The 142352-nt window shown below is 37.4% G+C and overlaps 11 protein-coding genes, 9 non-coding genes and 3 pseudogenes across 24 annotated transcripts; 6 read left to right on the plus strand and 17 right to left on the minus strand.

Annotated features, from left to right (window-relative positions):
• Positions 1-7245: 7245 nt before the first annotated feature.
• Positions 7246-18089, minus strand: LOC137963638 (uncharacterized). 3 transcript variants are annotated; one of them, XM_068810787.1, is made up of 8 exons: positions 18001-18089; positions 16088-16296; positions 15933-15998; positions 14414-14488; positions 8449-8578; positions 8185-8310; positions 7951-8095; positions 7246-7456 (listed from the first exon to the last, which is right to left on the minus strand). In XM_068810787.1, the coding sequence occupies exons 2-7, from the start codon at positions 16240-16242 to the stop codon at positions 7952-7954; spliced, it is 696 nt and encodes a 231-aa protein (XP_068666888.1). In that variant the 5' UTR covers positions 16243-16296; positions 18001-18089; the 3' UTR covers positions 7246-7456; position 7951. The 3 variants fall into 3 exon arrangements, with proteins under 3 accessions (XP_068666888.1, XP_068666889.1, XP_068666892.1); XM_068810788.1 differs by having other exon boundaries at positions 7246-7470; XM_068810791.1 differs by lacking the exon at positions 7246-7456 and having other exon boundaries at positions 7771-8095.
• A 7064-nt stretch (positions 18090-25153) lies between these two features.
• Positions 25154-31050, plus strand: LOC137962265 (eukaryotic translation initiation factor 2 subunit beta-like). Its single transcript, XM_068809032.1, has 10 exons — positions 25154-25329; positions 25577-25640; positions 25747-25855; positions 26022-26077; positions 26162-26219; positions 26393-26487; positions 26588-26733; positions 28694-28836; positions 29843-29928; positions 30784-31050. The coding sequence occupies exons 2-10, from the start codon at positions 25593-25595 to the stop codon at positions 30859-30861; spliced, it is 819 nt and encodes a 272-aa protein (XP_068665133.1). The 5' UTR covers positions 25154-25329; positions 25577-25592; the 3' UTR covers positions 30862-31050.
• A 5652-nt stretch (positions 31051-36702) lies between these two features.
• LOC137963830 (phytosulfokine receptor 2) lies at positions 36703-40901 on the plus strand. Its single transcript, XM_068811037.1, has one exon. The coding sequence runs from the start codon at positions 37469-37471 to the stop codon at positions 40679-40681; it is 3213 nt and encodes a 1070-aa protein (XP_068667138.1). The 5' UTR covers positions 36703-37468; the 3' UTR covers positions 40682-40901.
• Positions 40902-50312: 9411 nt separating this feature from the next.
• LOC137962208 (small ribosomal subunit protein eS17-like) lies at positions 50313-50741 on the minus strand. The gene has a single exon (XM_068808946.1). The coding sequence runs from the start codon at positions 50739-50741 to the stop codon at positions 50313-50315; it is 429 nt and encodes a 142-aa protein (XP_068665047.1).
• A 163-nt stretch (positions 50742-50904) lies between these two features.
• LOC137963699 (small ribosomal subunit protein RACK1-like) lies at positions 50905-54034 on the plus strand. Its single transcript, XM_068810866.1, has 2 exons — positions 50905-51997; positions 53501-54034. Exons 1-2 carry the CDS (start codon positions 51155-51157, stop codon positions 53600-53602), a joined length of 945 nt encoding a protein of 314 aa, XP_068666967.1. The 5' UTR covers positions 50905-51154; the 3' UTR covers positions 53603-54034.
• A 29989-nt stretch (positions 54035-84023) lies between these two features.
• LOC137962921 (F-box protein At1g67340-like) lies at positions 84024-86024 on the plus strand. The gene is made up of 3 exons (XM_068810055.1): positions 84024-84403; positions 84716-84878; positions 85081-86024. Exons 1-3 carry the CDS (start codon positions 84150-84152, stop codon positions 85822-85824), a joined length of 1161 nt encoding a protein of 386 aa, XP_068666156.1. The 5' UTR covers positions 84024-84149; the 3' UTR covers positions 85825-86024.
• A 9164-nt stretch (positions 86025-95188) lies between these two features.
• Positions 95189-96802, plus strand: LOC137962267 (chlorophyll a-b binding protein 7, chloroplastic-like). The gene is made up of 5 exons (XM_068809035.1): positions 95189-95273; positions 95536-95715; positions 95799-95836; positions 95976-96490; positions 96583-96802. The coding sequence occupies exons 1-5, from the start codon at positions 95215-95217 to the stop codon at positions 96598-96600; spliced, it is 810 nt and encodes a 269-aa protein (XP_068665136.1). The 5' UTR covers positions 95189-95214; the 3' UTR covers positions 96601-96802.
• A 729-nt stretch (positions 96803-97531) lies between these two features.
• LOC137961889 (probable rRNA-processing protein EBP2 homolog) lies at positions 97532-98414 on the minus strand (annotated as a pseudogene).
• Positions 98415-107676: 9262 nt separating this feature from the next.
• On the minus strand, positions 107677-108171 carry LOC137962210 (zinc finger protein SHOOT GRAVITROPISM 5-like). The gene has a single exon (XM_068808948.1). The coding sequence runs from the start codon at positions 108169-108171 to the stop codon at positions 107677-107679; it is 495 nt and encodes a 164-aa protein (XP_068665049.1).
• Positions 108172-109399: 1228 nt separating this feature from the next.
• Positions 109400-116634, minus strand: LOC137962516 (uncharacterized). 3 transcript variants are annotated; one of them, XR_011115137.1, is made up of 4 exons: positions 116339-116634; positions 113397-114211; positions 110855-112870; positions 109400-110703 (listed from the first exon to the last, which is right to left on the minus strand). XR_011115137.1 is itself a non-coding variant. In XM_068809422.1 (3 exons), exons 2-3 carry the CDS (start codon positions 114013-114015, stop codon positions 112011-112013), a joined length of 1479 nt encoding a protein of 492 aa, XP_068665523.1. In that variant the 5' UTR covers positions 114016-114199; positions 116339-116634; the 3' UTR covers positions 109400-112010. The 3 variants fall into 3 exon arrangements, 2 of the variants coding, with proteins under 2 accessions (XP_068665523.1, XP_068665522.1); XM_068809422.1 differs by having other exon boundaries at positions 109400-112870; positions 113397-114199; XM_068809421.1 differs by having other exon boundaries at positions 109400-112870.
• Positions 116635-117771: 1137 nt separating this feature from the next.
• LOC137963878 (uncharacterized) lies at positions 117772-130909 on the minus strand. The gene is made up of 7 exons (XM_068811097.1): positions 130657-130909; positions 130461-130501; positions 121244-121301; positions 120219-120312; positions 119385-119469; positions 119250-119315; positions 117772-118051 (listed from the first exon to the last, which is right to left on the minus strand). Exons 1-7 carry the CDS (start codon positions 130892-130894, stop codon positions 117947-117949), a joined length of 687 nt encoding a protein of 228 aa, XP_068667198.1. The 5' UTR covers positions 130895-130909; the 3' UTR covers positions 117772-117946.
• A 353-nt stretch (positions 130910-131262) lies between these two features.
• Positions 131263-131932, plus strand: LOC137964011 (uncharacterized). Its single transcript, XM_068811273.1, has one exon. It carries the CDS (start codon positions 131395-131397, stop codon positions 131686-131688), a length of 294 nt encoding a protein of 97 aa, XP_068667374.1. The 5' UTR covers positions 131263-131394; the 3' UTR covers positions 131689-131932.
• TRNAV-UAC (transfer RNA valine (anticodon UAC)) lies at positions 131893-131965 on the minus strand. The gene has a single exon. It is a non-coding gene; the product is annotated as a tRNA-Val (tRNA).
• A 5351-nt stretch (positions 131966-137316) lies between these two features.
• LOC137964269 (5S ribosomal RNA) lies at positions 137317-137435 on the minus strand. Its single transcript, XR_011115485.1, has one exon. It is a non-coding gene; the product is annotated as a 5S ribosomal RNA (ribosomal RNA).
• Positions 137436-137774: 339 nt separating this feature from the next.
• LOC137964293 (5S ribosomal RNA) lies at positions 137775-137880 on the minus strand (annotated as a pseudogene).
• A 338-nt stretch (positions 137881-138218) lies between these two features.
• On the minus strand, positions 138219-138339 carry LOC137964290 (5S ribosomal RNA; annotated as a pseudogene).
• Positions 138340-139066: 727 nt separating this feature from the next.
• On the minus strand, positions 139067-139185 carry LOC137964265 (5S ribosomal RNA). The gene has a single exon (XR_011115481.1). It is a non-coding gene; the product is annotated as a 5S ribosomal RNA (ribosomal RNA).
• A 352-nt stretch (positions 139186-139537) lies between these two features.
• Positions 139538-139656, minus strand: LOC137964274 (5S ribosomal RNA). The gene has a single exon (XR_011115489.1). It is a non-coding gene; the product is annotated as a 5S ribosomal RNA (ribosomal RNA).
• Positions 139657-140009: 353 nt separating this feature from the next.
• Positions 140010-140128, minus strand: LOC137964276 (5S ribosomal RNA). The gene has a single exon (XR_011115491.1). It is a non-coding gene; the product is annotated as a 5S ribosomal RNA (ribosomal RNA).
• Positions 140129-140496: 368 nt separating this feature from the next.
• LOC137964272 (5S ribosomal RNA) lies at positions 140497-140615 on the minus strand. The gene has a single exon (XR_011115487.1). It is a non-coding gene; the product is annotated as a 5S ribosomal RNA (ribosomal RNA).
• A 353-nt stretch (positions 140616-140968) lies between these two features.
• Positions 140969-141087, minus strand: LOC137964171 (5S ribosomal RNA). The gene has a single exon (XR_011115392.1). It is a non-coding gene; the product is annotated as a 5S ribosomal RNA (ribosomal RNA).
• Positions 141088-141455: 368 nt separating this feature from the next.
• On the minus strand, positions 141456-141574 carry LOC137964221 (5S ribosomal RNA). The gene has a single exon (XR_011115440.1). It is a non-coding gene; the product is annotated as a 5S ribosomal RNA (ribosomal RNA).
• A 368-nt stretch (positions 141575-141942) lies between these two features.
• On the minus strand, positions 141943-142061 carry LOC137964226 (5S ribosomal RNA). Its single transcript, XR_011115444.1, has one exon. It is a non-coding gene; the product is annotated as a 5S ribosomal RNA (ribosomal RNA).
• Positions 142062-142352: the final 291 nt, after the last annotated feature.

A 142352-nucleotide genomic window follows, 5' to 3' on the forward strand; every position in this document is an offset into this window, starting at 1 on the left:
GAGTTGAGATCGAGCGACTTGCAAGCCAGTTTGGGTTTGTGCCACCCTTAGACATGACAACTCATAGATCTCATCGTTAATTGCTGAAAGCCCTAAGAACCAAATCAAGCTAGTTTATTTTTAGAACATTTGTACTGGCCCAAACCAAACTATGCTTCATATATATCCTTCTTTTTCCTTCTACCCATACATGTTTATCAAATTTTTTATGTATAATATTTTTTTTACTTTGGTGTTTACCTGAATTTGATCTGACCAAGTTTATATTTTACATATTAAATAAATAGGTGAGGCTTGGGTTGACCCATTTAATAAGTCGTTCATTATTTATACTAACACTACTGAACCTAACTAAGGGGCCTCTTCGCCTCTTCCTGTATATGATATTTGAAACATCATAGACAAATTCACCTACCACCTCCTATCTCTACGGACCAACGATTTTGGTCTATATAGAGGAGGTAGTCCCTTCAACTTGCTATTTGCTATGCCATCGAGAGTAGAGACTAGAGTTTCCTGCCTCTGTTTGAACTTTGTAATTGTTCTTCATCAGACTACTCTGAAATTGGATCATTATTCTAGAAAAGTTCTGGTCAAACAAAATATGAATCCTACTTACCACTTTTTCTGTCATTAGGGATGGCACTAAGCCAAACTAGCTTGCAAACCCTTTGAACTCGACTTGAAAAAAACTCGATTCAGTTCAGTTTTTACTTGAGTTTGGCTCTAGCTCAAACTTGAAATAAGGCTTATTGAGTATAACAAGCCAATCTCGAGATTTTTGAAGTTCGGCTTGTTAGCTCGTGAACCAATTCGTTAACATAATTTTTTTACGAAAATATCATTTACTCTAATTACTCTCGTCAATTCCCTCTTTAGTTGATTGATAGTTGCTTTTTTTAACCTCAAGCCTCAAAGGCGGTCGATAGTTCAATCCTTTTGGGTTCCTCAACATCTAATTTTTTTTTTTTGCCAATGGAATAAACACTCTTGATGGAGGTATTTGCTCTTTCTTTTAGGTCTATTAAGCTGGTTATTATACATTAGTATGCTCCATTAGTCTTGGACTCCTCTGTGATAGATTGTAGTTCAATGGTACCAAGTTTATTATAATATTCTATTTATTTATTTTTAAATTTTTTTATTTATATAGTTTTAAATATAAGTTGGAGCTCTAACCCGGCTTGAGCTCAAGCTCAAACTCGATTAAATATTTGGGGTGGAGCTCGATTCCAATTTTAGGGTCGAAACTAAGCTCGAACTCAAACTCGAGTTCGTAGTATTCAGATCTAGCCAAGCTTGAACTTGCCAAACTCGAACATATGCAAGTTCAAGCTTGGCTCGGCTCGATGCCGCCCCTATCGGTCATTACTTGACACAAATGAGTGCTTAGCAACGATTTGAGATTGCCAATCCTAAGTTTAATTGTTGGCTATTGGCTGGATTCGGTCATACAATCAAGGCATGTTTTAAATGCTCTTGTCAAATTTTTAAACTAAAATCGGAACTGCAGGGACTAGGTTTCATTTTGTTGGATGACATCTGACCCTCGGTTAAATTGTAGTTACTTTAAGAAGCGGATTAGGTCCTACAATCAATGTCTGTTTTAAATGACGGTCTTGTTAATTTTTTTAAACTAAAATTGAAATTGTTGGTACCTGGTTTCGTTTTGTTGGATGACATCTGAAGCAACATTGCAGATAGGTAATATTTCATTAAACAAGGTAAATCAAGGGTATGTTTGAAACCCTAGATAAGAAAAGAAAATGAGAATTTGATCATTATTATTCTTAAAAATAGTTGGTGAAAATGAGATAATAATCAAATCCTACTTTTTACTTACTATTTTTAGAATAATAATGATCAAATTCTCATTTTTTTTCTTTCCCATGTGGTTCCAATAAGAGTTAAAGGTATGTTAACTCAACGTATCAACAATGACCAACAATGTCATGTCTGTTAGCACTATAGCCTGATTAGGGGTGGCTTCGAACCAAGCCGGCTCGCGAGCGGCTCGAGTTCGGCTCGGTTCGATTCGTTATCTATCGAGCTCGAGCACCGAAATTGGACCATTTACCTTAACAAGTTGAACTCGACCGAAGCCAGGTTCGGTTCGTCGGCTCGTGAGCCGACTCGAAGTGAGTCGGATCGGGAGCGGGAGCGGGATCGAAAGCGAGGGGGGGGGGGAATTTTTTCCTCCCCTCGTCACCGTCGAGCCCCTCCCGTCGGCCGTTGTCGTAGCCTCTACCGCCATTGCAACTGTTTGCCGGTTGTCTCTACCGCCGTTGCAGCTACTTGCCGGCCGCTTATGTGGCCCTCCGTTCGATTTCTTCCTCTCCTCACAGTCGCCTCTGTTTTCGTCACCGCCGCTTCCGTCGGCGCCGCCTCCGTCGCATCTGTCATCCCTGACAGGTAGGGGTGGCTTCGAACTGAGCCGATTCGCGAGCTGGTTCGGTTCGGCTTGGTATCGGCTCGGTTCGATTCGTCATTTATCAAGCTTGAGCCGAGCTCAAGCATCGAAATCGGCCCGTTTACCATAACGAGCCGAGCTCGACTGAAGCTAGGTTCGGTTCGTTAGCTCGCGAGCCGGCTCGAAATGAGTCGGATCGGTATGAATCGGTAAGGGGATCGCGAGCGAGCGAGGGAGCGGGAGCGAGAGCGAGGGGGGGAAAATTTTTTCCTCCCCCCTCGTCACCGCCGACCCCTCCCATCGGTTGTTGTCGCCGCCTCTACCGCCGTTGTAGTTGTTCGTTGGCGTCTATACCGTCGTCGCAGCTGCTCGCTGGCCGCCTCTGTGGCCATCCTTTCGATTTTTTCCTCTCCTCGCCTTCGCCTCGGTTTCCATCACCGCCGCTTCCGTTGCTGCCAACTCCGTCGTGGCCGTCATCCCCGACGATAGGTCCTCCCCGGCGCCGTAACCCCCTTCCCTCCGTGTCGTCGGCGAAAAACCAAAACAGGGGAGAAATAATCTCCCCCTTCCTCGCGAGAAGATGATCTCGCACGTGCGAGATCATAAAATAAAAAAATAAAAAAAAAATTTTCTTCTGAAAAAAATTAAAAATAAATATTATAGAAATAATTTTCTATAAACTATTAGTGTCTCATGTTTTTTTAAACATTTTTCTAATTGGAATTTTTTATTAAAAATAATATAATTTTCTAAGTAAGATTTTTCGTACCAAGATGGGGTAGAAAACTGTATAGAAATTTTTTGAATAAGTATTTAACAGTTGATGCTGTAATACTTTTAGCATGATGCAATTTTCATTGCAATTTTGTGTTTGATATTTTATTTAATTATAAATTTATCGATAAGTATAATAATATATTAGATTGATTATTAATTTTTATTTATTTCCCTAGAAGAGACAATAAAAGGTCCATTTAACTTTCCTAAGAAAATTTTAAAATATCTCTTGTAATTTTCTAATAAGTCACTAATAGTAATAAGATTTTATTTAAAGGTTTTTTTGGGAATATGTATCATATGAAAAATATTTTTAGTTTTTCCTAGAATATAAATTTTTATGTAGGGGCACTAAGGAGGCCATAATAAATTATGGCCAGATTCAAAAATTACAAAACAAGTTAGATAACAATTGGAGTAAAAAATATTAATAATGGTATATTTTAATCCATTATTGAAATTCAATCCTGAACCTCCCCTATCATTATATTTTTTAAAAATGTAGCATAATTTTATATATAATTTATTCAAAGCCACCCCTACGTGTGAGATCATAAACAAGGAAAAAAAAACTCTTTGTCCCTTCCTCATGGCTCTTAAATAAATTGAAAAGATATTTTAGTAGAAATACGTTTCTAGAGACTATTAGTGGTTTTTTCAATAAATGTTGAAAAGACATTTTTAATAGAAATATAGGGACCATTAATGCCTCATATTTTTTCAAAATATTTTTCTAATTATAAATTCTTTTTAAAAAATCATATAATTTTCCAAGTAAGATTTTTGTGCCAAGATGGGTTAGAAAACCATATAGAAAAATTTTGAATAATTATTTGACAGTTGATGATATGATACTTTGAGCATGAGGCAATTTTCATAGCAATTTTGTGTTTGACATTTTATGTGATTAAAAATTTATCAATAAGTATAATAATATATTATATTAATTATTAATTTTTATTTATTTCCTTAGAAAAGGCAATAAGAGGTCCATTTAACTTTCCTAAGAAAAAATTAAAATATTTCTTGTAATTTTCTAGTAAGTCTGTAATAGTAATAGGATTTTATTTAAAAGATGTATAGTTTTTATTTGGGTGATTGTAAATTTATAGTGATATTTTATTTAATTTTGTTGTGTTTGATTATTGTATGGAGTTTATTTGTAATGTTATGCAGTGTATGGAGTGTTTAGATTATTTTATGGAGTGTATAAACAATTTCATGAAGTGTTTATGGAATGTATAGACAATTTTATGGAGTGTTTATGGAGTGTTTATGCAGGTATTATGTATATTGATTATGCCCAATTTTAAGTAGAGGTCATGCCGAATTTTATACAAGTATTATTTATATAGATTATGTTCAATTTTAAGTAGAGGTTATGCCCAATCTTATACACATATTATATATAAGTTATGCCCAATTTTATGTAGAGGTCATGCCCAATTTTATGTAAAATGTATGCATAATTTTATATACATTTTATTCGATATATATTTTTTGAAAAGTTTTAAATGTATGTTGAGGCTCGAGCTCGGCTCGAAATATTTAAATCAAGCTCGACTCGAACATAAGCAGGTTTGGGCTCGGCTCGGCTCGATGCCACCCATAACGACAGGTCCTCCCTGGCACCGTAACCCCCTTCCCTCCGCGTCGTCTCGGCGGAAAACTAGAACCTAAGTTTAGGGGAGAAATTAGGGGAGAAATAACCTCCCCCCTTCCCTCTGCGAAGATGATATATAAACTATTAGTGTCTCATGTTTTTTTAAACATTTTTCTAATTGAATTTTTTTATTAAAAATCATATAATTTTCTAAGTAAAATTTTCGTACCAAGATGGGGTAGAAAACTTTATATAAATTTTTTGAATAAGTATTTAACAGTTGATGCTGTAATACTTTTAGCATGAAGCAATTTTCATTGTAATTTTGTGTTTGATATTTTATTTAATTATAAATTTATCGATAAGTATAATAATATATTAGATTGATTATTAATTTTTATTTATTTCCCTAGAAGAGACAATAAAAAGTCCATTTAACTTTCGTAAGAAAATTTTAAAATATTTCTTGTAATTTTCTAATAAGTCACTAATAGAAATAAGATTTTATTTAAAGGTTTTTTGGGAATATGTATCATAGGAAAAAAAATTAGTTTTTCCTACAATATAAATTTTCATCTAGGGGCACTAAGGAGACCATAATAAATTATGGCCAGATTCAAAAATTACAAAACAAGCTAGACAACAATTGGAGTAAAAAAGATTAATATTGGTGCATTTTAATCCATTTTTGAAATTCAATCCTGAACCTCCCCTATCATATTATGTTTTAAAAATGTATGCATAATTTTATATATAATTTATTCAACGCCAGCCCTACGTGCGAGATCATAAACAAGGAAAAAAAAACTCTTTGTCCTTTCCTCATGACTCTTAAAGGAATTGAAAAGATATTTTAGTAGAAATACGTTTTTAGAGACTATTAGTGTTTTTTTCAATAAATGTTTAAAAAAAATTTAGTAGAAATATAGGGACCATTAGTGCCTCATGATTTTTCAAAATATTTTTCTAATTATAAATTCTTTTTAAAAAATCATATAATTTTCTAAGTAAGATTTTCTTGCCAAGATAGGTTAGAAAACTATATAGAAAATTTTTGAATAAGTATTTGACAATTGATGATATAATACTTTGAGCATGAGGTAATTTTCATAGCAATTTTGTGTCTGACATTTTATGTGATTAAAAATTTATCAATAAGTATAATAATATATTAGATTAATTATTAATTTTTATTTGTTTCCTTAGAAAAGGCAATAAGAGGTCCATTTAAATTTCCTAAGAAAAATTTAAAATATTTCTTGTAATTTTCTTGTAAGTCTCTAATAGTAAGAGGATTTTATTTAAAGGATTTATAGTTTTTATTTGGGTGATTGTAAATTGAGACTGATATTTCATTTAATTTTGTTGTATTTGATTATTGTATGGAGTTTATTTATAATGTTATGCAGTGTATGAAGTGTTTAGACTATTTTATGGAGTTTATAAACAATTTCATGGAGTGTTTATGGAATGTATAGACAATTTTATGTTGTGTTTATGGAGTGTTTATGCAGGTATTATGTATATTGATTATGCCCAATTTTAAGTAGAGGTCATGCCGAATTTTATACAAGTATTATATATATAGATTATGCTCAATTTTAAATAGAAGTTATGCCCAATCTTATACACGTATTATATATGTAGGTTATGCCCAATTTTATGTAAAATGTATGCATAATTTTATATACATTTTATTCGATATATTTTTGAAAAGTTTTAAATGTATGTTGAGGCTCAACTAAGTTCCGCTCGAAATATTTAAATCAAGTTTGACTCGAACATAAGCAGGTTCAGGCTCGACTCGGCTCGATGCCACCCATAAGCCTGATCCATTTCCTATGCCCCTCCCCAAGTAGTAGATTCAAACTCGATGAAGCTGAAGCTTTTATACTTGGAATTTTTCTGCAGTTACTTGTTTACAACCACTGCTCCTTCACACATATTGCAGGTTACTTTTCAACCAGCTGAACTGGAAACAATGGATCCAACATAGAGTGCGAGCAAGAATACTCCCTCAGTTTTGGTTAATTGATCTTGGGGCTTCGTAAAATTTGTTAAGAAGAGGACGAAAACGAGGAAGGGGTATTTACTAACCTTTTGGACTTTCTTACTTTGCAATGGAAAACAAGTTGAATAATACCCATCCCTCCTTTTCATGCCTCGGTATGCTTAAACCGAAAGTGGCTAAAACACCATTTGAATGTCTAACACTGTAACAGGCTCACTGGGTATAAAATTCTCATGAACTTGACACGGCACAGAATTTGGCCTGTTAAGGTCAGGAATAAAATAAATTCCTTATAATTAGACCACAACCAGAGCCAAACAAAGAGTTTTCATTCTTTAACACTTAATTCAACAGTTGGCAAATTGCGATAAATGATAGAAAACAAAAACATCTTTAGTTCTAAGTAACGGTGATGACAAGAAGATTCATGAAAATCCCCCCCCCCCCCCCCGGCAGCACTGAGACACTTATTTTGAAATTTGTAAAATAACTGCTCATTTAAATTGTATGTGGGCTCACACACCCAGATCCGCCAAGCATTTGGTGGATTTTCATGCTAAAAGGGGTTCTTCCCTCCAATACCTCGTTGTAGAGGATAGGCCGCCATGCTAGGTTATATTCTTCCCCTTCCTTTGAATTAAATTCACACCATTTCCTGAAAAAAAATGACTAGTAGATTCATAATCATTACAAGGGTTAACAACTTATTTAAACAAAGAATACTTCTAAGAAGTTTGTTCAGAACTTTCTACATAACAGGGCAAAAACAGATGTTCATATAATAAAATACATGTTTGATGTTCTGCAAGACTAGGTTTTATATCAGATTTGATTGATTAGTAAGTACAAAATATTGTACTAATGGGACTGTCACGATGTAATGAGATATGCCTTGACATTCACTGGAATGATTAGAAGAAGCATAAAATTTCACACATAGATAAATATTCAAGCTCGAATACTGCCAGATACATTTGATAGTGTGAAGCTGATTACCATGCACCCATGATCATATGAAAAGCAAAGTCCGGTAAATAAATAAGGGGCTACTGCCTGCCCGTGTCTTCTTGTAATTTACAGTATCCACTCATGAGGAAAAATGCAAAACTGCTCACATTATTCCAGAAAGAGATGTGCATTCAAAAATACCTCAGCTAATGATCATTTGGTTCAGAAACGTAGCATGCTCAGGAAAATACTCCAGTAGTTCATCCTTAGTCACCCAAACATGATCCTCACACTTCTCAATCTTTAACCTGCTGGTCCCAATTACTTGAGACTTGAAAAAAAACCTCTGAAATACAAAAGATAAACACGTAGCTATTGGAATTCAAGTTTGTTAAATTGCATTTGATGACAATAATGAGCAGTTGCAGAGGATACCTTAAAAGGTGGGATAGTTGGGGACTCTCCAGTTGGTTGGATAGCCATGTGCGCCATGGGAGCATTACCGACAAAGTATGTATGAGAAAGATCTCCTATAACAGATTCTAGGGCTGATTCTGCACACTGAAAATTTAAGCATTTGGAGCCAAGTTTCAGTAAATGTCAATTAAAAGAGGACAAAACCACATTCTATTTCCACAGTTCAGATGAGGCAAAAGGCATGTCTATTGCTAAAGGCAACCAAGAAAGTAAAGGCCTCACCTTTCGCATGGTCTCTTCAATTTCATAGACTTTCTCAGGAAAATGCCAAACTAATTTATCTGATGGGGTCCCAATAGCGTTACCTTTCAGCAGAAGATAAAGTCTTCTATCAAGTGCTCTCTGTAATGACCTTTAAAACAGTCCCAATTACCACATCATATGAAGAGTAACATAAAACAGTTCCTCGTTAATAATATCTGTATATCCCACCTAGAAATTAAGGGAACTTTTTCTTTCTTGAAAGGGAATTAAGGGGAACATCTAGCATCAAAATGATTATAAATGCATAAAATTAGCTCCAATGCACACAATCGCACGTGCGTTCACACATGTGCTCCGATTTATATAGTGTCGTTGATGTTATCTCTGTTACATTTCAGAGCTCTACCATTGATCAAAATGTCAGAGATACGAGATTAAGCACATATTTCTTGTGATTTTGTATAATTCCAGGACCTGACCAGCCAGTAGAGTCATAGGTATTTGACTGCTCAAAGCTCCAAAATGGTAGCATATCAGCCTCCAAGCAAAATCATTCATGTGTTGTGTACCACACACTTACTGAAGGAAAGCGGTACAATTGCAACCAAAATATTGGAAGACTTTATTTTACCAAGATGTACAACATTAAGATTTTAGAATTTGAAGGAGAGACTTGATCATTCTTGTGGAGTCATTGCATAATATCACAGCCCAGAGTGAATCTTAAAGCAACACACCTCATGGTAACCAAACTCCTTAATTTGGATACAATTGATTAGCTCCCTCGTCTAACTCCGTGTAAACATCTTGGTGGTATTTGTTGAAGAGATTGGCCTCTACAGAATTGGACAGTAAGAGTTATGCTGTTTTTAGTTTAATCTTTTTATCAACTGTTTTACTACTACACAACAGATATAATTTAATACCTTAACTTTGTTATTCTGATTCTTATTTGAACACATTAATTTTTCTACTTTATTGTAATACTGGTAAGCAACTTTTGCTGGTCTTATCAACCTGTTCTGTCAGAAAGTTTTCCTAAAGAAACAAGAAAGGCACATGAAAAATTCCATGAAACAATTAAGTTGAAACACTGCTAATAAAAGTTTTTTGCATAAATGAAGAACCTCTCCTTGTTAATATATCATTTTTAAGGAATATGACACCTACTCCGGTGGTTAAATTGATGCGTCCATCAAATTTTCTGTAGATGCAGATTTAATACGCCAGGCCCCAAGTTTTACAAGATGGAACTTTACACACTCATGCCTTTGCAAAAACAGCAAGGAAGTGATGTTTCAGTTGGGGGTTAAAGTTAACATCCAAATGAAATCTACAACTTTAATGAGGTGTAAATATCAGAATCTATAGTGTAGAATTTCTAGAAAAGAGAAATAATGTTTGACTTGATTATAACTAGGTACAATGAGCATCTATTTATAATAGAGGAAACAAGTAGAATTAGATACAATTAAACTACCCATGTCCCAGTTACAACAAAAGTCTAACACTTACAAGTCGTAGAATAATTAAACAACTGAACATAAGTAGAAGACTAACATAACTAAAACACTTTTTAATTGAGACTCTTCTGTGAGACTCTTGTAAGACTCTATTATATTAATTATGCCTCTATGAGACTTCTTGTTGAAGAATCATATAAGACTTTTCCATACCCGTTCTTCGATACTCCCCCTCAAACTAGAGTTTATGACTTCAGCTTGTAACCGAAAAGATTTTGGGTCTTTCGTCTTGGGTCTTCAATCTTCGTTGGCTACAACTTTTTTCATATATGCCAAATTCTTCCTCTAATGGTTGCCCCCTTTATTAAGTATTTTGGTCACATAAAAATTACCACAATGTAGAATAAAATACCTCTTTCTTATACTTTTTTTTCCCTTCTCCCCCTCAAGCAAGGGGATAAAAGGACATAGAGACCCAACTTAGATAAAACAAAATATGAGAGAAGAAAATCACTCCTAGTCGTACAACAAAACTTAATACACCCAGTAAAACAAAATTCATAGTCAGAAACAAACTTTGCTCAATTCCAAAGGCTAAAAAAGACCTAATTTTAGGCATAAAAAGAGATTCTTCACTTTTTAAGGGTAGCTCAAACAAAAATCACTTCTTGGGTGAAGAACAAAAAGACTTGAGTCAACTGGATGTTGGGCGCACTCCTATACTTTGTAGGTAATGGGTCTATGCTTTGCTCTGAAGTAATGAAAACAAAAGATGATAAACTGAAGAAATACTAGAGGAAAAACAACTTTAACTAGAAGGAGTCTCTACTTTCAAACAAATCTAGAATGTGACCATTTTTTTTAAATAATAGGGGAGGATGTAGTTGTAGAACTATAATAACAAACAAATCGGACCAAGTATGACCTCAAGGAGATTTCCTGGGGATTGACCTAAATTTTTTGGAGTTGACGATGCAGTGTAAGACCACCCGAAGCCAAATCGCCCGGTGCAATCTCCCCTCGAAAAAAAAAAACTAATTTTACTAACACAACATACCAAATATGAAGCCTATACCGAGGTCATACACGCCAAGGCACTATATTCAATCATCAAATTCTGAAGTGTGCCATCACAGCAAGCCTCCAATTAGCACCCAAACTTTGTCGTGTCGTGCCCAACAACTCTAGACATCCACAAAACACGAGGTGCACTGAACCACAGTAATAGTGACTGCAATGATCAAACCGTATATACCTAAAACTCCAGCCATAACAATAGGCACAATCAACTTCATCACGAGTTGCATTCATTGCTGGACTCACGGCACCACCAGAAAGAGGTTTGGATCCTTTTGTAATCGCTTCTCTCCCTAGAGCGTTGCTGAAGAGGATACTTCTTATGAAACAATTTCGACAAGGATGTCAAGCCGGAGCTCATTGGCTAGCATATAGGAACATCGATGGCAAAGGACCATCATGGTTCTACCATCTCCAAAGGAGGGGATAGCAAGAAGGTGACCATGACACTACCATAGGACTTCAAATAGTAGAAGTTTTCAACAGTTCTACATGTCATCCAATACGACAGTGACTCTCAAATTTTCCTCTTAGGACATTTGTTTACCTACTCAAACCAATTCCAACCCAAGTAGGATTCATTCCTGGGATTCCATTTTTTTAGCACAAAAAATGGGAAGCAACAACTGAGAATACCTACTCGAACCAATGTCAACCCAAGTAGGATTCCTTCCTGGTTTCAATTTTTCCAGCACCAAAATACCGAAGGAAAAACAACAACTGAGAAAAATCAGGAAGACTGGTTATTTTAGCAGTTTCAACCCTTGTAGAGCTTTTCCTCCTTTTGGTTCTTTCCAGCATCAGAACACAAATATTCAAGATGTTTTTCCAGGAATCCTCTGGTTCTCTTTGAATCTACAACCAGTAATATTGTAACCAGAATATGCAACGTGATTTCCTAGCTGTTCTGCATCAAAGGAAATCAGTTATCACCTTGATGTTTCTTCGATCTTTCAACCAGAATTATGGACCAATGTTTGAGATGGGTTTGGACGACACACTTAAGACAACAACTTTGTTTCTGAACTGATTACCAATGAGCAGAACAACTTGATGAATCTTTGAGAAGTAATCAAACAGCCCGTGGCGTTTGAGGATAGTTTCTATAAAGAAGATGTTGTTGTTGGACAACTCTTGGTTTGGCTTTTCTTGGCAGAAAAAGAACACAGAACCTGGCATTGCAATAGCAAGTAGCTGAAACTGGATATGTTGAAGGGGATGGAATACAGAGACAAAAATTGATACAAGGAGGAAGAGCTTACAAGTAACAGAGGGACCAGACCCTAAACTAGGAATTATGGTAAAAATAAACTAGGGCAAGGAAATTAGTGACAATGAAAAGGATAAACTACAATAAAAACCTGATTAAGAGAGAGAAACAAATCGCCTCTATAAATTGACGTTGCGTTAATTTACAAACCCTACGATACCATGTTGTATTTTTGGAAAAGATAAATAATCCATTGACTTGATTATAACTAAGTACAATGATCCTCTATTTATAACAGAAGAAACAAGCAGAATCAAATTACAATTAAACTACCCATGTCCCAGTTACACCCAAAGTCTAACACTTAAAGATAAGTCATTGAGTGATTAAACAACTGAACATAAATGGAAGACTAACATAACTAAAACTCCTTTTAACTGAGACTCTTGTAAGATTCCACTATATTAATTTTGGCTCTATGAAACTTCATGCTATGAGAGTCATGTAAAACTCTTTGATACCTATTCTTCAACATATAGGTTTAGTTTGTTAATAACTGAAGTTCATAATAAAGTTGGTTGTAGCAGTTTACTATGATCACTACTAAGAAGAATAGGAAAAAATGTTCAAGAGTACTAAAAGAAAAACATAAAAAAAAGACTAAAGGATGAAAGTATAGAGAGAGGGAGGTATGTTCTTTGTCTTCTTGGACATCTTGAATTCTCATATATGAAGCATTGATGAGATATCAATCTTTGCCTCCCCGCCACTTTCTATGACTAACTCAATATGCCTTGCTACCTCTTCCTAAGTTATGCAAAACTCTTATAGTCGACAATGGCAATGGTGGTTCCCTGATGCTTGCGGAATGATACAAATTGCAGAGCCTTCTCTGGTAAGCTGGAGTTGATGAAAGGATCAAGGTCATGTGTATTCTTCTCATACTCTTTGGGCTTCCGACTTTAAGGAGTTTGAAGATTTTGAAAGGACCTACATAGGCTGAATTGGCAATCCATTGCTGCCCTTCTTTCCCCAAGATTAAGCAGCAAATGGCCCAGAATTCTCCCACAATTAGCTTCATCAAATTTAACTTTTACGGGAGCTCACTTCTCACTGTAGGCCCTGCCAAAATTGGAGGTGCCTTCAGGGTTGTAATCTTTGCACCTCCAACTAGTGAGAGATTTAGGAGCTACCCTACAATCATTGGTTGTAAGGGACGTGCTCCCTCAAATTTTGTAATTCTCTTTCGTTTTAATAATACATCTTCTTCTTCAAAAAAAACTAGTGAGAGATTTAGAGTCAACCTCAATCATTATAGGACTACAAAGGCGCCTCCAATTCAGGCAGGGCTTGGAGTGCCAAATGAGCTCCCATTAGAGTAAAATTTGAGAAGACCATTGACCTGGTTCAATGTCTTTCAGTTAGTTGGCGCACTAAGTGCCTTGCTTGGCAGATCAGGTGTTGGACAAACTTCCTTGATAAGGTGTCACATGAATATTCTGTTGTAACTGAAACCAATTTGGAATCCCTTTTGTTTTTGTGATGTTGCCTGCCTGTCTTTTATCTTTGTTGCACGCTGACTTATTCTTTTTTATAAAACTCTCCCTCATTCCAAAAAAAAAAAACAAAAAAAAAAAGAAAAGAAGCATGGAGGAGATTAAAATGGTAGAGTATTTTATGAATAGGTTCAAATTGAAGGTTCAAACCAAATTAGATCACAAGTAGTCACCATCTAGCCTGTTCTACTCTAAGATAAAGCATTAACCAGAACTGGATGAACTGGAATATAGATAAACAGATTGATTACCCAACCTCCATGTGATTAAAGCAACTAAAATATGAGATAGAGAGGTTAGATTTGGCTACAGACCTAGTAAAAAATATAAAAATATAAAAATAAAATTTAATAAAAAATAAACTACTTCAAAATGTGGTTTTTTTATCAGGAAGAATTTTATTACAAGAGGAAAATTTTACAATTGGTTACAGACCCAAAAACTTACTTTTCACAAAATGTAGTTCTGAATCCTAGTTTGATATGTAGTTAAGAAAGTGAAGTAATAAGATGATTTTCAAACCATGGAATGATATCAAACTGTAAAGAAATGTACAGGGTTCTCAAAACCATTTACTGATACAATCATGTTCATGTTTCAGACTAGAACATTTTACATGGCTTTACTACCATCAACAAACAGTTATAGAGCAACTAAAAGAAAGTGATGATGCATACTTCCTGTCATTAGTCTTGTCAGCTTCAGTCATTCGTGGAGCAGGTTCAAAATCAATTTGATAATCACCTTTTCCCCTGTCACCAACAAAATGATTGTAGGAAACCCCAAATAAGGATATTTGCAATATCAGTTGATCATGTGTGAAATGAAATAAGGATGAAATATTCTTAAGACCAACTTATTATAGGAGTAAGAAGAAACATATAAAACACATACATTCACATTTTTACATGTGGAAGACTCAACACTCCACAGAAACACAATACATCAGTTGAACTATAATAAAGAGCAAAATAAAAGTAAAACAGTTCCCTTTTGAATTACTAAGGATCTTAATAGAATTGGGTGCTCTCAGCCTTCCCGCCGCCCGATCATGGCTACCTGGGCCCTCCACCAACGGGTCATTTCAAGCTAAACTTTGATGAAAGCGCTATTGGCTGCCCTAGTCTTGCAGGTTATGGAGTGGTCATTCACGATGCAAATGGTAATCTCTTTTCCTCCTTTGCGGCCATCTTGGTATCTCCGACTCCATAACTGTTGAACTCTCTGGATTGCTGAACGGAATCAAAGTATTCACTAGCCGGCTCGTGGGCCTCCTTTGCATCGAAGGGGACTCAAAGACTGTCAACAACTGGTGTGCAAAATCTATCAGACCTCCGTGGCGCCATTGGGATATGTATTCAGAAATTTGTAATTTAATTTCTTCTTTAAATTGTAATTGGAAGTACATTTCTCACTCTGCCAATCATTTGGCAGACATTCAGGCTAAGAAGGGTATTTCACTCCAACACCTTGTTGGGGAGGAAGGCCCTCCTAGTTAGGTTTGTTTGTACTCTTCACTCTCTTTTATAGTTTATACACCTCATTTCAAAAAAATAAAAATAAAATAGAATTGGGTGCTACTTGCAACAGAAGAGCTCCCACGCAGGGTTTTTATGAAACCTAGACTAAGGCTGGGACAATATAGTGAAAGAATGATAAGTGTAAAAGGTATCTTTCTCCAAGAAGGCTCAACTTTCATCTAAAATAGTAACTTTCTGGAGGAACCACATACTTCCCCAATAAAAATTTGAACAGTACAAATAGTAAGCGAAGACGGAAGGCTTACAAAGAAATACAGGAAATGGATAATTAACAACTTGACAACGAACTTGTGACTAAATCAAACTGGTAGTTGACTTCACTCAAACAATGTGCGTAATAACCAGGAAATTTCTACTTCTATGTCAGTTCTCTCTCCAGTAAAATTGTAATTTCACATAAATTATCTTATTAGTTTCTAAACAATTTTTTTAAACAGTTCACCTTTTACTTTTTTATTTTAATTAAAAACAAATCAAATCTCAAATCAAGATTTAGCTACTCTTTGTATCATACAAAAGCCACTTTCAAGAGCATAAAACATAATAAGAGCTCAAATATTAAAAAAAATTGGAAATTCATGACATTTGAGCAGATACTGGTGAATGACAACTTAAATGCATTTAACTTCACAGTAAATCAATCAACTGAGATCACCTTGCATCTGATTTTCCTAAAACCTCATCAGGGTATCTCCTTCGATATTGTTGCCTCCACCGTAACCTTAAGCCAGGAAATCAAAAGTTTATAAAAAAAAAAAATTATTGCACCTAATGTAATGAAAATTTGTTAAAGAAGTGTTGAGAGATTACGAGAATTCTTGAAAAGCATAGACAACAGGATCAATTTTGGGGATGACGACTGGCAACCTCTCAAAAAGCACAGAAGCAACAAGTTTCTCAGTGGCAGAAGTAGAATACCCTCGAGGCTTCAGAGATTGCAGAAATATAGAGGTGGATTTATGCATTTCTTAGTGTTGCTCCTAGAGATACTAAACAACTTCGAAGCCCTCCGCTTAACCCTGCAAGGAAGAAGGCGGCGACTGAAACATTGTTAAGCATTTTATGAACATGACACTGCAATGACTATCTCACTCAAAAGCAACAAAATGTGGGAAGAACTTGTAGAAACATGCTGTAATTTTTAGGTTGTGTTTGGAAGCACAGAAAATGGATAAAAAATAAAATAAAGAGAAAATAGAGAGAAAGAAAAAAGGAAAGAAGAAAAGAGCCTTTTTTTCTTGTTTGGTGTAGAAGAGAAAGTGGGAGAGAAAATAGAAGAGAAACATGATTTCCAAAGTTTAGATGCACATGTAAAGTAGAAAAGAAATTTGAAAAAAAAAAAGTAAAGCACTTCAAAAAGTTAAAAATCAGAATTAAAAGCATCATAAACTACTCTCATTTGAAAAACCATTATATATGAATCCATAATGCATATAAAATAGTTTTGACCAAAGTACTTCATGTGGAACAAGACTGGCTGTTTATACAAGTAGGAAAAAGAAAAAGAACAACCATCATCATGAGTATGGGATTGGTTCATGTTCTAATATTTCATAAGATTCATGAAGCTGCTGATGTGATGCTTCATTGAGACAGGAGAAGAAGACCAAAGCAAAACCCACAACCAAAGGAACCGTGAGGGATACAAATCTCAACTCTTAGGAGGATTGTGCAACACAGTAGTTGACACATAGCTTATAACTAATAGACACTCCTTCATAGGCTGAAAAGCTCAAAATTGCACCTCATAAATTATGTAAGGGTTTCATTCCACCATAATGTTAAAAACAAATTGGTGCAAGAATGTGACTTGAACAGCATAATATCTCATAGAAGAACAGAACATTGGAATGGTCTATCTAACAACATAAAGTCCCAGTTCTGATCTATCATTAAGCCCAAAATCAGTTCGACAGAAACCCAATACTGATTATGAATATGTGAACCAAAAACAGATCTTATCAAACCTAAAAGTGTGTCATAGAGAAAATGCAAGTGGTAAAATGGTAGTTAAACACATTTTAAAATGGAAGCATGCAAGCTTAGTCAAATGTTGGAAGTATTGAATCTAAATATTTGGGGCAACGGATACTTGAGAATTCGTATTTACAATAGAAAGAAACAAATAAAAGAAAAATAACCCCATCTGCAGCAACTAGAGTACGAGGAAAAGAGAAGTCCATCCACAGTCCATGGAGCACAAGAGTAGTGCTCGTCATTTTCAGCTTGGGATTAATGTCTCTCTTTAATTAACCTCACTTTTCAACAAATAATGTTTACTACATGTATAAATGGATTGAATCATTGGCCACAACCTCGCGATATCATCAACCAATAACAAGTAATCATAAAAAAAAAATATTATGAATACCTGTAAAGGTACAAAACAATCCTAGTATATCACTGCGCCCGCCTCAAATACATCCTATCTTTTAACACTTTCTGAACTACTACTTCAGCAAAAAATTATAAGAATGAACATACAAAAATAGAGTCACTTTTCTTTGTGTAAATGTAAACGAGAAATGCGGCTCTTTTAATTTAACTCCCGAATGCTGTTCTTAGTGTATTGAAAATTGTCAAATGAAGTAAGGAATGAGTAATACTATGAAAATATAGGATTTGACGACAACAACAATTACATGTTGGAGACGAGAGACGACGTGATCCATAAAGGGTTTGAAAAGAAAGGAAGAGAGATTGGCTTTGGGAAAGAAAAGCACCTGGAAGCCGATGAAGTACGCAAGTAAGGCGATGGAGGCTCTTTGACCGTTTGAGAGTTGAGACTCAAGAAAGGAGCCCTATTAGTTTCTTCTCGTTTCTCCTCTAACGAAGGAAAATCTTTATGCTTTGTTAGTACACATCGAAATGGAATGTATAGTATAAGGTATTTTTTTTGTGCTAGTGTGTATAATGGAATATATAGTAGAGGAAATAATAGATTTAAATTTTATAAGAGTATATAAATTTCTTTGATAGATTTAACTTTATAAGATAGTTTTATTCAACTAAACTAAGATAAGTTTTAATTTGTTTTTAAATTAAAATTATTTAATTAATTGAATATATAATTTTTTATTAAACAAATCCTTACTTTTATAATACCCAAATGTTAATCAAATTGTTACTTTAATAATATCTAAATTCTCACTCTTAAAATAAAAAATTAAATATAATATTTAAATCATAAATGAAAAAGGGTATTTTATTATATAAAATTACTTTCATAGATTTAAATTTTATATGATAGTTTTATTTGACTAAACTAGGATAGATGTTAACTTGTTTTAAATTAATAAATAATTTTAAATTAAATTAAGATTATTTAATTAATTTTATATATACAAATAAAGTTATTAAACAAGTACTTACTTTTGTAGTATCCAAATACTTAATCAAATTATTACTTTTACTAGATCTAAATTATCACTTTTAAATTAATTGTCAAATATAATATTAAAAATCATATTTTTTGTAATTAAAAAAATTTATTTTATTATATAAAATTACTCAGATGGATTTAATTTTTATAAGATAATTTTATTTAACCATTCTATTATTAAACTAAGATAAAATTTAGCTTGCTTAAATTAATAAAAAAATAAATAAATTAAGCTGATTTAATTAATTAAATATATAAAAATAAAATACTTGAACAAGTTCTTTCTTTTATAATATCTAAAGCCAAGAGTGAGATGGCAAAACGACCAAAACAAGAGAGAGAAAGAGAACGAGCCAATAAGTGAGTGAAAGTGAATTCACTAGCCTTAGGAGAATGAAAGTGAAATCCCTAGGTAATTCACTTTCACTTGCCACTTTCAATGTACATTAATGAGTTTGAGGGCTACTTTCACTAGTAAAAGTGTTTTCCCTTTCACTTCGAGAGCATACTAATAGGACCTAAATCATGGGTGAAAAGTTGGGGTGGAGTTCAATTTACCTAGGGAAATGAGAATGTGAAATGTTAGAATATAAAATTCTACCTCTCACGAATGAAAATCAATTTTCTATCAAATGATTCCATACCCCCTTCCAATAATGGGAGATTGATGGCAAAGAGTGATCCTCACTACCCCTCTGTCTCGATTTCTTTAGCTTTTTTAGGGACAAAGTCTTTCGTTTGTGGCGGTGGTGTGGAGGGACGCTTCTCTTGTTTTGAAAAATTAATAATTAATCAATATAAATGTTTATTTTTAAATCACTTATAATGTTTATTAACTTAAAATATGTTTGAAAATGATTTTTTTAAATACTTAAATAAAATAAATATTATCTTAAAATTTTATATACAAAATTTGATTTTATTTAATAATACTTTTTATTTTAATTGACAATCATTAAAAAATAAAAATATTTTTAATTTTTTAAATAAATTCATTTGGAAAATTTATAATTATTTAATTCAAAACTATATCAAAATTTAAATTATGTTATATAATAAAAAAATGTTTTTGTAATATAATATAATATAAATTATTATACATGTAATAATTAATTTTAATTTTATAATTAATTTGATTCATAGTTATTTATAAAAGCAAGCTATTACATTAAACTTATTTTATAACTCAAGGACTTGAAGTAGCCAATAGTTGCATAAGTTTTTATTTTCTTCTAATTATCTCATCCTAACCCATTTTATTAATTAATTCTATAATATTTTTCATGAGGTTACAAGAACACAAAAAAATACATTCCATTACACTTTCAATAGGACATACTAACACAGAAAACTATATTCCCTAAGGAAAATAAATCACTCTAGAATTCACATTCACTTTCTCTTTCTTTGGGTGATCTACTTTCAAGTGCATTACCCCTCTTCCTCACCCACACCCCAAGAGAGATGGAGGCTTCCCTTTCCTTTGTTTTTCTCTATTGATTTCTCAAACTAAACAAAAGAAAATAGTTATTTGTCTTGATTTTTTCTTACAAAATATTGGGCTTAATGGCACTTTTTTACAATTTTACCCATTGCAATTCCTCTACACAACACAACTTGTACTATCATAGAAAAATAATATGACTGAAAAATTGTTTTTACTAATTATTTAATTGAAATAAATTTCTATTAAAAATATTCTCTTTGGCAGCCTTTCTTGTCGTTATGCTACCATAAAAAATAACAAAAAGATTAGTTATAGTATCTATGTTTTCACTTGAATTACAAATATATATATTTTTTTAAATAAAAGATAAGGTTAAAGTAAGGACTACTTTTTCATAACTCCTATTGAAGTAAGAAGAAAACTCATTTTCTAATAATTTGTTAACATTTTCTTAAAGGTAACAAGAATCAAACAATTTTTTTTTTTATCTTTATAAATGTCACAAACACCAAAATATTTTGATAACACGAAAAATGTCTCAGTTAGGTTTTTTTTTTTCCTTGTTTCCCTATTACATAAACACACTCTAGTTTTACTATTATTTGTTGCACATTCTCCTTATTCAATGATGGTCTCTTTGCAAATTATTTTGTGTCCTTATTAAGGACTTTCATTATTTGGTATGTGTTATTTGGGAATTGGCCCATATCCATTGCTGTTATTCTCTCTGACTGAGACATTATTATTGAAGAAGGACTTATCAGTTGTTGACTGTTGTTAGCATTGGTTATTCAAATGAAGAAGAAAACACATGGTGGCTCCAACATATTGTTTTTTGGTGATTTCCCGTTACCCACTTATTATTTGTTAAAATCACTTATGAGCAATGCCTGTAGATCCACTACCTATAGAGGATAGGAGAGTGCCCAACATCTAGTGTGAGTCAAGTCTATTATTCACTTAAGAGGTGTTTTTTTTAGCTACCCAAAGATGGACTTTGTGCTCCACATGGCTACTTTTTCGCATTTGAAATTGAGCGGAGAGTATTTCTGACTATGACCATTTGACTGGAGTATGGAGCTTTGTCATACGGCTAGAAGTGATTTTTTTTTCTCTCACCATTATTTTGTGTCAGTTGGGTCTCTTAAAAAGAACAAAGAGATCACCAACTCAGGGGAAGTGTGGGAATATATGATTGAGTTGGACTGCCATTTTATATGGGAAGATCCTATCTAACAAGTTGGGCATTTATAATGTTTTCTCACCCCCAACTTGAGGAGGAGTATTGGAAGATGAGTTCAAGCCCATAGGACCAAGGAAGACCCACACATCCAAGGAGAAGGCTCACACGTCCAAGAAAGGTGGCATCATGATAAATAAGAAGACTTTTCTTAGAGATGGTATAAGGATGTAATTAGTCAAGGAACGACATGTCTACTTATGTCTTTTCTTATGTAAAGCTTGTAGCCCCTAAGGGCGTTATGGAGATGGTAGCATCCTCTAAAAAACCATAAATAGATGCCCTTGGCTTGGGGTAGAGCATTCAAGCTCTTTTCCCTTCTCTTAATTCGTCAAAGCTCTCTTTTAGCCTAAATGCTCTCTCTCCTTTCTCTCTTCTTTTTTTCTCCTCCTCTCCCTTTCTTACTTTGCTCGAGGTTCTAATCATGGGATCCTAAATTCAACACATGTTAATCTGATCTATATTTAAGGAGATATTCACATTGGAGTCGGCAAGGGTCAAGCTATTGAACGAATAAAATCAAGATGTGTAAAGATTCAAGAACGAAGAATTTATGTCAAATTAGGTCGCTTATCCTTTGTGTCTCCATGTTCTATGGACCGATTTGTATCCATTGTAGATGGCTCCCAAACCAAAGTTCAGGGCACTGGTACAACCTCTTTTTCACTTTCTAATGTTATATTTGTTCCACAATTTCCTTCAAGTCTTATGTTGACTAGTCAGTTGACAAAGAAACTAAACTATTTTGTAACTTTTTCCCTTCACATTGTATTTTTTAGGACGTCAAGAAGAAACAAATGATTGGTGATGGCCATGATAGAAGGGGCTTTTACTATATGGACCCAACTATATTAGCAGTTGTAACAATAACCATTAAAGATGCATAACAATGGCACAATTGGTTAGGTCATCCCTCTCTACCAAAGTTGAAATCTTTAGTTCCATCACTTAGCTCAGTTTCTTAGTTATCGTGTGAATTTTGTGAGCTTGAAAAACGTCACAGGTTTATTATCTAGCCTGGGCAAAATAATACTTCGTCTAGTCCTTTTGTTAGTTTTTGTTGATGATCATACAAGACTTACCTAGTTATATTTAATGAAAGATAGAACCGAAGTATTTACTATCTTTGCCTAGTTTTGTGCCATGGTAGACTCGGTTCAACAAAAAAGACTAAATATTTAGGTCTGATAATGCCAAGGAGTACAACTCTTCACAATTTCAAACCCTATGTCAACAAAAGAGTATTATTCATCAATCTTCATGTGTATACACCTCAACAAAATGGTGTGTTCAAAAGAAAATAAATAAACATATTATTGAAGTAGGAAGGACAATTATGCTTGTTACGAATGCTCCTTAGTTTTACTGGCTTTATGCCGTTCTCACTGCTTGTTTTCTGATTAACCGCATGCCTTATAGTGTTCTACGAGGTCCAACCCCATTTTCAAATTTGTTCACTAATTCATTCTCATTTCAATTAACACCAAGAGTATTTAGTTGCACAACCCTTGTTCATAAATTGGGTCCCCACCAAAAAAAGTTTAACCCTAGGGTAGTAAATTGTATTTTCTTGGGATATTCCATTAATTAGAAAGGATTTTACGTACCTGTTCTGATGCGTACTTTTGTTTCATTTAATGTCACATTTTTTTAGGATGTGCCATATTTTACAACTAGCTCTCTGCATGGGTTTCTACCTTCTATAGGAATGCCCTAGCCAATGTGCCAGTGGATACATAGGCTATAGCTTGATGTTGATATTGGCAGGTTTCAACAATTGGTTGGGAAACTGATTTACCTCACAATTACGAGTCATGACATATCATGTCCAGTTAGTGTTAGTAGTCAATACATGCATCAACCTCAACAATCTCATTGGATGACCTGGGAGAAAATTGTTCAGTATTTGAAGAAAAATCCTGGACAATGATTATTGTTTAAATCTCATGGACATACTGACATTGAATGTTTTGCAAATGCAGATTGGGTAAGCTCCTCAAATAGTAGAAAATCTAGCTTTGGATACTATACCACATTAGAAGGTAATTTGGTCACATGGAAGCACAAAAAATAGAATGTTGTGCCTAGGTTAAGTGCCAAGGTCAAATACAAAACCATGACATATGTTATAAGTGAGTTATTATGGCTCAAGTCCTTTGTGATTGAGCTCGGGTTCCATACAACCAAGCCTATACAATTTTGCTATGATAACCAGGTAGCCATTGACATTGCAATCAACCCAGTGTTTCATGAAATAACTTAACACATTAAGATAAATTGTCATTTTGTTCGAGAAAAATTACAAGTTGATGTTATATCAACACGACAGATACCCTCCAAGAATCAACTAGGGATATCTTTACAAAGGATATCGTTACAAAATCTCTCTCAAATATGTGTACCAAGTTGGAAATATTTGATGTTTTTTCACCAACTTGAGGGGGATTATTAAAAGGGTATTAGTGGCATTGTATGTAACTAAGTGAAGGAGTGACATAAAACGTAATTATGTTTAAGTTCAAGTTATTTTTAATTATCACATGTATTAGGGGACTTCGACCCACTTATCTATAAATAAGGATGTAAGAGGGTGAGTCTAGACTTGCTCTTTTCCACCCTTGATAAACCCTAAATCCCCTCTCTTTTCTCTTATCTTTTTGTTTCTTTTCTCTTTTTCTCCTTAACCTTAACCTTCCAGTGATGGAACCCTAGAATCTAACAATCTTTCGAGATCGGTTGCTGTATTCAACAATTATCCTAGAATTAAATAATTTAAAAGAAATATAAACAAAAAACTAAAGAGAAGAAAAGAGAGAGTGTATTAAAAGAAAGGAAAAAGAGGAGATGTCATGTTGATTCTAGTGACATATTAGCCTCCCTCCTAGTGACTAATGTAGTTTAAATTGCAATACAAATCCGGCATGGACTTCTTTTACTAATGTTAATTTACCCTTTCTTATTGAACTTATTAAATTATATAAAATGAAAAATAAGAATGAAATTGAAGTAATAAATTATTCTAAAAAAGTGAAGAAATAAATTAAAAACGTTAGAACAAAGATACGAGAATGAGAAAAAAATAAAAAAATACAAAAAAGGACATACCTCATTAAAAAAGAATTAAAGACATTGACAAGGCCTTGACAGAGTTAGTAGAGCCTTCCAAAGAGAGACATAAATATAAAGTAAAATATACATCAAAATTCAAATAAAGCACACAGAGAAACATAACACTATAATAAACAAAGCAAAATAAAAAAAAAATATAGGAGTAAAAGAAAAACTGAAGAGAATTTACCTATAGATGGTAGGAGACTAAAAGAAAACAAAAACCGACATCACAAAAAATGTAAATAGAAAACATGCGATTGTTTGGGTAATCGGGTCTTAAACGATTACCATTTCTTAAGCCCTATTAGTGTATTTTCTAGGAAATACTGAAAAAATATTTATAGTAGAAATATGTTTTCAGGGACTATTAGGACATTATGTTTCTTAGAAATTTTTTTTTAGCTAGAAATTCTTACCAGGAAAATTTTTCAGCCAAAAAGGGCCAGAAAACCATATAATATATTTTTGAATAAGTATTTAACAATTTGATGGTATAATGCGGCAATTTCTATTTTAAAAGTTTATTAAAAATATGTATCCTAAAAAACCAATTTAATTTTTCTTGAAAATTTCTTAGTAAGGCACTAATAGGATTTTATCAGATTTCTTAGAAAAAAAAATTCTCCTGAGATATAAATTTGTAACTCACCGAGTCACCGTGGCTTAATCTATGCTACATTAGAAACATCCCTGATTGCTCGACTAACGTAAGTTCTGTTAGTAATTTCCGTAGTAGGGCTCGCGTAAAGCCCTTGTTTTTCCCTCCTCGACGGATCGATCCCGAACCCAAATGTCGCCTTCTGATCGCGAGCCCGCGGTTCTCCCCATCTGACGACATTTCTCGACTGGCAGTCCCCTCTCTCTATCCGCCGGTATCAAGTAGCCCTTAAATTCTCGTTGTAATATGTTGTTTTAACGTTGTTTTCATGATCTCTTCTAGTCTTCTTTTTTCTTAGATTCGAAAGGGGAGGTCGTACTAAAATTTCATTCCTGACTTTTTTTGTTTGGTTTATCTAAACAGTTTCGTTATTCTTTTAAATACTTTTATTTTTCCTTGTCCAATCAAATCCGCAAATCAATATTTGTAGGCTGACTTCTGTCTTGGCTATCTTCCGTTAGGGTTTTGATCTAGACAATGGCTGAAGAACCTCCTCCAGTTGATCTCAAGGACGGTGTGGCAGAAGTCTGTTTTTTGTTTTTTGTTTTTTTTAGCTTAATATGTATATGTTTCATTTCTTTATTTCTCCTTCCGTAATCTTGGTAACTCTTTGAGCATCGTTATTTTTCAGCTTGCTCCATTCGATCCTAACAAGAAGAAGAAAAAAAAGAAAGTTGTAATTGAGGACGCTACTGATAACAACGTGGATAATCTCGCTGAAAAAACAGAAAATTTGTCAGGTTCTTGTAACTTATTTTAATTTTATTCAAATGTTCCTATGTTTAGGAAATTGCTCACTATTGTTTCTTAAAACTTGTACCCTCTTGAGATTGTATTAGAATTCTATGTATTTAAAGTTTTTTTTGTTATTACTGAAAAAGACTAAAGTATGGTGCAATTGAGCAGTGTCTGATGGGATTGAATCTAGCTTTACTGGCTTGAAGAAAAAGAAGAAGAAGCCGGTAAGTTGGATGGGCAGTAACTAATGTGGAAGATAACTTGGTTACACGTTATTTTATTTTCTTACCACCGTTGAATTGTTTCAGGTGGAGACAGATTTTCTCAATGATGAGAATGGTGAAACAGGTGGAGATGATCTTGAGGGTAAGAAGTTTAATTATGTGAAACTTTGAGTCTATTGTATGTTGACAGATTTCAAGTCTCTTGACATTATTTGGTATAGTGACAAATTTCAAGTCTCTTGACATTATTTGTAACTTGAAGGCCGGTTTAGGTCATGGCTTTGTCATTCTTATATGTTATTTTGAATTGGGTAGACCATATTGGGGAGGATGAAGAAGGTGAGGGTATTGTCTCGCAACAAACTCAATATCCCTGGGAAGGCAGTGACAGGGATTATAAGTATGAAGAGGTTTGACTTCTCTGGACCTTTTAAATGTTTCAACTACTTATATTTCAGTTTGTTTTATCAATGTTCCTCTTTTTTAATATCGTAATTCCTATTATTTCAGCTTTTGGGTAGGGTTTTCAATATATTGCGTGAGAACAATCCAGAGCTTGCTGGGGATAGGCGTCGAACAGTGATGAGGCCCCCTCAGGTTCTTAGAGAAGGCACAAAGAAGACAGTGTTCGCCAACTTTATGGACCTTTGCAAGACGTATGTTTTGTTTCCTCTTGAGACAGCTGTTCACAGAAGAATTTTCTCGATATTAATTTTTGGCATTTTATCACCAGTCCCTTGAATCATTTGTGCTTCCAAATTTAAGTTGTTCAAGTTTCTCACACACACAACTGTCAGAGTGGTTCTGTCCACTCTTGTAGGCGGTAGCTTTCCGCACCTAACAGATCGGCCTGTTGGGGTGTATTGGCTAGCCGTTGTCATGGTATCAGAGCTGGGCACGCCACGTCCCGTGTTCGAATCCCGTGAGAGGCGGTCAAGAATGGGCGGGGTGGGTGTTAGAGTGGTTCCGTCCACTCTTGTAGGCGGTAGCTTTCCGCACCTAACAGATCGGCCTGTTGGGGTGTATTGGCTAGCCGTTGTCAACAACCACACATATGTACTATACAATATATATTTTTTGGTACTGTTTTTTCCCATCTTCTGTTTTTTTTGTCTTCACTTGATAGATCTCATAGTATCAACTTGAACACATTGTCATATTTTGGTTCTGGTTACATATCTCTCTTTTTCTTCTGTCCTCTGCCCTCCCCTGATACTTAATTCATATCCTGATAGATATGCTCTGGAGCTGTGCCATTGCTAGTTAACCATGTGGATCCTTAATTATGTTTTTCCCACTGCATACTCTTTTTTATTCTATTGTTTTCTGTGTTTTAACCTTATCTGCTTGATCTTGTTTTTGTGTTTACTTTTGCTTTGTGTCGTCTTAGTTCTTATTTTTTGGTTAGAAGCTATGAATTTTGCATAGTTAAGCTGCTTGGCAGCTTTGCAGAAATAAAAAACCATATAGAGAAAGAAAATCTCACAGAGGAATACATCACCGATTTTGTTATCGAAGAGTCTCAAGAAGTGTTTATTGTAAAATGGTGGAGGCTGGAGTGCATCAAATCACAGCATGAATTTAAATCTCCTTGTGTGATATTTTTGGAATTCAGAGAGCTCTTGAGGCTATGAATGGTTTCCTCTTCAGATAAACTGAATTCCCACCATTTTACAATCTTACTATGAGCTACCAATCAGCAACAACTGTTGCTACGCATCACTCACTTTGCTGTTTCCTGTCATCACTGACCCTTGACATCCTACAATGTCATTTACAGTTTTCTCATAAGTGACATTGTTGGGCGGCTGGATGTTTACCATAGATCTTGGAAGGGTGATACACTAATGGTGCCTGATCAGTTTGATTAACCCAAACATATAAAATGAAGTGTTGAATGTCATTTCTATCTAAAAAGAATGTCAATTAGAATTCCAGTTATTAAGGCTTCAATTAATCATCCCATGTTCAAAATGTTTGACAAAATCCATACAAAATATCCTTTCCTTGAAATCTCCGAATCAAATCCCACCAAACACCAATAGAACCCCTAACGATCATTTCTACCAAGAACAAGTTAAACTAAATTCATGGACAGCATAAAACTTCTTGTTGTTGAAGGGATTGGTGTCTATGTCTTTTAACGGGCATCGCTGTGACTTCGCCGAGTTCTGCAGATAATTTAGGTTCTTTTTCTTTTTTGGTCAATGAAAGCACTTAACGGAAACAATTTTATAACAATGCACACAGAGTTGGCTCGATCGTCATGGAATTTTCAGTCAACTTTAGATGGCTATGAAGCTTTTTGGAGTTTTAGGTCTGGAACTTGGTATGTCTGTTGCTCAAATTGAATGACACCAACGGTATGGACATTCCTGGATCGTGTGATTCTGTTTGGTGGCATATGTTAAGCTAATAAGGCATCAGAAGAAACATGTTTTTGGCCATTTCTGGATGTTTTGTAGAATAATAATTTTCCCAAATAGAGTTTCCTTGTTAGTGACTAAATGTACTATGATGAAATTTATATGATGTTTATGTGGGGCATACCCACTTTTTATGTGTTGCTGTTACTTCTTTGTTTGACAATGATTTGCATTTCTTGCAAATTGACAGAATGCATAGGCAGCCAGAGCATGTCATGAACTTCTTACTTGCTGAAATGGGAACAAGTGGTTCTCTTGATGGACAACAAAGATTGGTTATTAAGGGAAGATTTGCTCCGAAGAATTTTGAGGGGATACTAAGAAGATATATTAGTAAGTTTCTTTATTTTTACTTGCATTTTGTAATGATGAAAAATTCTAATGAGTTTTATAGAATTGTCTCACTTGTATATATGATGAGTACAGATCTTGTCTCTTAAAGGTAAGTTGAAATCATTTTACTCCAAAGATATACAATTTGTCAATTAACTCGATAGCTTTAACGTAAAATACCTTCTAGACAGTCTCTGGTTCAAGTCTTACCAGCAGGCATCTTGGGTGTGTTAAATCAATTTTTTTTTAAAGAAAAACTTGTGATAGATCCACTTCTTCTTTTCATTTTTCATTTATTTTTTTTAACTTGCTATTCAGCTCATTTTTCATTCTGTGTTGTTCTTTTTTGATGTTTTTGCTGTCTTGTTCGTACTTCTTATATCTTTTTATTAGCCACACGTTTCTCTTGTCCCAGTAACAGTTCGCACAGTTATCAGAAAAAAAGAGAAAAGTTATCAATGATCACTAGTTTTAACTAATTTTTTCTACTGAAATGCAAATATACTTATTTATTTAAATAATTTACTTAATTGTATGCAATATATGGAAATCTCTCATACAGTTGGATGCATACTTTGAGATCAATCTACTGGACCTCCAGAGAATAACTATTGAGTCATAATAATCTTGTTGATTTCCTTTTGTCCTCTTTATTTGATATTTATTTATGATCTTGTTCACGTTGGTGAAAGATATTCCACCTAGCAAAATGTTTCCATATCTTTGGATGCCTGATATAATATCATTCACTGCATCTAAAGTTGTGACAAATTTGTGTCTGGATCTCTAGAGAGAGAGTGTTCCAGGGTTCAAGTTAGCGGCAACTTTTTTTTCTTAGCAACTTAAAAACCATTTTGTTGCGTGCCTAGAGTAGTCTAATTTTTTGGAACTTATTAATGGACGGCTACAAGTTTTTGCTCTGTTTTTATTTTTGAGAACACAAACAACTTTTTTGTTAGTGTCTCTGTACTTTATGCACCTTTTGACCTTATGTATATGTTTTCAGATGAATATGTCATTTGCACTGGCTGTAAAAGTCCAGACACTATACTCTCAAAGGAGAACCGTCTCTTCTTTCTCCGATGTGAACAGGTAAATTTTTTTGCTCTTCTCCATCATAACCGCTTAGAACATTTGACAGATTTTATGCATGTAGGTCTTTATTGTCTTTTTGCTACCTTCCTTGTGTGATAAACTTCAAATGAGATTCTCACATAGTTTGGCATCGGTGCTTAGATTTACTATTTTTTATGTTGTCAATGAGAAATAATCATGCATATGTACAATGATCAAACTGATGTGGAACACGTAATGATTACGGATAGGTTTATAATTTCATGTATCTTTTTCAATTGTTTTAAGAGTAATAGCTGTTCTGGATTGAGCTTTTGGCTCAGTGGAGGTTGGGTTGTAGTATGCATGATGAAATCAACGGTTGATCATCTCTTAGTGCAGCATTTTTGTCTTATCCATGTTAGGTCTTTACCAAAAATAAATGTAATGCTTACTTTCTATTGAAGCTGGGCAAGTTATTCCTAAAAAGACAAGTCAAAGTTAGAGAGCATTTTCTATATCAATAAACAAAGATCTATTTAAGCTCAAACTAATTGTGGGTGTTCCGACATTTTTGGCTCTCAGACAATTAGCTTGAGATGAGGAACATCACAACCACAAAATTTAGAGAGTTTCTACCTACTATCTAGCTAAAAAATGTGGAAAAGTATACAAAGGAGCCACTAAATAGAACAAAAAGGCTTGTGTTTTCTCTAGCTCGAACAGTGAGGTCTAGATATTGAACACGAGGCTTCTTTGAGGTGGAGTCATGATTGAGCGTGCATGAACTTGAAATCTACCCCTACATGAAAATATTAGAATGATTATTCTTTCATTGTTCTTAAGATTGATTGTTCTTTCTTTCTTGTCTGATTTCTCATTTTCATGATGCAGTGTGGTTCCTCGCGATCTGTGGCACCCATCAAGACTGGTTTTGTTGCACGTGTTGGACGTCGCAAAGCTGGGACTTGAAAACCTCTGATGTGCTTCTCTACAAGGTCATATGTTCTACAAACCAGGTTATACTAAAGCAGTTTTAAGCCTCTGTAGAAGGCCTATGGATTTTGTCGTCTTAGATGAAATGAGAGGGACAGGGATGATTTTCTTATGTAATTTTTTCTAGTGCTACTAGTGAAGCTTTCAGAATTGTTTCTTGCTAGCCACTGGGGGTTCTCTTGCAGGGCAGCACCCTCAAAGAAAAAGAACTCTGTGAAGAAAATGAGATAAGAGAAGAAATGAGAGAGAAAATCTGAAAAAAAGGAAGAATGAGCAGATGGTTGTATGAAGTATGATCCGTTCATGGCAGGGATTGCTGTATCACCGGACTAGTGTAGGATTTTAGGGGTTGCCTATATTCCCCCGGAGAGACAATACAAATTTAGTAGCGTAATGTATAGGAATTTGATTATTCTATTGTGATACAGGATACCGATGCAACCTCGTGGGTACATGCAAAGGTTCTTGTGATGGGACTTTCTTTCTAGATAGTTAAAAAAACTTGAGGTAGTCTTGGGAATTTTAGGGGGTGATGCATTTTGTCACTCTTAAACGCCACTGTTGATCCTGAAGGCCGTGCCCAGAAACATAAGAATTAAGATGCAAGATTTTGGTTCCCATGGATCTCATGAATGCGAATGGGCAGGATGTGTTATGGTCTTGGTGCAAGAGGAGTGAAAGAAAGAAGAAAAGTATTGGTGCAAGAGGAAAGAGGGAAAGAAAAATGTTACTACAGAGTTTTCCATTTTCCTTTATCGGAAAAAAGTAAACGAAATCTCACATAAAAAATATCTTTAATTCTTGTCCCTTTCTTTGTTTCTTATGGTAAAGGATATTGATATAATTTATAAGATATTTAATATTATAAGTACATATTAGGGAAGAGGGGGGGATTAGGTATGTCACGTAACCCTAATCCTCCTTTCTTCTCTCTCTCTTTCATTCTCCTTCCTTTATCACTCAATCATCTTATCCTCTTCTCTTCTCTCTTTTTATTCTCTTCTCCTCTCTAAACTAGTTTGGTTATTACTCGTTACATGGAATCCTAAACCTAACATGGAATCAGAGCATTAGGTTTAGGATCCCGAAGTGGTGATGTTTATGATCTAATTATTTTAATTTTTTTGTGGAATAGAAGTGTTGAGTAAAAGATCAATTCTCTTGGTGGAATACAAGTGTTTTTTACTCGGTGAAATGAGTACTTTTCCTTATATTTTTTCGTTTTTAATGGTTGTTGGTGCATGACTTAGAAAGTTAGGATTCTTTAGCATTCTTGCTCAAGGAAATTCAGAATTATTGTTCTCTTCATAATAGCTTCAGCTTAGAAGTTATTATTTTTTTCGATATGATCACTTCATGCTCCCTTCAAAGTTGGCATAAGTTTGTTTATGATTATGAAATAATAGATATTATTGATTGAAGCCATGCTCAGGTTATTGATGATTTTGATGAGATTATGATGCTATTCATGAGGCTGTGCATGCATGATTAAAAACTATCAAGGTTCTTTACTTTAGTGATAAGTTGATGAGTTGAAGAAGATAGGTGTTTGAACTTGTGGAAGACTGTTTTTGTTCAAGTGCCCAAAGTTTTTTCTTAGAGAATATGATGTTTGATCTTCTCATTGGGTAGTATCTCACATAAGAAAGAGACTAGAAAGACTTACCCAAACGATTCAAGGTAAAAAAAAGGTTACAAAGGTTGGCATTTTGGGTTGGTCGTTGGCGCCCAACTACTAGAAGGAAAGTTTAATTCTTAAAAGATCAAATTATCTAAGATCTTTTTCTTTGGTATGATTGCTGATTTTCTTGCTTAATTTTCTCGTGCTTAAATATTTTAGGCAAGTAAAAGATTGAGATTGATTTGGTGAATTAGCACATAAGACATTAAAGGAAGGTTTCCTATTTAATTTTTGGAAGTGGTTGATTGAAGGAAAATCTTCCATGATTTGATTTCTTATTAAATATTATTTCCTAAGTGAGAAAGAAATTACATGTATTACCTATTTTGTATCTTAGCCAACATGTACTCTCCTTATTTAGTGCATGATTTGATGCAAATATTACGTTTGGGTTAGCTCTCCTCTCTTTCCCGAGTTGGTTCTCATTTTGCATAAGTTCGATTCGTTTGGTTCAGGTTGCTTCTTCCTCTCTTGGGTTTATTTTGGTTGCCTTATTGGCTTGGTTCAAGGTGCTTCCCTTACTCATATCAGAGTTGCGTCAACGCATGGTTTAAGCGTGCAAAGTCTTATAAGTCTTATTCAATCATTGAAACTCTGGTTACAATTATTTTCTTATTATAGAAATAAAGTGTTTCTAGTTTCATTCTTGATGGTTGAAGATCACATGGGGAGTAAGAGTGATCTTCACAAGATTACCGCTCTACCATTGAGAGGGTTATCTAATTACTTAAGGTGGTCATAGTCGGTTAGAAAGTTTATCATTACACGAGACCTCTTAGGACATGTAACTAAACCTACTCCACCTATTGATGAGAAGGACATCTTCTATATTAAGTGGTTGAAGAATGATACATTAGTGATTAGTTGGTTGATAAATAACATGGAGGAGCATGTGGCTAAATAATGTGGTCCACCTTGAGACGACCAAACAGATATGGGACACCTGCGTCAAATTGTACTCAAGCATAGAGAACCTACATAAATTGTATAATATTTTTCAAAACATGTTCAATACAAAACAATGGGATAACTTACATGAGTTCTTGGCACCTTTTCGGGGGCTGATTCAGGAGTGGAAAATTGTTTAGTGTTACTTGATTGATATATCGGTTCAAGAAAAGCAGTGGGAAGCCTTATCAACTACTCTCTGTTTAGATAATATCAAGCTATACCTTGAGGTAGCCAAGACTCAACTTCTCAGCTCCTTGACACTTCCATCATTCGATTAGCAAATGCATTCTGAGGTAGATTTGTCGGGATCTGACTCGAGTTTCTTAGTTTCATCGTTGCTTTCTCATAATTCACCGTTGTTTCTTTATCTGTGAAACAAGAGATGCAATGCAACATGAAACTGATGGAGTAACATTGGATACATATGAAGAGCAAGAACAATCTTCTTCTTAGGAGAGGAATTAGTCACCACATCAACAAAGTTATCCACCCTCAAAGGATGAGACTCATCAATCTCACTTTTATCGACAACCCCATCAAAATTATGATTGGAATCAACTTGCTTACTGTCTAGTACCTCTTCCAATGAATCATCATTAGTATTCTTGATTTTTCCAAAGTCCTCACGATCTGCATCATCATTGTTCTTTTAGGGTTGATATTTGAAGCATTCTTGTCATCACTCATCTCAATGGTAGCCTCATTTCCACCAAGCTCTTGATCATCCTCCAATAAAGGAAGATCACCACCCACATAAGGGGCCTCATTGGCTAAGAATTAACTTTACAAAAAAAAAAATATTTTTTAAAATTTATAAAGTAATTATAAAATTTCTTTGAAAATAAAATTCAGATAGAGGGGTATAAAAATAAAAAATTTGAAATTATGAAGAAATTAAGATTACTAATTAATTTATTATTTAAATATTTTTTTTTGTATAAAATAGTGTCTTTTTTATTTTATTTTTCTTTATCAACTATATCTTATAGAATGAATCAAAGCCAGATAAAGCCTTGGATATTGAGCCAAACAACTAAGATAAGTATGAAACTACTTAAGCAACAAAAGCATTATTGCTGATATTATTCTTGAAAATCATAACATTATTTATTATTTACAAAGAGTGAAACTATATTTGTCTACCCCCAAGTTGAATCTAGTGTTAAATGTATTAATTTGAGGTTTAGTAATTTATGAGTTTATCAGTATTTGTGAGGTTTAGTTACTCAACTAGGGGTGGCATGGGTCGGGTCTTTAACTTGAGGTTTAGTAATTTATGAGTTTATAGTCCCCGTCGGGCTCTGTCTCTATGTCTCCAACCTATCCTTGTTTTTGCCCATGGTTGAATCTATCATTTTTTTAATATTATAATTTTTTTCTAATCCAAATAAAAATCATCTCTTATTAAAACAAATGTATTAAACATATTTTACATTTTTTTTTGAATAACATCAATTTTTTTATAGAGATGGATTTTTAGTTAAACATTTTATTTTTATAATTTATAATTTTTATTTTATTTTTATAGGGGGTGTAATTATAACTTTGAATGTAAAATTTTTATATGAATTTGTAACATCGTGTAACATCTTTCATAACCTATAACACATAATGGGAACCAAGAAATTGATTAGCTCTAACTACCAAAATCAAGGTGATTAGAATCTTTTATTAAGATCATAACTTCTCTCCTTTTAGAAATATCAATCAATTTGAAGTGATATTTAATACAAAAAGTGGAAAGAACCCATGCATTGAAAAATCAACTTCATTATTCTTTGACACATTAATTGATGCACTTCACAAGTTGTACCATTAGTTAATCTAGAGCACCTAAAACTAAGCACATTTACATCTAAGTGTAAATAACAAATAAACTATGAAAAAATAATTAGGCTCCACAATTTTGGATTCCATGATGTATAATCACCTTAGAAAAAAATTAAAAGGTGAGAAGAAGAAGAAGAAGAAGAAGAAGAAGAAGAGTCGTGGAGAGAAGGTTTTAGGAGGAGAAGAGGAGGAATATTAGGGTAGTGGACTTTGACAAACCCTTCCCCATTAAGTTGTATTTATAGATATAAAAAATACTAATATTATAAGAATACTCTTTACCCTTGTAAGAGTGAATAACAGACACAAATCATAAACTAATTATATCGGTGTCATGTTTATGAGACTACTATTTATTTACCATCATATCACTACTATGTGGACATGTAAGTCTTCTCCTTGGTGTGTGACTTGAGCCTATCTTCCACACACTTGGATATATGGGTCTTCCTTGGTCGTATGGCGTTTATGTCTAAAATATTAATGTGTTGTATAATTTGGATACACTCGTTTTAATTAATTGAAAAATAAAAAATCTCTAGTAGACACAAGTCAAATTCAAGTCCAATTAGAAAAAGACAAGGTCGTCCCATGATTTCGGTAGTGGAAGTCACACTTGATCACAATGGAACCACTCCGGAATGGGTCCCATAAGAGAGCGATTAAAGGAGCCCAGGAATGAATGCCTCCGGCAACTAAAGGTGAACAATCACACCAGTCCACCAAAAGCTCATCGGAGTGTCTATCCATTCAAGTCAACCATCTACTAAATTGCCCAACATTGGTGGGCCCAAAAACGTGCGATTATGTGGGTCCACCAGATGAGAACATTTTTTTTGTGTCCCCACAAAACTTTGAAAAATTAAAAGTGGTTTGGGAGATGCCGAGATCAATTAATCCAGATCAGCGGGCCCACTTCTTTCTGAACGAATCCTAACCGTCATTTTTCTAACGTATGGCTGCCGGCCACGTGGCTAAGCGCTAAGGTAAAGCAGTGGATTTTGCGTACGGAACTCTTCGGCTTCCCACTTGGTGCGGTGGGTGAAAAAAGGTGCCTATGGGGCAGACATGTACCAAAGTAAGTTGACCCGCAACCTTTGTTTTTATATTTATTTATTTATTTATTCAGTTATTTTTATTTTTATATGTTTTTCTTTATGAATTTGAGCCATGTTAACAGGCAACGGCCCGTGACGTCCGCCTGCTGCCTCTCCCGAGATGGAATCTTAGCCGCAGAGATCTTTGACAAGGGAAGGACAACTGACTGAGCTTTCTCAAGAATCCTGTGATATGAAAGCAACGCGAAGCAGTGAAGACTGAAGAGACCCTTTCGACTCTCGTCATAAGTCAGCTCTGTTGCTTTGTTTTTTTCTGGGTTGGATAAGAGTTGAGTGGGAAAAAGGAATCGGAAAAGGGGGAAGAGGGCTCTTTTTTTTCTCGTCGAGAGTCTGCTTATCCGGTTTCTCTTGACGAGAGCGGAAATTTATAAAGGTTGTTCGGTGGACAACAGGTTTTAATTCTCCTCCTAGTTTTTAAAGGTGGAGAAATAAAGTTCCTACTTTTGATATTGGAGACTACCCATTTGAAGAAAAAGAACGGGAGTTTTGTGGTCATGTTGGTAAACTGGCGTAAGGTTGCTTATTTGACAAGTAACTTTTTTTTCTGAAACATTTTGGGAAGCGGGTTTGGATTTTGAAGGTGAGGTTTTTGCTCGTTTTGAGGACAATGCGTGGGAGTGCTTTGATCGTCGAGACTTTCTATCTTGGTTTATTACCTCTGCCGGGTTGTGATGGATGTTTAGTTTGGTAAAAATATTTGTGCGACTGGTGTAGTCTGTTCACTGTGTTTGGGGGAATCACAGAGTATAAGAATGAGGAACAGAGGGATTGCTGGGGTAGGCGGGTTGTGATGAATTTTAGTTTGGTTAATATTTGTGCGACTGGTGTAGTCTGTTCATTGTGTTTGGGGGGAGTCGCACAGTATCAGAATGAGGAACAGAGGGATTGCTGGGGTAGTATGTGACTTGTGTTTCTGGTTAAAGGTTCTGATTCGAAGCGGGGCTTGAAGAATTTCGAGGGGAACTGTTTCTTGTATGGATTTTGTTGTTGTCTGCTTTTCCTGATGAAAAACGCAGACGCCTTTCAGAGTGTTGGTGGAGCTTTCGTTCGTGTTGGTTCCGAGATGGCAATGGGGTACTACATGGTGTCCTTCATTTGGTTCTTCTTGCTCTGCATTGTTTCTTCTTCTTGCGGGCTTCAAATATTAGACAGGTATTGTGATTCTGGTGATTTGATTGCATTAAGGGATTTTGCTGGAAACCTCACAGCAGGTTCGGTCCTCACAAATTGGTCCGATGATTCGGTTTGCTGCGACTGGTTGGGTGTTTCTTGCGACGATGTCAATGCTTCAGTTCCAAACCGTGTCGTCAAGCTTGTCCTGGCCGGTCAAGGCCTGAATGGTCCGATATCGAGCTCTTTGGGTCGGCTGGATCAGCTCAAGTACCTTGATCTCTCTTTCAATTTCCTCAGAGGTAGAGTACCCAATGAGTTCTTGAACTTGCATTCATTAGAGGTTATTGATCTCAGTTATAATATGTTATATGGATCAATTGCTACTCTTTCCAGTCTAAAATCTATCAGCTCGATCAACATTTCTAGCAATGCACTGAATGGAACTCTTCCGGAAATTGGAACCTTACCGAATCTGGCCGTCTTCAATATAAGCAATAATTCATTTGTAGGCCGCATTTATACTGGAATCTGCAACACCTGGCCTGTAATTCAGGTTGTTGATTTCTCGGGAAATCGCTTCTCGGGACCATTCCTTGGAATTAGTCTAACCAACTGCTCTGCATCTTTGAGAACGCTTTATATGGGATCCAACTTTCTTTCTGGTCTTCTTCCAGACTCGTTATTTGAATTGGTCAATTTGGAGCATCTCTCAGTTTCCGCTAACCAATTCTATGGTCATCTGAGCGTCAGGTTAAGTAAGCTTTCCAAGCTTAAAACTTTGGTTATTTATGAAAACCATTTTAATGGTCCACTTCCTAATGTGTTTGGAAACCTCACAAACCTACAAGGATTTATTGCACATTCAAATTCTTTCTCTGGTCCATTGCCCTCGACTCTTTCCCACTGTTCAAGGCTTCAAATTCTGGACCTTCGTAACAATTCTCTTTCCGGAATGGTTGATCTCAATTTCACAGGAATGCCTCATCTCATTTCCCTTGATCTCGCTTCTAACTGTTTTGTGGGTGTTCTTCCTGATACCCTATCGAACTGCCAAGAACTCAGGACTTTAAGCCTTGCAAAGAATAATTTATCTGATGAAATACCCACAAGTTTCCAGAACCTCATCTCTCTTTCCTCTGTTTCATTGTCGAATAACAGCTTTCGGAACCTGTCAGGAGCTCTGGATGTTTTACAAAATTGCAAAAACCTAACCACTCTTATCCTGGCCAAAAACTTCCATGGAGAGGAAATTCCGAAAAATGTTAATGGGTTTCAGAGGTTGACTACTCTTGCACTAGGAAACTGTGCTCTGACTGGTGAAATACCTTTATGGTTAACCAAATGTGAGAAGCTTGAAGTCCTTGATCTCTCTTGGAATCACTTGAGTGGAGCCATTCCTTCTTGGCTTGGACTGTTTGACAATCTTATTTATTTGGACATTTCAAATAACTCTCTCAGTGGTGAAATACCAAAAACATTGACACAGCTAAAGAGCCTTGTTTGCACCAAGAACAACCCAGTTGCAACCTCTTTTGATATGCCTTTATATGTAAAAAGGAACCAGAGTGATAATGGCCTCCAATACAACCAAATCTCGAGCTTTCCCCCCTCGTTATACTTGAGCAGCAACCAGATAACTGGACCCATATGGTCAGAATTTGGACAGTTGAAAGAGCTCCATGTCTTAGATTTGAGCTGGAATAACCTCACTGGGATGATTCCAGACACCGTTTCAGGCATGGAGAACCTGGAAGTGTTGGATCTCTCTTACAACAATCTCCAGGGTGCAATTCCTGTGTCTTTGAATAAGCTTACCTTCTTATCAAGGTTCAGTGTTGCAAACAACCATCTGCAAGGCCAGATTCCAACAGGGGGTCAGTTCTTCAGTTTCTCTAACTCAAGCTTTGAAGGAAACCCAGAGTTGTGTGGGGCTCCTTTTCCGCCTTGCATGAAAACTGCACTTGTGGGGTTAAAACCTGAGGTCAGGCCTGGTACCAGCAATAAGATGGGGAGAGGCAGCATATTGGGAATAACAATCAGCATTGGGGTTGGGGTTGCCATGCTCCTTGCACTTATATTACTCAACATGTCAAGAAACGGAGAAAGAGACTTGCTTGATGAAGAGGAAGCTGAGGCCAGTGGACCCGACAGATCGTCAGAAACACTTGGATCAAAATTGGTCCTTCTTTTCCAAAATACGGAAGGCCGGGAGCTAACAGTCGGTGATGTCTTGAACTCCACCAATCATTTTGACCAAGCAAACATAATTGGTTGTGGAGGATTTGGTCTTGTCTATAGAGCCAACTTTCCTGATGGAACAAAAGCTGCAATAAAGAGGTTAGCGGGGGACTGTGGTCAGATGGAGCGTGAGTTTCAAGCTGAAGTTGAAGCCCTTTCTAGAGCTCAACACGAGAACCTGGTCTCTCTGCAAGGGTATTGTAGGCATGGGAATGACAGATTATTAATTTATTCTTATATGGAAAATGGAAATTTGGATTACTGGCTCCATGAAAGGGTTGATGCTGGATCATTGTTGAGATGGGAAGTGAGGCTTGGGATTGCTCGAGGAGCGGCACGGGGATTGGCCTATTTACATAAGGTGTGCACACCGAATATCGTTCATCGTGATGTAAAATCCAGTAATATTTTATTGGATGAAAGATTTGAGGCTCACTTGGCAGATTTTGGGCTCTCAAGGTTGATTCAGCCTTACGATACTCATGTCACCACTGATCTGGTTGGTACCTTAGGATACATTCCTCCAGAGTACGGTCAAACTTTGACAGCTACATTCAAGGGAGATGTTTACAGTTTTGGTGTAGTTCTGTTGGAGCTTCTTACTGGGAGAAGACCAGTAGATGTGTGCAAGGCAAAAGGGTGCCGCGACCTGGTTTCATGGGTACTGCAGATGAAAACTGAGAAGAAAGAGGAGCAGATATTTGATCAGTCAATCTACAGTAAGGTTCATGAGAAGCAGCTTCTGGGTGTTCTTGAGACGGCCTGCAAATCAATAAGCCAAGATCCGAGGCACAGGCCCTCCATTGAGCAGGTGGTTTCATGGCTTGATGGGATTGGAGCCAAGATAGAAGAGAGCAATGGATGATGATAAGGAGGATGTTAGGGGAGAAGAGGCTATGTAAATAAATATACTTCCCGACCGACGTGTGGTGGTGACTGAGAGGCTGGAGAGAAGGGTTTTGTTTTTGTTGATTCATTTTTTATGTTGTATACAAATCTTGAAATATGTTGTATTATTATTATTATTATTATTGTTGTTGTTAAATTAAAATTATTATATCCCAAACTAATCATTTCTATTTATAGTTTTTGAGAGAAATTTATAATGCCTGCGTCTGACCGTATCAGGACCCTTAAATGACCGAATCCTTCAAATCTTGGACGGTTGGATTGATTATACGCCTTTCAATTTTCCTCCAGGCTCCAGTAAAAGAGAATCTCGCCGGAACGAAATCCCAATCACACTCCAACAGTGACTCTCTCTTCATATAAGTTAGACATCTACTCTCTTCTTCACTTCAGGCGGTGCCGGATCTTGCTCTCTCTTCCGTCTTCCATCTTTGTTGCCGGATCTTGCTCTGTTTCAATGGAGGTCTGCTTGCCTCAAGACCTATTACTTTAAATTCTTTCTCGCCTGCCGAAGAAATCAAGACGCAAGTCTGAAGTTGTTTCGAAGAGGTGGGAAAATCTGGTCAAAGAAGCTGCTTCTTTTAGTGCCAAACCGACGGACTACGGTTTCGTCTAACTCCATGCCTTAACAAATCAAGCCATGTTCTATCGCTTGGATAGCAAAGGAGCTCTCACATACCAACACTCTCTCGTCTTCCATTCGGTTTACGTTCTTTCCAACATGGGTTCGTGCAATGGCGTCCTCTTCTATTGCGAGAAAAACGAAACAGATGAAAAGCCCAGTTACCGTTTCTATAATCCTGTCACAAAGCATGCACTACTCTTCCTCGACCTCCTCCTTTCAGAATGGAGACTGATACCTGGCCGACTGCTTTAGGTTACACGCCTGGTTCCAATGGCAATCACTACAAATTGATCGTCACATACGTCCGCCGTTCCAGAGGAATAGACAGTACACACTCTCGTGGTCTCAAGGTTGCAATCTTCAATTCCGAAACAGGAGTTTGGAAGACGAAACCAGCCAAGTTTTCTGAGGATTCTTTTAATGTACTTTGGCATCTCTGTCATTTCGGCTTTCGTCTTGGTGTTTCTTCCCTCTATTTCAATGGCAGTCTATATTGGATCCGGGATTCATGCTTGGTAGCCTTCTGCTCGAAGATTGAGAGTTTTCAACTCATCGAATAGTCGAAAATAATGATTCACATTTAATCTTTATTCCTCATTCACATCATCGGCTTAAATAGCCGTTATACAAAATATACATGGAAGAATTTGAGTGATTAACGGGATTACTCAATCACCGGAGTTACAGAATATTACATGATTTCTCCTTAAGGGAAGAAATCTCTGAGTAAATCTTAACACTCCCCCTCAAGTTGGTGCATAGATATCACTTATGCCCAACTTGTCAAGACATTTGTTAAAAGCTCGGTAAGACACTGCCTTGGTTAACACATCGGCAAACTGATCCTCAGATCAAACATGAGGGACTTCAATGATTCTTGCTTCTAACTTTTCTTTAATAAAGTGTCTATCAACTTCAACATGTTTAGTTCTATCATGCTAGATTGGGTTGTGGGCAATATCACATGCGGCCTTATTGTCACAATATAATTTCATAGGACTTGTCTGCTCAATATGTAGTTCTTGTATCAGATTTTTGATCCATAATAATTCACATATTGCCTTGGCCATTCCCCTGTATTCGGCTTCAGCTGAAGATCTAGCCATTACCTTTTATTTCTTACTTCTCCAAGTGACCAAATTTCCACCTACAAATGTAAAGTATCCAGAGGTAGATCGTCGATCTTCTATTGACCCAGCCCAATCGGCATTAGTATAACCTTTAATTTTCAAGTCACCTCCCTTTTTAAATAAAATTCCTTTCCCTGGAGATGATTTCAGGTAGCGTAGGATATGGTTGACGACATTCATATGTTCTTCACTTGGAGAGTGCATAAATTGACTAACTACACTTAGTACATAAGCTAAGTCTGGTCGGGTATGTGCAAGATACATTAACGTCCCAACTAGTCTCTGATAACGCTCCTTGTTAGCAGGAACTTGATCTGAATGTATTCCAAGTTTCAGATTTTCTTCTATAGGAGTACTGACTGGACTACATGCTGTCATACCGGTTTCCCTCAATAAATCCAAAGCATATTTTCGTTGAGATAGAAAAATTCCTTCCTTGGATCTGGACACTTCAATGCCAAGAAAATATTTTAAGTACCCAAGATCCTTCATTTCAAATTCTCTAGCAAGACGATTTTGCAATGATTTCTTTTCTTCTGGATCATTCCCAGTTACTATCATATCATCAACATATACAATAAGAGCTGTGATGGCCTCCTTGTTATATTTCAGGAAGAGAGTATGATCTGAGTTGGTTTGCTTGTATCCGATAGATTTCATAAAATTCGTGAACTTTCCAAACCACGCCCTCGGGGACTGCTTCAAACCATATAGGGATTTCCTCAGTTTACATACTTGTTTGCCTCCTTTGTTTTGCATAATGCATCCAGGAGGTAATTCTATATATACTTCTTCTTGGAGATCTTCATGTAAAAATGCATTTTTTACATCAAACTGATATTAGGGCCAATCAAGATTCACAACCAGAGATAGTAGAATCTGAACGGTGTTGATTTTGGCCACTGGTGCGAATGTCTCCATATAATCGATCCCGTAGGTTTGAGTATATCCTTTGGGGGTAAGCCTTGCTTTGAACCTTTCAATGGTGCCATCGGCTTTATATTTAATGGTAAATACCCACCTGCATCCAACTAGTGTCTTTCCTACAGGTAGGTCAACCACTTCCCATGTTGAATTCTTTTGAAGAGACCTCATTTCTTCATTCATGGCTTCTTTCCATTTAGAATATTTCAAGGCTTCCTGCACACTATTAGGAATAGATATAGCAGATAATTGATTCACAAATACCTCATTTGCCTTTGACAACATATGATAAGACACAAAATTATGCATGAGATACTGAGATTTAGAGGTGAGAAGAGGTTCATAATTGACTCTAGGTTTTCCTCTTGTGGTTCGATGAGGTAGCACTCTTAGTTGAGTTTCGAAACTTACCTGAGGTTCAGACATGGACTCGGACTCAGAAGGCAATTGATCCATTGGTACATTATGAAGGGGGGAAGATGGCGACTGAGACTCTGGTTGCATCACTTCCATCTGGTCTTGTCTTTCTCCATCCTGTGAATCATTTTGATGTCCACAGTTGTAATCGGAATATTGACCACTTGTAGTATCCAAGATATCCAAATGATGATAAGGGGTCTTCAATTCAATCTTTTTCTCCTCCTGTATTGAAGACTCGGGAGTAGAATAATACATGTTTTCTTCGTGAAATACCACATCAAGAGTGACATACAATTTGCGAGATGGAGGATGATAATAACGATAACCTTTCTGATGTTGAGCATAACCAACAAAAACATACTTGAGAGCTCGGGGTTCCAATTTATGTCTTAATGACTTATGGAGGTGAACAAAGGCTACACACCCAAAAATTTTAGGTGGTAGATTCGGCACAGCAGGTGAACTTATGGTTTTATGAAGAACACTCAAGGGAGTCTGAAATTGTAACACACTCGAGGGTATTCGATTGATAAGGTAGGCTGCAGTTGTGATGGCTTCACCCCAGTAACTTGCCGACATATGAGCTTCAAACAAGGAAGCACGAACAACCTCAAGAAGGTGGCGGTTCTTTCGCTCTGCAACTCCATTTTGCTGAGGGGTGCACGGACAAGTAGTTTGATGAGTAATACCATGATCATCTAGATATTTCTTTGAAACTTTGATTTACAAATTCTCCCCCATTGTCACTTCGAAGAGTTCGTATTGTAGAATGATACTGAGTGACTATCATTTTGTGAAATTGTTTGAACAACGAACTAACTTCACTTTTTGACTTCATTAAACAAATCCAAGTCATATGGGTGTGATCATCAATAAAAGAAACAAACCACCATTTATCACTAAGAGAGGCTATATTTACTGGACCCCACACATCAGAGTGAATAATCATAAACGGTTCTGAGCTCCTATTCATGCTTATTGGGAATGGAACACGATGACTTTTCGCCAATTCACATATATCACACTTAAAATCTGAAATAGATAGTTTTTCAAAAAGTGTAGGAAACAATTTCTTTAAATAACCAAAGGATGAATGACCCAACCGTTTATGCCATAACCAAATGTCAGAATCTGTAGATTTATTCTTCATGGAGAACGCTTGGGCTAACTGATGAAAACTTTCTGGCTGCAGATCAAGGTAATAGAGTTTCCCCCTTCTAGTACCATACCCAATTGTCTTCTGAGTTCGGATGTCCTTAAAAACACAAAGGTTAGGCCAAAAAACCACAATACAATGCAGAGTACGAGTTATTTGAGCAACTGATAATAGATTATGATTGAGGGTTGGAACAACTAATACCAAATCAAGACTCAGATTTTCAGTGAGAGTGATAGAACCTTCTCCAATAACGTGAGATGGAGTACCATTTGTTGTAGATACGATATGTTGTTCAGATAGTTTCATACTTTTAACATGAAGATTGTCAAAGGTCATATGATTGGTAGCACCAGAATCAATTATCCATTCACTATTTCTACTAGGAGTAGATGTATTAAGAACCTTACCAGATGTAGCGATTAAGACTGATGCATCCTCAGTTGTGTGAGAGGTGGAAGGTTCTGCTACTACAACGGAAGCATGATTATTTGATTTAGAGTTCCGTTTGCAAGGCGCTTTTGTAGGGTCCCACCATTCTGGATACCTAATAAGTTCATAACATCGTTCCTTTGTATGCCCAGTCTCACCATAGTGAGTACAAATGCGCTCCGGTTTCGTTGTTCCAACCTCATAGCTACGATTCTGAGATCCTGATGTTCGATTTTGTTAACTGTTAGGACCAGTTAGTCGAGCTGTTTTAGGCTTAGCTCAACGTGCTACCATTGCAGATGTCTCAACACGGTCAACTTCATTATTTAAAGTGGTTCTACGAACAGAGTCACGACGTACATAAGCATAGGCTTCTTCAAGATCCAATATCGGGTCTTTTCTGAGAATTTCGCCACAGACTTGTTCGAAATCTGCATCCAATCCGTTTAAGAAAATATGAACACGCAATCTTTCAACGGATTTCCTATAAGCGATAACATCATCAGGATCTTTCATTATAGTCCTGTCATGATGATCAAGTTCTTGAAAAATTTCCACAAGATCACCCTAATACGTTGATAAAGGACGACTAGTCTGTTTGGTGGAGAAAGCTCTCTGATTCAATGAAAATAATTGTGATTCATCTGACCCATCATAGAAAGCTTTTCCAGAGCATTCCATATTTCGCTTGCGGTACGCAGCCGAATATAGCGCTTCATAATATCTGGTGACATAGAGGTTAACAACCACCCCTTGACTTTTTGATTTTCAACATACCATTTCGCATAGGAGGCATCCGTTTCTTGTGGGAATGGTGTTTTTCCCATAATATATTCAAGTTTTTCTCGTCTCGCAATTTGCTTCTCCATGATATGGGACCATACATCATAGTTGACTTCGGTAAGAGTGACACTGGTTGTAAAACCAGAGTGTTCGGATTGCACATGAATAATTGGTGTTAATTCCTTCGACATGATGAAAAGAAGGTCCGTAGAGTGGTCCGGTCTGGTTTGGTTCACAAAAAATAATATTGGTCCGGTCCGGTCCGTATACTGATTCGGTATGGTCCGATTCCCTTTCTAAAAACAATCTTGGACTGGTCCGGTCTGGTCCGATCAGTAGACTAGTTTGGTCCGGTTCGCTTATGCTGGGCCGATCTTGGTCTGTCCGAGACCGGATCGCTCGGGCAGAAAATAATTATACGACACACACCTAAGTTAAAAAAATAAATTTTTTATCTAGGACCGGTTACTGTACCTCTTCTTCGTCGAGACGACGAAGTTTTCGTCTCGACTGGACCGGTTATTGTACCTCTTCTTCGTCGAGACGACGAAATTTTCGTCTCGACAGTGCGTCTCCCCCTTTGCCGGCATCAGCTCTGACGATATTCTGGAATATTGTCGTAGGTGAATGTTCTGTTGAGGTCCGAGCAGTGGCTCGTCTACGATCGTCGACGGTCTGCGGAATGTCCGAACAACACTGTTTCGCGGCGAGTCGTCAGTCAACGAAGCTTTCAGATGGAACGGCCGAGCAGTGGCTCGGATACGGTCGTCGGCGGTTGCGGAACGTCTCGACGAAGCTTTCTGATGGAAGATCGTCGGCGGCGGCCTGCGGAGCTTCCGAACAACTCTGTTTTGCGGCGAAACAGAGTTTAGATTAAGGAACAGAGATTTTTTACTCTGTTCTTCGGCTACAACTACGGAACAGAGCTTTCGCTCTGCTCTTCGGCGACGAGAAGGAGAAGGAGATGATTCTCCTGCTCTGATACCAAGTCAAAAATAATGATTCACATTCAATCTTAATTTCTCATTCACATCATCGACTTAAATAGCCGTTATACAAAATATACATGGAAGAATTTGAGTGATTAACGGGATTACCCCAATCACCGGATTTACAGAATATTACATGATTTCTCCTTAAGGGAAGAAATCTCTGAGTAAATCTTAACACGAATTGCCGCAGACTCTGTACCATTGGCGTGGACTGTTATGGGAATCAGAGGGGCGCCTCAACTACTGTCAAATCTGTCCATACCATGGACTCTACGTCTGGGTTTTTTACGAGGATACTCGAATAGAAGATATGTGGCGAAAAATCTACAGTGTGTCCAAGCAAGCATTGAATTTATTGCTTGCTGAAACCATCGAATCAGCCGATTATCCATACCCATATGTGATTCGGGTATGTGCTTTTAATGAACATCTTCAGATCATCCATCTCCGAACAAGCGCATGTCTTGTTTGTTATGACATCTCAGAGTAGACAATGACCCTGGTCTCTCTGAATCCTTATTCCAATGAAGACTTCATCGACGAGCTGCCTTTCACGTATAGGAAGTTTAGCTCACCAGACTTTGAGGTTAATAAAATGGAATCTGCAGCTGATCGGCGATCGAGAAAGAGAAGAAGATCCTAGAATTAAAGAAGCCGAAGCATAAAACAGTTCTAATTCTTGTATCTTACTGAGAATTGGTCTCTTGACTCATCTTCCACTCGGTCCGTCATTGTGTCTCTCTTAGTTGTCACATTCCTAAGTATGAACACCTAGACAATGGTATCTTCAATCATATGAGAGCTAGTTTGTGCGTTTCAATATGCACCATGAATGAGTACACAAAAAATGTGACACTTATGAGATGGGCATTGCGTGTGACATAAATGATATGGTGCCTATAAGATTTGGTTTAAGGCTTGTAACGGCTCAAAAAAAAAAAGATAGAAAAATTGAGCAATGAATATAATTAATCCATCCATGCAAAATCATCAAAAGTCAGAATATAACAGATTAATTCTTTTCTTTGGGTTTTGGGATCTCTACTTAGTGACCACATTAATGTTTCTTTGTGTGTTAATTATATCGATGGTTAAATTTTCATGTACATTGGGATGTGTACTTAGGAAGATATACGGAGATTAAAGTTTATTAAGTGTATAAGGGTATTTTTGTAATTTATAAACTCGAAACACCTATTTAAGAAGTCTGAGAATTCGTGCACAGGTCATTTCAGACTATTCAGAAATTTCTTCTCCTCCTTTCTCATTTTTTTTCTCTCAATTTTCTCTTTTTCTTTCACCCAATCTGGAATTTTACATGGTATCAAAGTATGACCTGTTGGAAGGAGAAAAAAACCTACTGAGTTTTGATGTTGGTTAATCAAAGTTAAATTTTTTTTCTCTTTGCTATATCCTTAGGGTTACTGGTCTTTATAAATCATTGAATGCTTCTCTACACTTGATTGCCCTAATTGGGTTTTTTGAGATTTGCGTCACCCAACCTAGTGTTAGATGCCTAGGTCATCACCCAATTGATGACGTCAATCCTAATTGCTATCACTTTTGCATGATATTGGTTGAAATAACTGTGAATTGCTGGTTATTAGTTTGTTGAAGTACGCATATCCTGTTTCTGTATCCTAACACTAATTTTTCTAACCCTAATTTTGAAAATGGGGCCCACCTTGGTGATAAATCTGAAAATTGTCTAGAAAATTAAATTGGTTATTTTCTGATCAAATATCAATATTATGGCTCATACAAGAGAAGTTTATACCCCGTCTAGAGTAAATTCTGGGTTTAATTAAAATGATACCATAAGGGGAAGGGGTGGTTAGTTACATGAATCAGGATATGAAGTTTATATCGATTACTTAGGTCATTCAATAAAGCCGTTAGTAGTGCACTAGTCCCAACTTCATCTGCAAAACCTAGGAAATCGTCAGGCTTCGCACTCCGTTCGTCGTCTTCGTATCTCTTCTCCTTCTAATTGTCTTTGCATCTCCTCATCTAGGTCGCACTCTTTCTACACCTTTCTCTATCATTTCCTTTAGGAATTTTTTTTTCCTCCTTTAGTTCAGATCCTTCGTAGCTGCTAATCGTAGAGGAGTTTAGGATTGAACTGCATTCATAGAGCTCGGATCTTTGCATTTGATCATTTGAACTCGCGAGATCGATTTGTTTTGGTGTTTTTGTGTTGATTATTTTTAGCGAGGATGGGCTTCCAAATGCAACCCCATGGCGTCTAGGCTTTGCTTAAAGAAAGTCAACAGGCATCTCTCTGGTCTTGATGAAGCGTTGAAGAACATCGATGCCTGCAAGCAGCTGTGTACGATCACTCGTAAATCGCTTGGTCCTAATGGGATGAATAAGATGGTTATTAATCATTTGGACAAGCTATTTGTTACAAATGATGCTGCGACTATTGTGAATGAACTCGAGGTTCAGCATCCGGCAGCCAAGATTCTGGTTTTAGCTGGTAAAGCTGAAATTGGAGATGGTGCTAATTTGACCATTTCATTTGCTGGGGAGCTTCTTCAAAATGGCGAGGAGCTGATCAGAATGGGGTTGCATCCCAGTGAAATCATTAGCAGCTACAAGAAAGGAATCGATAAGGCAATTGAAATTTTGGGTGAGTTGGTCGAAAATGGTTCAGAAACCATGGACGTGCGTAACAAGGATGAGGTTGTTTCTCGGATGAAAGCTACTGTTGCAAGCAAGCAGTTTGGTCAAGAAGAACCCGGCAAATTTTAATGTAGATAATGTTTGTGTGGCAAAGCTTCTTGGAGGTCTTCACAACAGCTCAATTGTTCGTGGCATGGTATTGAAAAGTGATGCTTTGGGAAGTATCAAGCAAGCAGAAAAGGCAAAGATTGCTGTTTTTGCCACTGGTGTAGATACATCTGCAACAGAAACAAAGGGGACAGTTCTAAGTGCTGAGCAGCTAGAGAACTATGCTAAGACAGAGGAAGCTAAACAAGCAAAACAAGGGAAAAAAAACCGTTTCTCAAGCAAAATCCACGAACTGATCGCTTCTTAAAGCCACGGTAAAAACACATTCGAACTGTCATTTCCAAACAAGATCTTGTCCACTGATCCGCTTCATAGAAATGGAATGCGCTCACCTAAACCCTTCTTCCACCAAAAACACCGACAGGCTTGGAGTAGGCAGCACCACCAATCGATGTCTCCGGTTGCTTGGTGACACCGGGGAGGTCAGCCATGCCGAGAGCTTGGAGCATGTCCATGGTCTCCTTGTCGACCTCGATATTGTCGACTTTAATGGCAGATTCGTCTGGGACGAAGTCCATGCGGCGTTCTCGCTCCTCCTCCTGGAGTTTGAGCGAGATACCTCTCACGGCACCCCGCTGAATCCTCTTCATCAGATGCGTGGAAAAGCCAGCGATTTTATTCCGGAGGCGCTTCGACGGAATGATGGCAACCTCTTCGAGGATTTTCTTGTTGGTATGAAAATCGAGGGTCATGCGAGAATAGTACCTCTCGATCACCACCCGGGAAGATTTCTTCACAGTCTTCGTCCTTACGCGCCCCATTGTCGATCAGGTTAACTCTCCAAAAGATTGAGAGCAAAGCTCGTTTTGGGGCTCCTCCACTAGGCCAGACACCCCCCAAAGGGTTTTAAAGGTGTCAGGGGGGGGGGGGGGGGGGGGGGGTGGTTTGTTGATTCAATTGAAGGGTTTAAGGGGTAGGCATCGTATTGGAAGCATCCCCCTGGCCCTTATAGTCTTTATTGGATCCCATTGACGGTTCTCCCCGCTTACCCGGATTCCCGCAACCCAAAGCGTTACGATTCCCAGCGTGTCCCCGATACCTTCGACTCCATCGCTATAGACTAGATTGCTTCTGCCCTAACTCCAAATCCTCGCCTCCCCCGCCTCCCTCGCCTCCCTCGCTCATCACCCACCTTCACCCCTGAGAGAGCCAGATCTCGGAGAAACTCTCAGCCATGGGCGAGACTTTGGTCCTCCGCGGCACCATGAAGGGTCACGCCGACTGGGTGACCGCCATTGCTGCTCCCATTGACAACTCCGACATGATTGTCTCGTCCTCACGAGACAAGTCGGTGCTCTTGTGGCACCTCACCAAGGAGGAGTCCACCTACGGTGTGCCCCGTCGCCGTCTCACCGGCCATTCCCATTTCATCCAGGACGTCGTCCTTTCCTCCGACGGCCAGTTTGCCCTTTCCGGCTCTTGGGACGGCGAACTCCGTCTCTGGGATCTTAACACCGGCCTCACCACCCGCCGTTTTGTCGGACACACCAAGGATGTCCTTTCCGTCGCCTTCTCCATGGATAACCGCCAGATTGTCTCCGCTTCACGTGACCGCACCATCAAGCTCTGGAACACCCTTGGAGAGTGCAAGTACACTATCCAGGACGCCGACAGCCACACTAATTGGGTGAGTTGCGTCAGGTTCAGCCCCAGCGCGATTAACCCGACCATTGTGTCTGGGTCCTGGGACCGTACTGTCAAGGTCTGGAACCTTACCAACTGCAAAATTAAGTCTACCCTCACCGGACACGCTGGTTACGTGAACACGGTGGCGGTCTCGCCCGATGGGTCGCTTTGCGCCAGCGGAGGGAAAGACGGTGTCACCTTATTGTGGGACCTTGCTGAAGGGAAGGGATTATACTCGCTCGATGCCGGCAGTATCATTCATGCTCTCTGTTTTAGCCCAAACAGGTATTGGCTGTGTGCAGCTACACAGGAAAGCGTCAAAATTTGGGATTTGGAAAGCAAGAGCATCGTGCAGGACCTCAAGCCTGAAGCGGTCCAGGGGCAGAATCAGGTAAAGCATTGGGAGTTTGTCAGAGTTTTGTTTTATTTACCGAATACACCATCAGCATGCTAGTTAGATCGAAGTTTTTTCTTGCACTCTCCTGTGTACATAGGCATTTTACTCGAATCAAACAGATGGGAAAACGTAATGTGCTGACCATGTAAAGAGTATTGTTTTTTCATGTTAATTACCATGAATTTGCGCAGTGTCTCTTTACCTGATAAAATTTTATTATACACATGAGTCTTCTTAACGAAGATTTGATTCTTTTAAGGAGGATTCATTAATGATGTTTCAATTGAAATCTCTAACCCTTCTTGATGAACTTGATTGTTTTTGTGTTTTATTTTTGAATCTGTAACGGATACTTAACCATAACTTGTAAATTGGTGTGGTCGGAAATGGAGTTCATTTGACATTTCATCCAATTTGTACAAGGGATTCCAGCTTAGATATTGTTTTCCAGAAAATGTGAGGCACTGAGGCTTCCTAGAATTGTATTTCTGCCTGAAAATTTATTCTAATCTTCCCAAGAAAGAGCACTAATGGGGTCTAATTTGTAGTCATGCAATTTTTTGCTGAGTTTGTAGTCACCTGACTTATTACTTTATGGTCTTGTTTTGTTCCCGAGGCACTAAATTTCGGATGGATACTTGTCTTGCTATTATCTTAATCTAATTTTCTAAGTTTGAACAGGTTGGGGAACATTTAAGAGAATAAGGGTAACGGGTTACTGTCATGGGATTTTTTTTTTTGTTTACTTCCAACTATTTTTATTTCTATGGTTGTCTTCGTTTTCATCGTCACTTTATATTTTTGTTGATAATTATGAAAAATTATTAATTGTTTTTTGCCAATGACTGATGTTAGAAATGATAAAGATCATGTGGAGTTGCAGAGCTGTGTTTGCTTTTTGCCAATGATTGATGTTAGAAATGATAAAGATCATGTGGAGTTGCAGAGCTGTGTTTGCTTTAGTAGGGGTTCCTACCGTCTTCTGAGTATTCTGGCATGCTTTTTTGGTTGAGAGAGCATGTCAATGCTTAACTCCTGGAGACAGTGGGATATTTATTTCAAAATTTGTAACATAACTTCTTGTCGAAATTGTACATAGACCCACACTCCAAGATCTGCCAATCATTTGGCAGACTTACACGCTAAACAAGGATCTTCCCTCTAACACCTTGTTGTGGAGGACAGCCCACCATGATAAGTTCTATTTCTCTCCTGTTTTATTGAATATTCATACTCCTTCCTTAAAAAAATGCTTAACTCCTGTTGTAAAAATCCAATTCCTACCTTTTCAGTTGCTTCATTATTTGTTTATGATTACAATTTCTTTCCAAATGACATCCTGGAGAGGCCATGGGCCGCTGTCCAGAATGTCATCTACCTATTTTGGAATGGTATGCATGTGTATTGCATAAAAATTATGCTTATAGAAAAATACTATCTGACATTGTATCAAGTTATTGGGTTATTTACTAAATCTTATCGAAACTGTGGGTGCAGTTGCTTTATTGTACGAGTTTGAGCTGGAGTGCTGATGGCAGCACTTTGTTTACTGGATATACTGATGGTGCCATCAGGGTTTGGAGCATTGGCCGTTATTAGAGGACATAATGGAATTGGAGTGTAAATTGCAAGATTTACTGGAAAAAAGTAGGATTTTCCCGGCCCCTTTTGTGGAACAGTGGTTTATGAATTCTCTTGTGGGTTTTCTTTTTGTTATCGTGATGAGGTTAGATTATTTCAGATCATTAGTATTAGGAATGTAGTTTTTTACCTTTACACTGAATGATCACTGAGGTGTTTGGTTGTTGCATATTTTCATACTTTGTTGGTTATGCCTTATGATTGTTTCTCTTAAGAGAATTGTGGCTTCCTTGGTTTGAGGGCGGATATTTGAGAACACTAGAGAAGGATTGGGATTCATATTCTTGCTCTCAATTGAAGAGGGCAAAAAGGCCTATTCCGGAGTTTGTAACTTGCAGGCATGTTTTCATTTTTTGCCCCAGAGTATTGAGAAATATTTGTTTGCTTTCTTTTCCGAATTTACATTTCCCAAAATTTCATCAAAGTCATAAGAAATATGATTCTTATACTCGTTTCTTCCTTTGTTTGTTTTAGTTTTCTTTTGATAAATCTGGGAGATTGTAGCTCTTTCCATATTGTCTATGCTTTTGGCTAGTCTAATCTGAGGCTTATAGTATCCATTATATAGATATTTAGAAATCTGAACTAGTGGATATGGAAGTGCTTACAACCCCTAGTCATTCTGATATGGAAGTGCCTCCTTTTCTCCCATGTTTAGACGTGCAAGTAAGAGAGGTAAAAGATAATATGGCCTCATATCCATTTTATGTCAACATTTTAAATTTAAATTTTATTGTATTTCTAAATGTTATTATTTAGATTTCTTGTTTTACTGTTGAAAACATGGGCAGTTGTTGCCCAAAATTAGGTAGACCAAAGGTTAAAATCAAAGCTCCCAAAGGTCAAAATAGTCAACAAGATTATCAATTGTCAAAATTGAAATTTTAGCCAAATTTTGATTGATTAATGAGATTTAAGCTTGATCAATGGCATATAGGCACCACACAAGCAGGAGAGTTGGCACATGAGTGACACATGGTGCCAACATGAGCTCCAAGTGGCATAACATGGTTTACAACAGCGGACACATGACTTGGACCTAACACATTTCATGATCATAAGGAAAGTAGACTTGGTCTTATGGATTTGGTTATGTAATAGGGCATTCAAGTACACATATGTAAATAACATACTGAGGGGGAGTGGCTCATTTGAGTGTAAAGTGTAGGTTGTTTTTTATGATAATTAAACTTAATTGATTTAACAATTTGAACACCTAAATATTTCAGATATTTCACCTTCAAGAGTAAATGTATCTCAAGGTCTAAGATTTCAAGACGCTAAATACTATTGAAGATCGTCTCTTTGAAGTATAATAGCCAAATGTCCAAAGTAAGTCACTTATATAAAAGAGTATTTGAAACTCCCTTATTTAAGTATAAATATAAAATCAAAATTTTAAGTAATAATTTGTATTTAGACATATTTAGGAACATCATAAATATCATTTAGAATATGTTAAAGTACTGGTAATGTTAACCTGTCATTGGATAATCGATTATCTAGAATTATACATGCCAGAAATATAAAACGTGATTGATCAATCATAGTTGATTGATTGATCATCTAAAATATTACCATTTCATGTTATAAGTTTGATCAATCATTCCATTTGAATTGATAGATAATTTCTACCTAGGCAAACAAATTTTTACATCGTATCTGATTGATTAACCAGATAGAACCATACCAGTAAGGGATATAAAGCATGATCGATCATACGATCATACTTGTAATGCACAACTAAAAGGAATTTTGTTTGATTGATCATCCCGTGATCGATCAAATTAACTTTTCTAGACATGGTAACATATTGATCGATAATTCCATCGATCAATAAGTCACTATCCGACAAAAAAATACTCATTATCATTGATTGATTGATCAATCGCTTTTCAATTATTGATCAATCAAAGTATTGAATTTTGCAAACTAGTTTGAGTTGGAGGAGCAATAAATACCCCACCAAACTATGTATAAATGTAAAATCGAAGTTTTAGGAAAGAATTTGCATTTAGACATGTTTAGGAACATCATAAATATCATTTAGAACATGCTTGAGTACTTAAAGAAAAAAAATCCCACTCTTTAAAGGTCAACATTGTTGAATTGACATTGGAATAATCGATTATCTAGAACTATACATGCCAGAAATATAAAACATGATTGATCAACCATAGTCGATTAATTGATCATCCAGACCATTCCCACTTTATGCTATACGTTTGATCAATCATTCCACTTGGATTGATAGATTATTTCTATCTAGGCAAACAAAATTTCACATTGTATCTGATTGATTGACTAGACAGAACCATGCCAGTAAATGATATAAAACATGATCAATCATACGATCATATTTGTAATGCACAACTAGAGGGAATTATGTTTGATTGACCATCCCGTGTTCGATCAAATTAACTTTTCTAGACTATTGGTAACATAGTGATCGATCAATAAGTCACTGTCTGACAAAAAAATAGTTATGATCGATTGATCACATTTCAATGATTGATCAATCAATGTATTGATTTTTGCAAACGAACAAATAACGACTAGTTTGAGTTGGAGGAGCAATAAATACCCCACCAAACCATGCATAAATGTAAAATCGAAATTTTAGCTAATAATTTGCATTTAGACATGTTTAAGAATATCATAATTATCATTTAGAACATGTTAGAGTACATAGGGGAAAAAAATTCCCATTCTTTAAAGGTTAACATTGTTGAATTGGCATTGGAATAATCGATTATCTAGAACTATACATGCCAGAAATATAAAACAAGATTGATCAACCATAGTCGATTGATTGATCATCCAAACCATTCCCACTTCATGCTATAAGTTTGATCAATCATTCTACTTGGATTGATAGATTATTTCTATCTAGGCAAGCAAATTTTCACATTGTATTTGATTGATTGACCAGACAGAACCATGCCAGTAAGTGATATAAAGCATGATCGATCATATGATCATATTTTTAATGCACAACTAGAGGGAATTATGTTTGATTGATCATCCCGTGTTCGATCAAATTAACTTTTCTAGACTATTGGTAACATATTGATCGATCATTCCATCAATCAATAAGTACCTGTCTGACAAAAAAGTAGTCGCTATGATCGATTCAATCACATTTCAATGATTGATCAATCAATGTATTGATTTTTGCACACGAACAAATAACGAATAGTTTGAGTTGGAGGAGCAATAAATACCCCACTAAACCATGTATAAATGTAAAATCAAAATTTTAGCTAATAATTTGTATTTAGACATGTTTAAGAACATCATAATTATCATTTAGAACATGTTAGAGTACTTAGGGGGAAAAAATTCCCATTCTTTAAAGGTCAACATTGTTGAACTGGCATTGGAATAATCGATTATCTAAAACTATACATACCAGAAATATAAAACATGATTGATCAACCATAGTCGATTGATTGATCATCCAGACAATTGCCATTTCATGCTATAAGTTTGATTAATCATTCCACTTGAATTGATAGATCATTTCAACCTAGGCAAGCAAATTTTCGCATTGTATATGATTGATTGACCAGACAGAACTATGCCAGTAAGGGATATAAAACATAATCGATCATACGATCATACTTGTAATGCACAACTAGAGGGAATTCTGTTTGATTGGTCATCCCATGATCGATCAAATTAACTTTTCTAGACTAATGATAACATATTGATATCTCATTTCATCGATCAATAAGTCACTATATGACAAAAAAATAATCGTTATGATCGATTGATCGATTAATCACATTTCAATGATTGATCAATCAATGTATTGATTTTTGTAAATGGATAAATAACGACTAGTTTGAGTTGGAGGAACAATAAATACCACACCAAACCATGTATAAATGTAAAGTTGAAGTTTTAGGTAATAATTTGTATTTAGACATGTTTAGGAACATCATAAATATCATTTAGAATATGCTAGAGTACTTAGGGAAAAAAATTACCATTCTTTAAAGGTCAATAGTGTTGAACTGACATTTGAATAATCGATTATCTAGAACTATACATGCCAGAAATATAAAACATGATTGATCAACCATAGTCGATTGATTGATCATCCAGAACATTGCCATTTCATGCTATAAGTTTGATCAATCATTCCACTTGGATTGATAGATCATTTCTACTTAGGCAAGAAAATTTTCACATTGTATCTGATTGATTGATCAGATAGAATCATGCTAGTAAGAGAAATATAGCATGATCGATCATACGACCATACTTGTAATGCACAACTGGAGGGAATTATGTTTGATTGATCATCCCGTGATCGATCAAATTAATTTTCTAGACCAATGGTAACATATTGATCGATCATTCCATCGATCAATAAGTCACTGTCTGACAAAAAAATAGTCGTTATGATCGATTGATCGATCAATCACATTTCAATGATTGATCAATCAATGTATTGATTTTTGCAAACGAACAAATAATGACTAGTTTGAGTTGGAGGAGCAATAAATACCCTACCAAACCATGTATAAATGTAAAATCGAAGTTTTAGGTAATAATTTGCATTTAGACATGTTTAGGAACATCATAAATATTATTTAGAACATGCTAGAGTACTTAGGGAAAAAATTCCCATTCTTTAGAGGTCAACATTGTTGAACTGGCATTGGAATAATCAATTATCTAGAACTATACATGCCAGAAATATAAAACATGATTGATCAATCATAGTCGATGTATTGATCATCTAGAACATTGTCATTTCATGCTATAAGTTTGATCAATCATTCCACTTTGTTTGATAGATCATTTCTACATAGGCAAACAAATTTTTACATTGTATTTGATTGATTAACCAGACAGAACCATGCCAGTAAGTGATATAAAGCATGATCGATCATACGATCATACTTGTAATGTACAACTAGAGGGAATTCTGTTTGATTGATCATCCCGTGATCGATCAAATTAACTTTTCTAGACTAATGGTAATATATTGATTGATCATTCCATCGATCAATAAGTCACTGTCCGACAAAAAAATAGTCGTTATGTTCGATTGATCGATCAATTACATTTCAATGATTGATCAATCAATGTATTGATTTTTGCAAACGGACAAATAACGTCTAGTTTGAGTTGGAGAACCAATAAATACCCCACCAAACCATGTATAAATGTGAAGTTGAAGTTTTAGGTAATAATTTGTATTTAGACATGTTTAGGAACATCATAAATATCATTTAGAATATGCTAGAGTTTTTAGGGAAAAAATTCCCATTCTTTAAAGGTCAACATTGTTGAACTAGCATTGAAATAATCAATTATATAGAACTATACATGTCAGAAATATAAAACATGATTAATCAACCATAGTCGATTGATTGATTATCCAGAATATTGTCATTTCATGCTATAAGTTTGATCAATCATTCCACTTGGATTGATAGATGTTTTCTATCTAGGCAAACAAATGTTCAAATTGTATCTGATTGATTGACCAGACAGAACCATGACAGTAACGGATATAAAGCATGATCGATCATACAATCATACTTGTAATGCACAACTAGAGGGAATTTTGTTTGATTGATAATCCTGTGATCGATCAAATTAATTTTCTAGACCAATGGTAACATATTGATCGATCATTCTATCGATCAATAAGTCATTGTTTGACAAAAAAATAGTCATTATGATCGATTTATCGATTAATCACATTTCAATGATTGATCAATGAATGTATTGATTTTTGCAAACGAACAAATAACGACTAGTTTGAGTTGGAGGAACAATAAATACCCCACCAAACCATGTATAAATGTAAAATCGAAGTTTTAGGTAATAATTTACATTTAGACAAGTTTAAGAACATCATAAATATCATTTAGAACATGCTAGAGTACTTAGGAAAAAAAATTCCCATTCTTTAAAGGTCAACGTTGTTGAACTGGCATTGGAATAATTGATTATCTAGAACTATACATGCCAGAAATATAAAACACGATTGATCAACCATAGTCAATTGATTAATTATCCAAAAAATTGTTATTTCATGCTATAAGTTTGATCAATCATTCCACTTGGATTGATAAATCATTTCCACCTTGGTAAGCAAATTTTCACATTGTATCTGATTGATTGACTAGACAGAACCATGCTAGTTAGGGATATAAAGCATGATCGATCATACAATCATATTTGTAATGCACAACTTGAGGGAATTTTGTTTGATTGATCATCCCGTGATCGATCAAATTAATTTTCTAGACCAATGGTAACATATTGATCGATCATTCGATCAATCAATATTCGATCGATCAATAAGTCACTGTCCGACAAAAAAGTAGTCGTTATAATCGATTGATCGATCAATCATATTTCAATGATTGATCAATCAATGTATTGATTTTTGCAAACGAACAAATAACGACTAGTTTGAGTTGGAGGAGCAATAAATATACCCCACCAAATCATGTATAAATGTAAAATCGAAGTTTTAGTTAATAATTTGTATTTAGACATGCTTAGGAAAATCATAAATATTATTTAGAACATGCTAGAGTACTTAGGGAAAAAATTCTCATTCTTTAAATGTCAACATTGTAATAACCGATTATCTAGAACTATACATGCCAAAAATATAAAACATGATTGATCAACCATAGTCGATTGATTGATTATCCAGAATATTGCTATTTCATGCTATAAATTTGATCAATCATTCCACTTGGATTGATAGATCATTTTTACTTTGGCAAAATTTTTTTCACATTGTATCTGATTGATTGACCAGATAGAACCATGCCAGTAAGGGAAATATAGCATGATCGATCATACGACCATACTTGTAATGCACAACTAGAGGGAATTATTTTTAATTGATCATCCCATGATCTATCAAATTAACTTTTCTAGACCAATGGTAACATATTGATTGGTCATTCCATCGATCAATAAGTCACTGTCCGACAAAAAAATAGTCGTTATGATCGATTGATCGATCCTTCACTTTTCAATGATTGATCGATCCATCACTTTGCAATGATTGATCAATCAATGTATTGATTTTTGCAAACGCACAAATAACGACTAGTTTGAGTTGGAGGTGCAATAAATATCCCACCAAACCATGTATAAATGTAAAATCGAAGTTTTAAGTAATAATATGCATTTAGCCATGTTTAGGAACATCATAAATATCATTTAGAACATGCTATAGTACTTGGGGAAAAATTTTATCATTTTCTAAAAGTCAACATTGTTGAACTGGCATTGGAATAATTGATTATCTAGAACTATACATGCCAGAAATATAAAACACGATTGATCAACTATAATCGATTGATTGATCATCCAGAATATTGGCATTTCATGCTATAAGTTTGATCAATCATTCCACTTGGATTGATAGATCATTTCTACCTAGGCAAGAAAACTTTCACATTGTATCTGATTGATTGACTAGACAAAACCATGCTAGTAAGGGATATAAAGCATGATTGATCATACAATCATATTTGTAATGCATCACTAAAGGGAATTCCGTTTGATAGATCATTCCGTGATCGATGAAATTTACTTTTCTAGAGCAATAGTAACATATTGATCGGTCATTCCATCAATTAATAAGTCTCCAACAAAAAAATAGTTATTATGATCGATTGATCGATCAATCACTTTTCAATGATTGATTTTTGCAAACGAACAAATAGCGATTAGTTTGAGTTGGATGGGCAATAAATACCCCACCAAACTATGTATTGAGAAGTTAATGAGTATTTATTGTCAAATACTCGTTCTATTATTTTCAATCTTGCAAATTCTTTTAAAAATGCTTTAGAGTGAAAGAGAGAGCCTCATACTTTGAAAAATCTCATATCTCTTACATTAAATCCTTGCATTCACGAGTCAAAGCTCATTCATCATTTCACATCGTGTTATAAAGGAAGATGAAGAATCTCTCAAGGAGAAACATCTTTCCAAGTAAGGTTGTATTTTTTGTCCTTCTTTTACTTAAATTTGTGAATGGTTCATCTAGAACCTATATAATTTAGATATAAAGGCCTAGCTAGAGTTAGAATCCAGCAGCTATCTCTTGGGGAGATTGGCATTGTAAAAATTGTGTATTGAGCTGCACGTGGCAAAAAAAAGTCATAATTTCTTTTGTAATTCTAGCTATTATAGTTTTTTAAATAATTGAATTTTTTCAAGCAAGGGTTCTTAGGCAGTGACTACCACTAAGGAAACATCGATAACAAAAAAATCTGTTTGTCCCTATGGTGTGTGAATGTTTAAATTTACTCTGAATTACTTATATGCATAATTTTTAGTTGCAGACACAACTTGATTTTAATTTGATAATCTCAATTCCGCCCTCTTTTGAGAAGCCACAAGGGTCAATAATTGGTATCAACGCATGCCAAATACTTAATTAAAATAAAAATCCCTTTGATTTTGAAAAGGATTAAATGACATATCAAGACAAACTGCTCTTTATCGAAGGACAATTTGTCAACCGTCAACATTTGTTCAATGAAATAAACAATAAATATTGGAAGGTAAGAATGAAGTTCATCATTCAGTCTTTGGATTGGGATATATGACATGAAACCAATAATGACCATTTTCTGCTTCAAAAGTTTGAAAATAAAGGTTGCAAAGGAATTGAATGAGTAATGAGAGTACTAAACAAAGAAAACGTTTAGAAACTCTTCAGAAATTAAACAAGTTACAAATCTGTAACGTTTGTTTTTATGAGAAGTATTACTGCGAGTTTGCAAGTTACTTCTATAAACTGCAAAAAGAAGATCAAAAACCTTATCTGTCTATCTTTTATGCAAAATTGCCAGAACCATTTGCACATGTAGCTGAAAAAGACTACATTACAAAGTATTGGCAAAACAATCCAGAACTTGGTACATTTTCTCCAGCAAGTTCCACAAGCACGGTATGTGCTTAAACAGCCGTAATGGCTGAGTAGAAAAGAGGGAACCGACCGGTGCCACGGTCGGTAACTTCGGGAGTTATGTAGATAAGTAGTTTTTCTTTCCCTTTTTTAAGGGTATGTATTTAGTTATTTTTACTTTCTTTTGTTTTGAACAATGTTTTTTATATTTCCGCATGTTTGTAATATTGTGATTCGTACAGTAGTTGTTTTTACTGTTCATGTTCCGCATCTATGTATTGATCTCCACAGTGTTTGTTTTTACTGTTCCAAAGTTACTGTTCAAAAGTACTGTTCATTTTTACTATTCATGGTTACTATTCATGATTACTATTCATGTTTACTGTTCACTCGTCGAAAGGAAATAGTATTGAAATAGTGCCAAATAGGACAGACGCTAGAGACTTGGAATTATTCGGCTACGCTCCGAGGTAGAAAACGAAACGGAGCTGTGCTCTACCCTGCTGAAGCAGCCATGGAGCCGCAACGGTTAATATGAACGGCTCGGGGCCCTCTGAAGACCGTGAGGACCGCATCGACGGAACTGCCCACGTGGTGGTAAGCCGGCAGGAATAGGGTCAAACCCCGAAGAAGTTCTAGGTAGCAGCAGAAGTCATGTTGGGCCTACTAGATAGCTATGAAATAGACACAAACGAGTATATAGCAGTAACATGTGGTAGGAAGCAAGACAGTGGCCTAATGGTAAAATGATAGGATTGACGAAATGTGACTGTAGGAATAGTATTGTGTGAGTCATCGATGTTTTCCGCTGCCTTTAGATGTTTTCTCCACTACCTGACAGGTAGTTGTCCCTAGGATTCTAGTTCCGCTGACCTCATCCCTAGGTTGTCTTCCGCTGTGTACAAGTCTGCTAGAGACTTTTGTGTCGATATCATAGCAATAGTGCTTTGGTATCAGTAGTCCGCTGTCAGAGTCTGCTAGAGGCTCTCATCGTCTTTAAAATGGTATCAGAGCCGAGTATTAGACTTGGTTTTGTATGTGTCAAAGAAGTCAAAGCTTAACTTTGATTCTTTCTGTTTAGGTATACATACTCCCAAACAGTTACGACCCATACCGGTCACATCCCAAGTAACATTTGTAAGGAACAAATGTACAAAACCGAAAGTCCATTATGGAACAAAATAGGTCTAATCCAGCGATAAGACTTATAGATTATTCGCGACTGCGAAGATATATCATGACCAGAAGGTATGATAATCAAATCGAATTCCAGAGAGTCTGGATTCGACAGTTAAAAGATCGACTCGCACGAGTTCAAGCCAAACTCAAAGAGCTCGAAGAAAATCCTTTAGTTGTAGAATATAACAACGAAGGAAGAAGAATAATCCGAGATGGACGATTCTTAGGACTTGGTCCAGTAGGGTTAAAACAAGTTATCAAAGACCTGAAACACCAAATCAGGATTGAACAACTTGAACTTCAAGAATATGCTATCTAAGCAATTCTTAGAAGATTTGGTAATCATTCTGCAAAGAGAAATCTACAGAATGACCCATGAAGAAACCGTATACCAACCTGTAGACACCGCTTCAACAGGAGAAGCCTCTACAAGTATATACGGAAAACCAAAAAAAACAAAATACTGGTATGTTGTCTTCATAGGAAGAGCAACAGGAATATATGACAGCTGGGAAGACGCCCAAGCTCAAGTCATAGGATTTCCCGGAAATTCTCACCGAAAGTTCCGGACAAAGGAAGATGCTGAACAAGCTTGGACAGCGTCCCGAAACAGATGATCTATCGGCAAAAACTTTTAGATCGTTTGCAAAGAACGAGAGATGGCCTAGCCTTCACCCTCTTACTAAGAAACATGCTTCAACCAGAAGATGATTCTATCCACTCTATGGAAATGTATTATTTCCATTGGGACAGATACACGAATCGCATCCATCAATTTCGATGCAAGATCAAAAGTATTAAACAAAAGCTAAACCTCCTAGCTTTGTAAAAAATGAATGAGTTTTTCTATTTAATGGATATGGAAACTCCATTGCCATTAGGCCTTCCTGACATCACCGGATGGCTTAAAAAACTAGTGTACTTTGCAACACCTTGCATAGCACCTAGAAGAAAGGATCCAACACCACCTGCTTTTAGGATCGCTTCAAAAGCATCATCCTCCACCGATGATGAAGTTTACGCAGAATATAATACCTTCGGTCGCCAACCGATTTATTATGTTCAAGAAGAAAAACCATCTTCTAGTAAACAACAAGAGCAACACGACAGTGAACCAGAAGCCTGGGAATCTGATGAAGTTGCAGAAGAAAATACCAAGAAAACAGACTACTCTGCTAAAGACAAAAAGGCAGATGATCTTGGTAAAAGATTTCGAATGCTTCGTGGTAGCGACCACTTTGAAGCAGAAACTTCAAGGGTACGAGATACCTACATGGAAGATAGCTTTCAAGATAACTTCCGAAACCGTACTGCGGTTCACCCGCAAGAACGAGAAAGTTTCTCCCATTCCAAAATATCCCTGGGAGGACAAAGGTATTCGACAAAATATACAAATGTCGACCCTTCAAATGCTACTAAGGGACACCAAACCATAGATAGCATAAACCCTTTTGGATTTTATCTCAACTTGGATTGCCCCAAGGATGGAGAAAAAGTCCTTAAAGATTGGGAAAGAAGCATGAGCAATGCTGCAAATATGCATGAATCTTGGAACCAAGAATCAGCATTTAATTTCTTTACCCATGCTTTACAGGGTAATGTAGCTCTTTGGTGGGACAACCTTCCCGAAGACCAAAAAAGAGCTAATACCTCAATATCGATAGCCAATATCTTGAAAGGATTAGTGGCTAAGATATCAAAGGAATTTCTAGGAATACATCCAACCCTAGAAGCCTACAATGAGAGTACTAAACAAAGAAAACGTTTAGAAACTCTTCAGAAATTAAACAAGTTACAAATCTGTAACATTTGTTTTTATGAGAAGTATTACTGCGAGTTTGCAAGTTACTTCTATAAACTGCAAAAAGAAGATCAAAAACCTTATCTGTCTATCTTTTATGCAAAATTGCCAGAACCATTTGCACATGTAGCTGAAAAAGACTACATTACAAAGTATTGGCAAAACAATCCAGAACTTGGTACATTAACCATGGACATTTTCCTAAACATTGATACTTTAGGAAGAAGACATAGATTTGTACAAGACATGTTGGCAAATCTTTGTGAAGCCCAAAAACTACAAAAGAAAAGTAGTAAGGCAAACAAACAAACATTATGTTGTTCAAACCAGAACAAAAATGTAGGAGCTTATGGTTGCAAAACCACCTCCCATAAGCAACGAAAATATCCTAAGAAATTTCAACAGAAAAAATTTAGGATACAAAAAAGTTCTACAACAAGGTATACTCCTAAAAAGAGATACTTTCGAAAAAGAACAAATTCTGGCCCCACCACATCCAGTAAAGGGTCAAATGCATACTGCCCAAAGGGGAAAACCCCAAGCAAATGCAAATGCTGGATATGCCAGAAAGAAGGACATTTCGCCAGAGATTGTCCAAATGAAAAACAACAACGGCGATACAGTACATACATGGTACTAGCCGAAGAAAAAGGATTGGAAATCATCCATTATGATGACATCCAGTCAGAAGATGAAGTATATGAACTTCATCTCAAAACTGAGTCTTCCTCCTCAGAAAACTCAGAGAACATGTCAGACTCTTCAGGTTCCTTCTCTGAATGAGTATCCGCATAAACGCAGAGCATGTTGCATCTGGAAATTCTTATATCACGGTCATGCTTAAACTACCTGGATATATCAAATTCCATATACACGCTCTCGTAGACACAGGAAGTTCATATTGTCTAGCTCGACAAAATCTACTTCCCACGGATCTATGGAAACCGCTTGAAGTACCTCTTCAAGTAACAGTTGGCTCCGGCGACACTATCTCTCTCCCTGCCGAAGCTCGAAACATTCATCTCGACATTGGAGGTGAAAAGTTTATGATTCCAAAACTCATTAGTTTAGGATCAAACATAAATACAGGACCAGATTTAGTCCTAGGAAATGAATGGCTCATGTTTCATGCCCCAGTAGAGCAAACACCAGCCTACTATAAACTTCGATGTCGCACTCGACGTGAGATCGATAATACTGCTGTATTTGTCTACGCAGTAAAACCCACTGAAGCCTATGCCATTTCTGGCAATGGAGATGTCCTCCATCAAGTCTTCAAAAAACGCAGCAAGCGTGGTGATGAGATTCCTCCCTTAGAAACTCTGCTCCTCGCTGAGTCCTGTGAATCTGAAGTTCAGCAACTTCTAGAATCCACTTGTTCTGAGAAACCCTTAGAATGGTGGCATAAACAAAAACCATATGCCGACCTCGAACTTCTTGATCCTGAAAAAGAAATCCGAGAAAAACCTATGGTTTACACTCCTTCTGATGTTGAAGAATTTTCAACACAGATAAATGATTTGCTAGCTCAAGGATTAATCCACGCAAGTCATTCTCCACATACATCTCCTGCTTTCCTGGTACGGAATCATGCAGAGATAAAACGAGGAAAAGCTCGAATGGTCATTAACTATAAAAAGGTTAATGAAGCCACAAAAATGGATGGCTACTATCTTCCTAACAAAGAAAGATTAATAGCTGCCATAAGAGGAAAACAATGGTTTTCTAAGTTTGATTGCAAATCTGGGTTTTGGCAAATTCGTCTAACCGAAAGAGCTATTCCCCTTACTGCATTCAGTTGTCCTTTAGGACATTATGAGTGGCTTGTAATGCCCTTTGGGTTAAAACAAGCTCCCAACATATTTCAAAGAAGAATGGATGATATCCTCAAACCATTCTTTAAATTTTGCTTAGTCTATGTTGATGACATCCTAGTCTTTTCAGAAACCAAGGATCAACATAAAGAGCAATTACTTAAGGTCTTAAATGCCTTAAAAACTGCTGGGATAGCACTCAGCAAAAAGAAATCTGAGTTGTTTAAAACCAAGATAGACTTCTTAGGTCTAAACATCTCAAAAGGAGAAATCATTCTTCAAAATCATATTCTGGAAAAACTAGCTGCTTTTCCGAATGAAATTGAAGATATAAAACAACTTCAACGTTTCTTAGGATGCCTAACATATGCTGAACAATTCATAAAGAATTTAGCAAAAATTAGGAAACCCTTTCAAAAGAAACTAAAGAAAGACATCAAATGGGAATGGACACCCTCTGATAGTCTCGAAGTAATCCGGATCAAACAAATGATGAAACACCTCCCAGTGTTAACTCTACCCGATCCAGATGCAAATCTGATTTTAGAAACTGATGCCTCTGATCACACTTGGGCAGCAGTCCTAAAATGCAAAATCAATGATTCTGAAAGAATATGCAAATATACATCAGGAACATTTTCATCTGCTGAAACAAACTATCATTCTTATGAAAAAGAAATTTTAGTAGTAAAGAATGGGATAAAAAAGTTTTATATTTATCTCGCTCCCAAAGAATTTCTGGTAAGAACTGACTGTAAAAATTTTGTCGGTTTTATGACAAGAAATTTAGAAGATTCACTTTGTCGCGGTAGGTTACTCCGTTGGCAGCAATGGTTCTTTCAATTCTCTTTTACTGTTGAACACATTAAAGGAGATAAAAACTATTTACCTGACACTCTTACTCGAGAATTTTCTTGTGTTACAGACAGGTAAAATGGATCCCCTCAGCAGCACCCTGACGGACCTAGCAGCAGCAATTGCCCCACTCACGGTATTGCTTTCAACTCTACAGTCACTATTCGACAGTCTTTTAGTTCTTTCAGAACGAGGAGACATTCATGAGAATTGTGCCCGTTACGGGTTAAGTGGAGAAGTCTTACAACTCAAGGTTAAAGAATTAACCGAAGAGTTAAAAGAACTCACTCAACGGCATGAAATGCCAAGCTCCTCCGGGACTTCTACCGGATCTCCATCGCGAGAAAAGGAAGCAACAACGTCAGCTAATCAGCAGACGGATGACTTTCGTGTTTTGATAAACACAGGTCGACCCGGGATTTCTACCGGTCATGCCAGGCATGAGAAGGAAATCACAACCCAATCTTCTCTGAAGATAGGGGAATCAGGGATTTCTACCTGCCAGTCAAGAGCTGGAAAGGAAACCTTAACGATTTCATTGAAATCGGAATCAGGGACTTCTACCTGTCAGTCTAGAGCTGAAAAGGAAGTCTTAACGGATCCATCCCAGATGGAAACGGACTTGTCTAGTAATGAGAAATCATTCAAGACAAAATTGGTTACCCCGTCTGAGTTTACAAGGTTGAAAAGCCTAAATAAACCAGATAAAACTAGTTTTAATGAGTTTGAGTTTTTAAAGAAATTTAAACCTTTAAAACTTTCGGACATTATGTCTGAAGAACCCTCGCTACGCCCTCAAAAGGTGGACAGCGTTCGTTCAAAGATCGAATCCGATCATACTGTTCAATTCCAGAGATGGAATGAACAAATTGAGCAAGGGATGAACACTCCCTTCTTCACCACTGAGCCCAGCAACAGTTGGAATCAAGTGAAGCTGAGTCATGAAATAGACTCAAAATATGCATCCATGCTTTACGCATATGGATTCATAAAACAGATGGTATTGCACTCCACCGATTTATCAGTATTGGAGAAACTGCCAAAGGAAATTATGGAGGCTTGCAAAAGTTTCATCTCCATAACCAAGAGTAAAGGAATTCGACTTCATTTCGTTTCCTGTATTGCTGAAATTGTTACTGACACAAAAATGTTTCCAAGCATTTCCGTCGTGACTATTGAAGGCATCAAAGAAGGTGACGCCAACATGGAATATGATCCCAGACATATTCCAAAAGCCAAGCCTTGCCCAGAAGCAGTCTGGCCAACCAGACGTATCCACGGGCTCAAGAACCTGATACAGCTCATGAAGCAGCTGATTCAGAAAAAGAGAAGCTTCGTCTACAAGACCTCCGTCCCATTGACGATCATCTCGAAAAGCTATAAAGAGACTCCGGCCTCCGTCCAGACCAGTCTTGAAGCTACGCTGAAGAAACTCCTTGGAGGAAATATCCCCTTCAGCAAAACAACAAAGGAAAGCTTCTGCCAGATGGCCCAGAAGACTTTTTCGAAGGAGCACACCTGTAAACTGTGCACCGAAAGGCAGCTGTCCGAATGAGCAGTCAGCAGCCACGTCAACAGACTAGTCAGCAGCCACGTCAACAGACTAGGCCCACGACGAAAACAAAGTCAGCAAAGGCGGCTACAAAAAGTCATCAATGACGGCTACACCAAAGTCAACAAAGACGGCTAAAAAGATTCCTGCACATCATCATCATGATGTCACAAGCAGAAAAGACATTTCTACCCCTGCTTTCGGCGCCGAAAGGTAATAATGCAAGGGCAAAAGAGACATGCCAAAAAGACAAAAGATACCCTTTGTCTTTAAACGCACACCTTACAATCAAGGGTAAAGGTGGAAAAGCTGAAAAATCTTCAGCTATAAATAAGATGCTCCTCCAGAGGTTTAGGACATCGAAAAATTCAGTATCGAAAATAAAAGCGACACTGAAGTTGGAGCGACTTGGCGATTTCCGGCGATCTTTCTCCAGCAAGTTCCACAAGCACGGTATGTGCTTAAACAGCCGTAATGGCTGAGTAGAAAAGAGGGAACCGACCGGTGCCACGGTCGGTAACTTCGGGAGTTATGTAGATAAGTAGTTTTTCTTTCCCTTTTTTAAGGGTATGTATTTAGTTATTTTTACTTTCTTTTGTTTTGAACAATGTTTTTTATATTTCCGCATGTTTGTAATATTGTGATTCGTACAGTAGTTGTTTTTACTGTTCATGTTCCGCATCTATGTATTGATCTCCACAGTGTTTGTTTTTACTGTTCCAAAGTTACTGTTCAAAAGTACTGTTCATTTTTACTATTCATGGTTACTATTCATGATTACTATTCATGTTTACTGTTCACTCGTCAAAAGGAAATAGTATCGAAATAGTGCCAAATAGGACAGACGCTAGAGACTTGGAATTATTCGGCTACGTTCCGAGGTAGAAAACGAAACGGAGTTGTGCTCTACCCTGCTGAAGCAGCCATGGAGCCGCAACGGTTAATATGAACGGCTCGGGGCCCTCTGAAGACCGTGAGGACCGCATCGACGGAACTGCCCACGTGGTGGTAAGCCGGCAGGAATAGGGTCAAACCCCGAAGAAGTTCTAGGTAGCAGCAGAAGTCATGTTGGGCCTACTAGATAGCTATGAAATAGACACAAACGAGTATATAGCAGTAACATGTGGTAGGAAGCAGGACAGTGGCCTAATGGTAAAATGATAGGATTGACGAAATGTGACTGTAGGAATAGTATTGTGTGAGTCATCGATGTTTTCCGCTGCCTTTAGATGTTTTCTCCACTACCTGACAGGTAGTTGTCCCTAGGATTCTAGTTCCGCTGACCTCATCCCTAGGTTGTCTTCCGCTGTGTACAAGTCTGCTAGAGACTTTTGTGTCGATATCATAGCAATAGTGCTTTGGTATCAGTAGTCCGCTGTCAGAGTCTGCTAGAGGCTCTCGTCGTCTTTAAAATGGTATCAGAGCCGAGTATTAGACTTGGTTTTGTATGTGTCAAAGAAGTCAAAGCTTAACTTTGATTCTTTCTGTTTAGGTATACATACTCCCAAACAGTTACGACCCATACCGGTCGTAAAGCCTCTAGCAGACTCTGACAGCGGACTACTGATACCAAAGCACTATTGCTATGATATCGACACAAAAGTCTCTAGCAGACTTGTACACAGCGGAAGACAACCTAGGGATGAGGTCAGCGGAACTAGAATCCTAGGGACAACTACCTGTCAGGTAGTGGAGAAAACATCTAAAGGCAGCGGAAAACATCGATGACTCACACAATACTATTCCTACAGTCACATTTCGTCAATCCTATCATTTTACCATTAGGCCACTGTCTTGCTTCCTACCACATGTTACTGCTATATACTCGTTTGTGTCTATTTCATAGCTATCTAGTAGGCCCAACATGACTTCTGCTGCTACCTAGAACTTCTTCGGGGTTTGACCCTATTCCTGCCGGCTTACCACCACGTGGGCAGTTCCGTCGATGCGGTCCTCACGGTCTTCAGAGGGCCCCGAGCCGTTCATATTAACCGTTGCGGCTCCATGGCTGCTTCAGCAGGGTAGAGCACAGCTCCGTTTCGTTTTCTACCTCGGAGCGTAGCCGAATAATTCCAAGTCTCTAGCGTCTGTCCTATTTGGCACTATTTCAATACTATTTCCTTTTGACGAGTGAACAGTAAACATGAATAGTAATCATGAATAGTAACCATGAATAGTAAAAATGAACAGTACTTTTGAACAGTAACTTTGGAACAGTAAAAACAAACACTGTGGAGATCAATACATAGATGCGGAACATGAACAGTAAAAACAACTACTGTACGAATCACAATATTACAAACATGCGGAAATATAAAAAACATTGTTCAAAACAAAAGAAAGTAAAAATAACTAAATACATACCCTTAAAAAAGGGAAAGAAAAACTACTTATCTACATAACTCCCGAAGTTACCGACCGTGGCACCGGTCGGTTCCCTCTTTTCTACTCAGCCATTACGGCTGTTTAAGCACATACCGTGCTTGTGGAACTTGCTGGAGAAAGATCGCCGGAAATCGCCAAGTCGCTCCAACTTCAGTGTCGCTTTTATTTTCGATACTGAATTTTTCGATGTCCTAAACCTCTGGAGGAGCATCTTATTTATAGCTGAAGATTTTTCAGCTTTTCCACCTTTACCCTTGATTGTAAGGTGTGCGTTTAAAGACAAAGGGTATCTTTTGTCTTTTTGGCATGTCTCTTTTGCCCTTGCATTATTACCTTTCGACGCCGAAAGCAGGGGTAGAAATGTCTTTTCTGCTTGTGACATCATGATGATGACGTGCAGGAATCTTTTTAGCCGTCTTTGTTGACTTTGGTGTAGCCGTCATTGATGACTTTTTGTAGCCGCCATTGCGGACTTTTGAGCTGCCTTTGCTGACTTTGTTTTCGTCGTGGGCCTAGTCTGTTGACGTGGCTGCTGACTAGTCTGTTGACGTGGCTGCTGACTGCTCATTCGGACAGCTGCCTTTCGGTGCACAGTTTACAGGTGTGCTCCTTCGAAAAAGTCTTCTGGGCCATCTGGCAGAAGCTTTCCTTTGTTGTTTTGCTGAAGGGGATATTTCCTCCAAGGAGTTTCTTCAGCGTAGCTTCAAGACTGGTCTGGACGGAGGCCGGAGTCTCTTTATAGCTTTTCGAGATGATCGTCAATGGGACGGAGGTCTTGTAGACGAAGCTTCTCTTTTTCTGAATCAGCTGCTTCATGAGCTGTATCAGGTTCTTGAGCCCGTGGATACGTCTGGTTGGCCAGACTGCTTCTGGGCAAGGCTTGGCTTTTGGAATATGTCTGGGATCATATTCCATGTTGGCGTCACCTTCTTTGATGCCTTCAATAGTCACGACGGAAATGATTGGAAACATTTTTGTGTCAGTAACAATTTCAGCAATACAGGAAACGAAATGAAGTCAAATTCCTTTACTCTTGGTTATGGAGATGAAACTTTTGCAAGCCTCCATAATTTCCTTTGGCAGTTTCTCCAATACTGATAAATCGGTGGAGTGCAATACCATCTGTTTTATGAATCCATATGCGTAAAGCATGGATGCATATTTTGAGTCTATTTCATGACTCAGCTTCACTTGATTCCAACTGTTGCTGGGCTCAGTGGTGAAGAAGGGAGTGTTCATCCCTTGCTCAATTTGTTCATTCCATCTCTGGAATTGAACAGTATGATCGGATTCGATCTTTGAACGAACGCTGTCCACCTTTTGAGGGCGTAGCGAGGGTTCTTCAGACATAATGTCCGAAAGTTTTAAAGGTTTAAATTTCTTTAAAAACTCAAACTCATTAAAACTAGTTTTATCTGGTTTATTTAGGCTTTTCAACCTTGTAAACTCAGACGGGGTAACCAATTTTGTCTTGAATGATTTCTCATTACTAGACAAGTCCGTTTCCATCTGGGATGGATCCGTTAAGACTTCCTTTTCAGCTCTAGACTGACAGGTAGAAGTCCCTGATTCCGATTTCAATGAAATCGTTAAGGTTTCCTTTCCAGCTCTTGACTGGCAGGTAGAAATCCCTGATTCCCCTATCTTCAGAGAAGATTGGGTTGTGATTTCCTTCTCATGCCTGGCATGACCGGTAGAAATCCCGGGTCGACCTGTGTTTATCAAAACACGAAAGTCATCCGTCTGCTGATTAGCTGACGTTGTTGCTTCCTTTTCTCGCGATGGAGATCCGGTAGAAGTCCCGGAGGAGCTTGGCATTTCATGCCGTTGAGTGAGTTCTTTTAACTCTTCGGTTAATTCTTTAACCTTGAGTTGTAAGACTTCTCCACTTAACCCGTAACGGGCACAATTCTCATGAATGTCTCCTCGTTCTGAAAGAACTAAAAGACTGTCGAATAGTGACTGTAGAGTTGAAAGCAATACCGTGAGTGTGGCAATTGCTGCTGCTAGGTCCGTCAGGGTGCTGCTGAGGGGATCCATTTTACCTGTCTGTAACACAAGAAAATTCTCGAGTAAGAGTGTCAGGTAAATAGTTTTTATCTCCTTTAATGTGTTCAACAGTAAAAGAGAATTGAAAGAACCATTGCTGCCAACGGAGTAACCTACCGCGACAAAGTGAATCTTCTAAATTTCTTGTCATAAAACCGACAAAATTTTTACAGTCAGTTCTTACCAGAAATTCTTTGGGAGCGAGATAAATATAAAACTTTTTTATCCCATTCTTTACTGCTAAAATTTCTTTTTCATAAGAATGATAGTTTGTTTCAGCAGATGAAAATGTTCCTGATGTATATTTGCATATTCTTTCAGAATCATTGATTTTGCATTTTAGGACTGCTGCCCAAGTGTGATCAGAGGCATCAGTTTCTAAAATCAGATTTGCATCTGGATCGGGTAGAGTTAACACTGGGAGGTGTTTCATCATTTGTTTGATCCGGATTACTTCGAGACTATCAGAGGGTGTCCATTCCCATTTGATGTCTTTCTTTAGTTTCTTTTGAAAGGGTTTCCTAATTTTTGCTAAATTCTTTATGAATTGTTCAGCATATGTTAGGCATCCTAAGAAACGTTGAAGTTGTTTTATATCTTCAATTTCATTCGGAAAAGCAGCTAGTTTTTCCAGAATATGATTTTGAAGAATGATTTCTCCTTTTGAGATGTTTAGACCTAAGAAGTCTATCTTGGTTTTAAACAACTCAGATTTCTTTTTGCTGAGTGCTATCCCAGCAGTTTTTAAGGCATTTAAGACCTTAAGTAATTGCTCTTTATGTTGATCCTTGGTTTCTGAAAAGACTAGGATGTCATCAACATAGACTAAGCAAAATTTAAAGAATGGTTTGAGGATATCATCCATTCTTCTTTGAAATATGTTGGGAGCTTGTTTTAACCCAAAGGGCATTACAAGCCACTCATAATGTCCTAAAGGACAACTGAATGCAGTAAGGGGAATAGCTCTTTCGGTTAGACGAATTTGCCAAAACCCAGATTTGCAATCAAACTTAGAAAACCATTGTTTTCCTCTTATGGCAGCTATTAATCTTTCTTTGTTAGGAAGATAGTAGCCATCCATTTTTGTGGCTTCATTAACCTTTTTATAGTTAATGACCATTCGAGCTTTTCCTCGTTTTATCTCTGCATGATTCCGTACCAGGAAAGCAGGAGATGTATGTGGAGAATGACTTGCGTGGATTAATCCTTGAGCTAGCAAATCATTTATCTGTGTTGAAAATTCTTCAACATCAGAAGGAGTGTAAACCATAGGTTTTTCTCGGATTTCTTTTTCAGGATCAAGAAGTTCGAGGTCGGCATATGGTTTTTGTTTATGCCACCATTCTAAGGGTTTCTCAGAACAAGTGGATTCTAGAAGTTGCTGAACTTCAGATTCACAGGACTCAGCGAGGAGCAGAGTTTCTAAGGGAGGAATCTCATCACCACGCTTGCTGCGTTTTTTGAAGACTTGATGGAGGACATCTCCATTGCCAGAAATGGCATAGGCTTCAGTGGGTTTTACTGCGTAGACAAATACAGCAGTATTATCGATCTCACGTCGAGTGCGACATCGAAGTTTATAGTAGGCTGGTGTTTGCTCTACTGGGGCATGAAACATGAGCCATTCATTTCCTAGGACTAAATCTGGTCCTGTATTTATGTTTGATCCTAAACTAATGAGTTTTGGAATCATAAACTTTTCACCTCCAATGTCGAGATGAATGTTTCGAGCTTCGGCAGGGAGAGAGATAGTGTCGCCGGAGCCAACTGTTACTTGAAGAGGTACTTCAAGCGGTTTCCATAGATCCGTGGGAAGTAGATTTTGTCGAGCTAGACAATATGAACTTCCTGTGTCTACGAGAGCGTGTATATGGAATTTGATATATCCAGGTAGTTTAAGCATGACCGTGATATAAGAATTTCCAGATGCAACATGCTCTGCGTTTATGCGGATACTCATTCAGAGAAGGAACCTGAAGAGTCTGACATGTTCTCTGAGTTTTCTGAGGAGGAAGACTCAGTTTTGAGATGAAGTTCATATACTTCATCTTCTGACTGGATGTCATTATAATGGATGATTTCCAATCCTTTTTCTTCGGCTAGTACCATGTATGTACTGTATCGCCGTTGTTGTTTTTCATTTGGACAATCTCTGGCGAAGTGTCCTTCTTTCTGGCATATCCAGCATTTGCATTTGCTTGGGGTTTTCCCCTTTGGGCAGTATGCATTTGACCCTTTACTGGATGTGGTGGGGCCAGAATTTGTTCTTTTTCGAAAGTATCTCTTTTTAGGAGTATACCTTGTTGTAGAACTTTTTTGTATCCTAAATTTTTTCTGTTGAAATTTCTTAGGATATTTTCGTTGCTTATGGGAGGTGGTTTTGCAACCATAAGCTCCTACATTTTTGTTCTGGTTTGAACAACATAATGTTTGTTTGTTTGCCTTACTACTTTTCTTTTGTAGTTTTTGGGCTTCACAAAGATTTGCCAACATGTCTTGTACAAATCTATGTCTTCTTCCTAAAGTATCAATGTTTAGGAAAATGTCCATGGTTAATGTACCAAGTTCTGGATTGTTTTGCCAATACTTTGTAATGTAGTCTTTTTCAGCTACATGTGCAAATGGTTCTGGCAATTTTGCATAAAAGATAGACAGATAAGGTTTTTGATCTTCTTTTTGCAGTTTATAGAAGTAACTTGCAAACTCGCAGTAATACTTCTCATAAAAACAAATGTTACAGATTTGTAACTTGTTTAATTTCTGAAGAGTTTCTAAACGTTTTCTTTGTTTAGTACTCTCATTGTAGGCTTCTAGGGTTGGATGTATTCCTAGAAATTCCTTTGATATCTTAGCCACTAATCCTTTCAAGATATTGGCTATCGATATTGAGGTATTAGCTCTTTTTTGGTCTTCGGGAAGGTTGTCCCACCAAAGAGCTACATTACCCTGTAAAGCATGGGTAAAGAAATTAAATGCTGATTCTTGGTTCCAAGATTCATGCATATTTGCAGCATTGCTCATGCTTCTTTCCCAATCTTTAAGGACTTTTTCTCCATCCTTGGGGCAATCCAAGTTGAGATAAAATCCAAAAGGGTTTATGCTATCTATGGTTTGGTGTCCCTTAGTAGCATTTGAAGGGTCGACATTTGTGTATTTTGTCGAATACCTTTGTCCTCCCAGGATATTTTGGAATGGGAGAAACTTTCTCGTTCTTGCGGGTGAACCGCAGTACGGTTTCGGAAGTTATCTTGAAAGCTATCTTCCATGTAGGTATCTCGTACCCTTGAAGTTTCTGCTTCAAAGTGGTCGCTACCACGAAGCATTCGAAATCTTTTACCAAGATCATCTGCCTTTTTGTCTTTAGCAGAGTAGTCTGTTTTCTTGGTATTTTCTTCTGCAACTTCATCAGATTCCCAGGCTTCTGGTTCACTGTCGTGTTGCTCTTGTTGTTTACTAGAAGATGGTTTTTCTTCTTGAACATAATAAATCGGTTGGCGACCGAAGGTATTATATTCTGCGTAAACTTCATCATCGGTGGAGGATGAAGCTTTTGAAGCGATCCTAAAAGCAGGTGGTGCTGGATCCTTTCTTCTAGGTGCTATGCAAGGTGTTGCAAAGTACACTAGGTTTTTAAGCCATCCGGTGATGTCAGGAAGGCCTAATGGCAATGGAGTTTCCATATCCATTAAATAGAAAAACTCATTCATTTTTTACAAAGCTAGGAGGTTTAGCTTTTGTTTAATACTTTTGATCTTGCATCGAAATTGATGGATGCGATTTGTGTATCTGTCCCAATGGAAATAATACATTTCCATAGAGTGGATAGAATCATCTTCTGGTTGAAGCATGTTTCTTAGTAAGAGGGTGAAGGCTAGGCCATCTCTCGTTCTTTGCAAACGATCTAAAAGTTTTTGCCGATAGATCATCTGTTTCGGGACGCTGTCCAAGCTTGTTCAGCATCTTCCTTTGTCCGGAACTTTCGGTGAGAATTTCCGGGAAATCCTATGACTTGAGCTTGGGCGTCTTCCCAGCTGTCATATATTCCTGTTGCTCTTCCTATGAAGACAACATACCAGTATTTTGTTTTTTCTGGTTTTCCGTATATACTTGTAGAGGCTTCTCCTGTTGAAGCGGTGTCTACAGGTTGGTATACGGTTTCTTCATGGGTCATTCTGTAGATTTCTCTTTGCAGAATGATTACCAAATCTTCTAAGAATTGCTTAGATAGCATATTCTTGAAGTTCAAGTTGTTCAATCCTGATTTGGTGTTTCAGGTCTTTGATAACTTGTTTTAACCCTACTGGACCAAGTCCTAAGAATCGTCCATCTCGGATTATTCTTCTTCCTTCGTTGTTATATTCTACAGTTAAAAGATCGACTCGCACGAGTTCAAGCCAAACTCAAAGAGCTCGAAGAAAATCCTTTAGTTGTAGAATTGTTCATTCCATCTCTGGAATTGAACAGTATGATCGGATTCGATCTTTGAACGAACGCTGTCCACCTTTTGAGGGCGTAGCGAGGGTTCTTCAGACATAATGTCCGAAAGTTTTAAAGGTTTAAATTTCTTTAAAAACTCAAACTCATTAAAACTAGTTTTATCTGGTTTATTTAGGCTTTTCAACCTTGTAAACTCAGACGGGGTAACCAATTTTGTCTTGAATGATTTCTCATTACTAGACAAGTCCGTTTCCATCTGGGATGGATCCGTTAAGACTTCCTTTTCAGCTCTAGACTGACAGGTAGAAGTCCCTGATTCCGATTTCAATGAAATCGTTAAGGTTTCCTTTCCAGCTCTTGACTGGCAGGTAGAAATCCCTGATTCCCCTATCTTCAGAGAAGATTGGGTTGTGATTTCCTTCTCATGCCTGGCATGACCGGTAGAAATCCCGGGTCAACCTGTGTTTATCAAAACACGAAAGTCATCCGTCTGCTGATTAGCTGACGTTGTTGCTTCCTTTTCTCGCGATGGAGATCCGGTAGAAGTCCCGGAGGAGCTCGGCATTTCATGCCGTTGAGTGAGTTCTTTTAACTCTTCGGTTAATTCTTTAACCTTGAGTTGTAAGACTTCTCCACTTAACCCGTAACGGGCACAATTCTCATGAATGTCTCCTCGTTCTGAAAGAACTAAAAGACTGTCGAATAGTGACTGTAGAGTTGAAAGCAATACCGTGAGTGTGGCAATTGCTGCTGCTAGGTCCGTCAGGGTGCTGCTGAGGGGATCCATTTTACCTGTCTGTAACACAAGAAAATTCTCGAGTAAGAGTGTCAGGTAAATAGTTTTTATCTCCTTTAATGTGTTCAACAGTAAAAGAGAATTGAAAGAACCATTGCTGCCAACGGAGTAACCTACCGCGACAAAGTGAATCTTCTAAATTTCTTGTCATAAAACCGACAAAATTTTTACAGTCAGTTCTTACCAGAAATTCTTTGGGAGCGAGATAAATATAAAACTTTTTTATCCCATTCTTTACTGCTAAAATTTCTTTTTCATAAGAATGATAGTTTGTTTCAGCAGATGAAAATGTTCCTGATGTATATTTGCATATTCTTTCAGAATCATTGATTTTGCATTTTAGGACTGCTGCCCAAGTGTGATCAGAGGCATCAGTTTCTAAAATCAGATTTGCATCTGGATCGGGTAGAGTCAACACTGGGAGGTGTTTCATCATTTGTTTGATCCGGATTACTTCGAGACTATCAGAGGGTGTCCATTCCCATTTGATGTCTTTCTTTAGTTTCTTTTGAAAGGGTTTCCTAATTTTTGCTAAATTCTTTATGAATTGTTCAGCATATGTTAGGCATCCTAAGAAACGTTGAAGTTGTTTTATATCTTCAATTTCATTCGGGAAGATAGAGACTAGTTTAAGACAAACTCCAAGGTCATAAACCTCTTGTTATGTACCTTAGGACCAAACGATGGTCCCCACATGTAAGATTGCTAAGGAAAATTGGGAAAAAGTTAATCATTCTGTTGAGAATTATTGGAACCTACATTGGAAACCACTAAACTTCAAAGCAACACTATAACCAAAGGAAGATGGACGTTGTCATAAGAGAATCATCATCTATTTTAGAATTTAAGAGCATCATGTCTGCTCCTCAAAGCAACACTCTAACCACAATTACTATTATTGGTACGTACTTTTTTCTCTTATGTTCCAACAATTCACCTTGGATCATTGATTTTGGAGTCTATGAACATTTGACGGGTAAACTTAAATATTTTTCTTTTATGACACCATAATACACTTTAGACTAATTTGTATGTATTACAGATGGGTCCCAAACAAGGATTCAGGGTATTGGTACATCCATCATTTTACCAAGTTTTTCATTGTTTAATATTTTGTTTGTCCCTCAATTTCTATAGAATCTTATGTTAGTGAGTCAATTAACCAAGAAACATGATCAATGAAAAATGAGGCAAAAAAATATCTTTTGTTTCTCATTTTGTTCAATCGGGTAATTTGTTGTTCAAATTTCAAAGCTTCAAGGCTTTAAGAAATTAGAAAATATTCATACTTCCCTCTTATCCCGCTATATTTGCCAATGGTACGTATAAAATTTGATAGGTTTGATCTAAATAGATTGCTAGTATGATTATATTTATCAATACAAATATTACGATAAATATTATCACTAAAAGAGTTTACATGGCTCTAGAGTTACAAGTTGAGACGATCTTAAATTCTCTTAGTCTTATCTTTATCTCTATCGTCTTCCTGACCGGGAAGAGGGTTTTTTCAAGTTGATGAGAATCATAGCAGAAAGTCCTTTGCTGTTCTCTTTTGCAAGCATTGCATGTGCTAGCCACTGAGGTGTTGCAATCCTATACCCATAATGCCCTTTTCTCGCACACTTGGGTGCCGCTAACTTCACTTCCCATGCACGTAAAGGCCATCGCCGATGGTGTTTCCTGTCTAGTGTGCCACTTTTGTCTCGCAACCAGGAGGCAGAACCCGACTTCTTGCTTGCACGGTCACGCTGTGACTTTGAATCGACATGATCGAAATAGTTATACGCGCCCATTTCTTAGTAATTATATCGGGATATCCCGGGGCAAATACGTCAAAAGAGAGGGAATTACTGGCCCCGCAGGATTAATCGGACCTGTTGATTACCGCGTACGAAACGTTAAGACTCGGTCGGTCCATTTGTGGGCCGATGACCGAATCACGTGCGTTCCATCTCGTCCGAGTCGCACCCCGGCCGACGCAGCCAAACAGTACAAACGCGTCAAGCAACATCTTTCTCTTTCCCCCGCGTCCCGAATCCCGATGAAGAGGATTTAGGAATAAAAATTAAGAATGAGAATTAGGAATTTAATTCCTCAATTAAATTTTACGTCTGCGTTTGGACTAAATTACCCCCTACCTCGTGTTACCTAATTCTCATTAAGCTAGGGGCATTCATGTCAATTTTTATGCTTTAGAACGAAGGCAAAATACTGGTTAGCACTAGCTTCGAGAGATTAAGTGTCTTCTTATTCTAACGAGGCGCTAAAGTTAACAAAAGGAGTAAAATCTCTCCTCAGTCATTATGCTCTTCTTAGATAGGAAGCAAGGGAGAACTCGTTAGCGCGGAGGGGGCCCGAAGATCACGGCGCGAAGCAAGGGAGAACTCAGGAGAGTGGAGCTTATGCCCTTCCCTTCTCCTCACTTTACTGGCTCACCGTTTCCGTAACTTTAGACTGGACGGTTCTCTTCCTTTACTCGCTACAATACAAGCCTACTGGTTTAGAGCTTTGACAAGAATGAAGCCTATTAGAGGAGATGTTAGCGAGCAGTTTAGGCATCGTCATCGTCATCGTCATCGTCGGGCACCCTAAAGCGAAACTGGAAACTAGAAACACGACATGGAGCCTGTCGTGTATCTGTGGTTGAATCCAGAATTCAGAGCGTGGGGGTGACTGTTGAAGTGGAAGGCTGCATGTCCGGTCGTCGGTTCCTCGTCCGCTGTAGGAGACGAAGAGTTCTTATCCCTAAGCCATGTCACGGCTCATCTTCCCCTCCCCCCCCCCCATCGCGATGCCTATGCCACGTGTGCCCACCCTTCCGCCTTACTCATTTGAACTTACGTGGCAGATTACCAGCATTTTAAACTCACCGGTATCTCCCACCGCCACGAAGCGTGCGGCGACCGGAATTACCAGCTACCGTGCGTCTCGCTGAAACCTTAATCGCTGCCTAACGTCTGTGGCGGGGTTATTTTCGCAGGGTGAAGGAGAGTCAAAATCCATGGATAAGGTGGGTCCTGGCATGACGCTATTGGCTCTATAGATAAGAGCACCCATGAACCCAACAAATTCTGGAACCAAAGCAATCTCATCCCTAATTTGCCACGTGGCGCTCTTCCTCGCCGCTGTGCTTCACTAGAGCACAATCTCCTTTGTCTGATGCGCCACGTGTCATTTTCTGATTAGGTAGGTTCTATCCGAATCTGAGAACAAAGGGAAGTATCTAACGTGCCGTTTCCTAAAACGAATTTCCTTATGAGAGCAAATTTTCTTTGTAATCTAATAGTAGCGATAGACAAGAGCCATCTCGTCAGGGGAGGACAAAAAACAACCAAATCGAACAAGATTTTGGACGGTAGAAATGAACTTAAACGTGTTTCTTTGACCCTAAGTAAGAGTTTTCATTTTCACACGATCCTATATAAAATATCGTGTGCAAATCAAATCATATTACATGTACTTTTTGTCACAATGGTACAAGGTGTTAGACGATTCGGTCTCTCTACCCGTAAGTGACCCGTTGTAGTCGGTTACACCTTTACAGTTTTTTTGTTACCCGAAAGTTAGATACTATTGATTAGGTACAATTTTGGTTTATGAATTTTATATATATTTTTTAAAATTCTATTTTAAGTCTGCCCTATCTAATATAGAGTCGTTTCCGTGGAGCAAAGCGACCTGCATGTGAGTCCCGGTGCTGTGCAGCAACCGGTAGAAGCCGTCCCCGAAGATTTTTTATTTATTTTTACCGTTCTACCCTCCTTTCGATTATTCCCGGTTTCAGTTGAAAACCCACTGAATAAAGTGGGAAGAAAACTTGTGGTGGCTTCAATTACTTATCTTCGACGGCAGAGATTGCACGTAACAAAAGATTACACGTTAGGAGATTTGTTTTTTTCGCCGTTGAAATTTTGATTCACGCGCGGTAATTGCGGAGCCGTAGCGTAGGCGACTTACTCGGGGCCCACCTCTTAAGCGTCGGCTCTAAATCACCAAAAAATAAACTATTGGGCTGCGTGTCGAATGTCCCAGGCCCAGGGTGATGAAGAATAAGAATATGTATATAATAGGGTTTTATAATTGTAGTCCACCTTCACGGGCGTCACGTTTCGACGTGACTCCATGCCGGCACTGTTCAGGTTTTCAAATTTTTTATTTATTTTTATTAAACGTTGATTGGACGTAAATACCCCCACTCAGGGAGTAGGTGGTTAAAAAGGGGTCCACCACATGCATTTCAACGATTCTTCTTTATATAGACACGAAGGAGGGTTTTTCAGTCCAGCTGGACCTTCTGTGGGCCACTCTAGTTTGGTGCGTTGGCGCTGTTAATAAGGAGGGGAAGTGTTTCGAATCCTATGGAAGAAAAGTAAAGTGGCTTCCGTTTTCGTCAAAGTTTCCCACGAGGAAAGGGCGTTTCTTTATGAATAAAGATTTTGTTGTAGGGGTATTTTTGTGATTTTCTTTTAATGATACAAATCCGCAAAAATAATTCTTCTCTTTCTGTTTAAGCGCATGTAAGAGCGAAATATAGTCGTTCCGGTCAACGCTGTTTGACCGTAGTTTTCACGGCACGGTCGAGTAGAAACGGATGGCTGAAGCGACTTCGGATGGCGTGAGGAGTAAATAGGGGGGAGGCGCCTCAGCTTCTCTTTCCTATAAAGGATTTTTCCTTCTCTCTTGAGTTTTCGGTCGGGCGGCCGCTCGTTGTCAATAGATAGATATGCGGACGAGAAGAGGATTTTGTTACCCTGAAATCCTGCTCTGTGTGGACGAAGCCGAGAGAAAGAGACGTGCCCAGTCTGTGCTTCGATACGACGGCGAACCTCTCGATCGGAAGAGATCAAGGACGGCGCCTGATGTTGTTGTGGCGTCGGATTTCTTCAGCGGTTTACCGGACGATCTTATCGTCTGCATCCTCTGTAAACTCAGCTCCTCCGCTGCTTGTCCTTCTGATTTCGTTAATGTTCTCATGACGTAAGTATGTTTGTCCCGGACAAAAAAATGTTCCGTTGATTTTTGGTTCTTTCTCGTCGGTCGGAGAATCGTCTCCTTTTTTCGCTGGTTTTTGTCAAGGGCATTGATACGGAAGACGCAGTTCGGTTGTACGTTTGGTTCTATTTTCCCGGTTTTGGTACAGATCTGTGATTTCGATTTTCGAATTCGAATTATCAGTTGGTGGTTTTTTAATCTTTGAATTTCTTGCAAACAAGGGTTTGTAAAGAGTGAATGATTTTTTGGGAGTATTAGCAATATTAACGGCGATTCCATTATTTTCTATTGAAACAGATGCAAGAGACTGAACGGGTTGGGACTTCACCCGCTCGTCTTATCCAAAGCCTCTCCAAAATCCATTGCCGTGAAGGCGAAGAACTGGTCGGAATCTGCTCACCGTTTCCTAAAACGGTGCGCCGACGCCGGAAATGTCGAAGCTTGTTATACTCTCGGAATGGTCAGTCTCCTTGATTATAACCCGCTCCTAGACTGAATAGTGAAACATTTCCTTAAATGTCCTTCAAAATTCTCAAGTAATATGTAGCAGTTTCCTTAAAAAACAATTCCATTAGCGTAATGAAGGGCGTCATTATATCGTCGTCTTGTTTTGAATTAGGGTAAAGAAGTGGCCATTAATTTCGTCTGCTGGTTACTTGCAGATCCGTTTCTACTGTTTGCAAAACCGAGGTAGTGGGGCGTCGCTTATGGCGCGAGCGGCTTTAGCGTCTCATCTGCCAGCGTTATATTCTCTTGCTGTCATCCAGTTCAACGGCTCAGGCGGTTCGAAGAACGACAAGGACCTGCGAGCCGGCGTCGCCCTCTGCGCCAGAGCAGCTTTTCTCGGCCACGTCGACGCCCTCCGGGAGCTGGGACACTGCCTCCAGGACGGCTACGGCGTGCGTCAGAACGTCGCCGAGGGCCGCCGGTTCCTCGTACAGGCGAACGCCCGGGAACTCGCATCGGTGCTCGCCTTGTCGCCAGGCCAGCGCCCGGGGTCGACGTGGCACCACCCGCAGCAGCGCCACGTGGTGGGGTCCGGCTGTCCCTTGCTGAGCGACTTCGGGTGCAACGTGCCACAGCGGGAGGCGCACCCAGCGAGCAAGTTTCTGGCGGAGTGGTTTGGTGCACGCGGCTGGGTGGCCAGTCCAGGACTGAGGCTGTGCTCGCACGCCGGGTGCGGGAGGCCGGAAACACGGAGGCACGAATTCAGAAGATGCTCAGTGTGTGGGTCGGTGAACTACTGCTCGCGCGCGTGTCAGGCGCTTGATTGGAAGGTAAAACACAAGATGGAGTGTACTCCTTTGGAACAGTGGATCGAGGAAGACGATGATAATGGTGACGGTGAAGATGGGATCAATTTGGATAACGAAGAAGAGGAGGAGGAAACCACCGGAGAAGGGTAACGGTGAGGGCCAATCTGAGCTATTGTCTTTTTGAAAGAAAAAAAAGGAACCAGAGATAGTTTTTTTGTTCTTTAATCTTGTTCTTTCTGTACTATATAGAGGCTACCGCAGATTTAATTTGAAAGAGAGCTTTTGGCTAAATTCACTTTTATCTCTTCGGGGGCGTCAATTTCATGAAACAATTTCAAACGATTGTGGCTGGAATCCGGAGGGGACCATATTAAATTGTCATTCGATTCAAAGTGAAATGTTCGTCGAAGTTGACAGCAGTAGCAGGCCTACTTGATTGAGAGATATTAATATTAAAACCAGAAGATCACAAAATCCAGAGTTAAAGAGCTACTGTTGAAGAAGAGGGAAGAAAAGTGAAGGCGCAAATAAAGGCCGATCCATTCGAGTAGAGCCATTCCCATGTGATAGGCTCACTCAGTTGAATCGTTTCTGGTCTTGTACTTATAGGTAACAAGAACTACCCTCTCAGTTAACCCTTCTCTTTGGTTGTTAACCACGTCATTGACCGGAGGAAAGGGGTTAAGATAGCCTTGGTCAAATGGTTTAATTTCAAAACCTTAGTTTGGATACTTCGTAAACATTAGAGGATATAATGTTGGCAGGATGTTGGTCGCAAGATCGTTTTCCACCAAGTTTTGATGATAACAAACATTTGGAACAAACCGTGTGTTTGTAAAATTCAGGATCCCGTGTGTTATAATGACTATAATACCCTTAGGGTTAAATGCTCTACAAAAGAAAAGACATATCTCTTTAATTAATTATACTTTCATGACATCTTTATGAGAAATCTTTTTATTTACCAAGATGTCACCTCTTGGACGTGTGGGCTTGAGCCCATCTTCTAACACACCTCAACTTTTCACAACACCTTTATTCAAATGGTAGTAGGAGGATTCAAATATTAGTAGAATAATAAATAATAGATAAATGTATAAAGAATACAATTTATTATCCTTCTAAAATATGATTGATTATCATACAATAACCGATAATTCACAATAGGATAGTCGATTATGTATGAATAGAAGCTGCAAAAGTCAAAAAGTTGTTCAAACAAAAGATTTTTCTCAAACAACTCAGCCTAGATCAGCAAAAAGTCATTTTCGAGCTTTGATTCAACCATGATAGGCCTCCAAACTTTGTAAATGGCATGTCATTGTCATTAGTAACCCAAAACAAGAATTTTTTAAAGTATTTTCTTGTGATTTTTCATCAATGATTTAATGGACTTTTAAAGAGGACAACATACCTCTTCCAAAACCGAATGACTCTATTTTGTAAGGTTTGAACTTTGTTTTAATGTAATTTTTCGTCTTATTTCACTGAGAAATTTTGCCATAGCTAGGGGAAACTTCCAAAGCATACTCATACTTTTAAATCATTTGTGGAGGTTAGATTTGTAACAGAAAACTCAATCTAGTATGGTTGATAAGCCGATGCACAAACATTTTAGTTTTAGATCTTTAAAATTGTCTTAGCTTTGATTTGAGCTAGAATTTTTACTTCTTGATTGGTAAACCATTTTGAGTACACTAATAAGTTATCTTGAGCCTTGATTTTCATATCTATTGAGTGATTGAATTGTTCTATATAGGCCAAGCAATACATAATTCCGACTTTCAAATCTTTGGCTGTTTTAGCTCTTAATTTGAGCTAGAGTGGATTTGTGATATTAGTCTAACTACTAGTTTGGAGCTTTGAATTTCATATATTCTATTTGACTCGGCTGCTTTTGAGAAACTTAAGTACCATTGAACTCTTATTTTCAAATCTTTTAAGTATACTTGGTGATTTCTAGTTGAACTTGTGTCATTGGATTTTCAAATCATTAATTTACTTCAGTAAAACTCTTTGGGGTTGTATTTTCAAATGAATTATCATTTCTGGTTGTAGTAATTTTCAACCAAGACAAGTAATTTGAAAGACCTTTGGATGGAACAATAGTAGTTTTGAGAAGATAATTTTTTCCATAGATTTTAACTAGAATTTTTTCAATCATTACTCAAGCGACAACAGTAAATAATTAGGGTATGATGCTGAAAAATACTCCAATTAAAAGAACGATCAATCAATATAAACAATGTACGATCAATCAAATAGATAGTATTAGAAAGGTTCCAAACTGTATGATTGATCAATGTGTGTAAGGGAAGTATGATCATATAGAATGTAGTTGAATGTGTTTAAAACGTACAATGATTATACAAAATATTGTGACGATATTTTAAAGCCTATGATAGATCATTGAGATGATGCTTAATCGAGTATACATAATATTGTAGTAAAAATAAAAAATCTGACTTTTAAACTCTAGAAACAAAGATGATAAAAGATAAACTAGAGGAGTTCCCAAAACTCATTAAGGGGTAAAAATTGGTTTTTACATGAATAAGCGATAAAATTATATAGAACAATAATATTAGCTAAAATAATGAGCAAATAAAATATGTAAATAAGGTATTACTTGTTGACCTCGGTTGACATTCATCCATATTTTGCTGATAACAAAAATGAGTCGCATTTGTACTAATAATTTGCAAATCAAGCATTTTCCTTCAAGAGACAATATTAAGGTCTGTAGAAAGAACTTGCAAACTCAAGACAAGAACTCATACGATGTGTCAAGTGATCTTGAAGAGGTACCTACAATAAAGATTGAAGATTTGAAGATTAGAGACTAACTTGTCTAGAAATATCTCAAGAACTCTTGCCACTAATGACAACAACCACCAAACTCTGATTTTAAGGTACATAAGAGTAGTGGAGCTTTAGGGCATTTGATTTTTCAAAACCATGTTTAAACGATGCATAAAAATGTTTTTAGACTTGCGAAACACCTTAACCAAGTTATCATCATGCTTAAAAACTTTTTAAAATTTTGGCATATGAGTAGTAGTAGAAAGCTTCAACTTCTGAAGTATTTTATGCTATCAAGAACGAGATTTTATATGGAGAAATATATATAAAAATAAATATCTGTAAGTCTATTTTCTTAATTATTCAACCAATTCTCGATCTGAGTTTTTTATAAGGAGATATTGATCTTGGAAGAGTTAATGGTTATGCTGGAAAAAAAGGAGAAACAAGGCTTAGTTCGGCCAGATGACAGAAACCGAAATTTATCAGATTATTTATCTTTTGATAATTATATTTTATTAAGAGAAGTTATACTTGGATGAATGGTATTTAAGTCTAGTTTCTTAAGGAGAAACTTTCATTCAATCTGATCTATATTTAAAGATATATTCGTATTGGAAGAATCAAAGGTCATGCTGGTATTTTGCTGTATCGAAAAATCCGAATTTGTGCCTTTTGTTTTGCGTCATTGTTTGAGTGGCTATATCAGGAAAATATCTTACTTCTCATTGTTTTAAGGGCTTATTACTACATCTATGTTATTTGGGCTTATTATTGCTTCTATGATATTTGGTTCAAGCTGGGATCACTGACATTACCTCCCAGCTTGAGGGGGAGAAGTGTAAGAAGTACAAGAAAGAGGTATTTTATTCCATATGTTGTGGATAAGTTTATGTGACCAAAATATGCAAGAAAGGGGGAGCACAAAAGATGACCTTACTCGTCTAAGAAAAAATATTTATATCGGATTATGATTATTTCATGGGTCCTTCTATAGGGTTTATTATTTTGGTTCATGTTATTTGTGTTGGAAGATGGTCGTGTTACATTACAATTGTTGCTATCGTGTCTCTCAAGATGAGACATTATTGAAGAAGAGGTGGCCTCAGTACCTTTTCTCATACCATAATTTATTTGACTCTCAAAATTATCACGGTTGGGACACCATGAGAGTCCATGAGATGAAGCATATGCATCTTAGGAAAAATATTTATATCGGATTATGATTATTTCATGTGTCCTTCTATAAGATTTCTTATTTTGGTTTGTGTTATATGTGTTGGAAGATGGTCGTGTTACATTACAGCTGCTGCTATTATGTTTCTTTGGATGAGACATTATTATTGAAGATGTGGTGGCCTCAATACCTTTTCTCATACCATAATTTATTTGACTCTAAAAAATATCACGGTTGGGGCACCATGAAAGTCAGTGCCCGGATTGGGACACCATGATAGTGTCCTTCTATAAGGTTTATTATTTTGGTTTGTGTTGTATGTGGTCGTGTTACATTACAACTGTTAATATTATGTCTCTTTGGATGAAATATTATTATTGAAGAAGAGGTGGCCTCAATATCTTTTCTCATACCATAATTTATTTGACTCTAAAAAATATCACGGTTGGGACACCATGAGAGTTGGTGCCCAGATTGGGACACCATGATAAATTTAATTATAAAAAATATCACGGTTGGGATACCATGAGAGTTAGTGTTCGGATTGTGACACCATTATAAATAAACCCAACACCCCCCCCCCCCGTAATGGCTTTTATTACTCCTACCACTTGAGAATCTTTGTCTTGTGGAGGGACACAGTGGTGGTGGATACTTCATAACAATGCCGATAGACACACTACCTATAGAAGATGGAGTGTGCCTTACATCTAGCATTAGGACTGGAGTATGGAGCAATGTCTTACTGGTTAGGAGTGATTTTTACTCTCACTTATATTATGCCAACATGGCCTCATGGAAGGACGCAACAGCGTGAGGGGGAGTGTTGGAAGATGTGTCATTTTATACAAAAAGATTATATACATCATTTGCAGCAAGTTGGGAGTTCATATTGTTCTCTAACCCCCAACATGAGGAGGAGTGTTAGAAGATAGACCCAAACCCACACGACCAAGGAAGACCAACATATCTCAGAGTATTATAAGATGTGCTATGCTACCAAGGAAGACCCAGAAGATGGGCCCAAGTACATAAGAAGTAGGACCCACCATGATTACCACGAGCTGGTATCCTTATCACATAAGTTGGAAGATCAAGAAGGACTCACAAAATGCATCTTTATCTTATGGTCACGTCCTAGAAGAGTTCTAGTTTGAGTTATGTTTGTCTTTTATCTATATTGAGTAATTTAATTATGCTAGGACTTATCTTTAAGTGTTAGAGTTTGGGTGTAATTGGGACAAATGTAGTTTTATTGTAATTGGACTCTACTACATTTTTCTATTATAAATAGAGGTTCATGTACTCTGATTATAATAAGTTAATGAAGTCAATGAAGTATTTCTCTTTTGCATAAATTCAACAAGGACCTATACAAAAAGGGAAGTAGGTAACTCATGCAGAAAACCAGAGTTGTCCGATTGCATTGCCCCTGTTCGACATGACTGGAGAGAGAAAAGGCTTATTGAGAACCATTAGCTCAGACATTTTAATAGCCTGCTTGATGAATGCAGAAAGAAAAAGAAAATGAGAAATTTTTTTATAAAGGTCGTTCAATTGCGTGTTAGCTAACTGAATGGAAGGAGACAGGAAAGGTTTTGTTTGAAATCTTGGTCCCAAATGACCAAACAACCAAGCACATAAGGACATGAAGAGAATGAGGCAATGATGAAGGCCAACTAATCAAACTACCTATGCCTGATCGTTGGTAGAGAGAAAAGAAACTAGAAACATCCATTTGGCGAATCGTCCGATCACCCAAACCAAAGAATCCAAACACCCAAAAGAAGAAGAAGAAGAACAGGCGTCAGAAGAGTCCACAAACATCTAAACGGCCCACTTTAGAAAAGTTACAGAATGAGATTGAAGGCTTAAATTTGGCCAATATAGCTCTCTATAATATATATAACCTATATGTGATTAGCAAATCAAAATAAAATTTTAAATATTTTATCAAAAAATTTAGTTAAGATTTCACTAAAACTTAAAAAGGGATAAAAGCTCCCTCTTAATACTCAATGATTCAAAATTCGAGCATTGAGAATATGTTTGGTTATGTAAGGTATGCCCCAAACAATAGCTCTCTCAACTCCTAAGGCTAAAACAATGACTCCCAAGCGTTCTCATACATTGAAACCAAATTTGAGGATTGAATTTATTTTAGAAATCTACCTATTGATTTTTAGATAGGAGGCATCGAAGATAGAAGAGAAGAAAACATGAGAGAGAAAGAGTGGACAAAAAAAGAACCCGTATATATTAACTTAAGAGTAATGAGAGAGAGTGAGATGTCTTGCTCTCTTGCATTACATCCTTTTATAATGGAATACAACTTGAATCCTACTATAAATAAACTTTCCAAAAGTCGCCAATTACACTAAAGAATATCTCAACAATCTAATCACAATAGGTTGTAATAAAAAACTATCACTAAGAGAATAATGAGGAAATCTTCCTCCCACATGTGCTCCATGTTGAGTCTTCCTCTCCTCTTCTTCTTTGACTTTGATTCAACTGTGAGACCCTTTGCTTACCTTAGATTCTTTTGTAACTTCATCTTGCAAAAAAAAAATTAGCCTTTAATCGCATGTGGCTAAAAAAGAAATTTGGAAAAACATACCTTCTTCTTGTTCTCATTTTGTTATCATCTTGTTCTCATCATGTTTTCATCTTGTTTTCTCCCTTAGTATTTTTATCACATCAAATTTGATTACCATAACATGTGAGATTCTTCATTATAGGTTATCTTCTTCTACTTCTCCCTCTTAAGCTGGGGATCACAATTTTCTTTATCAAGAGGCCTTACTTCGAAGTGATTTTTTTAATAATGATAAATTGAAAGATACTTTTAGGGAACCAAGGGCGTGAATAAAAGATAACAACAATTATATTTCCCCCTAAAGGAGAGCCATGATGCAACACTCATACTTCTAAAAAAGAAGAAGGCACTTAGTAGACCAATAGATGAATTAATATGACCAAGCTTGGGGACAAGATAGAAATAAAGAAAAATTTCAAACAATTTCCATGAACGTTGCATGATCGAATAATAGGTACAACAGAGACATGTCACTCTCAAATTGATAGATCATCCTTGGAATGATTGATTGATCAATGGCCCTTAACTTTGAACAAAATAAAATTGAATGCTTTGATTCAATTTGAATTAGGGACAACCACTAGGTTTTGACACTTTGGGAAATTGTTTAGGATGGACTTATCTACAGAGATTAAAAAGAAATCTTCACAGAAGGAAAATTTTGAGATGGAACTAAAAATAGAAACATGATGAAGCTTAAATTCTAATGTAAAGAAACACAAACTTAATAGATGTGGAAAGGATTCTAAAAATAGAAAATCTGGAATTCTTGCTTAGTAGATGGAGTGTAAGACAAATAAATTTGGAATTTATGACCAAGCAACACAGAGTTTCTAATTCAGAAATTTTAGACATATCCATAAAGCTAAACTCATGTATGCAGAAGAAGATGGGAGTATTGTCTAGGTAATGTGAGATAAAAATAAATGGAAACTCTTAAGGAAAGAGAGAGACTCACATTGGTAAAGACTCTTCTTCTTTCCCAAAGTCCCAAATTACAACAAAGAATATGTTTCTAAGGAAACTAAAACTAAGAAAAAAAAGCAGGAAATCTTCTTCTCGCACGTGCGTCATGCAGTCTTCTTCTCTTCCTCTTCTTTCTCTTTGCTTCAACTGTGAGACCTCCTTTGCATGAGACTCACATTACATTCTTTGATCATAGTTTCTTCAACACAACCAATAAAGACCAAGTATTTTTTAAGTTCTACTTTAAAATATTTATTTACTTGGCATATCTTGTGCTAGAGAAATAGAATAGTACTCCGAAATCATATTACTCTTGCTAGAATTCAAAGTTGAAGGGGATTATACGTTATTAGAATTTGGGGGCTGGATTTTTAAAATTCAATTATTTATATGCATTTTATTAAAACTACTAATTATACTTGGTCAAGAGCACTGAACTAGTGCCATTGCACCTTGAAATTATTCATTAAAATTACTCATGGGTTATAATTGGAGATCATTTTTCAATTAGGTTGCTTGTGTATTTTTGCTCAATTTGAAAAACTAATCCCGATTTTTCTTTGAGCTTATATTTCACTAAGGATTACTTGAGCAATTATTATATAAGATTGGTTATGCTTATCATTTATTATTGAATTGTGAAATCTACCTATTTGAAGAGGCCATTGTAGTTGTGTTGACTTGTAAGTAAGTCACCCTGGAGTGTTGGGCCAAGCCTTGGCAAGGCAAGACTATCGTCAACTGAATTCCATTAAGAAAGACCCATGTGTTGGAAGAGGAAAGACTCTCAAGCTTTATTTACTATTGTGAGCCATAAGTCCTCATGACAGCAAGCAGTGCTGAAAATCCCTTGGTGGTGTAGATAGAACTGCCTAGTTAGCTACTGAAAAATTATTTTATGAGTCTAGGTTGGATAACTTAGTTAGCTATGGAATTTCTACGTGCGAGTCAAATGTTATAAATTGGTTGTTATGGTAAATTAGGTGACATAAATCTCTGTATGGGCAACATTATAATTGGTCTTGAAGGCAATTTATTGTAAGTTCATTTGGCAACTCAAAACATAGTGATTTAACTCCAATGTGCAAACACGTTGGGAGTGGATTGTATAGTTAAATGAAATCGTAAACACACTTAAGGAAAAAATAAAAAGAATTAAAAGGGGGGTGAAAAATTGTAGCAAAGTAAAAGAAAATCTATTTACCCAACCTCTAGGTTTGTTTATCATCTAGACCTAACATAACCATCTAATATTTCAAATCTCCCGATGAACTGCCCCGATTTTTATCATTGTCTTCCCAAACAAAATTCTTAGTAGGCTCCAAGATACAGTATCGATACGACACCTACCTTTCAATGATCAACCACAAAAGGAATTCATTCTATAGAATCAAATAATGCATGCATAAATCGATGAAAATGTTCTGAATGGAGACACATAGAAAAAAAAACTAACACTCTAAAACAAAGACAAAAAAGGGGGTGATGCAGCCCCTTTTTCCTTTCCTTTGTAGCTCTAACATGTTGAGAGAGAAGATTTGGGAAAAGGGTAAGGTTCCATGCCCAATTTAGTTTCTCAAATATCTGTAGAGAAGGGTGAGAAGACCTTGTTCCTTTCTCTATTTTTTAAGTATATCTAGTTATCTAGCATTTGGTGTAACAACAAAGATCTTTTAAATAATGAGATTTGTTTCTAAATGAAGGATTTTTATGAGGAAATTTGAGTTTTCGACATTGATAGCTCGTAGTTAAACTCCAGATGGTCACCACATACTCTGATGCAAAATCACACTGGCGCTTTCAATGTCAGCCACCAGAATTCTGATTTTTCACAAGTCAGCCAGATCATAGAGGCTGAGATACCTGTTCTTAGATTCTCTCTGCCACATGGCAGCATTTGAGCGGATCAGAAAACCGCCCTCCTATCTCTTTGGATAAGCCCATGCATATATGATATCTCAGAGACCACCACTCACACAACTCAAAAAAAAAAAAAATGGCCTCTGTCTGTGCTTCTTCTTCTGCCATTGCTGCCGTTGCCATCTCTTCTTCCAGGTATGAATGATCCTTTACTTAAGTCTTAGCAAGTTCCAGACGAAACTAGAGTAGTAGAGTAGTGGAAACTATTTTACAGAGATTTGTTAACGTAAAAAGATGGGTAGATGCATCTTAGATTTCTCCAAATTAAAGGGGGTTGTCATTGATCTGTTCATTTTATTTAATCTTTGAGTAACTGAAGAGGAAACTCATGTTCGTTTCATATGAGAAGTGAAAAACAATGTTTGCTCATAAATGTGATTCGATCGGTGTGATTCAGCTCTCAGAAGAGTGGAAATGGCCTGTCAGCCACCAAGGCCTCTTTCCTCGGTGGGAGAAAACTGAGACAAGGAAAGGTGACAAAAACTGCGGCGGCGAGATCTTTCACTGTGTCAGCAGCTGCCTTGGAGAGGCCTCTCTGGTTTCCAGGCAGCACTCCTCCACCCTGGCTTGATGGCAGGTCTAACACTATCCTTGATCTTTCCTCCGTCTGTAATGTTTAAAGCAAGAGTGCTAATCTGGTTGATGGTCTTGCTAACGCAGCCTTCCTGGAGATTTTGGATTCGATCCCCTTGGCCTAGGTGAGTTTTCGTTGAAATTCAATCTTTCAAACCTTTCAAACCAGATCAATTTGCTCGTCGAGCATTGCATGCATCTTAGCATGAACCAGAAGAATTTTGTTTCAATATCTTAGCTTGGAGTGTACTCATGTAATGGCAGGATCTGACCCGGAGACCTTGAGATGGAACCAACAGTCTGAGCTGGTCCACTGCAGATGGGCAATGCTGGGCGCAGCGGGTATCTTCATCCCCGAATTTCTAACCAAGCTTGGTATCCTTAACACTCCGTCATGGTACACAGCTGGAGAGCAAGAATACTTCACCGACACTACGACCCTTTTCATCATCGAGCTCATCTTCATCGGATGGGCAGAGGGAAGAAGATGGGCAGACATTATCAAGCCTGGCTGTGTGAACACAGACCCCATCTTCCCCAACAACAAGCTCACTGGGACTGAAGTCGGATACCCAGGCGGACTCTGGTTTGACCCTCTCGGATGGGGCACTGGTTCTCCTGAGCAGCTCAAGGAGTTGAGGACAAAGGAGATCAAGAATGGCAGATTGGCCATGTTGGCTGTCGTGGGTGCTTGGTTCCAGGCCATCTACACAGGCACTGGCCCCATTGACAACCTCTTTGCCCACCTTGCAGATCCCGGCCACAACACCATTTTTGCTGTAAGTCCACCATTTCCCATTTCTAATGAATGAGGGAGAGTAGCCTGTCTATCTAAGCTTTCACTAACGATTTTCTCCATGTTTTATTGTAGGCTTTCACCCCCAAGTGAAGATAGCAAAGAGACTGGCTGAGATTAGTATTTGGGTACTTAAATGTGTAAATTATTTGGTGAGAATGGAAGCTGAAAGAGGCATCAAATCATCTGTGTCATTGTGTACCTAAAAAATGCAACTTTAGATTAATCGTTACATCTTGATATGTATAAGTTTTAAGTAACAAATAGTATGACCAGTTGATTATTATTTTAAGTAGACACTATTGTGTAATAGGAGTACTTAGTATCTAGTTTAATCTTTAATATTATCTGCATATCAGACCCAAAAACCTCAAGGCCAAGATGAGTGTTGAAACCATTCTGGCGAAGAAAGCTTAGACGAGTTGAGTTTCATCAATAGACATGCCTTGATTTTTGGTAAGAGAGGACAAAAGGAGAAGGATAAAATGATGAACTAAGGTTAGTGTACATCTTATTGTCTTTTTACACTTGTATCATCCATTGTTATAAGCTTTTATATAAAAAACTGACCCTCCCATTTCAATAAAAAGAAATACTCAAGAGTGATAGTCATGGTTACTGTGGTCAGGATTCCTTTTGTCCTTTTTTATGTAACCCGGCTTACTGCCATTCAAACACCGACTTTTACAAGGTCATAGCTTGTTCCTTGTGGATTTGAAAACAATGCTAGTGGCTTTCTCGTAGAAGAAGAAGAAGATGAAGAAGAGGAGGATAGAATTGATGTATGAGATAAATTCAAAAATGTTCTCCCCATTTTTTCCAGGAACCCAGGGAGCGGTGGCAGTACAGACATGAGTCAGAAATGTAAGATTAGCTTGCAGCCTTCATAGGAACTGAGAACATAACAAATATTCCTAAAATTTGAAAAATGAAAGAAAAAATCCATATGAACCACAAAACAAACCCATCTGAATACCAGGAAACAAAGCTAAATTAATTGGCTCCAAGTATGCCGACGGATTGATTATCTCTTCTGTTTCTTCTTCCTTCTCAAATCACCTTTGTTGAAACCCCAAATGTCATCTGTTGTCTTTGCTGTGTTTTGCTTCTTCAAACCTTTCCTTCCCCCAAACCCAAACTTGGAGTCCCTGTAATCCTTATTCTTCCTATTCTTATCCTTCCCACTAGACCTACTTTTACCTCCAGATCAATCCCCTGGCCTGACTCCTGGTCTGGCTTTCTTGTTCTTCTCAAACATTTTACCTTCCTTAAAATCCAGTTCAATTTCCTGTTCTTTCCCACCCTTAAACCCGTTCTGCTGCCTTTGCTTCCGCCATTTCTTCACTGACTCAATCTCCTCCTCCTTCTGCTTGGCTCACTCTTTCAGCTTCTGAGCGTGGACCTCTTTAGCTATTCTCTTGACTTCTCAAGCCTTTCTCCTCTCCTCAGCTTCTTCAAACCGTTTCATCTCCTCTAAGAGCCTGCCTTTAATCTTCACCATGTGGGTGTCAGACTTGACCATCTCTGCATAATAATCAGCAGGCCACAGAAATGATACGCCCAGTGATTGAAGGTTCTCAAACGCTTAGCATGATCCCTCTAGTGCTTGGGTATAAAATGAAAGCTCACGTGTCAGATCATCATTGACATCAACTTTTTGCTCTTGTTCGATATCTACGGACAGTTTATGTATCCAATCCAATTTTTCTGACCAGCGCATATCTTCAAGCTTCTCTAGAAGACCCTCCTTGTTGAAAATATGGTTTTTTAAAGGCTCGGTCAGCATTACTTACCTCACCTTCAGAATCAGATTCTGTATAAGATTCTTCATTTGAAACATCTTCAACACAATCGTCCACAGAGCCGTCCTGATTAAACAAGAGTTCTTTCACTTTGAGACCACCCATCTCACTGAAATAGTAGGAAAACAATTTTAGTCTGCTGTTCAGGTAATGGCAGAGTCAAGAAATTTCCTGTTGACTAAAGAGAAAGAACAAGAAACATGCCACTATAGAATACTTGTTATAAGATGACACTGTTTTTTCTAAAAAAAAAAATGATAGGCATAAGATGATGCTTGTTTACAAGGATCTACATCAGATAGTCTGATTTACCTCAGCATAAATGGACTGGTGTTGAGTTACTATGCCGTTCACTTAGTGAGTCTGAGGGCCTCCAAGTATAGAACATGAAAGCAACGTCGAGAAGCACAACCATTTTAGAAGAACACCATTAGTTGATCAAAATCATTCTGAAATTCAAAGCTATTAAAGAAGCAAGACATACAAGACTCACCACATCAGCCCAAAGCACCACTTACAAAGGAAACTTTTATTAAATAGGCATAAAAAAGATCAGTAGCGTACAACAGGTTTGATTTTAAGTCTCTCTCTACTGGCTCCAATAGATTAAACGAGAAGCAGCCTCCACTATAGGCAGATTACATGAAGACATAATTTTCAACATTCTAGTTTCTTTGTGATAAAGATTTGTGTTACATTCTGGAACTCCAAACTGCTTTTATCTCCCAAATTGTTTAAATATGTTTTGCCTTACAGCAACTTTAGAAATTCAGACAATTATGTTGAAGATCCGAACTTAACGGGTCTTACAATCCGAGATTAACTGGTCATGATCCGACAATAACGGATCTGTAATTTTAATTTCAAACGGGATTCGTTCCCTTATATGTAAACGTATTCTGAATGTATTTTTTTTACATCGGAAATAAAGAATTTTACATGGTATCAGAACGACGATCTTGAGATCGCTCTTTCTATTTTTGTTTTCTTCCCGTCTGTCTTGTTGCAGCTTCCGATTTCGGTGACGTTTCCGTCGAGGTCCAAACCCTCGTTCGGCGGACGGAGATAAACCTGTGCCTATCGTTAAGAGACGCAACATGAGCTCTTTTATTGTCTACCAAAGGTCTCCCAGATCCGGCCACTGTGCCGTCCCCGCCACCACCTTCCGGCCTTCCTCTGCCGCAGACGACGCTCGCAAACCGCGCTCCGATTTGCACCGTCCCGCTACTGCGCCTTCCGACGGCCAGTTTAATTTTCGTCGCTCTCTGTCTGCAGAGACAGAGAAGAGAAAGAAATATTTACGCGTTGAATTAAATCAATGCTTTATGGTCCGAGCCAAAGTTTGAGCCGAGCCGAGCCAAGCCGAGCCAATATACTGAGCCGAGCCGAGCCGAACCAGTTTTCTGCCGAGTCAACTCGGACCTAAGGAGTCTAGCTCGAAGTCCTGAGCCGAAGCCAGAGTCCCAGTCTGCGCACACCAACTTCTAACAAAGGAAATCGCTAGTATGACATCCAGCTTTACTAATCTGAATCACCCATTGTATCTTCACCATTCAGATCAGCCTGGGTTAGTTCTCGTCCCACAACTTCTTACTGAGGATAATTACAGCACATGGCTTCGTTCCATGACTATGGCCCTCACAGTCAAAAACAAATTTGGGTTTGTTGATGGATCTCTTCAACGACCAGACAACAATACCGACAATGAATTACAACAGTGAATTCGTTGTGATAACCTTGTCAAAACTTGGTTATTGAGTTCAATCTCTAGAGATATTGCAGCAAGCGTATTTTATTGTGATGGAGCACAAACAGTTTGGAATGAGTTGTGCAACCGCTTTTCTCAGGTAAACAACATCCAATTATTTCACATTGAGATGAAATACATGATTGTGTACAGAATAATATGTCTGTTAGCTCATATTTTACAAAACTCAAAAGACTGTGGGATGAGAGAGATTCTATTTGTCCTATCTCACACTGTCGTTGTGGCTCTATGAAAGAGGAACTATCCTATCGAGAAACACAAAAAATCATCAAGTTTCTCATGGGATTAAGTGAATCTTTTACTACCGTACGTGGACAAATATTGACAATGGACCCTTTGCCTAAGATTAGCAAGGTTTATTCTCTAGTACTCAGACATGAATGACAAAAAGATGTATCTGATAAACGGAGCATCATTCAACTTGAGGTAGCAGCTTTCGCTGTCAGAAATTTATTCAAGAAAGGTGGCTCCTCCACCTGTACAAAATGTCACAAAGACGGTCACCATACTGGAAATTGTCGGGCACATTTGAAATACACTTATTGCAATTTGAAGGGTCACACCGTTGATTTCTGTCGAAGACTCAAGTTTGCATAATCCACTAAGCCCATAGAGAAGAAAAACATATCCAACTCCTTTCCTTTTACTCAGGAACAATGCCAACAAATATTACAAATGCTCAGTCATAACAAACCATCAATGGCAAATCATGTGGGTAATTCCTCTACTCACGACGAACTTTCAGGTAAAGCACTTTACTTTTCTTCTCCCAATGAGCAAGCCACATGGATCCTAGATAGTGGTGCCACTGACCATATTGTTTGCTGTCATACATTGCTTATGTCTTGGCGAGCTGTTACGAACAAAACAGTGGAATTACCAGATGGTTCTCATGCTAATGTCACACATGTTGGTCAAGTCATTTTCTCTTTTAGTTTGGTTCTTCACAATGTTTTATGTGTCCCAATTTTGCAATTAAACCTCATTTCTATCAGCAAGCTTCTTCATCATTCTCTTTGCATCACCGTGTTTTTTACCCATTTTTGTGCCATACAGGACCTACGCTTGGGGAAGATGATTAGGACGGGAACTGAACGGCAAGGTCTCTACTACCTTGATCGTCCAAAACCATCATCATGTTATTCCGTACATTCTCCATCTGGTATTTGGCATCAACGTCTCGGACATCCATCACATCAAGTATCTGTCTCATTTCCATTTTTGAATAAAAATTCTTGTAGTTCAAACAATTGTCTAGTTTGCCCCTTGGCTGAACAAACTAGATTGTCATTTCCTTTGAGCACAATTCCTAGCACATCATCTTTTGAAAAATTGCATGTTGATATCTGGGGGGGTTACCATGTTGCATCGATTTCTGGGGCTCGATATTTCCTTACTATAGTTGATGACTTTACTAGATGCACATGGATTTATTTGATGCGTTACAAATCTGAAACTCAAACTCACCTAACTAATTTTATTAGTATGGTAGAAACCCAATTTGTTTCCAAGGTGAAAATTGTGCGTAGTGATAATGGCCTTGTATTCACTCTTGCCACTTACTACTTATCCAAAGGCATTATCCACCAAACCAATTGTGTTCACACCCCACAACAAAACGGGATAGCTGAACGCAAACATCGACACCTTCTTAACATGGCCAGAGCCTTACTTTTTCAAGCACACCTTCCTAAACGATTTTGGGGAGATGTCATTTTAACAACTGCTTATCTCATAAATCGGACACCTATCCCAGTCTTGCAAGGTAAAACACCTTATGAACAGTTATTTCACATTATCCCCACTTACTCTCATTTACGAGTTTTTGGATGTTTATGTTTTGCCTTTTCTCACACCCACAAACCATCCAAATTTGATGCACGTGCCATTCGTTGCATTTTTCTTGGATACCTTTATGGACAAAAGGGATATAGGGTTTATGATCTCCAACTCAATAAAGTATTTATCTCCCGAGATGTTACCTTCTTTGAAAATGAATTCCCTCTTAAACATTTTTTTGCTGCAAATAAGAGTCTCATGTTTCCTCCTCTTATAATGTCTGCTATTTATGATGACCCTCTACCAGACATACCTTTATCAGACACACCTCCTTCGTCACCAAATCTTGACATTTCTCATGTTGATCATCGTTTTTCCCCCAAATACCTTCTCCTACTACCATACCGCCTCCTACTCGTCGCCCCTCTACCAGGCCCATTAAGCGACCCAGTTTCCTTCAGGATTTTCATGTGGAAGCGACCCTACTGTCACGACCTGAACAATCTTCTGCCTCCAACGTAGTCACCACATCAGGTACACCTTATGACCTCTCTCACGTTCTTTCTTATGCTCGGTTATCCCCATCTCATAAAGTTTTTACCACTTCATTAACCATTACACAAGAACCAACTAGTTTCTTACAGGTGTCAAGCAATGCATGATGAAATTCAAGCCCTCCAGGCTAACCAGACATGGACACTCACATCTCTTCCACCTGGCAAGAAACCGATTGGATGTAAATTGGTATACAAAGTCAAGCTCAAATCTGATGGCACCGTTGAGCGTTACAAAGCTCGCCTAGTCGCCAAAGGATACAACCAGATTGAAGGACTTGACTATCAAGAGACGTTCGCCCCAGTTGCCAAGTTGGTTACTGTCCGTGTCCTACTCAGTGTTTCTGTTATTCAAGGATGGCATCTTCACCAACTCGATGTTAACAATGCGTTCTTACATGGTGATCTTGATGAAGATGTCTATATGTCACTACCACCTGGTTTTGGACAAAAGGGGGAGACTCAAGTGTGCAAACTTAACAAGTCCCTATACGGCTTGAAACAAGCTTCTAGACAGTGGTTTTTGAAGTTTTCCACAACCCTCAAGATCGTTGGATTTCTAGGAGCAAAACCTACGAGGTTCCCAATGGAGCAAAATTTGGCTCTTACACAATCCGATGGTGAACTCCTAAATGATCCTTCATCATACAGGCGCCTTGTAGGAAGATTGATCTACTTGACCATCACTAGGCCAGATATGGTCTATGTTGTCCATGTTCTAAGCCAATTTATGGAAAAACCACGTACACCACACCTTGAGGCAGCACATAGAGTTCTTCGATACCTGAAACAAACTCCAGGACAGGGTATTCTATTATCCTCTACAGGTACACTCTAGTTAAATGCATTTTGCGATGTAGATTGGGCTCGTTGCAGGGACACAAGAAGGTCAGTAACAGGGTATTGTATATTTCTTGGACAATCACCCATTTTGTGGAAAACAAAGAAGCAAACAACAGTGGCTCGATCAACTGCCGAGGCAGAGTATCGTTCTATGGCTGCTACATGTTGCGAAATTACTTGGCTGAAAAACATTTTGAAAGACTTGAAAATCACACATACTCAACCAGCCATGTTGTATTGTGACAACCAAGCTGCTCTACACATCGCTTCAAATCCGGTCTTCCATGAGCGAACCAAGCACATCGAAATCGATTGTCACTTAGTTTGTGAAAAGATTCAAGTAGGGATAATTAAGACAGCCCAACCAACGACCAAACTGCAGACTTATTTACTAAGGCGTTGAGTTCGTCCCAATTTGAGGCATTACACGGCAAGTTGGGTATCATTAACATATATTCCAACTTGAGGGGGAGTGTTGAAGATCCGAACATAACGGGTCTTACGATCCGAGATTAACTGGTCATGATTCGACAATAACGGATCTGTAATTTTAATTTCAAACGAGATTCATTCCCTTATATGTAAGCGTATTCTGAATGTATTTTTTTTCACATTGGAAATAAAGAATTTTACAAATTAGACAAATAGCTATGGTAAGTCATTCAAGACAGAACCTAAAATGCCAATAATGACACCCATAAAAATCCGGGAGTTAATGAATAACCAAAAGGCGTCAAACATAACAAAGACCTCAAACCATGGATAACCAAAATGAAATCCAGAAGAAGCAAGACCTAAATCATACTTCCATTAAGCCTGACCACCTGTTGCTGCATCAAACACTTCTAAGCTTCGACCAGCCACATAAAAATGACTACAAGATTCTCTAGATGGCCCATCCGCTTAGCATGACACAAAAACAGAATCAAAGACAATGACGAACAAAGTACAGTCATCCACTTTTCAATTTCCTCTCTATTCCAACCAAATAAAGAATAATATGCTACGTTAGAGAGCTACCACCATCTCGAGGAGATACAAGGGTCTTTCTCTGTTTTTGTTCCCTTCAAGGGTAATCAAGCAACAACCCGTATCCAGCGAGAATAGTGTTTAGTATAGAAGAGAAATGGAGCGAGACTCGGTGGAAGTACCTGTAATCCTTAAAAGATACGCACTGTCGTTGGAAGAGGGACTCCACATGAAGGTTTAGGGCCGTCAACGGGTTGGGTTTACCGAAACCAAAACGCTGTAACGCACGTAACACAAATCACAGAAACAAAACAACCAATATGTTTCTTAATAATCGTATAAGCTTGGGTTCCTTGGTACCCATTAATGATGCAAGTTCAGTCTTTTATCCGAAATATGTTGTTGGTGTATGAAACTTTAAAATAAATATTTCTAGAATCTAAAACTTCATAGTGTTACACTTGAGTTAGTGTTATGAACCTTTCATCAGGTATTGACTGAAATTTTGGGTCTCTCAAAATAGTGAGCCAAGAGAAGAATCGGTTTTGATTGAACCCGTATCAATTGACTCGACCGATATAGGTTTATAACCCTATTATATACATACAATTAGGATCTACAAGGATAAACCGATAAGGGTGGAGTGAGGGGATGGGTTGAATAGGTTAATTTTTCAGTCTCAAGATCCTTATTAAGTTAATTTTGATGATAATAAATACTTATAAACTAATTGTAGATTTTTTTGATAAATATAATTAGAAAAAAAATACCAAAAATAAAGTTTTGGGAGGGAACAACCAACTTTGACATGGTAGCAAGTCAAAACCTAGGTATGCTTCTCTTATTTGATCTGTTTGTGTCCAGTTCTCATACTAGGTTATGTATTTAGGCTTAGGAAGGTTATATTTTTGTTATCTTCATACAATTATATTATTGTGATAGACACAAAGAACATTATATTTGTATCTTCTTTATGGATTGTTACAACATATTGTCTAGAATGAAAGGACCATGTTGTGAAATAGTTTGGATCATAAGAAGTTCCATAGGCTCCCTAACTAGGAGCATTCAAAGATTAATATGCACCATCTTTGGATGCCTTGGGTCACCAAAGAACCATATAAGATCCTTGACCTTGCTCTGCACATCCTTATCTCACACTCTAAGAATTGAATTCAGAGAAAAAAAGTGGTGGTGAGTAACAGTTTAAGTTTGTTGGTGTGAGTATAGGTAACGCGAACTTGAAAAATCGTCTGAAGCAAAATTTTTAAAGGAAGAAAGAAAAAAGAAAAAAAAAAGTATGTGTCTAAGTCCATCAAAGTTTGGTAGTACCCAAATTTTTATCGACCATCAATTTTAATTGAATAAATCAAAATTTAGTTTTCTTATATGTAGGGATAATAGGCAGTTACAACTTCTTCCTCTTTTGACGAGAAATAGGGGTTTAAAGATTGTATTGAATAACTCAAAATTTAGTTTCCTTATATGTAGGGATAATGGGCAGTTACAACTTCTTCCTCTTTTGACGAGAAATAGGGGTTTAAAGATTGTACGTTAAAACGGGATATCATCTAGCAAAGAACCTAGGTTCTTCGTCAACCGACTTTGGATATACTAGATCTCATTCCTCTTTCTAATCAAAAGAGGAAAAATTGTAACTGCACATTATCCATACATCTAAGAAAAACTACCAAATAACCTTAAAAAGGGGACAACTAGCACTGAATACAATTAAAAATTTATGTGGAGCACATGAACTTCTAAGCTAAAAGGTGCATATATAATACTGCAATGGATTGGAATTTGGAAGTCTCCTTCAAAGCAGTGACATTTTACTAACCAGTTCATGTGAGCAGTTCCTTCCAGACCAGTCAAGTCGAATTTTCTTATGATCGAATGTGTGACTGTCAGAACCACTAGCTGAGATGCCTCTTCCGAAGGAACCAAGTATAAGATGACAGATAAAGACCAAGAAATGAAAACCAGCTTCTGTGCTGCTCGATACGATCATGAGATGTGGAGCCATGTGTCTCAATATGACTTCCTTCTGCATCTTATCTCGTGTAACCTGAAAAAACATCTTAGCAACTTACTTACCCTGTAGCCTGTGGATCTTATCTTTAAGAACTTGTTTTCAAGTTTTACAAAAAAAGCGAGAAAATTACCTTTGTCTGGATTGACCTTAGGGTGGTTTGGGGATGGATGGGATCACTTGCAGGTTAAAAACTAATCTCTAAAAGTTTTACCACCGAACCTCTTGATTCTGGTTACAGTTCAAAAGCTTCAGTAACAGATATCGATTTGATACCTTCTGTCCTTTAACATTTAGCTGTATTCTCTCTTTCCAGGCAAATCTAGAACAAGTCTAGTGGGATTTGCGTCCCCTACCAAGGAAAAGTTTACTGAAATTTTATATCGATTGGAAGCAGCTATCTTGTCTTGATGTGGACGACTCGGGTGTGCTCATTTGCTGGTTGTTCGAAAAGATTAATCGACTCTGGTGGCCAGCCCACGAAGATCATCTGTCAAAAAAACCAGAATGTAGGGCAGGTTTGAGTGAAAAAAGATCCTCTGGATTCCTCATCCCGGTCGATCTGTGATCTCAACTCGCCTTTATCGTTAGTTTGGTCTAGTCTGAATCGTGCCAACCTCCATTTCAGTTTTGAGATAGTCGTCACTGTTGATTTAGTCTGTTCATTGTGGCTGAGCCCTGGATGCTCTACATCTCTGTCAAAAATATTGAATTTAACTGGCTGATACGATGGAATAGTAAATCGGAAAAACAAATAAATAATCGAACTGAGTAGCCGATAAGGATCACACTGCGGGTTCGGCAAAACTTTTATCATCATTAACTACTGAAAAGAAGATCGATGACTTGGTTCTCCATGCTTTTCTAATCAGTATCTCCTCTCTTTACATTAAAAAGATTTGAACCCATGTTTTTTCCAGCTACACAGTTAACTGGTTGAGATGATTATCTCCTTTTAAACTTTCTACTCTTGCTTTGGGATTTGCAGGTATACCCAGAATCTTTACAGATGAAGAAAATGTTGAGGGTTTCTTTGCTCGCGTCTCAGTTTTTGAAGCCAGAGGATCAACTTTTCATCGAATATATTAGAACCTCAAGGATCACTATAAATTATCAGCCAGGTCCACTAGAATCTAGAGAGAATTTTTCTCATTCACGGTTAAAAAAAAACCAAATTCGAACGCACCCGAAGTGGTAAAGATCGAGAGGAAGTGATCTTATATTTTCCCTCGACCTCGATCCAATCCACAGAAAACAGTAAAATGGTTGTACTCGAGAGCTCTTTTTGCCTGAAGAGCGTAAAGAAACAGTTCTCGTTTTATTGTGTGCTATCTGCTCGTAGCTGTTCGTCCCCTCTTTCATTCCATCGCAGAAACAGATTCAGGCAGCCTAGCCCGTTATGGATGTTTACCCAGTGACCGATCAAACTAGCGAGGCTCGGAACCTTCTGCGACAAGCTTGACAAGTGATCTCCATGCACGTGGAATCTATCCGTTCGGTAGCCTTCTCCTTGAGCCAACGAGCGCTCTCGACTTCCTGTTGGGCTCTCTCCCAAATGTGCTTGGCATGGGCGAAATCTGACTCCGCCAGTTCCATCTCTCTTCTTGTCATCTCTCTCACTCTGTCCGCGTACGCCTTCTCAGCAGCCGCCAACCGTATCTGCTCCGCAGCGTTCCTCTTCAAAGATTCGATACTGTTAATCTCTGTCTGTGTCCCTTCAAACCCATGAAAGGTCGGCGGGAGTGTCACCGGCGTGACGCTTATGGACAGCTGCAGGTCAAGCGAGGACGTGCCTGAATGGTGGTCAAGATGACTAGTGCCAGTCACAGCGCGATGCTTCAGAGAAGAATCAGAGAGATGAGTTGTAGAAGACGGAGCCTGGAATAACGGCAGCTCTCTCGGATCTTCCTCTGTCATGGCTTTCAGTGGAAGAAAAACAAAGAAACGTAGACGGAGAGGAAGACGGAGTGTGGGTTGGCGGTGGGAGCCCGATGCGGTATAAATATATAGACGAAATCGGGCTTGATGCTAGTGAACGAACCTCCAATTTTATAATTGCAGCCAGTTGCGAAAAGCGGGTCGCAGTCTCCGGTTAGCCATAGCATTCTGTACCGTGCAAAAATCTGATACGTATCGGATTGCCGCCTTTGGCGGTTAATAATTATATTATCGTCACGTAACAAAATCGGACACGTCGAGAGAAAAAGGAAGGAGGTGGTGGAGAAGAACGGATCTAGGGAATGTAATAATGATGGGGTCGCACGTGCGTGGGCTATTTCGGTTTGGATGAGGCATTTTATGGTAGGCTTAGCTTGTCGGCCCACCCACCCGCCACAGCCATGAGTGCTGTGTGCATCCTCCTATGATATGGACCTACTCCATCCATCTCACACGAGTTTGATTTAAAGAAAGCTAATACCACACACCAAAAAGACATTTATTAGGCTAGCTGACCAATAGGGAGTTACACAATGTTACTTAGGGAGTCGAGTCAAACTCAAACCTATATATATTCTAATTTAGTTTAATTTAAATATTTTATACTCGAGTTTGAGTTCTAGACTACAGTTAAAATCCAACCAGGGCTGAGCCAAATTCGAAACTTTTCATGAACCAGCTTGATTCGACCCCTAGGTAAACTTGATGAGGTTGAAATTGTGCTCATCATGCTCATCAAGAACAAAAGATAATACCACACACCAAAAAGATATTTATTACGCTGGCTGGCCATAAGGGAGTTACACTGTTACTTGGCCCTAAACTCAAACATGTATATATTCTAATTTAATTTAATTTAAATATTTTAAACTCGAACTTAGGTTCTAGACTATCGAGCTTCTAGACTATCGAGCCAAGACGGCACAGAATTCAAAACGGCTTGATTCGATGCCACCCCTAGGTAAACTTGAAGAGGTTGAAATTGTGGTCATCATACTCATCAAGAACAAAAGATAGAAGCAAAGCAACACATCAAATGGGATAACTACTTCAAGTATTGGGGCGAGTATAAAAGGAAAATCAGGAAGAGAGTGTTGATTTTTTGGTAGCTCTCAAATTAGGTCAAGCCTGACATTTTTCCAGTCAATGCATTTTTTTATTCAGCTACTAAATAAAGATTTGAAAAAGAAAAAAAAAAGATGAATTAATTGGTTACATACCTTGGAATAGAACTCAAACTTCATAGAACAAAGTTGCCGTTCATAAAAAAAATTAACAAAACAAAGAAGTGTTAAAAAACATGAAGCAGCTGATGCACCTCCAATGCCACTTTTAGGCTGTCGAAGACGTGCTACCGCTTGATACACCATGAGTGTCTCGAATCTAATCAGAGATCATCATTTACATTCCTCACTAAAACACTTTGGTATTCAATATCCTCTCAAGTAATGTTTTTAGCTCCGCAATGGGGTTCTTGTGGCTCTCTGTAATCGACATTCCTTTTGATATTTGCTAGCTTTTCAGAACATCTACTTCATATGATATATATTATGAATCAAATGAAAGATTTAAGATAAAAAATAGTATAGAAGAAGACATGGAAACCAGAAGACGGAACAATATGAAAGGCCTAATGTTTTAATGTAGGAGACAAGGGGAACCTGTTGAACTAAGAAACAATTTGAATTTGCATTCTATTTTTGTGTGGATCCAGTCACTTCGATCTAGGCTTTTTTTTTTTTTTTTTTTAGCCAGACCTAGTCCCCTCCCTCCCCCGAGCAACCTGGTCATTATTGATAGGTTTGATAACACTATTCACTTGGCATAACCCTATTGATATCCGGTTTTTGACTGGTTCGAACTAGGCAATAAGTTACTACAAACTCAATAAACAGCTTCCTAGTAAGGTCTTGGTAATAATATCTCCAAATGGATATGTAGAGCAAACACATGAGTACTGATCATATTTGGATCTTTAACCCAATGATCACATTAAGGGTTCTAGTGCTCCAGTGGTCCTTCTACGCTTGACATTCATTAGACCAAAATTTAACTGAATACATATATCTATTTGAATGATAAAATAAATGAAAGTGTAAATTGAAGAACAAAATTGCCCTTCATAAATATTTATGACCTATTTTAAGCTCTTTTCTAATTATTTTTTTTGTTGAAGAACATGGAAAACAACTAGGAAAGTAAAAAGAAAAAAAAAAAGCAGAAATGAAAGCCCTACTCTCAGGAAAGGTCTTATGCCCTGAACTTCTCTAAGGCACATCTCAGATGAAATCAGAGAAACTTGTCTCTGTTTTCAGAGAACCATCATAGTAATTCTTCAGGTCGTTCATCGATGAAATGAAAACATAAAAAATCGTCTCGCTTGTTTTTGACTGCTTGTTAAACAATGTTTTTCTTTAATATCAAACCATTAAAAAGCCAAAAAAACAATTCTTTCTTTTAAATACAATACCTGCTTGTCCTTGACAGCATCTACAATGTGGTTCTTCACATCTTAACGGCAGATGCGACCAAACATAACAAAAAATTTGATGTTAGTGACAGCATTAAATCAAACATCTTCACCAACACTAACAAATCACAACGAAAGCCAAAAGAAAAAAAAAAAAGTGCACAAGAGAGGGTAGGAATGGATAAGCATTACCTGATTGTGAAGTGATATAAGAGAACCGCTTGAAGAGATGAATCAGCTGCTCTTTGGAGAGCATCTCTGCAGTGTCGAGGAAGACATCACCGTTTTTCCAGTCCACAGGATAGACGTCTGATGTCCGGGACAGTTTCCGGTAGCACTCTCGGAAGTCGGTAGTCTCCTTCACTCCAACAAGGTAACAAAATAACCAAATCTTTCTTTTCAGCAATAATTTACATTCAATGCTGTTGTTTCTTACAATGAATCCATGATAAAAAAAAAAGCCCAAAAGTGTAGACATTTCCAAAAACGTCCAACGCATTCATACTTCAGCTGAGTTGCTCACAGATGGGATGTCTGCCGCAATAGAAGTTGTCGCAATTTCCCATTTCCAACCAATAGATGTTGCACACACATACTATGCCTATCATCTAAGAGATCATAATTGTTGCTTCAAGCTATTATGAGCATGTAGAAACTATCTTTCATGTTTGGAGAATGCTCAGAGATAAATTTTGTTGGGTACCATTTGCCTTCATCCTCTTTTTATTAGACGATAAAGATCCTGTCCCCAATTAGGCCATGGCTCCTATTTTCTGTGTGGGATGTGTATTTGCTGGATGCAGAGATGCAGAGTGATGAAGTAGAAAATTAAAGCTTATACCTAGAGATGGTGAGAGTCACTCTCAATAATTGAAATCACCACGAAAGTTTGGAGCCAAGCCAAGATTTTCAAAGCTGAGGCTTTGACATAAATAATTGCTCATCAAAGACAAAATCCATATAGTCAGATGTTCCTCTGTTGATATAGTAGGGTTGAGGCTAGTTCACTCATAGTTGGAATTGCTATCTTTTCTATAACTACACACTTGTAGTATTCCCCTCATCCCCAACATTTGCAAGGGGCGGTGAGCAAACCACCTACTTTGAATCATGCAACCTTGTCTTACCGTGCTTGTATCACCTATTGAGTTTGTCACTTCCAACAAAACTCCTACAAAAATGTAGTATCTCAAACAACCTGATGAGATTACTATGGTGCCACCTTTTAGCACAAAGCTGCTTTTAGTCAAAGTAGAGCCACTGGTACATTGTTCTTTATAATAAAGTTCTGTGCTGGCACCACATTCAATTGTGACATTGCCAATGTAGGTTCAGATTGTAAGCTGATCTAACAACCTCCATTTGTTTCTGACTGTGATAAAGAAACATTGACTAATTTTGCTCGTCCAGACTCCAGATCGACCTCAACACGCATCCCCAAATCAGCAATCTCAGGTGTGTTGACTGTCCCCTGGAGCTTCAGTTCAGCCACTTCTCTTTGGTTTTCCTCATTTCCTTCCAATAAGTTCATCACAGCCCATAAGCCTTTCTCTCTCAAGAAAGGATTACCTTCATCAATGACACACTGTTCCAACAACAATAAAATTCCATTTTGCTGTCTAACTTCGTCCTGCACTTGCTTCCTTCTGAATGCACAATTTGCTATGACAGATACTACATCTCCTCGATACCCTTTATAAGGACAACAGATTTTTCCTCGATTCAGTTCTTGTGGCCTTGATCTTCTAATGATTTCTGGGGGTTCCAATTGACGAAGCAAATCCAACAAAAAAGTCAAAAGGCCCGAAGATATCAGCAAATCCACAGGTAATAGAGAATCTCTGCATTGATCATCTTGGCATACAGATGCACATATATCTCTCAAAATGATTAGTGTGTACTCAAGAACTTCAACAACCAAAGTGCCTATTGGGGGAGCATAAGGAGAGTGGATAGTTGCAGAAGCTTTCTTGAGTATTTGTAGGATGGCTAGACCAAAATCATTAGACACAAACTGTTCATGTATCCTAGAAAGCAAACTCAACAAAAACACTTGCTCTGCAGTGAACAGGACATCACTAACATTGTCACTCCTATATCTACAAGAATTGGCTGTGCTCAACTGCATAAACAACTGGTTGAATAAAGTAGCCTCATAGCATATTTTGGACAGAAGCCATGGCAAATAATCTCCTTCAAATCCAACAGCTGCAACCAAATGACAAACAAAGAAAAACATGAAACTTAATTAGAAAAACATCATGTAAACATAACAGCTGCCCATGAAGGAAAAGAAAAATTCATTACACATACTAGTTGCCATGTTTTCATGCTTCATTGGTTGAAGGCAGTAAAATGATCTTGTTGTTGTCATTCACAGAGCAATCATGTTGGCCTTTTTACTAAAATAATTAATTTCTTTGTACCTTGAATTTTTTTTGGCAATCTTACTGTCCAACAATGAACTCTAATCAGTTGGATGGAATACATCAATATGATTTGTATTGTCATGAACTTTTCTTTTGCCAGTCCCTCTTTTTGCTACTATTATGGTCCAAATCAATGTTCATCTTATTAAGTTGAAAACGAGTTCTCCTCGAGTCGATAAGTGATATTCTTCCAGTCTTTCTTCATTTCCTTTTTCTTTTCTCAATCCATACCTATTATAACTATAAGCACACAAACAAAAAAATTTCGAAAATGTATCTACAAATAAAAAAGAAAAAAAAATTACCTGCTGAAGTTGAGATTATCTCCACAATGATCCTCACACCTTCATCACCACCAATCCTGCACAACCTTCCATCATCTCCTCTACACAGTGTATATAGAATCCTACAAAGGAGATCACAGATTCCCTTGTTCCTAATCTTACCAACCTCCAGAAAACCTAAAGGGAAAAAATGATCCCACACATCCACATGGTGATCTTTGCTGGTCAAAAGAACATTCGCCAATGCCTGAAGACCAATACAAACAGTTTGTGGATCAAACTGGACTGAATTAAAGACATCCTCCATAGCCTCAACTCCACCAAACTCAATGAAGGAGTTGATGTTTAAGGATTCTCCAGCACAGAGGTTTCGAAGGATCCTGAGACTGGATAAGAGATGAATGGTTGAGAGATTATGATTCTGGGCTAGGATTACAGATAGTCGAAGGAGAAGAGGGATGACTCTTTTTGAGGCCAGATTGAAGCGGCCATGGCCAGATTTTGAAGCATCAAGAAGGAAAGCAAGGGACTCATCCAAGGTCTCACAATTTGCAGAAGCCAGAAGGTGGTGGAGGAGGTTGTCAGGAAGAGTAAGATTGCTGCAATTTTCACTCTCAGACTCTTGCAACAGGGAAGACATTTTTCCAGGTGTTTCAGGAAGAAGCACTGATATCCTGCTAGATCCTGTAGCTGGAAACTTTCCTTACAGATGCTAGAAGCCAGTACCTGTGACTAGGGAGCGAACAAAAACTGCCAGGAAATTATTATGACTTCTTGCTACTACCACAAGGGAACTGCCAAAGAATTCTCTGCCTTTCAAGCACCTACGAGAAAATCTGTAATTGTTACATAATGTTCATCAGAGGCATCTATGCAGGCTGACACCATTAAACTGTGTATTATAAATACGTAAATATATATAAAGATTAAGCACTCCTATGGGTTGAGGCCAGAGTTCTGTGATCACTTTATCAGTCCTTTTCGTCTCAATCTCAAGAAAATCAAAACGCAACTTGCTGTTACAAACAATATTCTCTTCTTTACATAAAATAAGAAATAAAAGAGAAATGTGATGACTGCTCTCAAGAAAATGAGAAAAATATGATTCCTTGAATTTACAAGGAAAAACATGAAGGTTTTTTCTTTTCTCTAATGTAATAGTAAAATGATTAGATTTGTTGATATTGCAAGAGTAGGAAAATATATCTCTGTGTAATTTTTGCAGCTTTTATTATCTTCCACGGGATAGAATCTTTTCAACAGAAGCTGATACAATTGAGAACGAAGAACAAAGTAATAAAACAGAAAATTGGCAGCAACAGCTTGCTACTCGTCCATTAACATCTTAGTACCAAAAAGAAAAGAAAAAGGTCATGAACATCTTCGGAAGCATTCACTTTTGGAATCAGAAGCTGGTTCATCAAGTAATAAATCCATACTTGGAAGAGGTCTTCAAATATTTTCTCAGTTGGCAAGAAGCTTTCTGATGAAGATTGCTCTCATATACCATTCAACTCGTCAATTTTCGACATTATGCAAAAAAAAAAATTATTTAATTCTTGGGAGGACCAAGAGGCACTTCTTCCTTTCTGTCGAGTTGTGTTAACATAGGGTCTAGGATCTCTCCCTCCATGAAAATGACAAAAAGGACAAAGCTAATAAATACTATAAATAATTAGTATAAGTTGAAAATACTATAAATAAAGATAATTTTAGGGTAATTTTTTAACACGGCCTTGTTATATGTCGTATTTCTAACTATGGTCTTGCTAGATATTGTATTTTCAAATACGGCTACTTAGATGTTGTAATTTAAATCAATGGCCTTGTAATTCAAATTTAATGGACAATTAAAAAATAATATTAGTGGATCTTAACAGAAAAATTAAAATCACTTAATTATTTTCCCCAATTTTTTTTTAATATTTTCATACTAAAACAGGTTCTTTATCTTCTTCTCTCTCGCTCCCCTCTCCCTGGTCGAGTAAAAGAGGCAGAGAGGTAGCTCCTCCCATGCCAAAGGGGGCAGTGACCACCCCATCTGGTCCACCAAAAAGGGAGGTGATGGGTACCCTACTCCTCACCTCCTATCTCTTGTTTAAAAATAATAATAATAACAAATTCTCTATCTTCTTCTCTCTTGCTCCCTTCTCCATGGTCGAGCAAAAGAGGCTGAGGGGTAGCTCCTCCCCTCCTAAAGGGGGCAGTGACCACCCCATTCGGTCTACCAAAAAAGGGAGGTGAAGGGTACCCTACTCCTCCACTCCTATCTCTTTTTAAGAAAAATAAAGAAAGAATATGGGAGGAGACTAACCCCTCCCCTCCACTATTTTCATGGACGGAGGGGGTAGCCTCCATCCTCACCCTTTTCCGCATGGTGGGAGAACCTTAGAAAATGGGGGAGGGGTACTGGATCCCTTTGTGATTTCAAGCTTTGTTACGAAAAATAAATCCAAGCTCTGAATAGATAATTGTGTCACAGAGGAAGACATAATTCCTCTCTTGTGAGCCAATGTAATATTGGAAGAGTTGTATCAGGATCCTCATGCAGCGGGCCAAGAAAAAATGGTCATTCAAATACCAAGGTGCATTCGGATGCCAGAAACAGTGAGTTGCTCAAATTGACAATATCCGAATGCCATCTAGAATTTGGATGACCAAGAATGAAGAAATAACAACGACAGCAAGACCAGTAGCAGTCATGAAAATGTATTTTATACACGACCAATTATCAAACAGCTACAAGGCATGACCTTCACAAGCGCCCAGCAACAGGGGACAGAGTAGGGCGCTCATTCAAGACACAATAGTATACAGTAGGGGAAGGAAGCAGCGCTCGTGCAAAATCGAACAATTACTCTCAAAATCAAACCCTAGAATCATAAGTAGAAGAAAACAAACAGAAACCGAATCTTTCACAAAACGATAGGTGCATACCAGTAAAGCTCTCACACGATCATTACCTGTTCGCCTCTTCGCCTTTCTCCGCACCCTGTCTCCTTGACGCAGAGAAGATCAATGGAGTCTGGCACGGATCGCCGAAAGTATATCGGAGCTTTTAGACTTGGGTGACTTGATTCGGATTTTCTGGAACTCGAACATAACCAGCGTTCCAGAACGCAGGACGGCGGCGCGGTTTGTCGGCAACAGCAAATCTCGTGTTGAAATGGGGCTCTGTTGGCAAATCTTGACGTACGGCGGTGAAGACGGTGATGGCAATCTTATGTTTCATTTGCTTAATTTGGGTTTCAGTCCAGCTACCGGGGGAAGAAGCGATGGTGTATCCAGACACTAAGGCCGAATACTGTACAAGTCCAGTACACAGCAATAGCAGTGGTGGCCAAGGCTAAGTGTGAAGGCACGGCCCAGAGGGCCGCACGCATATGGCCGGCCTGGAATCAGCTGCAATGGAATAAGACACACTTGAGCTTGCCAAACAGATGGCCAAGCAACAATGTACACAATAACCCCAGCAGCTAGCTCAGACACAAGGCAGCACGCCAACAGACACTTCTGGCAGGGCGAAATGGGGTTGCTGGCGCACGGCCAGGACTCCAGGCGGGGCGAAATGGGGTTTCCTCAGGACGCCAGGCGCAGGCGTGCGCGGGGCAGGACTCCAGGCGCCCGCGCTCGAAATGGGGTTTCCTGAGGCGCCAGGCTCTAGGCACCCGCGCATGAAATGGGGTTTCCTGGCGACCAGGTCGCCAGGCGCCCGCCTGACCAGGGCGCCCCTTGACGCCAGAAACCGAATTTTTGGGATCTGACGGTTTTCTAAGTGTTTTTTGAAATTTCAAAAGGCAAGAGGAGAGACTATAAATAGAGAGGCCTCTCCCATTGTAAAAAGGTCGAAAAATCCTTAGCCATCTTTACTCTTTTAGTGTATAGAGAGAGTTTTTAGCCTTGGCCTTCAAGAGTGTTTGACCACCCTTTGTAATCTTGTATTGTCAATACAAAGTAGGTTTTTCTCTTCTATATCTTGGTCTTTTCGTTGTCCTTTTTGGTTTGCAACTTCTTGTATGAAATATCGGTGGGAAGATCCGAGGCTCAAGGAAGCTGACTAGTTCTTCGGAAGAGCTAGACCACACGGGGTAGATGTTCCGCTGGGCTAGACGGACTTAACCCAAATCTAACAGCGTGACACCAACCATGAAGTATTAATAAGAATTGTTATTAAGGGCAAAATTAAAATAATTATAATATTTATATAATTATTATCGTAAAAAACACGTGGAGTGGAGAGAGGGAAATGTCCTTGTGCCATGGCGGGTTCCTATTACTTCCTCTGCTATAACTTCAAGAAAAGGAGGGAAGAGATTTCATTTATATGTGGTATATGAGTGTACGGTATTACCATTATATGAGAGTAATATATGAGCGTCATTCAACAAGAACCCTCTGGTCTTGTAATCACAAAGTAGCTTCTTTAAGAACAAGGCGTCTGCAACACAAATTAAATATATCAACACGAAACAGGTCGTGCTACCTAAAAAAACACATGAAAACAGGTCATATATCTCTAATTGCAATCATTTACAGCAATAACAAACTAATGGAAGACACGGCCACTCTGATCACTTGGTTAAAGGTGTAGTTCTCGTGCTCACTACTTCAATTTGCTCATGGGTAAGGACAGCGGCATTATTGTCAAAATTGGCATCCTCCATTTGCTCGTGAAGCTGTAAAAAATATGTCATTCTATTAGCCAAACATTTCAAAGCAGAAAATTACAAATTGCTGTGTATGATGAAAAAAATACTGAAGACAATTTGTTATTGTGTTTGTCATTCTTTGTGAAATGGGGTCCGAAACCCATCCTAAAATAACTCACTTTGGAAATTTGTTTTCTAACTAATAAACTCAAATCTTTGTACTCACTAATCTATATAGGACTATTCCTTAACACTCCCCCTCACGTGTAGGCCCTCTTTTGTAGCTCTATAAGTAGATAATTTAGGTAGAGACCCACATACGAGTACCTGTTCTAATACCATATGAAGTTGGGTCCAAAGCCCATTCCAAAATGACTAGTCAACTTAGGAAACTTGTTTCCCAACTAATAAACTCAAGATATTTGTACTCACTAATCCATATAAGACTATTCCTTAACTCTCTCAAACCGAGGATTATTATTTGAAGATTTAAAAATTCGACTCAGATAATTCTGATCAACAACTAGAGCAAACTAGTACCCTTACTCCAACATTGGCTTATTTGAGCAGCAGTTATTCACACTGTTAGCCTATGTTTGGCAAGGTTGTGAGAGGCATGAGACAACCTTTTTTGTAGAGGGTAACATGAAAACACACACAGAAGACGCCCATTCAGAAAAGACATACACACAAACAGACAGAGACAAGCATGAAATGACCATTTTTATGTAGGACAACATGAAAACCCACTCACAAGATTAATTCTCACAAGACACACAAACAGAAGAAAGCATGGAGGCTCCAAACCTCTTACTCCCAACCGTTGTTTATTGAAAAGCAATTATCTGCAGTGATGTTAGCATAAGTTTGCATTGGTTGACTAACCTGAGACCATAGTTGTATAGATCAACTAGTTCATTCAACTTCATTGAACTTCATTCAAAACCGCCACAGTTGGACAAGTCTTCTACATGACTAACTTCTATTGAGAACTTACTTAGGATTCAAGTCCAATCTGACTGGACCTAATCAGGAGTTAATTGCTATTTCTCAAACTGTGCTAAGTATAACTTTTCTCAACTTTCCTTTCTCAAGATACAAGATCCAGTTCAGGTAGTTTCACCCCACACAATCATGTTGATTGAGAGGTACATGTAAACACGGCAATCTTAAGTACGAAATGAGAGATGAGTAGAAAAAGGTTTAAAAAGCTAATGAAATTTACTGCTTCAATGATTGCAGACTGGTCATCCTGATGAAATTTCCTCATATGCTTTAGCATCTCCAATTGCTGCAGACAAGGACATTATTAGCAAGTCTCTACCCTCAGAACAGAAACAGATAACATTAGTATTACTACCTGTTTTTGCAGTTCCTGTTGAGCAAGCATTTTTTCTTCAAATTCTTCTGGCTCAAGTTCAGCCTCATCACAAGCCATTTCTTCCCTGACAAAACTTTCCAACGTCAAGAAAGAACATGCCCCAAGAATTACTGGACACAACATATGTATTTTGTTAACAAAAATAAATAAATACAGTAGCTGACACAGCTCAGCACGGTTGAAGACTGTTGAAAAACAAATGCAAGGGCATTTTGGTCATTTCACTTTATCTTTATTCATATGTCTTGATGTAATCTTGTTTCTTATGTTGAATTATGTCTATGGTCCAGTTTTCGTATATAAACCCTGCTAGGTGTAACACCTGAAATTCCTTCAAGCATTATTAATGCAAACTGAATGTAATATAAATAACAATTGCTTTTATAATCAAGACAAGTTAATGGTCATCTTCTTTTGAATAATAAAAAAGGACACAACAGCACAGGAACAAAATCCAAAATCTGCAAGTCCCCTTGAGCACTTTATAGCTCAACAAGGCACAGTTCCCAAAAGCAGATATATTCAAGTCCTTTTAGTGCCTCAATGCGGAATTGATGTAAAAAGGTTTAACTTCTTCCAAGCCATGAGCTAAAGACCTCCAAACTATCTGTAATTTCCAAGCAATTTCTTCTTTCCTTGTGCTATTTTAAAGGGAAAGTCCATGACATGACTTACAAAGGAAATGAATAACAAACTGCAGAAGGAAATTGTTATGAAGAAAGCTACAATGACAAAACTGAGAAACATTGAATTGGAAAATGAACCAAAATATCTAAAAAAAAAAGCCATATAAAGGAGTTAAGAACAACTTACTTTGCAACAAATGAATAAAACTGAATCATCAAATCTCGATCACTCTCATAGACCATGCCCACTTTTCCCAAGCAAGCAATTCCAAATCTTGGATCTGAATTGCCATAAACCACACATTCAACATGAGCCAAATGGCATGCCAACATGAACAGTTTGCTTCTAAAAATCTAGGGTAATAAGAATTAATCACTTGTCGGTACCAATTAGCCAATACAGTTATTCCAATTTATGACATAGATAATTACAAATCCTAGATGAATTATACATCCTCCTAAAATTTTAACTGAAGCCATAACTAAATGTAGACGGTAAGAACTATGCATGACATTATTCTGTACCACAGAAAAGCAATAATAGAAGGAAGCACGGTAGGATCAAATGAAATATATTCTGACCTATAGTTAAGGTTGTTCAAAACTTCTTAAGGAGAACACAAACTTTTTACCTATATAGGAACAAGCAAAATATGCTATTTGGATAATGCGTCAAACATTGATTTATGTCTGTTCTCTCCCTCGCTTTGTCCATGGTTACAAACGGCCTTTTCCTATTCCAGAAAGCATTTGGGAAGAGCAAGATTAAATGTAAAAATAATCTGACCTAAATTTTGGTTGATCAATACTTCATAAGGAGCACGCAAACACCACCTGTACTGCAACAAGTAAGATGTACTATAATATGCCCAACACTGAATAAATGTTATTAATCTTTCCTTTGTTTCCTCTTAGTTATAAACACCCTTTTTCAATTCCACTCTTTTGATTAGACATCCATTTAAGTACTAACACATTGTGCAGGTTAAATAAATTACTTAATCTTTCAACTGGAGTTAGGAAGATGAATTCATGAGCTGTTATAATTACAGAATGAAGTTTATCAACTTTGGAAGAGAAATAATAACGGCATAATGGATCAGAAACTAGTTCATGGATAAAATGAAGGAGACACAAGCCAAGGTGTATGACTCTGATGTTTTCACAAATAATTGCTTAAAAAGTAAAACAGATAAAATAACAGCAACTTACCAACACCCATTTCCAGAAGTATTTCCTCTTGGACAGCAGTTGTTATAGCAACAGCTTCCTGTGGCAGAAACATGTCATTGTGTGACCTAACATGAAAATTCACAGCCCACTGGGCATACAAAATGCTACTCTAGCAAGAGATGTTTAAAATATCCCCTCAATCATTTGACTTTGAAAGTATTTAACGTTTTATCTGAATTCCTTCCTATTCCTCTTATCCACATTCTCAACTTTATGTGCCAACTCCCCAAAGGTAGCGAAGGCTAACACGGCCATCTCCATCATCTTTCAACGGTTCTAATGATTTATATACCTAGAAGCTACGTTACCTGACAAATCCTCTGATTTAGACAAGAATGACAGGAATTTCATTAAGGATTTAACGGAAACAACAGAAAAAATATCCTTTTTTTACAAGAAAAGGTTCACAAGTATTATCAGAGGTCAAAGACATTAAATGCCTTCATTAAGAAGAATTTTCACATTCCATATTTTTGGACTTTGTCAGATTCTGGGGCTGAATCGATTGTAGAGGCTAAAGGTAAGAGGAGAAGAGAGAAGGAAAAGAAGAAGAAGAGAGAGAGTGGGAAAGAGTGTGGACGAGTAGCGAGGGAAGGAGAGAGAACTCTAAGGCTAGACAAAGAGAGCACCCCCCTCCCCCCTCTTAGGTTTTCTATGGGAATGATTGCATCATTTTTATTTAATGATTCCGATGGTGGAATTGGGAAAGAAAAGAAGAGAAACAAAGAAGGAGAAGAAGAACTAGAAGAGAGGAAACAATAGAAAGAAAATTTCTATTTCATCATCATCAATCTCCTATACGGTTACAATCAATTAATTATAAAAAGAAATTGAAATTCAAAATTCAAAAAGAGATGAAATCAATAATTGATAAATCTCGTAAAATCAGGGAAGATAAAAATAAAAATAAAAAAATAAAGAAATTATAAAATGCATAATCACCGAACCACAATGTGGTGGGTCATGTGGGGCCCTATGCCTCAGAGTATATGCGAGTGATCGGTGGCACTGGTGTCCTCATGGTATCTTGACTAGTGTCCACCAACTCTCTCGGGGTAGGCAAATCTCGACCTTGTTAAGTGTAAATCCTGGAGGCTCTAATAGTACTCGAACAAATCTGGGTCCAACTACTGCAATGTTTCACGAGAAATCTAAGTGTTATCCGAGTCTGAAAGCCTCGCCCAACGTACTAAGAAACGTTGAACTTCACCGCTCTTGGTAAAAACCACTTGTTCATAAAAAATTGCATCAATATGATCTTTTTGTGCTGGTGGGAGGAGAAGAGAGGAATGCGTCAAAGGAACTGCAGGGGTGGGAATAGGCATTGTATCGGACAAAGTGGTAGAGTCAAAAGGAGTCAAACAAAAAGGATCATCAGGAATGGATAAATGACCCCTGTATGCTATAAAATCCTCAATGTTAAAAGTCGAGTTAATTCCAAAGTCAGGTGGCAAATCAACAACATAAGCACTAGATCCGATTCTTTTCAGCACCTTAAATGGTCCTGCACTATGATCTTGCAGCTTTCGAGCATACCTTGAAGGTAACTGCTTAGGTCGAACTCGAACCCTGACATAGTCAATCTCATTAAATTTTTTTTTTATGAAATCAATCTCATTAAATTCTTTAGCATGTTTGCGCATATCGGCAAAAAAAATTTACTAGGCATTACTTGTGTGAATACGTTTATTAACTTCAACATGCAATTCCTGGACTCTACGTGCAAATGAAGCGGCGGACTCAGAAACCCAAACATGGGGAGACATAGGTATGAGATCTAAAGGTTTCCTAGGCTGATACCTAAGGACAACTTGAAATGGACTCATACCTATTGACCTATTCACCAAGTTGTATGCAAATTGAGCAGCTAGTAGAATTTAATCTCATGTCTGATGATGGTCACCAAGAAAGCATCTAAGTTCCTTAAACTCTGGTTAACAACTTCAGTCTGATTATCAGTCTGTGGATGGTAGGCAGTAGAAAATTTCAATCGTGTACCCACTAAGTGCCACAAAATTTTCCAGAAGTAGCCCATAAAATAAACATCCCTGTAAAAAAACTATGGTCTCAAGAAGACCATATAGCTCGACGATCTCATCAAAGAATAGTCGAGTGACTTTGGATACATCGGAAGTTATAACGCAAGAGACAAAATGAGCTATTTTGGAAAAATGATCTACCACAACAAAGATAAGAGTCATTTTTTCAAAAGGTACGTGAAAGACCTAAGACAAAGTCAATGTTGAGGTCTTACCAAGAGCATGCTGGGACCGGTAGGGGTGTATATAACCCAGTGTTTTGTTTCTTATGTTTATCCAATTGACATATCATACACTATTCAACCAGTTTTGTGTTGTCCCTTTTTAAGCTTGGCTAGTAAAATCAACATTCCACCTCCTCAATTGTTTTATTTCGCCCAAAATGTCCCCCAAGTCCTCCTGCATGGATTTCCAAATCAAAAAGTCTTACACAGATGTGCAGAGAACACATAGCTTATATGCTCAAAATAACCCTAGAGATAGAAGTCATCAATGAGGCATTGTTATCCCTTTTGCAATTTAGTATACACCTTACCAAAGTCGAGGCAGGAGGCGTAGTCATCTATGAGCTTCTTAAAACCAGTAAGTTGCACACTCATTGTAAACAACAAGCTAATAATGCGATTGAGAGCATCTGCCACTTTATTCACACTTTTGGATTAGTGCTTCAAGACAAAAGAGTGTGTCTACAGGTACTCTACCCATCGTCCATGCCTAGAACTAAGTTTTTTTTTGAGAATTGAGATATCGAAGGGCCTCTTGATCGAAGTACAAGACAAATTCTTGCAGAATGAGATAGTAATGCCAGTAACGTAAAGCTTGTACAACCACATAAAATTTCTTATCATAGGTCGAGTACTTGTGTTTGGCATCGTTAAGTTTTTCACAAAAATACGCAATCGGATGTCACTCCTGACTCAGTACTCCACCTATTCCGATACCTGATGCATTACATTCAACTTTGAAAATTTTAGAAAAGTCAAGTGATCTCATAATAGGTGCCCTTATCATACATTTTTTTATTTCTTGGAAAGCGCAAGAGGCAGCTTTTGATCATGAGAACTTTCCTTTCTTTATGCAATCTATGATAGAAACCATGATGGAACTGAATCCCCTGATAAATCGTCGATAGAAAGTGGCTAGAACATGAAAGCAACGAACCTCATGAATGGTCAAAGGTTCCAGCCACTCAACAATTGCTTTCACTTTTTGGGGATCAGCAATAATACCAGCAACAGTGATCACAAAACCCAAGAAGACCACTTTATCTGTCAAAAAGGAGCAATTTTGAAAATTAGCATAAATTTTCCCTTTTCGAAGTGTGGGGCAAACTTGACGGGGATGATCTAAGTGTTGGTCTTTTGTCTGACTATAGATCATGATATCACCAAAATAGACTACTAAAAAACTTGCCAAGGAATGGTCAAAGCACCTATGCCATCATCCTCATAAAAGTACCGAGTGCACTCGATAGTCCAAATGGCATGAACATCCACTTATAGAGTCTGTCTTTTGTTTTGATTCTTTTGAAGGTTGTACTCCACTCGTCACCCGGGAAGATCCGAATTTATGGTAACTGCTTTTGAGATCAATCTTTACAAAAATAGTGGCTTCCATCAGCATATCTATCATATCACCCATCTAGGGAATCGAGAAGCAGTATTTCATAGTGTTTTTTTTTATGGTCTTATTGTCCACAAACATTCTCCAGGTGTTATCCTTTCACGATGTAAAGCCGGCACATCACAGGGGCTTTTCAAACTCAGGTTTCTGATTAGGGGTGGCATCGAATCAAGCCGAGACCGAACCTACCTATGTTCGAGCCGGGCTTGATTTAAATATTTTGAACTCGAGCTCGAGCCGAGCCTAGCCTCGAGCCTAAAATTGTAATCGAGCTCGAGCCTAATAATTTTAACCGAGTTCGAGCTCCAACCTACATTTAAAACTTTGCATAAAATACATGTCAAATAAATTGTATATAAAATTATGCATACATTTTACATAAAATTGGACATGACCTCTACTTAAAATAGGGCATAACCTTTGTATATTAACCCTACATAAAATTATCTATACACTATGCATAAAATTATTCATAAAAGTTGCATAATTATGCATAAAATTTATTCAATAATCAAATACAAAAACATTCCTTTGAAAAACAACGCTAGTTTTGTCCATTTGTACTCAATCAGATCGTTCTGATCGCACGTTTGAACTGCACGTGCGAGTTTGCATGTTGTGCTGAACCCAGGGGAGAATAGTTGACTTACCTGGTCCAAATGGTAAGAAAAAATGTCATTGAATTTTTTCATTGAGTAAATTTTCTTAATATTTGTTCCATCTTAGGGGACTTGCAAAAAAATAAAAAATTCTCTTGATTCTTCCTACATTTAAGAAATGTTAAAAAATAGGAAAATGAGTTTCTTCTTACCGAGCCTTTTAGCATTGTAACTCAAGTTCTCAAGAGTCGGTTTGGTATGTGCCACACTAATAAAGACCCTAAAGTAGGAGTTGTGGTGCCTATGATTTCCACTCCATATGAGGAATGGCTTCTCTCCCGCTTCTCCATCTCTTTGTCCTCCCAACTAGAGTGGGGGGGGGGGGGGATGTTGAGGGAATCGGAGGCGGCGGCGGGGCGATAGCATGAGGATGTCGGACGACAGTGACGATGACAGCAGAAGTGTCGAGGAGGGGGAAATGAGAGACAAAGATCGAAGAAAAGAAAATAAGAGAGGAAGAAGATCAAAGAGGAATATCGATAAGAACTTTGAACCCTCGTTAAGTAAACGAGCCGGCTTGCGAGCTTTCGAACCACCATGGTTCGGTCGAGCTCGGCTCGTTAACTTAAACGAACCTCATCTGGATCAGATCCAGATAAACCGAATCAAACCGAGCTGCTCACAAACCGGCTCGGTTCGATGCTACCCCTATTTCTGATCCTATGTTTTACTACTATGGTAAATTGATGTCAGATTGGCAACTGTGATTAATTCACCAATCAAATTGCTGGTCAAGTTTTATGCTGCATTATAACATCAATTTTGATGGTCATGGTCAATGTGCTGATCTATATACTAGTAGTTTCTTGGTTTAAGTTTATGGTCAAATTTGATGGGTAAATTTGGTGATTAATTTTGTGAAGTCTATCATAGTCAATTTGTTGGTTGATTTTTTGCTCTATTCTATAGTCAATTTTATGGTCATATTCATTGTACTTATGTCAATATGCACGTCCATGTAAATTTTCATATTGTTTGAATATAAACTTCAATATATCTCTTATGTCATCTCGTCCTATGTGGACTCTCTCTTATTTAGTAAGATCAATTCCTTATATTGCTTTGGAACTTTTGGTTTCAGTTTGGACCTTTAAATTCTGTGTGATTCAAACTATGTCTTAGGAATTACTTGTGTCAATCTCTTTTTTTGAATTCTTTGCATTGGTTATTCAGCTATATATGGGTTTTTTTGTCCTTAGCAACATTTTATTGTCCTTGAATAGGATTTTTGTTGTCGTCCTTGAGTGTCTGACCTTTTTTCTTGCTTAATGATTGTTATCACTAATTTATGTTCGATAACTTTGTGTTGGTTTTAAATTTTCTTATCTTTTCAAGTCCGCCAATTTTAGTATTTATTCTTGGAATAGACTACTATTAAGGGGGAGATGTAGGAAGATGACTATTGCGATTTTTTTTTATATATTCAAGTTGGAACCATTGTGAAGACTACAACAACCACAAATTTTGAAGTTGTTGAAGCCACATAGACCACAAATCTTTGAAGACCAAATTTGCATTTCTGTTTATATGCATATGTGAGTTGTGAGACAAATTTTGTAACAAGTTGAAGCAAAGTACTCTAACTTGAGGAAGAGTGTTGGAAGGTATAATTAGTGTTTATTTAGTTTACTTTATTCTCTGAAAATTTGATTCATATGGAAAATAATTTTTTAGAGTCCATAAACTTGCAGGGACATGGATATATTTTTTATATTGTTTAAACCATACTAATTTCTCTAGTATCTTTTTTTTTTTTTTAAATGATGTAATTTCTCTAGTATCTTATCTCTACCAAGAAAACATTCCTGTGAGGCCAAGGGCAGAAAATCTGACATATAAAGTTCACCAACAAAATGTCAAAGCAGATTAGAGCCCCTTTCACAGCTGAAAAGTTGAAGTTGTAATAATGCCATGCCTAATGATAAGGTTGCATGTCCTGAATGCGTATAATCTCCTTTTTATTAAAAAAACGTAGACATTTTAAAAAGAAACTATGCAGACATTTTATAAAGAAAGTATGTTATGGATATGTATGAAGAGGTCTTTGCTTTCAGTTTTATCAACAAGAAGTATGGGGACTTCATTCATAGCATTAGTCCCTAAAAAAGATGTTAAGTTGAGTCCAAGACCCATCCCAAAATGACTAGCCAACTTAGGAAGCATCTTTCCCGACTAATAAACTCAAGATCTTTGTACTAACTAATATATGTGGAACTATTTTTTAACACTCCCCCTCATGTTTAGGCCCTCTTTTGTGGCTCTACATGTGAATAATTTTGGTGGACACATATGAGTACCTGCTCTAATACCATGTTAAGTTGCCCTTGCAGATTTCAGACTTATTAGCCTCTAAACCCACAATAAGCCAATAGCTGAAGTTCTCACAACAGAATTGAGAAAACTGTTCAACGAGTGTTGTCAACTGATTGGAGGCATCGGAGAAAGATGGATAAACAGTAATTTTGCTAACATTTTTTTTTTTTTGAGAGAGAGGGGGGGAGGGATGGGGGATGTGTGTATCTGAAAGCTTCAAAATACCCATCCGTTAAAAGGAAACAGTATCTCAGATAAAGAAGGCAGATGGTCTTGGTGTAAAAAGGTCGAAGCACATGAACCAAGCTAGTGAAGTGGCTTTGGAGATTTACCTCAGAAAAGAATTGCTTATGGAGAGAACTTGATTGCTCAAAGTACAATTATGCATAAAATGTCTGGCTGCCTGAAGACACTGCTGCAAGCAGAACTTCAATCCTATGGAAGGCTCTTTTTCCAGAGGATCTGATATTCCATGTCCTCTCAGGTGAGATTCTGAAAGGACACTTTAGTAGGACAAAAGCCACTCTCTGAGGAGTAACCAAGACCATACAGGGTAGCACTAAACCAGTTCTAATTTAATCCCCCTCTAGTTCTGCTTGAGACAGCCTTTAAATGATGAGGAGGTAGCTGAATTAATTAGATTGCAACAGAAAGTTAATGGATTATTTATTCAAGGACAAGGATGGATTCTCAAATCTGGAGTCCAGACTACCAGGACTACTTCCAAAGCTTTTTTCTGCAATCAGTTTTGCTCACTACAAGCTTCAAGAGAAGATATCAGGGCAGTCTAAGCCTCCAAGTTTATTGGCCTGGCAAAACCAATACATTTTCTATGCACAGTTGTTTGAGAATAAAATTTTACCTGTGAGGACTCAGCAAAAGAGGCCAATAAATCATCAACTCTTTACGTAAGCTCTGTAGAGAGGAATGGGAATTGGTATACCACCTATTTCTCTATAGTAGGATAAGTCATGAGAACTGGGGAGCACTTCCCAGGAAGTTTAGTATAAGCACATGCTTTCCCAGTTTGTTACAGAGCTATTAGCAAAAAGTTCCTCATGGCCACTCCTCAAACAGGTAGAGCAATGCAGAAAGTAACTATACTTGTAGTCTTCAGACACATACAGAAATGAAAGAAATCACAAAAAATTCAGAGTAGTTCAAAATCAATTGGGGGATAGTTGAAGGCTATCATTCTTTCCATCCTCTCATGGGAACATGTATTTGGTATCGTGCCCCCTCTTAGCGGCTCAATCATCCGAAGAAACTAAAAAGAGCTAGAATGGTTAGTGAACAGCCCCACTGAAAATGATATCTCAGTCCTCCTTCCTCCCCAATTGGCTCAAATCGAAGTTTCAAAGCCCAGCAGTTGGTGGTGGTGCAATAAGAGATTTACCAGCACAAAGACATATGGTTGTTTTGGGTTCAGTCAGTCATCACAATGCAGCTGACAAGAAAGCCCTACTCTCAGAAATGAGATTTTATGCCCAGAACTTCTCTAATCCAGCTGAAAGGCCCCTCCCCCGCGTGGAAGATAAGGAACATCTCAGATGAAATCAGACAAACTTGTCTATGTTTTCAGATTGTATCACAGCATACCTTGCACACTGCTAATAGTCTTGCTGATAATCAGGCTAAAAATGAGGTATGCTGCCCCTGCCTTGTATCTCGTTGCCTTGAGGGATAATCTCATTTTGTTTGCTTTAAGCTATAATTTATTAATAAAATTCCAAAAGTTCAAAAAGAGTAGGGCAGGATGATAAAATTGACTAGCATATCAAATCCTCTGACACTTCCAAATTCTAATGGATTGAAACATTTTATAACATGAACACACACTAGTTCACTAGGTCAATACTTTCCTACTTTCCAAGTGCAACAAATTGTCTAAGTTAGTTCGTTTATGCACCTTGTCAATTGCTTTTAATCAATTTGTTTTAACAGCAGGCAGAATGGGAAATATGTACAGAAAAATCCTGTCCAATCACCACTTGAAGTACAGCACATGCAGATCTTGTCCAAGCATACGATTTGCTCTACTGCAACAATGTAATTATGCCACGTAAGTGAAACATTAGGTACAGATCCCCAGCAGTCAAATCTTTTCAGTTGTTACAACAATGAACGAAGAAGTTTTTTTTTTTTCTAGCATATACTCGCATTGCAGCTGCATGAATAAACTAAGACATATAAGAGTTGTCCATGAATGCAATGGAAGCTAATAGCATCGACTGGCAAGCACATTTCGTTCTGTACATATCCTTACTGCCTACAGTTTAAAAATCCAGTTTGCACGACTCACCAAGTTCATTTTATAATCACGCCTAACGACTCATCCCTTGGGCATTTTCATTATAATTGCTACAAACGTCCAACAGAAAACTCCTCAAATGCATGCAAGCGAACCAGCATAGTAATTCTTCAGGTCGTTCATCGACGAAATGAAAACATATAAAATCGTCCCGCTTGTTTTTTACTGCTTCTTAAACAATGTTTTTCTTTAATATCAAACCGTTAAAAAAGCCAAAAAAAAAAAACAATTCTTTCTTTTAAATACAATACCTGCTTGTCCTTGACAGCATCTGCAATGCGGTTCTTCACATCTGAACGGCAGATGCGACCGAAAATAATAAAAAATTTGATGTTAGTAGCAGCATTAAATCAAACATCTTCACCAACATTAACAAATCACAACGAAAGCCATAAGAAAAGAAAAAAAAAAAGTGCGAAAGAGAGGGTAGGAATGGATAAGCATTACCTGGTTGTGAAGTGAGATAAGAGAACCGCTTGAAGAGATGAATCAGCTGCTCTTTGGAGAGCATCCCCGAGGTCTGCAGCGTCGAGGAAGACATCGCCGTTTTCTCCGGTCCGCAGGATAGACGTCTGATGGCCGGGACAGTTTCCGGCTGCTCTCTCGGAAGTCGGTAGTCTCCTTCACTCCTACAAGTCGACAACAAACTCACCAGCTTAGCGCACGTGAGAAAGGTGGACGACATTGGCCTTCCAAACCTTCCATAATACGCCTAGATTCAGCGGACCGGGACGGCCCAGAGCCTCCACAGAAGCTGCGCATCGGTCGATCGACACGCCGCCCGGTCGAACCCCACGTGTCCGATTCTGTACCGTGCGGGCAAACAACGCGTAGAGCACACTCCACAGTCCATCAAGAGACAAAAATACCGTCAACCGGATCCAGCTGATTTAAACGGCGAAGATAATGCTACAAGTACCGAGATTTGACGCGAATGTTCACGATGCGCTCGTGCGAGAACTGAGAAACTCTTGTACGCCTTAAACAAGAGGCTCTTACGAAACATCCTCTCCACTACATAATCCAAATCTCTCAGTCCACGAAAGTTCTTGAGAAGCCTCCAAAGGAGATCCCGTGGCCAATTCAACGACCACAGCCTCTCCTCAATATTAATCCCTAACTTCTGCCCTTCCTTCTCCTCTGATCTGTCACCAGGGGAAGAGGAAGAGCAGAAGAAGAAGGAAGATGGTTCCGATCGTGGTGGCATCGCAGCTTGCGACGGGATTAGGAGTGCTGGCAGGCGCAGTGCTGGTGAAGCAGGTGCTTGAGCAGAAACCGATGGCCGGTGGCGGGCCGAGGTGTCCGAGCTGTAACGGAACCGGTAGAGTTGGGTGCTTGTGCTCCCGGTGGTCGGACGGTGATAGCGGCTGCCGGACCTGTGCTGGCTCGGGCAGGATGGCATGCGGGAGCTGCGGCGGGACGGGCACTGGGCGGCCGATTCCTGTGCAGATTTCCCTGCGAAGAAATCCGCCATCATGAGAACGAGAATCGGACACTGGAGTAATACCGTCCGTCTATGTCTCTGTTTGGTTTTTTTTTGTCTGCCTATTTTCATTTTCTTTACTATCGAGATAAAATCGAATTTCTTTTGTAACTTTATGAAACAATGAGAGTAGTGTACAAAATATATTGGTTTTTTATTTCATGTACTCGAAAATACTGTCAAAACAATTTCATAAGAAATGATGCTGCCCAGGCTCGAACTGGGGACATTCAGTGTGTAAGACTGACGTGATAACCACTACACCACAGCACCGAGTTGTATAAATGTTTCAACATTATTTAATCCATCGCTTTCCCAAAATCCCATAGGTATCAAATCGTGCATGTTCCACCTATAGTAATGATTGAGATAAAATATTTAAACCGAGTTAACTTGGATTTTAATAAACTAAATCCAAACATCAATTTAATTCTTAAAAAATGTTACACAAGTCACTCACACACATAATAAATGAAGTTCATGCTATACTCTCATCCTATTTTCCCAAATTTACGATTGAAAAACTTCTTAATGCATGGACACTATTTCATAACACTTCAATAGTAATACCACCTAATAAATAAATTTAACACTATAAATATTAATTAAGGTTAATGACAGAGAAAATTGCTCCAATAGAAAGCACATTTAGGGATGAAAAAAACTTCATTGGCAAAATGATTCACAGTAATTAGTGGAATTTAGATAATATATTTCTCGTCATTCACATTTTACAGCAAAATTTTGTTTTGTCAGCGATAACTTTTTTTTCGTCACCAAAAATAATGTTATGGTGGAAAAAATTTTCTATCACAAATAATTTTCCTGCTATGATAGAATTTGAACTCCGTTAATGATTTTCACCAAAATAAATCACAATACTTGATATCTTTTGTTGGTGAAATATTTTTTAATGAAACAATGATGATGAAGAAATATATTTCACCAACAATACTTTAAGATTTATATTTATAAAAATATTTAATTTAAATTATTTAAATTTAACTCTAATTACTTTAATTCTTAATGTAATAGGTAAATTTGGATTTTATTTATTAATTTATAAAAATAATTATTTTACAATATCAAAAAGTTATTTTAGTAGTCCATTAAACAATATAGTAGTTAGTGTAAAATAATTAATTAGGGGAATTAATAAATTTTATTAATTATATAATTACATTCAATTTTTTTCATTCATTAATACATTCAATTATTAATTGACTGACTAAGTAATTAATTAATGAATTAACCAATTAATTTACCACTTAAACAATTAAATAACTAACTAAATTATTAAATAATTAAATAACAATAAAAATAACTAATTAATAAATTAACTAGTTAATTAAAAAAGAAAAAAATAGTTATTTAAATTTTATAAATTAGTTATAATTAACCATTTAATTAATCAATTAAATAATCATGTAATAAAATAATTAACTAATCCTAATTAACTAAATAATTAAAAATAAAACATTCAACTAACTAATTAAGAAATTAATTAACTAATTTTCCAACTGATTAACATTTACAAAAATAGTAACTAATTAAAAAATGAACTGACCAATTAATAAACCAATTATTTCAAAATTTTATAAACTGCATAACTAATTAACCAATAATAAATTAATCATGTAATAAACTAATTAACTAATAAATTAAAAAATTAAACATTTAATTAAATAATTCAATAATTAACTGAATAATAAATGAGTGAACCAATGGATTAATTAACCAATTGACCAATTTAATTACCCAAATAACCAATTAATTAACCAATTGACCAATTTAATTACCCAAATAACCAATTAATTAACCAATTATCAATTAAAAATTAATAAAAAAATTAGTTAAACAAGTTATCAATTATCTAACTAATTAACCATGTACTTAACTAATCTATTATATAACTAACCAATTAATTCCATATATAAAATTTTAACTAATTAAAAAAATGTGTGAACCAATTAATTAACCAATTAACTAGTTAATTAACTTAATAACTAATTAATTAGATAAATTCCAATTAATTAACCATGTGACCAAATAATTAACCAATTAATAGATGAAATAACCAATTAATTAACAAAATAACAAATTAATTATCTGATTAACCAATTTGATAACTCATTCATCGATAGTTACTAAATTAGTTAGCCAATTAAATAACTGAGGAATCAATAGTTATTTAATTAATAAGGGTGTGAGCCCTTAATTATGAATTAAGTAATCAAAAGTGAAGTGATATATTGAATAATATAATCAATAAATAAGTAATTAACCAAATAATTAGTCATTAACTAGTGGATAATTAAGTCAGTAATTCATTTATGTGGGTTTTGTTTTAGAAAGTTCTCCAACACGGAGACTTAAAATGAAACCATCAATTTTTTTAATTTAGATTTAACCACTTTATGATTTTAATTATTGATTAACGTAAAATATGTTTCTTGTTACTAAACAAACTTCTAAATTTACATGTCCTCCATACAATAATAATAAATTTACCTGGATCTATAAGAATATCCTTATGATGATGTGGTTCTTCAACTATTGGTTGTTATTGAGTAATCGAGTCCTGGTGATTATCTTGAAACACAATCAATCTTTGTGAAGATGTAAGAGTAGGTTGATAACTGTTATGCTCCTTAAAAACTAAGTTATGAGGTTGGTTACTCCTACTAATTTCATCATTCTCGAAGAACCTTACATTATGAGATTCCACAATTCTCGTTGAATGAGATGGACAATAAAATTTATATCTCTTAGACTTTTCTGCGTAGCTAATGAAATTTTCACTGACTGTTTTAGAGTTTAACTTTGTCTCATGTGGATTGTAGATTCTAACCTTAACTGGGCAACCCTAAACATGTACATGCCTTAAATTAGGTTTCTAATCTTTCTATAACTCAAACAGTGTTTCGTGAACTGCCTTGGTTGGAACCCTAAAGGACCTGAAATTTAGTAGTACATATATTGTAATTTTAAGAGTTTCACTCCACAAAGACAATGGGAGATCAGAGTTATTAATCATACTCGTCACCATATCCATTAATGTTCGATTTCTCCTTTTAGCCACACCATTTTGAGATGGTGAGCCTAACATTGTGTATTGTGCAACAATACACTATTCCTCAAGAAACCGTGCAAATGGATCTGGAAATTATCCTTTTTCAATGTACCTACTATAATATTTACCACTTCCATTTGACTTCACAATCTTAATATATTTTTCCAATTGTTTACCTACTTTTGCTTTATAGACCTTAAAAACATCTAGTACTTTACTTCTATCATAAAGTAAATAGAAATACATATATCGTGTATAGTCATCAATAAATGTAATGAAATATTTCTGACCATTAAAACATGCATCCTAAGGACCTAAAATATCAGTGTTATTAATTTATAAAACATTAGAAGTCCTCCTGACACTTTTCTTGTACTTGTTAATTGGTTTTCCTTTAATACAATCCGCACAAGTACTAAAATCGCTAAAGTCAAGAGCCTCAAGGACTCCATCATTTACTAATCTCTTAATTTTATCAATGGAAATAAGACATAATCTCCCATGCCACAACATGAAGGGTTTCTCATTTATAACACCATGTTTAATGCCAACATTTATACCATGCACAATTATAAGACTACAATCAAAGGTAGAATTTAAAAGAAGTTTAAATAACCATCATCCAAAATATTTTTTCCAACAAGAATATTGTCTTTATACCAATTAACGAAATTACTAAGGAAATTGAAACTGAAACCACAAGGTAAAAGTCTAGAAACTGAAATAAGGTTTTTTGAAAAGGATGGAACCTAAAAGGTCTTTTCAAGGTCTAAAACAAAGTCAGAATTAAGGACAAGTCCATAGGTCTCAACTGCCTCAACATATGAACCCATCTTGTTTCCTGAATAGATGGAACATTCACTTTTCATCGTTTTGCATTGGTTTAAGAAGCCATGCATGGTGTTGACATTATGGACTGTAGTACCAGAATCAATCCACCAAGTGTTATAAAAAAATAAACATAGAAAAAAATAATAATGGGAGAAAAAGTAATTAGTCATTAAAATAAAAAATAATTAATACAACTAAGAAAATTAATTGAATCAATTAATAGTCAGATAAGTATTTAATTATATAACTAGAATAGGTTAAATTAATTAGTTAATTAAGTAAGTACTACATGTTTGATTAAATAATTGATTAGTTATATATTAAATATGTAAATTGGCCAGCTAATTATCACAAATCATCAAGTAATTGATTATTTTCTTACCAAATCAATAATTATTCAGTAAAAAATGTATTAAAACAAATGAATCAACTAGTATTAGTTGCGATCAAATAGTAAATTATTTTGGTTCTTCACACCAACTCCACTAGAATGTGTTCAATTATATATTTAAGGGGGGATTAGTCAACACTAGTGTCAACATGAACTTGAACTTCAAATTTAAGTTGAAGTTCATTTGAATCACCTATATGAACTTCAAATTTGGTGTCAATGTGGACGAGTTCATGTGCACTAGAAAACAGTTTTTAGTGTTAGTACCCCAAAATGAGAAATATAACAAAAACAAGAGAATAAGTAACTTGTAATAATATACTTAAATAAAACATAATACCTAAATACCAAATTAGGTAAAACAAACATGATTACTACACTAATAAGTAATTTAATGTAAAATTAAAATATTTTATTATAATAATTAAATAAATTAGATATTATATTATTTAATGGTTGCATACATTAATACAATAATTACTTGAGCCAATTAACTATGCACATGATTAATTATAAAAAAATAAAGTTAAAAATAACAGAAACGAATATAATAAATTAAGTTAATAATTTATTAAAAACATAAGATATATTTTAACATAAAAAGGAATGATTAAACAAAAAAATTGATCAAATGCATACTTTAACACACTATATATTTTTACATATTATTAATTAATAATATTTTTCCGTTAAATTTAAAACCATTGGTTTTATTAATTATAAAAATGAGTTAATTAAACAAAAATAATTGATCAAATGCTTGATTTAATAATATTTTCATTACCACTATTAAATCACTAATATAATACAGTAATTAAAAAATAAATGTAAAGAATAAATAAAAATATTATTTTATTAATAACACAAGAAGGATTTTTTACGTAGTATTAAATAATACAATAGTTCCAAAAAGTTAAAAATGATTAGTTTAATTATTTATAAAAATGGGATAATTATTAAAAAATAATTGATCAAAGGAATACTTTAACTATATTTTAATTACCAGAATTAAATATCGAGTTAAATATAGTAATAAAAATCAATGAATGTAATAAATAAATAAATAAATAAATTATTTTATTAATAACCAAAGATAAATTACACAACAACGAGTTCGTGCCTTTAATATTAAAATCATCAAGTTCCTAACTTAGTACATATGAATGACAAGATACACGTTAAAAAACAATAAGATAAAACCATCGTTTATCAAACCACATGCGAGTCGCTATGGCATCTCGATATTGTGCAACTCTTATGGATCATTTATCAAACATGTTTTGCCGCCCCTGACCGCTAGCAGGCAGCACAGGAACAAAGGGCAAAAAAGGGGTGCAACACGAGGACTTCCTAGGAGGTCACCCATCCAAGTACTACTCTCGCCCAAGCGAGATTAACTTTGGAGTTCTGGTGGGATCCAGTGCATTAGTGCTGGTATGATCGCACCCGTTTCTGTTACCCTCTCCATCCTACCAATCCCTTCCCCGGCTTCACTCTCCCCCATGATCTTTTCCACATTCCTACATCAAATAAAATAAAAAATTAAAATCCAACTTACACAACAATCGAGATATAAAAAAATTTGAAAACGAGCCCCATTAAACAATAAAACTGAACCGAACTGCATTAATGACGGATTAAACAAATCAAAATCATTCTTTTTTTTTCCTCCTACTCTGCTACCCCAACGATTCGAACCGTTAAATAACATAAAACAAACTGTATATGCAAACATGTTTTGCCACCCCTAACCGCTAGCAGGCAGCACAGGAACAAAGGGCAAAAAAGGGGTGCAACACGAGGTCACCCATCCTAGTAATACTCTCGCCCAAGCGCGCTTAACTTCGGAGTTCTGATGGGATCTGATGCATTAGTGCTGGTAAGATCGCACCCATTTGTGTTACCCTCTCCATCCTACCAATCCCTTCCCCGACTTCACTCTCCCCCATGTTCTTTTCCACATTCCTACATCAAATAAAATAAAAAATTAAAATCCAACTTAGGCGAAAATCGAGATATAAAAAATTTGAAAATGAGCCCCATTAAACAATAAAACTGAACCGAACTGCATTAATGACGGATTAAACAAATCAAAATCATACTTTTTTTTTCCTCCTGCTCTTCTACCCCAACGATTCGAACCGTTAAAAAACATAAAACAAACTGTATATGCAAACAAGTTTTGCCGCCCCTGACCGCTATTAGGCAGCACAGGAACAAAGGGCAAAAAAGGGGTGCAACAGGAGGACTTCCCAGGAGGAAGTTCCCATCCTAGTACTACTCTCGCCCAAGTGCACTTAACTTTGGAGTTCAGATGGGATCCGGTGCATTAGAGCTAGTATGATCCCGCCCTTATGTGTTACCCTCTCCATCCTACCAATCCCTTCCCCGACTTCACTCTCCCCCATGTTCTTTTCCACATTCCTACATCAAATAAAATAAAAAATTAAAATCTAACTTACGCAAAAATCGAGATATAAAAAATTTGAAAATGAGCCCCATTAAACAATAAAACTGAACCGAACTGCATTCATGATGGATTAAAAAAATCAAAATCATACTTTTTTTTTTCCTCCTACTTTTCTACCCCAACGATTCGAACCGTTAAAAAACATAAAACAAACTGTATATGCAAACATGTTTTGCCTCCCCTAACCGCTAGCACGCAGCACAGGAACAAAGGGCAAAAAAGGGGTGCAACCGGTGCATTAGTGACGGTATGATCGCACCTGTTTGTGTTACCCTCCCCATCCTACCAATCCCTTCCCCGGCTTCACTCTCCCCCATGTTCTTTTCCACATTCCTACATCAAATAAAATAAAAAATTAAAATCTAACTCACGCAAAAATCAAGATATAAAAAATTTAAAAATGAGCCCCATTAAACAATAAAACTGAACTGAACTGCATTAACGACGTATTAAACAAATCATAATCATACTTTTTTTTCTTCTTTTTTTCCTCCTGCTCTTTTACCCCAACGATTCGAACCGTTAAAAAACATAACACAAATTGTATATGCAAACATGTTTTGCCGCCCCTAACCGCTAGCAGGCAGCACAGGAACAAAGGGCAAAAAAGGGGTGGAACACGAAGACTTCCCAGGAGGTCACCCATCCTAGTACTACTCTTGCCCAAGCGCGCTTAACTTCGGAGTTCTGATGGGATCCGGTGCATTAGTGCTGGTATGATCGCACCCGTTTCTATTACCCTCTCTATCCTACCAATCCCTTCCCCGGCTTCACTCTCCCCCACGTTCTTTTCCACATTCCTACATCAGATAAAATAGAAAATTAAAATCCAACTCACGCAAAAATCGAGATATAAAAAAATTTGACAATGAGCGCCATTAGGCAATAAAACTGAACCGAAATGCATTCATGACGGGTTAAACAAATCAAAATCATATTTTTTTTATTTTTTTCCTCCTGCTCTTCTACCCTTAAAAAACATAAAACAAACTGTACGTGCAAAAACGTGATTCGCCGCCCCTAACCGCGGCCTTGTGAGGGCAAATTAGCAGGCAGCACATGAACAAAGGGCAAAAAAAAGGGGTGCAACACGAGGACTTCCCAGGAGGTCACCCATCCTAGTACTACTCTTGCCCAAGCGCGCTTAACTTCGGAGTTTTGATGGGATCCGATGCATTAGTGCTGGTATGATCTCACCCGTTTCTGTTACCCTCTCCATCCTACCAACCCTTTCCCCGGCTTCACCCTCCCCCACGTTCTTTTCCACATTCCTACATCAGATAAAATAGAAAATTAAAATCCACCTCACGCAAAAATCGAGATATAAAAAAATTTGACAATGAGCGCCATTAAGCAATAAAACTGAACCGAACTGCATTCATGACGGGTTAAACAAATCAAAATCATATTTTTTTTATTTTTTTCCTCCTCCTCTTCTACCCTTAAAAAACATAAAACAAACTGTACGTGCAAAAACGTGTTTCGCCGCCCCTAACCGCGGCCTTGTGAGGGGCAAAGTAGCAGGCAGCACAGGAACAAAGGGCCAAAAAAAGGGGTGCAACACGAGGACTTCCCAGGAGGTCACCCATCCTAGTACTACTCTTGCCCAAGCGCGCTTAACTACGGAGTTTTGATGGGATCCGATGCATTAGTGCTGGAATGATCTCACCCGTTTTTGTTACCCTCTCCATCCTACCAATCCCTTCCCCGGCTTCACTCTTCCCCACGTTCTTTTCCACATTCCTACATCAGATAAAATAGAAAATTAAAATCCAACTCACGCAAAAATCGAGATATAAAAAAATTTGACAATGAGCGCCATTAAGCAATAAAACTGAACCGAACTGCATTCATGACGGGTTAAACAAATCAAAATCATATTTTTTTTAATTTTTTCTTCCTGCTCTTCTACCCGAACGATTCGAACCCTTAAAAAACATAAAACAAACTGTACGTGCAAAAACGTGTTTCGCCGCCCCTAACTGCGGCCTTGTGAGGGGCAAATTAGCAGGCAGCACAGGAACAAAGGGCAAAAAAAAGGGGTGCAACACGAGGACTTCCCAGGAGGTCACCCATCCTAGTACTACTCTCGCCCAAGCGTGCTTAACTCCGGAGTTCTGATGGGATACGATGCATTAGTGCTGGTATGATCGCACCCGTTTCTGTTACCCTCTCTATCCTACCAATCCCTTCCTCGGCTTCACTCTCCCCCACGTTCTTTTCCACATTCCTACATCAGATAAAATAGAAAATTAAAATCCAACTCACGCAAAAATCGAGATATAAAAAAATTTGACAATGAGCGCCAGTAGGCAATAAAACTGAACCAAACTGCATTCATGACGGGTTAAACAAATCAAAATCATATTTTTTTTATTTTTTTCCTCATGCTCTTCTACCCTTAAAAAACATAAAACAAACCGTACGTGCAAAAACGTGTTTCGCCGCCCCTAACCGCGGCCTTGTGAGGGGCAAATTAGCAGGCAGCACAGGAACAAAGGGCAAAAAAAAGGGGTGCAACACGAGGACTTCCCAGGAGGTCACCCATCCTAGTACTACTCTCGCCCAAGCGCGCTTAACTTCGGAGTTCTGATGGGATCCGGTGCATTAGTGCTGGTATGATCGCACCCGTTTCTATTACCCTCTCCATCCTACCAATCCCTTCCCCGGCTTCACTCTCCCCCACGTTCTTTTCCACATTCCTACATCAGATAAAATAGAAAATTAAAATCCAACTCACGCAAAAATCGAGATTTAAAAAAATTTGACAATGAGCGCCATTAAACAATAAAACTGAACCGAACTGCATTCATGATGGGTTAAACAAATCAAAATCATATTTTTTTTAATTTTTTCTTCCTGCTCTTCTACCCGAACGATTCGAACCCTTAAAAATCATAAAACAAACTGTACGTGCAAAAACGTGTTTCGCCGCCCCTAACCGCGGCCTTGTGAGGGGCAAATTAGCAGGCAGCACAGGAACAAAGGGCAAAAAAAAGGGGTGCAACACGAGAACTTCCCAGGAGGTCACCCATCCTAGTACTACTCTCGCCCAAGCGTGCTTAACTTCGGAGTTCTGATGGGATCCGGTGCATTAGTGCTGGTATGATCGCACCCGTTTCTGTTACCCTCTCCATCCTACCGATCCCTTCCCCGGCTTCACTCTCCCCCACGTTCTTTTCCACATTCCTACATAAGATAAAATAGAAAATTAAAATCCAACTCACGCAAAAATCGAGATATAAAAAAATTTGACAATGAGCGCCATTAAGCAATAAAACTGAACCGAACTGCATTCATGACGGGTTAAACAAATCAAAATCATATTTTTTTTAATTTTTTCTTCCTGCTCTTCTACCCGAACGATTCGAACCCTTAAAAAAAATTAAACAAACTGTACGTGCAAAAACGTGTTTCGCCGCCCCTAACCGCGGCCTTGTGAGGGGCAAATTAGCAGGCAGCACAGGAACAAAGGGCAAAAAAAAGGGGTGCAACACGAGGACTTCCCAGGAGGTCACCCATCCTAGTACTACTCTCGCCCAAGCGTGCTTAACTTCGGAGTTCTGATGGGATCCGGTGCATTAGTGCTGGTATGATCGCACCCGTTTCTGTTACCCTCTCCATCCTACCGATCCCTTCCCCGGCTTCACTCTCCCCCACGTTCTTTTCCACATTCCTACATAAGATAAAATAGAAAATTAAAATCCAACTCACGCAAAAATCGAGATATAAAAAAATTTGACAATGAGCGCCATTAAGCAATAAAACTGAACCGAACTGCATTCATGACGGGTTAAACAAATCAAAATCATATTTTTTTTAATTTTTTCCTCCTGCTCTTCTACCCGAACGATTCGAACCCTTAAAAAACATAAAACAAACTGTACGTGCAAAA

The sequence above is a fragment of the Aristolochia californica genome, unplaced genomic scaffold (genome assembly GCF_029961685.1).
Source record: "Aristolochia californica isolate CCGP_79_NKW_82.1479 unplaced genomic scaffold, dmAriCali1.0.hap1 SCAF_4, whole genome shotgun sequence".
Classification (NCBI taxonomy): Eukaryota; Viridiplantae; Streptophyta; class Magnoliopsida; order Piperales; family Aristolochiaceae; genus Aristolochia; species Aristolochia californica.

Coding starts and splice junctions, on each gene's coding strand:
- LOC137963638 (XM_068810787.1), bottom strand. CDS start 16,242: ATGCATAAATCCACCTCTATATTTCTGCAATCTCTGAAGCCTCGAGGG. Junction 14,489..15,932: donor TTAGGAAAATCAGATGCAAG/GTGATCTCAGTT, acceptor TGTTGGTGACAG/GGGAAAAGGTGATTATCAAA. Junction 8,579..14,413: donor GACAAGACTAATGACAGGAA/GTATGCATCATC, acceptor ACTGTTTTAAAG/GTCATTACAGAGAGCACTTG.
- LOC137962265 (XM_068809032.1), top strand. CDS start 25,593: ATGGCTGAAGAACCTCCTCCAGTTGATCTCAAGGACGGTGTGGCAGAA. Junction 26,220..26,392: donor AGGTGGAGATGATCTTGAGG/GTAAGAAGTTTA, acceptor TGAATTGGGTAG/ACCATATTGGGGAGGATGAA. Junction 28,837..29,842: donor GATACTAAGAAGATATATTA/GTAAGTTTCTTT, acceptor ATATGTTTTCAG/ATGAATATGTCATTTGCACT.
- LOC137963830 (XM_068811037.1), top strand. CDS start 37,469: ATGAAAAACGCAGACGCCTTTCAGAGTGTTGGTGGAGCTTTCGTTCGT.
- LOC137962208 (XM_068808946.1), bottom strand. CDS start 50,741: ATGGGGCGCGTAAGGACGAAGACTGTGAAGAAATCTTCCCGGGTGGTG.
- LOC137963699 (XM_068810866.1), top strand. CDS start 51,155: ATGGGCGAGACTTTGGTCCTCCGCGGCACCATGAAGGGTCACGCCGAC. Junction 51,998..53,500: donor CGGTCCAGGGGCAGAATCAG/GTAAAGCATTGG, acceptor CTGTGGGTGCAG/TTGCTTTATTGTACGAGTTT.
- LOC137962921 (XM_068810055.1), top strand. CDS start 84,150: ATGCGGACGAGAAGAGGATTTTGTTACCCTGAAATCCTGCTCTGTGTG. Junction 84,404..84,715: donor TTCGTTAATGTTCTCATGAC/GTAAGTATGTTT, acceptor CTATTGAAACAG/ATGCAAGAGACTGAACGGGT. Junction 84,879..85,080: donor CTTGTTATACTCTCGGAATG/GTCAGTCTCCTT, acceptor GGTTACTTGCAG/ATCCGTTTCTACTGTTTGCA.
- LOC137962267 (XM_068809035.1), top strand. CDS start 95,215: ATGGCCTCTGTCTGTGCTTCTTCTTCTGCCATTGCTGCCGTTGCCATC. Junction 95,274..95,535: donor GTTGCCATCTCTTCTTCCAG/GTATGAATGATC, acceptor GGTGTGATTCAG/CTCTCAGAAGAGTGGAAATG. Junction 95,837..95,975: donor ATTCGATCCCCTTGGCCTAG/GTGAGTTTTCGT, acceptor ATGTAATGGCAG/GATCTGACCCGGAGACCTTG.
- LOC137962210 (XM_068808948.1), bottom strand. CDS start 108,171: ATGACAGAGGAAGATCCGAGAGAGCTGCCGTTATTCCAGGCTCCGTCT.
- LOC137962516 (XM_068809422.1), bottom strand. CDS start 114,015: ATGTCTTCCCTGTTGCAAGAGTCTGAGAGTGAAAATTGCAGCAATCTT. Junction 112,871..113,396: donor GATAATCTCAACTTCAGCAG/GTAATTTTTTTT, acceptor ATTTGGTTGCAG/CTGTTGGATTTGAAGGAGAT.
- LOC137963878 (XM_068811097.1), bottom strand. CDS start 130,894: ATGTCGTCCACCTTTCTCACGTGCGCTAAGCTGGTGAGTTTGTTGTCG. Junction 121,302..130,460: donor ATGCTGTCAAGGACAAGCAG/GTATTGTATTTA, acceptor TTTCTGCCACAG/GAAGCTGTTGCTATAACAAC. Junction 119,470..120,218: donor TTTTATTCATTTGTTGCAAA/GTAAGTTGTTCT, acceptor AAGTTTTGTCAG/GGAAGAAATGGCTTGTGATG.
- LOC137964011 (XM_068811273.1), top strand. CDS start 131,395: ATGGTTCCGATCGTGGTGGCATCGCAGCTTGCGACGGGATTAGGAGTG.